Here is a 121,156-nt window from a genome sequence, read left to right as displayed (position 1 = left end):
GGCCAGGATTTGAACCCAGGACCCTCCCAGTAGGGGGTCCCACAGGTCACCTTCTCTATGGGTTTCACCTGCAATAAGGGGTTGCCTCCCAGCTCTTATCTTTGTGCTGCTCCACAAAGAGCTCCCAGCCCAGGAAGAACTGGGGGGAAACTGAGGCACAGAGGGAACAAGTAGCTTGCCCTAGGTCACCTGGCTGGGAAGGGCAGGGAACTGGGCAGGAACCCAGGTGCCCCGAGACCCCTTCTAGTACCCGCCTTGCTGCTTGGGGCAATTCCCTTTGCCAGATAATGCTGGTGATATGCTGCGTGTAGCTGGGGCAGGGGGATGGGGCTGTCCCTGTCCCCAGGCACTGGGACCAGCCCTGTGCGGAGAACCCGCTGGATTCCTGGGGGGCCAAGAGCTTCCTTTCTCCACCTCCGGTGCCTCCAAATCCTCCCCGAGCCTGGAGCGAAGCCCTGCGAGGAGCCTGTAGGGGTGGGGACCAACCCCAGCTGGGCATAAACCAGCACAATTGCTTAATTGCCCAGTGAACGCCCTCCTGCCAGCCCCCCCTAGACAGCAGGGGCCTGGGGTATAATTGAGCTGTTCTAGTCCCTGGAGCACAATGAGTTTTAATTTCCTCCCTGCCATTTAACGAGCTGGCAGCGGGGACTCCTTCGTGCCCAGCTGCACTAATTACTGCCTGGCCCTTTCCGGGGGAGCTGCTTTGCCGTCGCTCCAAGTGTTTGCCCCAGACAAACAGCTGCTAATGAGCCCTCCCAGCTCACCCGGGATGGCCAAGTGGGGGGGGGCTCCGGATCAGGAAACCCCCACTCTGCTGTGGGGGGTTTTGCCCAGGGGATTTGGGATCCATGCGGCACGGAGCAAATCACTACAGCTAGAAAGGGTCTGGGAGAGACATGATCATAGGATCAGGGGCTGGAGGCCATGCAGCTCCAAGCACGGCAGGGAGCAACTAATGGGACATGCATGGACTAAGGGATTTAGAGGCTTTATAGTGATCGCTCTGAGAGGGGGAGGCAGGGAGAGTCCAGCTGGAGCCATGGTCACTTGTCATCCTGCTGCAGCTGCATCAGCTCCCGGTGGATGGTGCCGAACGAGGGCCGCAGGCCCGGCTGGGCTTCCCAGCACCGCAGCATCAGGTCACAGAGCTCTGCCGGGCAGCGCACCGGGGTTCGCAGCCGCAGCCCTGCCCAGGACAATGGGGTCGGGGGCGTCACCCCCGCCCCCATGATGTGCATTGGAGCAGAGAGCAGGACTGCCTGGTCCCAGGCTCCCGGGGAGAAGGGACATGGCTAAGGCCCTGCAGGAGAGGCAGTGGCAGAGCTGGGGTCGCCCCCCATCTCCCCACATCTCCTGGTGCCTGGCCCAGCCACTCACCACGCTGCGTCTGGCTCAGCACCTGCTTGCTGGACAGGCCGGGGTAGGGCGCAGCCCCCAGACTGAAGATCTCCCAGAGCAGGACCCCGTAGCTCCAGATGTCACTCTCTGTCGAGTACCGACCTGTCACGGAGAGGGCGTGAGCCCCGGTCCTGGTGCTTTGAGCCCCAGGGTGATGGGGGGGGTTCAAAAAAAGAAGGGGGCCCTCAAATCTGCCACCTCTCCCTGACCCTAACCCCCCCAATGCCCTAGGCAGCATGCTCTGCCCATGCCCAGGCTCCCTGGCAGCTCCTTCCAGCCAGAGACCATCCAGCCCCCAAACCCTTGACCTTCACTCAGCGCCTCTGGGGCTGTCCACTTGACCGGGATGTGTTTCCCGCTGCCGTTGCCCTCCTGCCACAAAAGGCCGAAGTTGCTGATCTTCAGCATGTTGCCTTCCCCCACTAGGCAGTTGTGGGCAGCCAGGGCCCTGCGGGACAAGGGGGAGGATGGAGGAACCCAGGGAGCAGGTGGGAGGGTGTTGGGGGCTGTGGGTAGTAGGGGTCTGGGGCAGCCTTCCCCCAGCTGCAGCCCCCCGGGGTCCTGTACCTGTGGACGCAGTGGTGGCTGGCCAGGTAGGCCATGCCAGCAGCAGCCTGGATGGCAAAGCAGAGGAGGTCCTTCACCCATAGCCGGCGGCCCTCGCAGCGGAGGAAGGACAAAAGATCCCCCCCTGGAAGGCAGGGACAGCAGCGGGGTGTACAGCCAGCAAGATCTTCCCCAGCTAAGGCTGGATTTGAACCCACAGCCGCCTGGGCATGACTGCATGGATGCGGGGGATGTTATTGCACCAAGCATAGTGATGGCAAAAGGGGGATTCAGCTCACCCATCACCAGCTCCATGACAATGAAGACAGGTGACTGGTGGGCGCAGGCGCCCACAACACGGACGATGTTGGGGTGGCGGTACCGTCTCAGTGTCCTGACAGAGGGCAGAGACACAGAAGCATCATCCACACTCTTGCCCCTTGGCTGCAATGCATCTGCTGCTCCAAGCTCAGGGAGGAGGGAAAAACCCTAGGGATCCCCCCAAGGTGCACTGAGATAAAACCCCCAGCCAGAGCCCTGAGATGTCCACACTGCAGAGCCCCAGTTCAGGGGCAGTCCCTCAGTCCCAGGCTGACCTGGCCTGCTGAAGGAACCGGGTCTTGGCCTCTGGGCTTAAGGGCTCCCTGCAAATCTTCACGGCCACAGGGGTGTTGTCATGCAACAGGCGCCCGCTGTACACCTCCCCGAAACTGCCCTGTGGGGAGAGGGAGAGGGAGGGAAGAGATCCAAGTGGTCTGCACATGGGCAACCAGAGCAGGAAGAGAGCGCGGTGGGCACTGCCACGTGGGCAAACCCAGCTGGGTCCTTGCTCCCCCAGAGCCAGCTGCAGGGGGGAAAGGACCGGACATGTTACCAAGGGTCAGCCACCAGATTTGGGAAAGCTTTGGGTGCCCTTGGCTGTGGGCATAGCTCCAGGCACAATGAAGCCAAGCTCTGGCCAGCCAGCAGCAGTTCCTGTGCATCCCAGCGCAAGATTTCATAGATTTTATAGACATTAGGGGCTGGAAGGGACCTCGCCAGATCATTGAGTCCAGCCCCCCTGCCAGAGGCAGGACATCTGCTGGGGTCAAATGATCCCAGCAAGATACGCACGCAAATGCCTTTTGAATGAGTCCAGAGTAGGTGCTGGCACCACCTTTGGGGGGAGTCTGTTCCAGACCTTGGACACTCAGACTGTAAAAATTGTTTTCCTTATCTCGAGTCTGAATCGCCCATCTAGAAGTCTGTGGCCATTAAACCTAGTTATCTCGTGGGGAACCCTGGTGAACAACTGTTCTCCCAGGTCCCAATACACCCCCTTACGTACTTAGAGGCAGCCACCAAGTGCCCCCTGAGCCTTCGCTTCTCCAGGCTGAAGATTCCCATGTCCCTCAGCCCATGAACAGCGCGTGTCCCCGGCGGTGGGAGGGGGGGCATGGTGGTGGCAGGAGCCCCGGCGGCAGGAGCGTGGCGGTGATAAGCAGGGGAGCTCCCACAGATGCCGCCGGTACTGTCAGCAGCAGGGGTGGCAAGCGCCAACCAAGGGTCGGTGACCACCCGCAGCTGCTGCCAACAGCAGCAGTGGCAGCCAGCAGGGATCGCGAACCGCCTGCAGATGCTGCCACCTTTTTGTAAGGCTTGTTCTCTTGGCCTTTGATCATAAAGCTGGCTTTCTTCCGGACTCCCTCGAGCTTATCCACATCCCTCCTGAAGAGCGGGGGCCCAAAACTGAATGTAGTACTCCAGCTGCACCCTCACGAAGGCTGAGTAGAGCGGGAGGATAATGTCTCTGGCTTTGCTTTGCCAACTGCGGCATCGCACTGGTAGCTCATGTTCATCTTGTGGTCAGTCAAGACCCCCAAGTGTCTTCCGGTCGCGGTGCTAGCAAGCGTAGCACTGCTGAGCCTGTAAGTACGATGCTCGTTTTTCTTCCCAAGGTGGAGCACCCTGCACTTCTCTACACTGAACGCCATCAGGTTTTGGTCCACCCACCTTGTGAGCCTGTCCAGGGTGGCCTGTATCCCCACCCTATCCTCCAGCGTGACCACCTTCCCCCATTTTAGTGTCACCTGCAAACTTTGCCAGTCCACATCTGATGCCTGAATCCAGATCATTTATGAAGATGTTGAAGAGTACTGGCCTGAGTACTGAGCCCTGAGGGACACCACTGGTCACCTTGCGCCAAGTTGATTTGCTCCCATCAACTAATCCCCTTTGGGTCTGACCGCAGAGCCAGTTCCCATACTGCGCTCTCTCCAGCAGGGCAGATGGCAGTGGCTCAGTCAAGGACAACCAGGCCCAATGCTGGAGCTGATCCCCGGACCGTTCCCCCTTATGGAGCACCCAGCTGGGGCATTGAGGCTTCACTCACGCAGCCCAGCAGCTCCCCTAGCACCACGTCCTCCGGGTCCAGGTCCCATTTTGCCTGCAATAAAGGAAACCCTTGGATGGGTGTGATCCTGCCCCACCACCCCAAACCCTCATGATGGAGACCCCCCAGTGCATTTTGGCGGCCCTGGCTGTCTCCCCACCGCCCATACCCTGGCTCCAGGCTGGTTTACCTTGATCACAGGCTGACGCAGGAGAAAGGGGCACTTCAGGGTAAGCCCCTGGTGCGACTGCAAGTAGAGACGGATCAGGGCAGGGATGCTGGGAGCGGCAGCACCCATGGGCTCCAAGCAGTACTGGCCCTGAGAGGGGGAGGAAGCAGCTGATGTGGGTCAGTGAGTTGCCGTACATGCGGCCTTGAAGTCTACAGGGAATCAGAACCCAGCTGCGTGTGTCATGAGCCCCGTACTGCTCATGAACCAAGGGCAATCCTCCTTCAGGAGGGGAAGCTGGAGGATCCCTGTTCTAACCATGCAACTCTCCCAGAGCCAGTGCTGGGCAGTGGGGCAATGCCAGTGAGACCCAGGCAGCCCCTGGCTGATTACCATCACACGCACCCGCCTATCTAAGGGTCTTAGAGGGCACCTGATGGGGCCAGAGGCAGGGGCTCCTCTGGGCTGTGCAGAGTCCTGGCTGTGGGATGGGCCCCTTGACTCACAGCAGCAAATGGGCATCGCTGCTCCCATTTTACAGGTGGGCAAATTGAGGCTTGGGACTAGAACCTGGGGCTAGACCTGCCCCCCTCCCCCGCAAGCCCTTACATTGCAGCTCTGGATGATGAAGTGTCGGCACTGCCCTCCAGCCATCACGGATAGGACACAGTTGCCCGGCTGTCCCTGGCTTTCCCGCACCAAGAAGTCGCCCTCACCTGCCAGCAGGGCCAGAGCCTCCTGCCGGGGGATGGAGCCGTGGTACCAGTCTTGTTGGCTCAGGGGCCTCTGGGCCACTGGGACCAGGGGCACCGGAGGGGGTAGCTTGCAGGGGGGAGGAAAGAGAGCAGAGAATGGGCAGGTCAGAGGCTTGGCCCCAGCCTAGCACCTGGCCCTGCTTGCCAGCAGCTCCTTCATAGTTTCATAGTTAGTAGGGTCAGAAGGGACCTGAGCAGATCAAGTCTGACCCCCTGCCATGGCAGGAAAGATTACTGGGGTCAAATGACCCTAGCAAGGTGTTCATCTAGCCTCTTCTTAAAGACCCCCAGGAAAGGAGCCAGCACCACTTCTCTTGGAAGTTGTTTCCAGATCCTAGCTAGCCTGACAGTGAAGTCGCACCTCCAGATGTCTAGCCTGAATCTCCCCTCTGCCAGCTTGTGACCATTATTTCTGGTCACTCCTGGCAGTGCTTGGGGGAACAGGGACTCCCCCAGTGCCTGCTGGCTAGTCTGTAACAGGCCACAAGCTCCCCCCTCTGCCTTCTCTTGTGGAGGCTGAACAGGTTCAGGTTCCGTAGCCTCTCCTCGTTGGGCCTGCCCTGCTGCCCCCCGGATCATGCGAGTGGCCTCCTCTGGACCCTCTCCATGCTGTCGACATCCCTCCTGAGGTGCGGCGCCCAGAACTGGACGCAGTACTCCAGCTGCGGCCTGACCAGTGCCGCATAGAGGGGGAGGATCACCTCCCTGGACCTGCTCAAGACGCATCTGTGGATGCATGACAAGGTGCGGTTGGCCTTCCTGACTGCCTCCCCACACTGCCGGCCCATGTTCATCTTGGCATCAGCGATGACTCCAAGATCCTTTTCTGCCTCTGCACTGACGAGAAGGGACTTCCCCAGCCTGTAGGTATGGTGCCGGTTCTTCCTCCCCAGGTGCAGCACCCTGCACTTGTCAGTGTTGAATCCCATCCTGTTCTCATCCGCCCACCCCTGTAACCTGTCTAGGTCCGATTGCAGCCTATTCCTCCCATCTAGCGTGCCCACATCCTCCCCCCCACATCTTAGTGTCATCAGCAAATTTGAACAAGGTGCTATTTACCGGCTTGTTCAAGTCACTGATGAAGATGTTGAACAGTGCAGGCCCAAGGACCGAGCCCTGGGGGACCCCACTGCCCACATCCTTCCAGGTTGAGAAGGACCCATCCACTACCACCCTCTGGGTGCGGCCCTCCAGCCAGTTGGTGACCCATTTGACTGTGTGGGTGTCGACACCACAGCCCCCCAGTTTCTTAATGAGAATGGGGTGAGAGAGTGTCGAAGGTCTTCCGAAAGTCCAGGAAGACGATGTCCACTGCTCCCCCTGCATGTAAGGATTTGGTGACCTGGTCGTAGAAGTCCACCAGGTTGGTGTGACAGGACCTGCCTCTAATGAACCCGTGTTGGTTGCCCATACCCGGATGGGCCGGAAGGGACGCAGCTGGGCATAGCCGCAGCCCCAGGCCTGCTTATGGCAGGCAGCGCAGGTCATCCTTCAGCTGCTCGCAGCACATACAATCCCACCCTGCAGCCTCCCGGGAATGACTGGGGGAGGGGGCACCATGACATCATTAGGGGATATTATGATGCTACAGTGACATCAGCAACATTGGATGTCACCATGGGGGACTGGGGATCCCCTTGGTCAGAGGGACAGGGCAGCCAGCAGCTTGCCAAGAGGTCTGGGTCTCCTACACCGGCCCCTTTGTAACCTGCCCCCCTCCCGCCCCCAGCAGCGCACAGGTGCCTTTGGGGGGTGTCTGGAAGTCTCTGGGCCTTGGAAACAGGATTGGGCCCCCTTGGTGCTGTGCTCCCAGCAACCCCAGAGGCCAGGCATGTGGGCAGGGCCCAGCCCCTTTGGTCTGCACTTCGCTGGCTGGGGGCGGCAGATGGGGAAGGTACCAAGCTGCTCACTTTTACTTCCTGGGGGCTTCTGAGGAGGGGATTGAGGCCCCCAGGCACTGGGCTGGGAGTCAGGGGATCCAGGCTGGACCCTGCCTCTGCCCTGCTTGGCCCTTGGGGAGTCACTTAGTGCTCCCAAGTTTGCACAGTGGAGCTCAATGGGGCTGTCACTACAGCCCAGGGCTGGGGCCGAGCTGCCAGAAACCCCTCCCCCCCTGCCTCCCGCATCGGGGACTGACCTCCCTTATTCAGGCTGGGGGCATGTCAAGCCAAGGGCCCTGTTTTGGGGTGTGTCCTGCTGCAGGACTCGGGAGTGTCTGTCTATCTGTCCATGCATTCATTCATCCATTGGAGCTTCCATCCATCCACCCACCCACCAGAGCATCCACCCACCAGGCCATCCATCCATCTCTAAAGCCAAGGGCCAATGCAGGGGCTGACCACTGCCCCATCTCAACCCTGCAGTCCTGCAGCCAGGACTTTCTGCCCGTCCAACCCCCTTCCCTGCTCACCCCAGTTTCCTCCCCATTCACACTCATTGGTGGGAGAGACCATGGGGTCCCAGCTGAGTTCAGGGAGACGAGAGGTTGTCATAGACAGTCCGGATGGAAGGAAACAGGGAGGCAGAGCTGGGTTTGATCCTTTAATCAGGGGGTTTCCCTCTTTGTACAGTGAAATCAACAGGAAGCCGACGTTGAGCCAATCCCCACCATTCCCCAACCCCATGACAGTCTAGGCATTAATTAACGCCCCGAGTCCCCTTTGTAGCAGCAGCTTGGGGTGGTGCTGGGGCCTCCTGCTTGGCCATGGGGTGAGGGTCTGGGGGTCCCTGGGGCTGTTGGGGGTCAAAACGCTCCCCAGGAGGCTGCTGGATCGCCTTTGGGGTGCAGGGAGGGGATTCAGGACCCAGCTCCTCCCCTGCCATAAAGGGCTCCAGACTTGGTGCCAAAGGGGGGTGATGCCGGATGTATCTACCCCCTGCCACACTGATGTCTCCGGGCTTTTCTTCCCAGTGAAAGGGTCTCTGGGATCAGGACCACCGCCGCCCCGCACTGAGATCCAGCCCCCTCTTGCCCTTCTACATCATATTCATGAGCCTCCTGCTGCGAGGCCTTGTCGTTTCCATAAATGGGCTGCTGACACATGGGGGACCCATCCCCAGGGCCACAGGTGCCCCCATAGTGTTGGCTTTGCAGCCAGGCCCCTCTAGATCAGAGCGGGTCAGCTGGAACAGCCCCCGGGGCCAATGAAAAATACCTCCCCTGCCCTGCAAACGTAATAAATAAATTAATCTGCTTGGGAGCAGGGTGGGGGACCAAACTCAGCCCCTCCCTTGTCTTCTTGCAAGGGACAGGGGCAATGGAGCTGGGGAGCAGAGGGCAACTTAGGCACCAGCTCAGCCCAGCCAGGACGTGGTCCCCAGGAGGGGGGGCCTGACATTGGCAACCCCTCCCCTTGGTCTCAGGATGGACCCCCAGTGCCCCGTGCAGTCCCATGCAGGGGAGCAGCTGTTGCCCTGGTGGGTCCAGGCACCCATGCTGGTCCAGGGGGTAGGGTGCGGAGTGGTGCCCCCATCTCTAGCTGTCTGAGGGAGCCCCCTCACTGTCCCGCAGCTCCTGGCTGCTCTCCACCTCCTCAGGAATGTCCTGCATCCGGGGGAAATCTGGGAGAGACAGAAGCAGCCATCAGTGCCCCCAGCCTGTGACCCCAGCTGATGCCCCCCACCCCACGAGGGGCACCTGGCGGCACTAACCTCGAGGGCTGGAGGGTGGGGATGGGTGGGAAGCACCGGTCTCATCTTCGGAGAGTGGGTCCAGGTCATCATCGCCCTCCCGCAGCCGTGCCGGGGGGACCAGAAAGGTCGGCTCGTCCCGGGAGGAGCTGAAGGGGCGTGGGAATGGTGGGGACAGGTTCCCCTGGTCGCTGACATGGCTCTGGTGGGAAAAGAATGTGCCGTGAGCAAGGAGATGGGAGCAGGGATTGAACTGGCAGCCCCAGCTCAGCAGCAGGATGCAGCCCCCACCATCTGGGGACCCAGGGCTGAGACCCTCCAGGCGCACTGCGTACCCCAGAGCTTCCGCCTTGACCCCCACCACCCTAACCCCCCAGTTCATTGTGGGAAAAGCACTAAGACCCACCAAGCTCACTGCACACCCCAGAGATGCTGATCTGTCCCCTGCTTCCCAACCTCTCCCAGTGCATTGTGGGAAGGGGAGCTGAGAGGAGCCAAACTCATGGCATACTCAGCTCTGCCCCACAGCCGAACCCTGCAAGTGCATTGTGGGAAGGCGAGCTTGAGACCCACAAAACTCATTGCACGCCCCTGCTCCCCAGGGCATTGTGGGAAGGGGAGCTGAGACCTTGGAGGTTCCACTCTGCTTCCCCCGGTGCACTGTGGGAAGGGGAGCTGAGACCCACAAAACTCATGGCACCCCCTTGTCCCTTCCCCCCAGCAGCTCCCACAGCTCATCATGGGAAGCACAGTACCTGGGGCGGGGTGAAGCTGAGGTACAGGGCGTCCCCGGCAGGCAGGCTCCGCCGCCGGGGGTCCGGGCCGCGTCGGGCCCCGTCCAGCTGCCGCCGGGCCTGCTCCAGCTCCCGCTCCAGGCGCAGGCGGCTCTGCTCGCTGTCCCGCAGCCGCATCTCCAGCACCCCGACCTCCTGCACCTTGTCCTGGCACAGCTGGCGGCAGCGGGCCAGCTCCTCCTGCACCAGCGTGTGCTGCCGCTGCAGCAACCCCAGCTCCGTGCTGCCCCGCTCGGGCGCCCGTGGCCCTGGGGCCGCCCCCTCGCCCGCCTGGGACCCTGCACGGCTCAGGCGCTCCCGCCGCTCCAGCCCCTCCTGCAGCCGTAGCTCCAGCAGCGTGTCCTGCTGCGCCACGATGGCCTGGGGGGAGAGTGGGGTATGAGGGGGCAGGCCTCCAGCCCCCCAGCTCCAGCCCATAATATACTGCTGTGGGGCACCTGGGGTGGGCTCCCCACCACTTCCAGTGCATTGTGGGAAGGAAGGCTGAGACCCACACTCATGCCATACTTGCTACCCCAGTGCACTGTGGGAAGTGATGCTGAGACCTGCCAAATTTATTGCACATCCCTGGCACCTCCAGTGCATTGTGGGAAGAGGGTGAGACCCACCAAAATCATGGCACACCACTGCTCCCTGCTAGTCTGCCCAGGTTGGGACCCCTGCTCCAGTCAGTGTCCAAGTCCCCACTGCCCCCAGCATTCCCTCCAGGACCCCTAGGTCAATGCCCCCATGTCTAGGTGCCCCCCCAGATCTTAAGACTGGGGTCTGGAGGAGGCGGGGGGGTGAGACACGAGCCTGAATGCCTGGGTTCTCCAGGAGAGGAGTGGGGCTGAGCCCATGTCCTGCTCTTGCCCTTGTGTACCCAGGGGAGCAGCAGTAGCCTGCCTTGCCCATGGTGATGTGCCCAGCCCCTGCCCCATGGGGGGGCAACACTGGGGGGCTCCACTGACCTGCAGGCTGTGGATGGCAGTGTAGAGTGTCACAAAATGCTGGAGCACCTCCTGGGAGAGGGGAGAGAGAGACAGCATCAAAGAGAGGGAGCTGGGGAAACTGAGGCATGGTGCTGGGGCTTGGGGGAGGAGGGGGCACAATTCCCCTAGCCACACAGCCAGGGGTAGGACCCAGGTATCCTGTGCCCCAGACACTCCCCTGCCCTTTCATCTCCTCACCTCCTGTGGTCCCTTCTGCTGCAGCTGGTTTCCATTCCCATCCTGGGGGGGCACAGGGAGGTCAAGGCACATCCTAGCACGATGCCCCCCACCCCCAGTGGCTCCACCAACTGCAGAACCCAGGTGTCCTGGCTCCCAACCCCTAGGCCGCTGCCCTGTGCTCCCAGCAAGCAGCACAACTCAGGCATCCGGGCCGAGCCAGCCGGGCTCTACAGACAGGGCCAAACCCAGCCCTGCAACCGCCTCTCCCCATGCTGCAGGTGGGGAAACTGAGGCACAGCTGCTCAAACTCACACAGCCCTCACAGGGACTCACCCGGGTCGTGGTGTCGGGGTCAGGCCGGTTGAAGTCGAGGGCGCCGTTGTATGGGCCAGCTTCACCATCTGCAAGGGGAGCAGGTGATGAGTGTGGGGGTCATGGCCTTCCCCGGGGGGGGAACCTACACACGGATACCCCCCCACTGGGGGCCCCAGCAAGACTCCGGCTTCCTCCAGACCCCCTGAGCGAGTTGCCAGTGACACCCCCTCGTCCATAACATGCAGGGAACCGACCCCACTGACCAGATCGCCCCCTCCACCCCACTAACTGTCCCCTCGAACAGAAATGCCCACTCTTAGCGGCATCTGGGGCAGGTCTCTCTTGGGGTGACTGTCCCCACCACCCCCAGCCCTCTGCTGGGGTCCTTGGGGGGGTTCCTGCCCCACTCCTGGGGCCACATACTGGGCGCGGTGGTGGCAGTAGGGCTGGTGCCCCCGTCGGGGTCGAGCTGGCTGTGGTCCCGCTCCCGTCCAGTTCCCAGGATCAGGTCTTTGAGGCACTCCACTGTGGGCCAGAGAGGGAAGGGTGTGAGGCTGCTGGGGGAGGGGAGCCAGGAAGGGCAGGGATCAGCTCCAGCTCAGGACACCAGGGTTCAATCCTTATCTCAGGCTCTCCTGACCCTGCTTGCCTCAATTTTCCCACTTGTGAAACAGGGAAGCAGAGGAAGAGCCCTACACCCAGCAGGTGTCTTTGCAGGGTCCCTGAGATGGGGTCACCCCCTGAAGCAAGAGAGGCTGAAACTTCTGCCTTCAGGCTCAAACCTCCCCCATTAAAGATACCCCCGGGGAAGCAGGTGATCCTGCTGCCCTTGTTCCTTCTGGGAGACCCAATGCCAGGCTAGATGGGCAGGTGGCTCCTAACTGGGGCAGTACCTTCACGGATGGCCTCCTGGATGAGCTTCTCTCCGCGAGGCGCCTCAGCCGACTCGGAGCGGAAGAGGGTGCGGGGGCCAGGGGCAGGGGCCAACTCCTCCAAGCCACTCTGCAGATTCAGCATGTCAGCAAACATCATCACCTTCTCCTCCAGCAGTGCGGCCACCTCCCGGTCCACGTGGGCGATCCTGTCTGGGGGCCACAGGGCAGGGGTGGGGGTGAGCGCAGGAGGGGGGGGAGGGCAGTGCCCAGGTACTGGGTGGAAGCTGGGAGGGGTCGGAGGTCAGGTTGGGGCAGGGCCCTGCAGTACCTTTCAGCTTGCGCATGGAGGCCTCAGTCTCCGTCTCAATCAGTGGGAAGTCCTGGCGGCTGGGGCAGCTGGCATGGAGCGGGCACTGTGTCATGGGCTGGCACAGCTCTGGCCCCAATGCCCCCAACTCCAGACTCCCTGTCCTGGGGGTCCCCAACCCATGCGCTCCTCATCCCAGACCCAATGCCCCTCCATGTCTCTCCCTGCATGGCAGGCATGGACGTAAGCTGCCCCCCTAACCCATCCCATCTCCCTATTTAGCCAGGTCCCCAGCACCATTTAACCCCCAGCGACCCCCTCCCTGACAGCCGGGAGTCCCAGGAGGGGAAAACCAGGTGCTTCAAAACCCCTGCCTCCACTCCACCAGCAGTAGTAGACTTTTATCCCTCCAAGCCCAGCCACTCACAGGCTGACAGTGTGCTGGATGAGCCTCATCCAGGTGTTACGGTCTTCGCGGGAGGCAGCGTGCACCTCGTACATCTCGGGAGGTGCAGCGCTGATAAAGAACATGCCCTTCTCCTGGTTGGCGATGTCCCGCACGATGAGGTTTTGTAGGGAGATCACTGCCGGCTTGTCCTGCAGGAGATGGGGGTGGGGAGGAACCAGGCCTGGTCACGGGGCTGGGGGAAGGATCCAGGAGACCGGGGAGCTGGGCTTGCATGGGGAAACTGAGGCAAAGCCCAATGGGCAGCACAGGGCCACCTGCTCCAGGCAGGGGTCTGACGCCTTCTGCCCCAGGGGCTCCCACCCGGCTCCCACCCTAGCAGACAGACTTGCTCTGCCAAAATCCCCGCTTAAGGTCCAGCCCTCACCAAGGCAGGGAAGGTGAACTTCTGGTCCTTCTCCTGCAGGAAGATGAGCGCATCGGTCATCAGCAACACCAGCACGTCTGCAGGGGAGAAGCGGGATGGGGGGTAGTGATGGGGTGGCTCTGCTCCTGCCTGGGACTGTGATGCCCCCAGAGCTCCCAACCCAGAACCTGGGGCAGCCCAGGGCCTGCCTGGTGACCACAGTGCCTGGGGTCAGGGGGTACAGGGCCAGAAGTAAGATGGTAGGGGTACTGGGCCAGGAGTAAAAGGGGCCAGGGGTTAAGGGTCAGCTCCTTCCCGCCAGGGCAGGGGCTGGCACAGAGATGCAGGGCCGCCAGGCTGTGACCCTGGGCTGTCCCCTCCCCTCCTGCCCTGCCCCAACCCCCTGCGCACCCTTGAAGCGCCCAGTTGCCATCTTCCAGAGCAGGGAGCCATCGTGCACAAGGCGGCGCCGCAGCAGCTCGTCGCGTCCAAAGGCGGCGTTGCGGCCATCCCAGGGCAGCAGGACCCGTGCCCGTCCATCCAGGCGCCCGTGGATCTCCCGCAGCCGCGCACTTTTTGCACTGTCGTGCACCTCCTGGTCGATGGCTGACAGCAGGTCCTTGACCAGCACCAGCGCTGTGCTCAGGTCCTGCTGCTCCGCCTCATTCCCTGGGGGGAAGGGGTCAGCTGAGTTCCCCCTTCTGGCTGGGGAGCCCCTCTGGTGCTGCCAAGACCTGGCTTCAGCCCCCTACCCAGCTCGGATCCCCTGTCTCCAGGCCCCCTACCCTGGGATCCCCAGCCTCAATATCCCTGTCCCCACTACCACAGTCCCCTTGTTCATCAGCCTGGGAGTCAGGTTCAATATCCCTCATAGCACCTCTCTTCCCACACCCACCTCCATCAGCCTTGGCTCCCTGCCTGCCTCTCCTGCCCAGTGCCCCTTGCCTTGGCCCTGGTCACCTCCAGCCCAGCCCTGGCCCCGGCACCTTTGGAGTTCTGCAGGATGCGGTCAATGAGGACAGGGTACTTGGTGATCCTCTGCGTGACCAGCAGGATGCACTCAGGCACCCCATGTCGCCGCAGCACCGGCAGGCGCGTCAGCTTCTGCAGGGGATACGGGTGCCTTAGTAAGGCCTCACCCACTTCCAGTCTGCTCAGTCCATTCCCCAGTTGGCCCAGCGCCCTCCCAGTTCACCCCCACCTGCTCCTGGCTTCACTCTAGAGCCACCGCTTTGCAAAAATAGAGCTGCACTGTATGTGTGGAGGAACACATGTGTGGAGAACATGCTCGTGTATGAGGGAAGGTGTGTGGAGGAGCACATGTGTGTGGTGAACCATGCACTTCTGTGTGTGGGGGAACACATGTGGGGGCACGTGTGTGGGGGGCACCGTGTATGTATAGGAATATAGATGTATTGGGGAAACTTGAGTGTAAGGGGGAATATACGTGTGTGGGGGTTATGTGTACGGGGAACGTGTCTGTGGGGAACACGTGAGGGGAAACATGGGTGTGTGGGGGAACACGTGTATGGGGCCCCGTGCATGGATGGGACAGGACAAGACGGCATGCATGTAAGGGAATACAGGTGTATGGAGGAAACATGGGTGTAAGGGGAAATATATGCATATGGGGAACACACATGCACACGGATTGTGTGTGTCTGGGAGACACATGCACATGGCGACTGTATGTGTATGGGGGACAGTGCATGGGGGCCCTGTATGGATAGGGGAAACATGTGTGCCCGGTGAACGTGTCCATGTGGGACAGCTGGGAGCCATGCACTGCTCTGGGGTTTCTGGGGGTGCCCCCTCAAAGCCTGCCCACACCCATCCCCCAAGCCTCTTACCCTGATGAACTGCTGGAACCTCTTTTCCCGTGCCAGGAGCTCCTTGTAGAGCTTCAAGGCTTTGTTGTGTTGGCTGCAGAACTCAGCGTAGGCCTTCTTCAGCTGCTCTGCATTGATACCTGAGAACTGGGGAGAGTGGAGGGGTGAGAATCAACCTCGCTGCTGGAATGTGCCCACTTCGGGGGCGCGACTGGCCCCCAGTAACAATGATGGTTAGAATGGGAACTGCTGGCAACCCTAAAGGGGGCTGGGGGTGTCCAAACCAGGCCCCGGTGAGGGGGCTGCCAAGGAGCAGGGCACCCCTGCTGGTACTCCCAGGCCCTGCCCTGCAGTGGGAGGCAAGTGCCCCCATGGAGCCATCTGCCCCCTGCTCCCAGCACAGCACCCCTGCCCTGTATTACAGCCCCCCCCATTGTGTAATAGGGCCCTCCCACTGCACCCCAGTGCCCCCCCACCTGCTGCACAAGGAGGTCGCCCAGGCGGTTGATGACAAAGTTCTTGGGGCTGCCGGGTGCCAGTGAGGTGTGACGCCGCTCCAGGAGCTGGGCCAGGAAGCGCTGGTGGATGTCAGTTAGCTCATCCACGCAGGGAAAGAGACGATGTACCTGCCCTGGCTCCATTTGCAGGTCCTCCAGCATCCCCTTACGGAACAGCCCACCCATGATCTTCAATGTCCGCACGTGGTGCAGCTCTGTCTGGATCAGCTCTGGGGGCGGTGGGAAAGGAGGTATGAGCCTGGGGCCTTGATGCCCCTGGGCTGCCCCCAGCCTCTGCCTGCTTCCCAGCAAGGAGGTGCCAGGCATGAAGAGAAGCAGGGATGGGACCCAAGACTCCTGGTGCCTCATGCCCAACCTTGGGGGTCAGTAGCATTGGGGCCTGGATCAGAGCCCCCAACCCTGCAGGAAGCTACCCCTTGAAGGTCATCAGGACCCTGGCTGCTGGGGGAGGGCACAGGCAGGGGACACGTCCCTCACCATAGATGACGTCCTGGCGTTTCATGACATCCTTGCGATGTTGCTGCAGGAAGCTGCTGTCCACGGCTAGGCTCCACGAGTCGGCCACAAAGTCCCGCTCGGCCGGCTCCAGGTCACTCATCAGCTGGCTGTACAGCACCTCAGCACCTACAGCATTGAGAAGAGGGTGGGGGGTCATGGCAAGGTGCTGCCCCCCTACCCCATCCATGTGCCCCCAGTGCCCCCTCCGCCTACAGTGGGACATGGCCCAGCTCCTGGCCCTCCACTTGCTCCCAAGATGCCAGGGGACAGGGAGTCTGCACCAGCTGCTCAGATGTGTCCCCATGGATACCTTCATCGATCAAGGACTCCACAGAGAGTGTGCGGTTGCGCGCATTAAGCGAGTCCGTGGACTGGGACAAAATGCGCCGCAGTCCCAGGGGCGATTCATCATTGAAGTTCCTGGCAGGGGAGACCAGGGTTAGGTGCAGGAGGTCAGGGTGAGGGGCTTTCTGGGAGCTGCAGCTGCGGGCACAGGCATCCAGGTGCTGCTGGAAACTGGGTGCTCCTCCCCTTCCAGGGGCTTGGCTGGAACGGGACCCAGGAGTCCTGGCCCCTCCAACCCCCTGCACTCACCCTGCGATGTTGGTGGTGGAGACGCTCTTAGAAAGGGACAGGGTGGGCCGGGCCCGGCGGGAGCCCAGCAGGGTCTGTCGGAAGCTCTCCGACGGGTAGATGGCCGAGTTGGGGCGCTCACGGAGGCCTGCTGTGGAGATGGGGGTGCAGGAAGGGGGTTAACGAGCGGTAGAGACAGCCCCCAGCCTCTCCCTACAGAGAAGCTCCCTAGCATCAGGTGCAGTGCCCACCTCAACCCTGCAGGGGGTGCTGCACGCCCATCACTGCTGTCCTCGGGCATTGAGTGTCCACTTGCCCCATGTCTGGGGTCTGCCATGCCCCGCCACCCTCAAATGGGGCAGAGAAACCAGGTGTCCTGCGCCCCAGCCCTGCTAGCTCCTCAGAGCTGGGAGAACCCAAGAGTCTTGCTCCCCCCACAGCCTGCCACCTGTTCTCTCCTAGATCTGTCCCACTCCCACCCACAGCAACCACTGTGCCCCACTGCCGGCAGCACTCACTCTTGTTGCGCAGGCACACGCTCTGCAGGGCAGCATTGTTCTTCAGCAGTGCGGCTTTCTGTTGCTGGGGGCAGAGGGAAGCAGCAGGTCACAGCCCCGGGGTGGGGGGAGAGGTTGGTGGGGTTGGGGAGAGGCTGCTTCATTTACCCCTCAGTCTCTTGGAGGATTGAATGGGTACTCCCAGCCCCTGGGGTTGTGGCTCATCCCACCGCTCCCACCAAGCAGGCCATAAAAACAGTGGAAATAGAAGTAGGGTCTGGGGGTGCTTCAGTTTCCCCATCTGTGACATCTGCGTGCGTGGGGCTTGTTCCTTCCCCACTGAGTGCAGCTCCTGTTTGCAATGCAGTGGCCGGAGGCTAGGAGGGGACTGGGCAAACTGGGAAGGGCTCCACCAGGGCACTCACCTTCTGCTTGACTTTGGTGCAGTTGGGCAGTGTGTCCTTGCAGCGGTTGTGGATGGTGACATTGCAGGCTGGAAGGGAAGGGAAGAGAGAAAGGCAGGTTAAGAAGCTTGCCAGGGTCTTGCCACAAAGCAGTGGCAGAGCTGGAGAGAGCATTCAACCTCCCACACCCACGACCCCAGACTCCTGGGTTCCAGGTCAGTGCCTCCCAGGGCTGTTAGAAAGCAACTTATCCCCCAGTCGAGTACAGGCACAGGTGACATCCGCATTATCAGCTCTGCCCCCTGTGGCAATGCAGTCACATCTGGGGTGCATCCTGGTGCTTGGAAGGGTACAGAGATCCCCTGCCTGCCCTCACTTTGTGGCCGGGAACAAAGAGTTAGTATGTATGAGGTCACGGGGAGAACTCAAGGGGCAGACTGGGATCTCTCCAGAGGCCTGGGGGTCCTCATGCTATGGCAGTGCCCAGAGACCCCCACGGGAGCAGAACCCATGGTGCTAGGAGCTGTACAGTCAGCAGCCCCTCCTCGCCATGTAGAGAGGCAAAAGTAGCATTGCTGCCCTGGCTCACAGCAGGCCATGCAGCAGGCTGGGGACTGATCCCAGGCCTCTGGATAATCACAGCCTCCCTCATGCAGCCCCCAGCCCCACCCCTGAAGCAGCTGCAAACTCGCCTTTGCCCATGGGGACACAAGGGGGGCACCAGAGCTTGGACCCCTGGGCTCCCATCTCCCCCATGTCACCAGCTCACTGGGCACCAGTTCCTTCTGGTCTGCACTGGTTGTACAATGGGGGCACAATGCTAAGCACACTCAGCAGAGACCAGGGCAATCAGAAATGACCCCCTTGAAGGTAGCTAGCAGCAAGCCCCTTTCGTGCAGCCAGCTCTGGGGTGGAGCAGGGCAGTTCCTGAGCAGCTCTGGGGCTGGGCTCAAAGGCCACACAGGTCTGACCAGGGGCACTGGGAGATATCAGAGCCTGGAGGGTCCGGCCTCAGGGCAGAGGCTGGGAGGAGACACAGGGCCCATCACTGTTGGGCCCTTGCGGTGAGGGCTAGAAGTGCAGCCGGTCTTCAGGTTCACAGGTTGCCAAAAAGGACTGGACTGGATTGAAACGCCCCCAGCTTGGTGGGTTGGGCTCGCTCCCAGCTTGGCCTTGGAACTGATGAGAGAAGCAGACCTCTCTCGCCTGACGGGTTCACCCAGCCACTTCCCCAAACTCTGGCGCTCTCATGCTAAGCAATGAGCTCATTTGAAAGAGACCTTGTCCAACGCCAGTTCCCGCCGGGGCCCTGGAGACCTTCCAGCTCCACTGATGACTTTCTGCTTTCTTCAATGCCCCGCTTCTTGTTTCCAGCCTTTTTTGTTTCTCTTGGCTAAACCGGTCACTTTGCCCAGCCCCACCCCAGAGGTGGCTGCATTTTGAGGACAGCAAAGCATCTCCCATCTGAGGAGTGGGGTATCCCGCCAAGGGCAGGGGATTTGGGATATATTTGGCCTTGCATGCGACTTGCTCTGTGGGGTCTAAATGCAGGGGAGGAAGCAATCAGAGCTGAGGATGCCCTGGTCTGAAGCCTCCAGTGCCCTGCAGCATTTGAGAAAGAAAAAATGGGCACCAGTCCCCACTTGGGAAAGGTCACTTTGCTCCCCTTTGCAGCAACACCCCCATCCCCTTTTCAGCAACATCCCCTCTTCCTGTTGCAGGGACACTCCCCTCCCTTTGGTAGCAACATCCCCTGCCCTTGGCAGCAACATCCCTCTTGCCTTTGAAGCAAAACCCTCCACTTCGAAGCAGCATCCTCCCCTTCCCTTTGCAGCAACAAGGAAACGTATTAGTGGAGGGTACTGGGAGCCATACGTCCCGCAGGGCTCATGTCACCCCAAGTCCTGGAAATCAGGGGCACAGCCCAGAGCTCAGAGAAGAGACAGGGTCCCCAGCAAGTCCACAGCTACTCCCACCTCCCGCCCTGGATCTCAACCTCCCAGCTCTCCCCACATCCTGCGTGGGCACAGTTTACCAATAGCCCACACTCCTGGCAGAGGCATCCAAGAGGTAGCCGAGCCCCAGGGAGCCCAGGTTAGGAGGTTGCCACGTGGTGAGGGCAGCTCTAAGCAGCAGGCAGGGGACCTGGCAGCTGAAAGACCCTCTCAGGGCTGCTGTGTACAACACTTTGCACCATGGGTCCAGGCCACGGGAAGCAGCTGAACTACAGCAGCCTCGAGGCTGCTCTAGGCTAGAGGGAGGGCCCTGAACAGTCCCTGACGGGGTGAAAAGCCCGAGACACTGGGGCAGAGGCCAAAGAACTGCCCAGCCCCAGCACTGCCAGAGCCCCGGCTAGACCAGCTGTGCCGGGAGCTGTACAAGCCAATCCTCAGTACGGGTGCAAGCACGTGGAGTAAGGCCAGCAGCCCAGGCAGACGCTGGTGTCTGGTGACCAAGGAGAGGAAATGAGATCATGCTCAGAGGTTTGTGCAGGGGGAGCTGGCTCCAAGGCATGTGTGCATGAGAGTGTGCGTGCATGTGTGTGCACATATGTGTATGAATATGGGTGCACATATGTGTGCATGTGTGTATGCAAGTGTGCATGCACATATGTATATGAATGTGTGTGTATGCAAGTATACATGCACGTGTGTGCACGTGTATGATTATGTGTGCATGTGTGTATGCAAATACGTGTGCACATGCATGTACGTGTCTGTTAACATGCTCCAGGATCTGCTGTTCCCATAGCAAAGCCCAGCTCCATCTCACAAACCAACAGCTCTACAAACCACTTCCTGGGTGTGCAGAGTTCCCCATGCACTGGCAGGGCTGGCAGCCCACCAGCCACAGGCAGCCCATTCTAGGGAGGATCCTGGCCTGCAGGCGGCATGGGGAGCAAAGAACGCTGTGAACGGTCCGGGGCCTGCACAGCCAGCAAAGAGCCCTGGTGCCAGGATAGAGGGGAAGGCGATGGGGACATACAGCGCCTATCACACCCTTCTCCCTGACTTCAACTGGGGTCCATCGGAGCACAAGTAGTCGGGGAGCTGCATCCCCCCAACCCCTGTGGGGTTCCCAGCGTCCTCGGGGAGGGCGGGGGGTTAAACAGGGCAGCATCTGCCTTCGATCCACCAGAAAGCAGCCTCTGGCCATGCCTTCCCTGCTGAGCTGGCAAGGCTGGAACCAGGCCCCGGCTGCCCAGCAAGGGGAAAAACATCATGTGGCCGAGCCGATAACAGGGCCAGGGCTTCCGGAGAGGAACTGAGAGGCCGTAGGCAGCACATCTGACCCGGGTGCCTCTGGGAGGGGAAGGGGTTGGAGGAGGAGCTGGGGCTGCCACCAGGGGGTGCCATGCCAGGAGGGGAGAGGAGGTGGAGCTCCCTTGGCCAGGCCTCAACCACTCATGACATCACCCCCCAGGGTGGGGGATCCCCCAGGGCTGGGCTGCCCTGCACACCCAGGCTGTTGCAGACTCAGGCAGGCGCTGCCATGGCCCTGCACCTGGCACTGTTTTGCGCCAGCTCCATTACTACCCCCAGGCCTCGGCCCATGGGCTCAGCCCTGCACCTGCCCAACGGCAGCAGAGTAAAGAGGAACTCGTAAGTTCCCAGTGCCAGGGAATGTGTGCACACACAAACATATATACCAACCGGCAAGCACAGCTGTAGATCATCACGTGCACATATGTGCACACACATGCAACTATGTATGCACATGTGCACACATGCATGCACACGTCCACCACCTGCACAGACTTGCACTTGTTTGCAGTCATTTGCATGTATATGCATACACATGCATGTGTGCATGTAAACACAGATGCATGCATGTACACATATATGCATGAGGTGTACACACATGCATATACACGTGCATACACAATTCTCTTGGATGCAATCATATGCACATGTGTGCAAACGTGCATATGTATACACATGCATAGACAGGCGTACACACACATACACACAAATGCAGGCCCTCCCTCCCCACTGACATGGCAGGGTCCCCTCTGGTGCGATGCTGGCTCAGGTGCCTGGCAGGGTGGGGAAGTGACGCTGCAGGATGGGGCCCGACTGGTTTCCGCATGGAGGAAGCATGCACAAGAGGGAGCTGGGGGAGGGGGACTGCACCTCCTGCCCCCACAAAGCCCCTCCTGGGGGCTGCAGCCCACACACACTGCCTGCCACGACCTCTCCGCTCCTGTCAGCGACAGCATGGAGCAACCTCTGCACTGCACAATGCCAGGGCCCTGCCCAGTGCCCATGGCATAGCACTCAGCCTGGCTCTGCTCAGCCAGTAGCACAGGCAGCAGAGCCCCACTGAGAGCTCTGGCCTGGGGCAATGCTCCTTCCTGACCCCTGAACCAAGCAGCACCTTGTGCCCTGAAGCATGAGGGTTGTGGACACAAGCCCAGCAGTGCCTCCCCTGCCCAGTGAGGGAAGAGGCAGTCCTGCCCCATTCCATACCCCAAAGCCCCGTGAGGCTGCCTTAAAACCCGGTTTCCCTGCCCATGCAGCCGCCCTGGTGCTGCCTGGGATGGACATGAGCAGGTGTTGCCAGGGCCAAGACCAAACCCGTCCCCTACCCTGGCCTCCCGGGCTGGGAACAGCAGGAATAACCACCCCACCGGAGCCGGCAGCTGCTGGGCAGACAGATGTGGCCAACACAGGGCTGCCCTTGAGGTTGCGGCAAGAACAGCCGGAGAGATGTGAACAGCTGCGGCTGTGGGGCACAGGCAGGGGCTGAGGGCATGTGTGTGGGGGCTGGGGGACACGGGCACTCATCAAACATGAAGGGCCCATCAGAGTATGTGTGGGGTCACCAGTCAAGCCCAATCCGCCCCCATCCCCTACGGGTCCTCTCTTCACTGCCTGGGGCCGCCTGCATGCATGGCACGTGACACAGCCAGTACACCCCAAAACCGGAAGGACCAGTGTGGGAAATAAGCCCCGAGGCAGATGTGGGTGGATCTTGTCCTGTGTGTGTGTCATGTGGGCACCGAGAGCCTCCCCCCCAACATACGCACACACGGACGCACACACTCATGCCTCCTCCACAGTGCTGGGCCCAGCACCGGCAACACTGGGATCAGCCTCTGCAGCAGGAGGGAGAGTGAGGGCTCCCTTCTGGCTCCCCAAACCTAAGGAAGACAGGGAAACACCCAGTCTCCCCCCTGCCTGGCTCCCCTCACTCTTCCCTGGCACCAGCCAAGCCCAGCCATACTAGCAAGCCAGTTGCTTTGCTCCCCTTTGCAGCAACACTCTCTCTTTAGCAGTAACACCTCCATCCCCCTGGCAGAAATATCCCGTCTTCCCTTTGCAGCAACATCCCTCCCTGCCCCCCCACTCCAAACCCACTCCAGTGTGGGGGTAGATTTGGAGTGGGGGGGGTGTGGGGGTTACTCTCACTTGCATCCCAACTCCAGGGTCTGGAGCGGGGGTTGCCACAGAGGTTCGGGGGTGGGCTGGGGAAGACAGAAGCTGGTGGGAGGGGTGTGGGAAGAAGGGGGCGGGAGAGAGGAGGGCAAGCAGGGGGGAGGCGGAGGGGGTGGGGCCTGCGAGGGACATGGACAGGGCTGTGGGGCAACTCACTGGGGCAGATGAGGGCCTCCTTGGCGGTGATGCTCTTGCTGCAGGCGAAGCAGAGGGTGGTGCCGGAGACGCTGATGGTGGTGAAGAGGTGCCCATTGGTGTAGCGGGCATCCTTTTCCTTCTCCCGCTCCTTCATCTTCTCCTTCTCTTTGTTCTGGGGAGGGGGGGAAGAGTGGGAAGGAAAGAGTTAAATGCGCCCCAAGGTGTCATGAGGGGACTGAGATAGCACCCACTGGGTAGGCAGAGCCCTGGAGGACCCGGGGTAGCACCCACTGGCTGGGCAGTGCCACAGGAGACCCGGGGAAAGCACCCACCTGGCGGACAGAGCCCCTTTCAGGCAGGCGCCGTGCTTCCCAGCTCAGAGCTCGGGTGGGCGCGGGGGTGCCCGGCGCAGATCCTGGTCTGTGCCCCAGCATCGGGCCGGCACTGTCCACCGAGTGGCTTCTTGGAAGCCAGGCGGGAGCCCGGGGAGCCCCCGGCAGAGGTCTCTGCATGGCCACGGCCCAGGAAGAGGACAGGAAAGCCCCGACCGGTGCCGTGTGGAGGAACCGAGTGCAGAGCTGGGGACGTTTCAAATCTTCCTGCTCTTCCCCAGTCCCGATAACCATGACAACCGTGTGTCTGCCGGAGACATCCCTCCTACCCCTGCCGCGCTCACGCCCGCCCCCGGCCACGCTGCCTTCTGCCGGAGCTGCACAGACCCCCGCACGCCTCGGAGCTGGGGGGAGGGTGGGGGTGCCGGGGCCGGGGGGCAGGCAGGACCCCCCCAGTTGCTCTTGGGGGAGCCAGTCTAGTCACAGAGTCAGCAAGAGCCTTTTGTCTTCTGCCAAAATGCACCCAGCTCTGGGGTGGAGGATTGTGGGGAGTCCAAGGCACCAAGATCCCAGGAAGGCCTGCGGATCTCACACATCCTGGGAGCAGGAGGCTTTTAGGTCCCTTCCCAGAGTAGGACCTCCCCCCACCGGTCATTGCATTGGCTGGACAAAGCGATGCCTCCAATCTGCTACTGTCTCCTCCCCGGGGCTGGAAAGGGAACCCAGGATTCCTGCCGCCCAGCGGCTACAGCATCTGGATGCAGGGCTGAGAGTTTTTAGAGGCAGGATGAAGAGATTTGGGGCCTGATCCATATCCTTCAGCTGCCCCAGGGTCTCCCGGCCACGCTGCATCCCCAGCTGTGGCGTGAGGTTCGGGTCTGGCTTGGGGCTGTGGGGCTTGGAGGGCCGGAAAGCTGGAGAGCCCCATGAGGGTTAAGGCTCTGGCCAGGGCTGGGGGTTGCCATGGTTGTCTCCTTGCAGAAAGAGGAAGCGAGCCGGTCGCTTCCTGTTACAAACTTCTGAGTAATTCTAGGACCAGCTATTTCTAACTTGAGTCAACTGGGTGTCACGTGGCTGGGAGAGGGGGGCAGGGACTCAGCCTCGACACAGCCCCCATGGTGCCCGGCACCATGTCTGTTGCCCCAGGGGGAAAGAAAGGAAACCGAGGCAGGGGGACTTGTCCCAGCTCATACCCCAGAGTGCAACCCAGGGCCTAAGCCTCCAAGCTCAGCCTCCCCCCATGCTCTAACCACTGGACCATGCTGCCCCCTCCCATCTAGGAGGGGTTAACCCATTCCCTGCCTATGGTGTTGCTATGGGACCTCACCGCCTGCAGTGTTGCTATGGGGCTCTTATCCCATCGGCTGTGGGGTAGGGTAGCAAAATGACCCCCAACCCCCACCCCCATCTGAGTCTGGTCCTCGCTGTGGCCTGGAGCTCATGTTAGAGGCCCAAAGGCCCAGCCTCCCTCGCAGTGACCCATGAAGCCAGCCCTCGACCTGGATGTCACCCTGTACCCAGCTGCAGACGAGCCCCCGGTGCTATCCCTGGTGGGCCCAGCAGAGATGGGCAGCTCAGTCCCCATCTCCCTTGGGTGCCCAACCCCTTTGTGATGGAGGGAGGCCTGGGGGCTGTGCCGATCACAGGACCAGCTGGCCCAATGCCAGGGCTTCCCAATGATGAGAAAGCAAGGGTGCAGTGGAGGAGAGCAGGCAGGAGGCACCTGGCTTATCTCAGGCCCCGGGGTAGGAGCAGAAGGCAGGCAGGCTGCCTTGGCGCTGAGCTCGTGGTGGCGGGGAGGGACACAGGATGCAGCATGCTGGTAGCTCAGTGTCTCTGGGGCTGATATCCCAGAGTAGGAAGCTCTCAGGCTTCAGGACAGGGTGTGACAGCAGCCGGGGTCAGGAAGGAACTGAGGGAGCACCTGCACCTGTGGCAGACAATGGATGGACGAGCTGACACCCCTGGCACCGTGTGGCCTGGGGGCAGAGGTAGTGCACAGGCAGCAACCCAGAGGGGGCAGAGGTAGTGCATGGGTAGCAACCCAGAGGCCAAACAGCAGGGAAAGGCAGGCACAAAGAAGCAGGTGCAGAAGGAAGGGTGACAGCAAGGCAGCAGGGATGGAGAAGGGGCTAGCGGTTGAAAGGAGAACTTGTTCTTGCAGAAAGCCAACTTCATCCCACAGGTCTCCCACCAATGCGCAACCTCATGCATGTACACACACAAGTGGCACACGCACTGCCAAGTGGGGCCAGGGCACTGAGGGCCCAGGCAGGGGGATAGCTGTGCCACAAAGGCAGGAACTTAAGGCAGATGGAGGGATGAATGGACGGACAGATGGACGGATGTAGGGAGGGTCTTGCCCTCTGCCCCCATGCAGAGTGCAGGGCCCTGCATCACGGCACACCCTCTGACTCAAGTCCCCACTACAGTACCCATAGGTGTGTGAGAGAGAGCTGGGAGTGGGAGGCACTAGATCGGGGAAAGGGGGCAGCCACCCCTGGAGCTGAAGGAGGCTGGTACCAGGCACCAAACGCTCGGTGGATCCAGAGAGCAAAGGGGGCAGGTGGGCATGGGCCTTCCATCCGTCCCAATGGCTGTGGGGGAGGAGGAAAGAAAAGGGGGTGCAGAAGAACCCCCCCCCATCTGCTGCCCATTGTCTCTTGGACATCACTGCCTGGCTGGGTGCAGCCTCACCAGCCTACCTCACCCCCGCGCCGACACGCCAGGCACCTGGGGGTACCACCGCAGACACGTCCGCTCCATGAACAGCCATGGCCATTCCCAAAGGGCAGCCAGCAGCTGTCAGGGCCCATTGGGGTGCTGGGTCTGAGGACATGGCAGGGGGAATGGGGGGGTCCAGAGGCTCACCCGCTTCCCGAGGCACGGCCTCTCGGCCTCCCACTGCTCCCCAAGCCGGGGGCAGAAGCAGCAGCACATCCCAGCCCCCTGCGCCAGGCCGTCTGGGCTGGCTGCTCGCTGCCAGCTGCGGCTCTGGGCACCACCCATTGTCCCCGGGCTGAGCCGTTCCTGGCACTGGGTTTTTTTCTTTAAAGGAAACCCGCCCTATAGACACAGGTGGGCTGAGCTGCGGAGACCCCATGGGCAGGGGGGTCCCTGAACCTGGGTTACTACCCCCAGGCACTGGCCAGGGGTGGGGAATAACCCCCTGCTAATGCCTCCCTCAGCCACCAGCATCACACAGGGCAGCCCCTGGGCTGCTCTAGCTGCACTGTGTGGAGCTGAGAGTGTCCCTGAGGCCAAGGGCAAGCCCCAGTGTCTGTTTCACCTGAAAGGGGGTGAGGCCATGGTGACTGCAAGGCAAAAGTGGGCTTCGTGAGGGGCGGGATCCACAGTCGGGAGCTAGACCAAGCAGCCCCCTTACAGCAAACTTAATCAGTTCCACCGAGCAGGACCCCTCGTCCACCCCAGAGCCAGCCGCACTGTTGGACGGGGGAGTCGTAATGGGCACAGGGACTCGGCCAGGTGCAGAGCCAGACCTAGAGCTATGATCTACAGAGTCCCAGCACAGGGCACCATTCCTTAGACTGGCAAGAGCTGTTTGTGCTAAGCAGGGTTCACTGAGAGTTGCCAGCACAAAGCCACCAACACCGCAGCTCAGGGCAGAAAATATCCGGGCATAAGCACTGCTCGGAGTAAACCGAAGCTCACGAGGGCCAGCAAACCACCACCCCCTCTCCGAAATCAGGAGGGACCTACACACACACACAGACACACCCCTTGTTACACAAACTACATCAGTGCCTTTCAAGCTTCCTATTTTAGGGTTCTCCCCTCCAAACCTGGAAGATGTTTTATCTCCAAGGTCTTTTTGCTCTGGCTGCCCCCATCGCCCACGGAGCATGCGGGTCTCAGGGCAGCTGAGTCTGTGATCTACAAGTTCCGGCTTGTGGGATCAGGGCCCAACAGCAGGCTCCAGGCTCGGGTGCAGCCACTGTCCTGCCAAGGCTGGAAGGAACTGGCCAGAAAGAAAAGCAAAGGCGAGGCCCTTCCTTCCTTTAACATACAGCGGTTTCTCTGCACCCACAAAGGCAGCAGGCCCCAAGGGCAGGGTCAGGAGGGGGTGACAGGGAAACTAAGACATGTGACTGCCTCAAGCTGGTGGCAGAGCTGAGAACCCAGGCCTCAGTCTCTGGATTCCCAGGCTGCTGCTCCACCCACTCACCAATGCTGCCTTTGATCCACCCAGTACGGGGCCACAACAGAGCCCACCGAACACAGCTGCTGCACTCCCCCAGACGTGGCTACATTTTGGAGGGAGGCAGCAGCAAATCCTGCTCAGTGCTGCTGTGTTGCTGTTAAACCACCAGCCTGTTCCACCCCAGCTGCAGCTGCAGCTGCCTGCAGACAAAGCCTGTCAGTGCAAAATGGGGCTTGGTCCTGCCTCAGGCCCTCACAGGGCAGGCTAGGACAGGGCTGAGGTCTCAGCAGTCCCTGGAAGAGACCGCCCCACACTACTCATTCCCCAGCACTGAAGAGGATGGGTTTCGAGGCAGTGATGGGCTTGACATACACTGGGTAGGCATCAGGCCCACTTGGTAGATGGGGAAATTGAGGCAAGAGGTTGGAAGCAGCTTGCTGATGCTAGGGGAGGAAACCTAGGAGTCCTGGCTGCACCTGTGAGACAAGGAGACTCTCCAGGGGGAGGCTCGGTGGCTGCCACACCAGGTCAGACCCGTCAGCAGCACCTGAACTTGACCCCCAGGCTCAGCTGGAAGCAGGCATTCAGCTGGGCTGGGGGTGTGCGGGGGACATATATGGGGGGGATGCACATGTGTGTGTGCACAGGTGCATACGGGCATGCAGGTGCATGTTTGTGTGCACAGGTATATGCAGGTGCGTGTGTGGGCATGTGCAGGTGTTTGCTTGTGTGTGAGTGGGCAGATGTGGGTGCCTATGTGTGGGTGTGGGTGGGTGCACCAGGAGCAGAGGCCTCTGTTTCTCCCTGGCCTGGGCCCCAAGCATGTCGTGGAGCTGGGAGCACAGCCCAGCCTGGTCTCCTGGGGCCGCAGCCACCCAACCGCACACCCCTACCAGAGCTGAAAATAGAAACCAGGAGTCCTGGCTCCCAGCTCCCGCCTGCGCTTCTCCTGCCAGGGCCCCTCCAGCTGCCCACAGACACTGCCTCCCACCTCCACGCAGACGCAGCCCTGCCTGGACAACAGGATCAGGTCCCTCCCAGAAGACAGAGGGGACAGACAGGCAGACAGGCACCCTGGGTGCCTGGGGCTGCCACACTGGGGAATGAGCCATCACCAAGCATCTCCTGTGCGGTGCCCAACTCTATCCGGGCCTCCGAGCTATGAACAGGGGCTGTGGAGGTCTGGGAGTGACCCATGAAGCGGGGGCAGAGACCCTGAGTCCTGAACAACGGCTTGGGCTGCAACCATCTCCGCTCAGCTGCTCCAGGATTGTGATATGCCTGGTACGGGGAGACGGCAGCTGCCTCCACCTGCCTCAGTTTCCCCTCTCCTTCATGCAACCAAGTGGTGGGTAGCCCCTGCTTAAGAGATGGGCTCATCTTTGCTGACCTGCTGGGACCACGATTCAGGACTCCTGGACTCTTTGGTGACCTCTAGGAACAGAGGGTAGTGAATCAGCTGGATCAGGGAGCTGGGATGCAGGACTCATGGGCTTTTTTGTGAGCTCTGGAAGGGGAGGGGCTCCCTGAGCTAGACACAGAGCTCAACTGGCATCCAGACAGGCATCCATCCCACGAGCAGCAACTAGCGAACTCCTCCAGAGCTACCTGCCTTTCCAGCTGCGACGAGGGGGAGTTGCCAAGCTGGGGGTGTGGGCTGTACACAGCTATAAATACCCCACAGGGGAGACTGAGGTTTCTCAGCCCGGCTGCGGCTGGCAGGGGGCACCTGGATCACCCTTACGTCACCCTGCTGGGGAAAGCGGCTCACACTTAGTCATAGCCCCATGCGTGGTGCAGCACACATGGTACGCAGGCTTCCCGGCGCATGAGGCAGCGTGTCTCCTGCCCACTTCAGGGGCTTGGTCTCATCACCCCTGCTGCAAGGCGGCTTTCTGCCTATACTGGTGCAGAAGGGACGCATACTAGGATAGCTTGCTCCCCTGCCTTGTGGGAATACCCCATCAGTGAAGCCAGGGTTACACCGGCAGAAGGGCACAGTGGTGAACCAACTGCAGCCTCCCATGCAAACCCATGTGCCTACAACATGGGGAAAGGCCAATGGGAGACGAACCCGACAGCTCCCGCAGCACTAATGGGGAGGGGAGGCAAAAACTCACACCCTCATCCATTTGGCATGCACAGCCCCTGCCTGGCCCCACCGGAGACATCTGCCTGCGTCGGAGCTGTGGTGCCCAGGCGGCGCGAACCATTGGAGCCCTTTCAAAGGCGCCCATTGTTCCCGGGGGAGGAACAGGTGGTGGGTGCGCCTCCCCGGGCCTGGTTCTGGTCTCGCTAGGGGAGGGGGCTGGGGCACAATGCAGAGGCTGAGAGCAAGGCTGCAACAGCCGGCACTTGGTCTCCAAACAGAGAGGCAGGAACCCTGGAGGCAGAGGCTGGAGACAGAGGCCACATCAAGGGCTACTGGTCCCACAGGGGAAAGGGGGTGGCACAGGGGTCCTGTCTCCCACTGGACACCACACTACTGTTTCTCCCACAGCCCCTGAGAACCTGCACGGGGGCAGAAGACCAGGCCCCCCTACTTTATTGCAGCCTCCACCCAGCTGGCAGGGGTTTTTTTCCCTTAAAACCCCAGCTCCAGGAGTCCTGTGATGACAGGAGACTTAGCTCCCACCAAAGAGACTCTTTCCTGAGATCCAGGGGCTGCAGAGGGAGCTCACGGCCGCAGCATCCCAGGCCCCAGAGACAAAACACCCTAGTTTTAAGGCTCTCCTGATGTTTTTAAACTCAACCACGTGGCTCCAGGGCCCCAACTCCTGCTGGGAAAGGGGTCTAAGAGGCCTCTCCTTGAATGCATCCAGGGGCCGCTGGCTCTGAGCTCAGCAGGATGCCAGCCGTAAAACAACTGAGACACAAAAGGCAGCACGCTCTGCTCTGCACTTTACCCTTTCTCCAGAGGATATTTCGCTGCTTATCACCTTCTCCGGGCAAGCCTGCAACACAACAGTGTAGCGCCTCCGGGTCCCCTCCCTGCAGGTCCAGAACAAAGCCAGCTTTCAAACAGCCAGTTCCTTCCTCCCTTCAACTTTGCAACAAAAGCTGCCCTCAAACCCAAACACCCAGGGAAAGGCAAGGAGGAAGGGGGTGGCGGGGAGGGGGTAGAGGCCCATGCTCAGCATAACCGGCTCCTTTCAGGCAAGGAGATCAAAAAGGGAGGCCATTACAGGTTCCCCATTCAGCACCTTTCCAGCCAGACCCTGGCTCACAAAAGCCCCTTCATGGCCAGGCCCAGGGAGACGCTGGGCAGGGACCCGGTGAGCCCGCGGCCTTTCCAAGTCAGGAGTTGGGGGTTCGCTGCTCCCCCTTTGGATACCACCAGCTGGAGTGGGGGTCCTCATGCAATGCAGAGGGTGTCTCTCAGTTCTCGGTGAAAGAAGAGGGGCTGGCGTGCTTCACGTGACTCCGAGAGCTGGGGGTTTGGGGACACCCAGCCAGTGCCAAAAGCAGCCTGAGTCTCAGGAGGAGATGGATCCAGAGCTGCAGGTGGGCTCTGTCCCCCAAGGCCAGATCCAAATCCTGCAGCTGCCCACCAGCCCAGAAGCACAGGGCCGACCTCTTCACACCCATCAGCCAAAAGTTTCCGGGAGGAAGCTACACCCCTGAGAAGAGGCCATGGCGGAGGATGTGGCACTCCTGCCTGCCCCACACAAGCCACAGACCCCTCTCAGTAGGAGAGTGGGAGGGCTAAAGTCACCAGGCACAACAGATGTGGGCAGAGATGCCTGCGGGGGGGGAAGAAGACAGACCGGGATGGATGGCGGGGTGCGGGATGGGGACAAAGGCTGCTAGCAGAGCCAGGCAGGGTGCGCAGCTCTGGGCTGGGACTTAGCAGAACTTTCTGCGCCCACATCACACCGTCCAGCGCACAGTCCCGCTAAGGAGCTGGGAGATGGATGGATGCCCTGGACCCTGCCTAGGCTCTGGGTCGACAGAGGCATGGCGGGCGATGCCTCCTTGTTCCTCTGCTGCCCCTGCAGCAATAGGGCCCAGCCCGGGTCTCCAACGGTCAGAACGGGGGGCCTACTTATACGGGGCCTGACAGCTGGCAGCCTGTGGGCAGGGAGCAGGAAGGGGTGGCAGAGTGCCAAGGGTTTGGCGTGCTTCTCAGCCTGCTCGAGGCCTCCTGGCTGCCAGCCAGGGAGGTAGGGAAATGCATTCAAATCCCGCTACACAGAGCCAGCCACTGGTGGGGTGGGGCAAGGAGGGGCTGGATGAAACCAGCAAATGCAGAAACTGCTGCTTCCCGCCCCAATGCACAGCCGCTCACAACACGCCCTTGTCCCTCCACCCCCGGGCACACCCCACCTCGCGCGGAGCAGCAGAGGGGCAGCTAAATCTGATCCCATGGCTTTGTGTGGACCAGGACCAAACGCGGGCCCAGCCGTACCAAGAGCTGCAGCATGAGAGAGCAAGGGCTCATGGGCGACAGCAGCAGTATGCCACTATCCAGCAGGGGAGCCAGCACCTGACGCGAGTTTTACAAATGGGGGAAACTGAGGCATGGAGAGGGAGGGCAAGGTTTTTGGCAGTCCAGCTGGGAAGGGAGCTGGGGAGTCTCCAGACGCAGAAGAAGACCCCGTCTGAAGTTCACCCTCCCCCCTGCTTGGCTCAGCCCAGCACCCTCCATCAACCACCAGCCCTGTCATTAGAGGGACTCCACGTAGCCAAGTCCCAGCAGCAAACCTGGCGCGGAGCAGCAGGACCCTGCCAGCCCACTGGTCCGTCTGCCTGGCATGGTGCTCCCCACCCCCACCACATTCTCACTGCACCAGCTGCACCCCCGCCGTGACCTGCCCACCCACTCCGCTGCCAACATAAACGCGCCTGCTCTGGGTTTCAAGATCCCCGGGGCTTGGTTGCATCACTCCTGCTATTGCCACACAAGCCCAAGAAGGCGCAGACCTGTCTTCAAGGGGAACCGGACCCCGGTCACCCCGGTCTCTGGGGGTTTGTCTTGCACAGGCAGGTCTCGGCCGGCCTCTCCAAGCCCCTGGGGCTGCCCTGCCCCAGCAAAGAGGCGAGAAGAGCAGGCACAGAGCCTGCACTCGGGAGCTGCACGTGGAAGACCTTCAGCTTGGCCTGGGATTCCCACCCCCTGCCACCACCTTCCAGAGACACCTTTTGCCTCTTCCCCACTAGCCCCTGGGTGCTCAGGACACTGGGGTAGCAGCCAGGACCCCCCAGCCCTTTGCTCACCCACACTCCTATGCCCTTCGGGACTGACTCTGCCAGTTGGGGGGCATCAGAGGGACCAGGGGAGCCCTGCGGGAAGCCAGGAAGTGCGGCCAGGAGCCCTGTGACCTGAGCTGACCTCGGGTTTGGAGGTACCTGGCTAGGATGCCCCTGGCCCAACCCTGAGCAGGGCAGGGGGGTCTAAGGGGTTTCACCCGGATTCCCCCCCCAACCCCAGCATGGCGGCGGGGAGCTGCTGCGTGCACCTAGGGCCCCACGTGGCAGCGGCTGGACCTTCCCGACCCCAGGACCAAGCTGGGTGGTGGGCTTCGGGGTGCCGGTGGGGGGTAACAGCCCCTTTCCCCCCCTTCCCTGTAGCCACATTGTTCCTGGGACACAATGGGGCGGCCGCCTGGTTCCCTGGACAAAGGAGGAGGGCGCGGGGCTGGGGAAGGAGATGGGCGATGCTCTGGGCAGGGGGAGAGGGTTTCAAGCTTTGCCCCGTGGGAGCACCCGGCAGCCAGACCCGCTGGCCACGTGGAGCCTTTCGGGGCTCCCAGGGCGCCGGCGGGGAGAGGACCAGGGTGCAGCCAACAAAGAGCCCGGCCGACCCCATGCCAGCCCAGCTCCGGGGCACACAAAGGGAAGCCCGATCCTGGGAGCGGGGCCCCGGGGACCAGCCCTGCCCGCCCGGGACCGGCCCCACGTCCCGCACCCACCTTGGCGACGCTGTCAGGGGCGCGATCGCTCCTGGCCCGGGTCAAGGACATCGCAGCTGCCCCGGAGCCGCAGCCCGGGGAGGAGGAGGCGAAGGAGGAGGCAACTTCCTGGGGCTGTCAGAGCCCCAGCCTCCTCCTCCTCCCGGGGCGGGTGCGGGACGGGGCAGCGGCCGGGGCGCAGGGCAGGGCTGGGCGGGGAGGCGCGGCAGCCCCCGCCCCGGCCCGCGCCCCCGGGACCCGCCGCGGCCCCAGCCCCGACCCGCACTCACCGCCGCAGCCGCGCTCACACGGGGCCGAAGGGAGCCCGCGGCCGGAGGCGCGTTCGGGCCCGAGCTGCAGCTGCTTCTGGGGGGGAGCGCGGCGCAGCGCGGCGCCGGGAACTGGAAGCAACGAGCCCCCGAGCCCCGAGCGCCGGGGCTGCTCCAAGCGGAGAGCCGGCCTAGGAGCTCCACCGCAGCCCCAGCACGGCGGGGGGAGACCCGCAGCTCCAGGAATGCAAGGGGCAGCTTGCAGTCGGCTCGCAACAGGAGCCGGAGCCCGGCTCAAAGGGGCTTCCTGGCTACCGCTGGGACAATAGGCCCAGAACAATGGGCGAGGAAGCTGCTGCTGAGACCCTGAGGAGGAGGAGACGGGAAGGAGGGGGGGGATTTGCGCTTGCTAGGCAGGCCAGGACTCCTGGGTCCTCTTGCAGCTTCTGCCATTCACCTGCCCCACGGCAAATGGCTTTCCCCCTTACCTGACTCAGTTTTCCGAGTTGTGAAATGGGGGACATGATTTCACAGGCTGCGAGGAACCCATTCCCCTGCAGGCCTGGCCCGGCACTGCATAGTGCTGGGGTGCCGTGAACGCAGGGAAAAGCACCTGCCCCAAAGAGCTTGCAAGCCCAGGTATAAGGAGGGCCAATGCCCCACCAGGGGGTCCTTGTCTGAGGTCCGTGCCCCCATTAAGCGCCACTTTTCAACAGAGGTGGGTGATTGTGGTGAGACCAGCCCCAGAGATGCAGGCACGAAGCATCTGCAAGGCTCAAATCCCCAGCCCCTTCTCATAAGGATCCCTAAATCTTGCCACATGCCCAGTGATGGACAAGGCCTGGGGAAACTGAGGCACCCAGGGCAAGAAAAGGAACTGGCCCCAAGTCAAGGAACCAAGTCAGGGGGCAAAGCTGGTGGGGGGAAATCGGGTCCCAGCTCCACCCACCAGAGGCAAGAACCAGCTCCCTTCAGGAGAAAACACCCAGGAGAATAAACGAGAGCAAAGGGCCAAGCTGCCCTGGCCCACGTAGGTTTTCAGGACAAGGTCTCTGTCTATCCCTCTTTACACAACACATTGGCCCTTGTGCTGGCCTGGCCTCCAAGACCTTGGGGGGTTTGGGGTGTCTGGTCAGGAAGACTCAGGGCCCTGTCTCCTTCAAAAGAGCTTCACGTACTCTGGGAAAGTGCCAGGAAGTCACTTAATTGCTTCAGGGAAACTAAGTCATACAATGCCAGGAGCAGCGGAAGGGCAGCGCGGCGCTATGGGACAGGTAGTTTCCAATGTGACGTGTTCAGGATCCCCCCCGCTGGCCTCAGAGACACGCTCACCCTCTGTCTCTGCGTTTCCCATGCCCAAGGCTCCCTGATACCTCCTGCACCATAATTAAACTCCGCTCTGTGTTACCATTGCAGTTCAGCCCCACAGCTAGAAAAACTCACGGAAACCCGACAGCCTGGTTTCACGGGGCGTCTCATCGTAGTAGCATGTTTTTAAACCCTGGCTTGGACTCATGAGATTGGGTTGCAGAGGAAAAGCTTGCACATCAAGAGAGGAGGACCCAATGTCAGGATGTATGAGCTGGGCACAGGGGTTTGGGAACACCTGAGCTGGGTAGTGGTTGAGCACAGGCCCATGCTCTAGCGTGGATGTGGTAGGTGGTGAATATTCATGAAAAGGGCAAGCCGAGGACCGATATCCCTGGCAGAGGAAGGATAAAACAATGGATGACGCCCACAGACGTAGCCCAATTTCCCCAGCATCTGACATGCTTCTTTCAGTACTGATCTCAGGTCTTTTAAAATGGGCATTGATGCCTCCCTCCACATCAGACCTCCAGCCCCTCTGCCACCCCAATCCTCTGCTCTATACAGCACCCACAGCAAGGAAGCCCAGAGCCGGGTGGTCCGGGGGGACCAACTCACGACCCACAAAGGCTACCCTGCAAGCCAGATGAAAGCAGGCTGCGAGTAGGGGCAGCGGCCGGACAGATTTAGCGTGGGCGGCTTGTACTGTTTATTTAACTGCACAAACACAAAAGCCAAGAGCTTCCAGCCGGCAAGAACTAGGGTGAAGAGTCACATCGGGGGCCCCTACGTGATAGAGACAGGGCTGGTTCTACGAAAGGGGTCTCCCCCCACCAACACCCCCAAGGAGCAAGCAAATGGACTTCCCCATCCCGGGATTTGGCTTTCCACCGACAAAAACAAGCATTAGCAGAAGCCACTGCCAGATCACAGAGCTAGATGCATGGAGTGGCTATAATTATACTTGGAGTATTAGCAGACAAACTGCCAGACGCACAGGCCTCTGCTTTGGCTGGAGAGAAGAGATCCCGTTTATCCTGATCTGTCTGTGCTGAGAAAGAGAGACAACCACTTGGCCGGGGCCAGGGGAAGGGGTGGGGAGACCGGCATTCAAAAAGAGGCCTTTACGCTCCAGAATTGAGGCCAGGCTTTGTAAAGGGCCCAACTTCCCATTGAGAAAAGCAAGTCCTTTCTTCCCAAACACACATGCACACGTGCCCATCAAACCCCAGTGCTAGGAGCCACCCAGGTGCTAATCCTCTTCTCCTGTCAGCAGTAAAGCAGTGGTCATCTGCATTGTTTCCAGCCAGGCTAGGATCAGTTGACCAGCTGAACGCCAGGGCAGCCATGTCAGAAAGGGGAATTTAAAACTAAGCTACCCTGTTCCTGCCAGCAAAACACCGGAATCGAGTTTTCTGATAAGACTGAGCTTTATCTTCATAAAGGGTTTAAATGAGTCACGCTGTGCTAGTGCCAGACCAGACGGCTGATTAGATGCTGTGCACTGATGGCCAGCACATCCAACTCCAGAGCAGAAGCTCTGGTTCTTTATACGGCAGGCCTCTGTCATGTCCTGCTCCCAGGATCTGGGTTGAAGAATCAGCCCCTGGGCTAACTGAGCCTGGGATCTCGACTCTGAGAGCAGTGGGTCTCTGAGGCTTTGAAGGAATGCAGACCAGCCGCGGACGCGCTCCCACAGCAGCCCCCGACCGCTTGCGTTCCACCAGGCTGAACACAAAAATTAAAGAGCTGCTTGTAATGCGGCCCCCGAGACACGTTACAGCCTCAGGAGGAGACATGGGATCGCGTCTGCCCTCCGCCTCCCTGGAGGGGAGACTATATGGATGCCATGTGCACAGCTAAGCGAGTCTAAAAGCACTCTCTCAAGACTGGGGGAGGGGATCTCTGGTTCTTTAGCTGGCGGCTGCAGCAGAGGCACGTCAAAGTGCTGCCGATTTGATCAGGGCTCTGCCCGAGTCCCAGCTCCCAGAGTCTTGTGATCAAGTGAGAATCTCTACTTCTATTTATAGAACCACAGACAATGAGAGCTGGAAGGGACCCCAGGAGGTCACATCTAGTCCAACCCCCTGCTCAGAGCAGGACCAGCCCCAACTACATCATCCCAGCCAAGGCTTTGTCAAGCTGGGCCTTAAAACCCCCCAAGGATGGAGATTTCACCACCTCTCTGGGTAACCCGTTTTAGTGCTTCCCCAGCCTCCTAGTGATAAAGTTTTTCCTAATATTCAACCTGAACTTCCCTTGCTATGACAGGACACCATTGCTCCTTGTTCTGTCATCTGCCACCATGGAGAACAGTTTAAAATAAAGTCAAAGTCCTTCTGCAGGGGCAGAGGACTGAAAATATGAACCCCTGAAGGAAACACATTAGCTCCTGCCTGCCAGAGGCTGGTCTCACTGTTTGAGTGCTGGGGTCTGGGTGCTGGGCCAAGGCAGCGTTAGACAAGGGGAGGTGGAAGGGACGGATGGTAGGGGTTGTTAGAGGTTCGATGAGGACAGGTTTCTTGCCTTCCTGCTGTCCGTGTACCACTCGAGGCGCCCGTCTCATACTAGCTCTCTTCATCAGACAAGGTGAGGAGGGCTCCCTTCACCAGAAATCAGCTTGTACACAAGAGTACAACCCTGAAGGAGCCACAGTAGCTCATAAGACCTAAACTGGGATGCTGCAGTCGGTCAGTGCAGACAGGGATTATCATGTTTGGCATCTGCTGATGCTGGACCCCGTGCCGGCACGATCATGCCACCCACAGCCAGGCAACAAGGTCAAACCCAGCCTGTCCTGGCCGCCAGCGCTGGCAACGTCGTTAATTAAACTCAGCTCGCCCTGGTGCCTTTTAACACAACCCCATTTCCGAGGGAAGGCAAAGCTCAGTAGAGGATCAATTACCAGCCCAAGGTCAGGCAGAGGAGGCAGCATTAAGCGTGGTACCCAGGGGCCTGCTTGGTCCATCACTGTTCCCTCTTGGGCTTGTATCATTCCCCAGCGCCCGCTGTTGAACAGCCTGGAGGGGAAACGGCTGCGTCGGGAGTCTCCTTCTAACTAGGGCCAAGTTATTCACCAGCCTCCCCCACAGATTCCTCCCACTTCACAGGAAACGAAGGGAACTAGAAAGCAGAGAGGCGACTCTGGCAGCAGGAAAGGGAGGCAGGGAGGTGGCCGAGTGGTGCTGGGATGGGGATGCTGTCTTTGCACAAGAGCTCTGGTGAGCTCCAGCTCGTGGCACTCATGTGTAAAATCCGCTGTGCTGGGCTACGTCCACGCCGCTTGGCACAGGCTCTGGGTTAATAAACTCCAGGGCTGACGATTGACTTGCCTTTAAAGAACAGCCGGTGACAATGGCTCTTCACAGCTTGCCGCCTCGATTATTTCGGGGAGGGAATTTCTGCAGAGGAGCCCGTCTGGCTCCCAGGGGGATACAGAGCTTGTCAGCAATGGCGCGGCGGATTTGAAAGGCCAGGAAGCAGCCTGCTGAAAATGAAGTCCTCGCCACCAGCATAGGCAGTCCTCGACTTACAGAGTTTCGCACTTACAACGTTTATAAATTGACACCGTTTCAACTTTATGACATTGGTTTTGACTTTACAATGTGTGACCCCATGTGATGCCATGCCAGCGAACAAGTTTGCTGTGTCACCCATCTCCCTGGAGAATATCTGTTCAAACTTCCTTGGACACTTGCTTTAAGAAAGCAGACAAGGCTCCAGAACACTTGCAGCCAAGACTCCTGAGAAGACTCCGGCCAAGAACCCTTCAAAAAGTCCAACCAAGAGCCCTTCAAAAAGTCCAGCAAAGTCACCTCAAAGAAGTCCTTCCAAATAATATGATTGCTAGTTACAATATAAATATTACTCATCTATAATTGATCGAGTACAAAATTCTGGGGTATTTTTGGTGAAAATAAGGTATTGGGCCTTGGTTCAGGAACCAATCCCCCATTTATTACATTGTTTCTTATGAGAAAATTGGTTCCGAGTTACATTGCATCGTAAGGCCGAGGACTGCCTGTATGCAAGCCAGCGCTGATGGCAGAGCCTGGAGTCGGACTCCTGGGTCCTCTGCCCGGCTCTAGGAAGGGGGTGGGGGCAGTAGTCAGAGCAAGGGACCGAGGCCTGGGCCAGATTCTGTTAAATGTGTCACTTGGGCTCTCTGCCTCGGTTTCCCCAGTCTGAGCAGGGAACTGCTTTACCTCCTCAGGCTTGTCCTGAGGATTGACCAAGGTTTATAAAGCAGAAAAAAATACGCAAATCTTTCAAGCCAGAGGTTGCCCAGCAAAATCAGAGCCAATTTCAGGGATTCCCATTTCACTGATGGGAAAACTAAGGCACAGAATAGGGTTAAGAGAACACGTCCCTCCTTCTCGCAGCATAGAACCCAGGCGTCCTCACCCCAAACCCCAGCTCTAGCCACTAGCCCTGTCCTTCTCAACCTTTTTAGACCTCAAACACCCCTCTGTTAGACTCACAGGCCCCCTCAGAAAGTGCCAGCTGTTACCTTTCTCTCATTTTTTGACTGCAGAAAAATATCAGTGCAATTCTTCTGTCACAAAAAACTGCAGCAAGCCCATGCAGGGCGGTATGACATGGTGAATTGTTATTGAAACCTCCAGGTTTATCTTGTGAATCACATGTCGGTATTTGCACACCTCACCATGCTAAAGGCGTATGTGCCCCTTAAATGGCTCCTGCAGTGCCCCTGAGGGTTGTGTTGCCCTGGTTGAGAATCACCGCACAAGATGACCATACCTGGATGTCTGTGCTGAGCCTCATTGTATGCTGAAGTCTACAAGGCAGGGTGGGAGGAAATCCAGACAGTGCAGCAGAGCGGATCGGGATGAAAGAGCCCAAGGGCAGGGAAGATCAAAGGTGCAGGGTAGGGTCAGTTGGAAATTCAAAAGGATTAGACTCTGGCACTCGCCCCAGTGAGCAGGGACTGAGAGATGGGGCCAGGGAGATGGGGCCAGCAGAGGATCAGATGAACCACAGCTCTGGGCCCTCAGCTTCTGTGGTCTATGAGGCCAGATCAGGATACCCGTGTCTCCCAGGACCCAGCTAGCAACTGAGCAAGCGGCTCGGGAGACAAAGACCTGTCCTTCTCTACAGGGGATGCAGGAGCTGCTATATTCCCACAACACAGCCTGAAATGCAAGTCACATGCTATATAACTGGTGCTTCTCTCCCAAGCCCCAGCCCTTGATGGCCAGTGACTGAGTTCCTCAACGCCAACTTGAGGGGAAGGGTCTCACCTTCATGGAAACAGCCTGGATGGGTCACACCTAAGACTCATAAACCCAGAAGGCAAAAGGAGCCATGGTCAGGGGATAAGATCCCCAGTGAACACCGGCACGGTCCTCCAGCAGCCAGTGCAGTTACCCTGAAGCAGCCTAGCTGTCCCCAAAGGGCAACCAACAGGTCTGGGATGAGAATGGGAAGATGGAGCTCCCCAGCAAGCGGTGACAGCCAGTCACAGCTCCCCACCTCCCAGCCTGCAGGTGCTTCCTCAAATGCCTGTCAGTCTCATGGGATCAGAGCTGTTTCTTCCATTGGGGCAGCTCTGAGACCCAAGCTGGACCTCTCATGGGACCTCCTGGCTTGAGGCAGATGCCTGGAAGCTTCCTCCTGGTCTTAAACCTCTGCAACGCAGTCCAGAAAACCCCATGCTACATCCCTGTCCCCGACCCCCTGCCCTAGAAACCAGGTGTGCAGTCAACAGAGCACAGTGCAGCACCAAATCACAGTTCACCATATTGCTAATCCAGGCTTCTCCTGAATGCTGAGGTTACACTCCTGCCTTGCAAGAACCTGACTGAGCTGGAATTTCCCAAAGTCAGGGCCATGGGTCTGCTACCCCCATCCAGACAGCATCAGGCGCCAAGGGGGATCAACCAGCGAGTTAAACCTTAAACCCGTAAAACTTTCCCAGCCCCGTAGCCTTCAGCTCTCCTGGAGGACAAGGCCATGGGGATACAGGGAAATGCCACCAGCTCCCTGCTTAATGAGTAACTGCTAACAGCTGCCAGCCCTGAAAAAAGTCCCCCACCTTGGCATCCTACTGGGACGTTGAATGGTACTGGACAGAAATGGAGGTTTAAATGGGGAGATAAAGCACAGGGCCGCAGCTCATAAAGCCTAGCACAGGACAGATCTGCTCTGGGCTTCAGGATTCCCAGTGAGAGGCAGGGAAAGAAAAACATCACATCGGTGTTTAAACAAGTCCAGCCCAGCCCAGCCCAGAGCAGGGGGGACTTGGAATGAATACAGGGTTTGCTTTCCCCCACCGCGAGGCCATGTCAGGGCTGTGCATGCAGGGCCCTGCCACAGCTGGAAGGAGCTGCAGGTTGGAAGGGGCAGCGGGGCCCACCCAGGGATGCTGGGGTCCTATCCCAGCTCTGCTGAGATGCTAAATGAGTTGCTTCCTCTCCCCCCACAACCACAAAAGCAAGGGTTGGGGGCTGGGAGTTGGATTCTGGCCCTGGCTTCCTCACTGACACCTCACCCAAAGGCCCTCCACGTCCACATGTGTTGCACACTTCGAAGTCGTGCAGAGACTGGCATGGGCAGGGCCCCGATCCCAGCCAGGATCCTCTGTTATGAGCTCACTGTGCTATGGCAGGGCCCAAAGGGAGCCAGGAGGAGCTCATCAGAGCCAGAGTTTAGCTTGGCCATCTGCATGACCCTCTTGTGGCAGAAGCACGCTCCCCTGTCTGCTAGTCCTAGCTGGGCAGCAGAGCTGGTCAGTTATTTCAGTGAGAAGTCAGACAAGGGGGCTGGACTAGATGTGACCTCGAGAGATCCCTTCCTGCCAAACATTTCTAGGAGTCTGGTTAAGCGAACAATAAAATACAGAAATTCAATGCATGTGTGTATGTGCATGCACATGGGGTATACACACGTGCACACGTTTCTCAGCACACTTCCCTCCAGCACCCAGTGTGTGCTGAGCTAAGGCCCCTTGCCAGTGCCCTCATCTTACCGCAAGGACTGGGTGCAGGCAGGCACCTGGAGCTCATTAGCTAAGAGCACAGCCTGAGGATGGGAGCCTAAGCACAGGACAAGGGGTCAGTTCCCCTCTGGGCTCCATAACTCTCCCCCAACTCCCAGCAGCATAGGAGTGCCAATAAGAGGGCCGGGATCATGGCTCTGAACTCCTGGGTCCTGTTCCCAGCTCCATCATGGACTGGCCTCAAGATCGGGGGTGGCTGGACACACACAAGGAGGAATGCGGGGGGGATCGTTCTTACCTCCCAGCTCTGGGGTCTCGGAGACTGGGGCTGGGGTGCATTCAGCCCAAGGCAAGGATGGGAGAGGTCTGGGCCAGGGGAGAGGCAGGAGATGGCCACCTCTCCTGTTACCCAGGGGGCCCCAAGGAAGGATTAGCTGGGACCAGCATCTCTGCATTCAGAACCTGATGAACCAGAAAACCAGCCCCCGGGAGCTGTTTGCAGCAGATCAAGGTCATCGCCAGATAGAATTTCCCCTTCCTTTTGCCATGGGAACGGGCCCTGTTCCCTGCTTGTCAGCCCACACCCACCCATCTGCCGCTTAACAAGATCCCAGTGGCAGTTTTAAAACCGTGACCCATTAAACAGGTGCTGCCTAGCGGAGAAATGAAGGGGTGGGGGGACACGATGGGATCACTGCGGCGGGCGCAGGGCTGGGGCCTGAGTCAGTCCAGCTGCTGAGACCAACCCTTGGCTCTATAAGCAGCTTTTTACGCAAGCGAGTAAATCACTGATCAGAGCCCCTGGGTCTCTGCACGGCTGGTGGGGACACTCTCATCAACTGACATTGGGTTCAGTATGATTGGACTTAATTCAGTGGGCACCAAGGTATTAAGCCCTGGGGTAAACCCACCCAGATTTCATCTGAAAGTTGATTGAGTTGTGTGTAGAGACAAGGAGGACCTTGCCTGTTGCTGGAGAGGGAAGGATCATAGCATAGAAATCATAAAGTAGGCTGAAAGGGACCTCCACAGGCCCCATCCAGTCTAACCCCCTGCCTGAGGCAGGATCAGCCCTGTCCAAACCAGCCCAGACAAACCCATTGTCTAACCATAGCCATCTCTGATGCATCCACACTGCAGGACATCACACCCGAACCTGCCCCAGGGAAAACGGGGGGAACATGGCAGCCAACATCTGGCTGCTGCAAAGGGTGCTAATAGATGCTCCATGCATCCCAGACAGACTGGGTCCCTGCTTCAGAAGAAGGTTAACCCCTTCCCAAGTCTGTACCAATCTGACCATGGGGGAAATTTTCTTCCTGACCCCAAAGAGGCATTGGTCTGACCCTGAGCAGATGGGCAAGACCCTCTAGCCAGGACTCTCCAGGGTTGAGTCCCAGCAGAAGCATTGGCACAGCCCAGTCCCCATCCCCAGCCTGGGCTGTAGCCAATACCCAAGTACCTCTGAAGAAGGCTTAAAAACCCCCTGACACATGGAGCAAAAAGAGAGGGGTGAGGGCAGCCAGCAAAGCCCAGAAGCCTGGGAAGTCTTCACAGTAGAACATAGGCATCCATACACTTAGATCATCCCTGATCCCCTGCTTATCTTCTTGAACACCTCCAGTCTCCACCAGCAGGCCCTGAAGGCAGCAATTCACCTCCCAAGGAGACAATGGTCTCATTTTACAGAGGGGAAAACTGAGGCACAGAAAGAAGGGACTTTCATCCAGTAGAACCAGAAGTCAAACCCAATTCTCCTGGCTCCCAGCCCAGTGCACTGTCCACCCAGCCAGTCGCTGTCTGAACCAAGCTCCCAGCAAGCTGCATTCACCTTCTGAAGGCTGCAGAGAACATGCAAGCAAGCAAAAGGAAAACAGCAGCTGAAGAAATCAGTGCAGGAGGCTTTCCCGTGCCCTCCCCCAAGCCTTGGCTAAGCCCAGTGCTCTGGAGACCCCTGGCCATTAATTCACTGCTCCCTTCTCGCCGGCCTGCTGTTGCCGGGGTTGTGGCAGCTGCAAACGTCCCCCCGCAGCAGCCGGACCCAGTGCCAAGGCCAAGCTACGATCAGCCCAGACAAAGGCAGGATTGCAACACGCTCGTGTTTCCAGCCAAACTCTGGCTGAGGAAGTGGGGAAAGGGCTGAGCTGCTGACAGAGATGGGGAGCAGGTTGGGCTTATTCATGGGGACTCCTCCCAGTGTCCACCCCCAAGGCATGGGGCTTGTCCTCTCTGGCAGGACTCAGGCAATACATCTGGTCCCGCTCTCACCCACGTGCCTGGGTGCTCCCCACGGGCAATCCAGACTGGTTCGGCTGATGGGAGAAGACACCTGCCTGGGTCTAGTTCTGCTATTGCCACTGATGCTGTCTGTGCCTCAGTTTCTCCCTCCTGTCTTTAGCCCATGAGCTCTTTCAGGTCGTGGTCTCATTATGTGCACGTGTAGCGCCTAGCATAAGGAAGGCCTTGATATGTCAATCAGAGGGGGGGCCACATACTGCTCGAGAGACCCCTCCCATCCCCTGTCAGAGGCACCATGAGCCGACTGCTGGCTCCAGGGGTCCCAGGTGAGGCTGGGACCAGATGCAGCTTCCATCTATGGGAAACCCCTGGTGCGGGGGCAGACAGGACGTCACGTGCCAGGAAACAGCTCCTCATGGGGACTGGGGGGAGACTCCAGGCTGGTTTCCTTTCCTGAGGCTAGAGATAGGGCGTAGCAGGCTACGAAAAGCCCTTCCCAGGAAGGGGGTGGGGATGCATGGCCTCTCAGAGCAAGGAAAGAGCCCCATGTCTCCATCATTTGCAGGCCATGATCGAGAAGCAGTGGCAAGTGACAGGGCTCTGCGGTGGGTGCCAGCCCCTGCCTAGCTCACCCCTCAGCAAAACCTCACGGCACAAACCAGTTGCTCCCCATTGCACAACTCCACGCCAGTACAGTGCCTGGTGGGCTGGGGCCCAGGGTCTGAGTGCTGCTGCCCTACACACAGACATGCCAGAATTGGGGTGCAGGTCCGGTGCACCACCCCACAGGGGGCTGCTATACTATGCCCCCTCTGGGGTTGGATTCACTGCCCTCCCCCAACAGCTCCCTTGGGAAGAGGCCAGAACCCGCCTCCAAGCTTGTTGTTTTTGCTTTAAATAGCTCCATTCCCCAGCTTCCTCCCTGTGATGGATGCTCACACTCTCGGTAATGGCCTCAGCATTGGGGAACGCCTGCAGGCTGCTGTTTATTCCAGGAACAGACTCTTGGCCTGTGTGCTAGGTGCTGTACATCCCTTTTGCAGGGATCTGGCCCCTGACACCATCCAGTGTGACCAGACGGGGGAAACTGAGGCATGGAGGGGGGACAGGAACAGGATAACTCAAGGAACTGGCTCTCATGCTCTGAAAGCAGCTCCAGTTTGATGTCCTCCATCCTCAGGGGATACCCAGGAGCCCCAAGCAGGGGAACTGCAGTCTCCTCCTGCAGGGGCAGATGGCATCCCCCACCCACCCAACAGATGCCCCTTGAAACTTCTGCTTTCCCCTTAACAGAGACCAAGATGCAGCTTAAGTGGCCACAAGGCAAGGCCCTGCCTGGTGCCCACGATGGTGGAGGGGGTGACCCAGGTGGCTGGGGGTGGAATTTGGGCAGGGAGGGAGGGAGGGCACAGCAGGTGTCTGGTCCCCAAACAAAAGGCCCCTTTGTCCTCTCCTGCAGGCACCTGGTTCCCATAGTGACAGCAGCTCCTTAACAAACAGCTGGGGTCAGAGTGAGTGTGGTGGAGTAGTTATCAAGAGACCATGCTAAGGGCTGGCCCCCTCCTCACATGATCAGCAGAGCAGCCAGAGAAAGCTGGGTCCCATGGCTCGGCCCTGGACACGACCTGGGAGCCAAGGGCCTGTGGCACCCTGTTCTGACCCTATGCAAGGTCCAGCAGGGGGCAGTCACATGCTCCCAGCCTCAGTTTCCACCTCCACCAATGGGAAAATGCCTGGTTTTACCAGGGGCAGGGTGCGGGGGGGCAGTCAGGGGTAACACCACCCTCACCGGCATTCCCCACCCCTGGCCCAGGGGCTGCGTGGGGGTTGTGCTCATCACCAGCTCCCACCTCTAGTACGAGGATGCCGTGTCCTCTGAGTCACAGTCTCCTCTGCTCACTCACCTCCCACCAACCCAGATCTTTTCGACTGAGCAAGAAGGGGAAACTAGGTCACAACGAGGCGGCGGGGCAAATGCAAGTCACTTCCCAAAGGCAGGGCCCCCAGGGTTGGCTGCGATCCAGCCGTGGGCTCAGTTTTGCCAGCTGTGCAATGGGGAGAACACCTCCTCCCCTCAGGGTGGGCGTTGTGGGGGAGGTAAGGTGTGAAGGTGATCAGTACTTGGAGTCCTGCCCTACTTCCCTTTCAGATCCTCTCATCTGGGTGTGATGGAGTCCCTCCAGGCAGAGACGCAGACCCCAGAGACACCTCCCCGCCGTCCTGACCTGCCCCGGTGCTACCTCCTAGGTGCTGGACCCCCTCCCTGCTGCCACGAGTGTTCTGTGCCCCCCACATCCCCCCCCACTCGCTAGCGTCGGCACAGACTTTCCTGAACCTCTGCCCTGGTTCCAGACCCAAGACTGCCCACTATGGCCCCTGGCTTGGCACCAGGCCAGGCACAGGGCTGGAAGTGACCCCCCCCCAGTCCCAGAGCTGGGATTGGACTGCAAACTACACGTGCCCCCTCCAGCCATGGGGGATGGGGAGCACAGCTCTGGCAAAGCAGCTACAGCAGAAGCCAGCAGTCACCGAGCTGTCAGCACGGCTAGGGCTGATGCTCTGCTCCAGGCGTGTTCTTTACCCAGCACCCATCACCCTGGCTTCTAGCTCCAGCACCCAGTGACCCAATTCATAGCTACCACATGGGGTCCAAGCTCTCACCTTCCTTCTTCCTGGGGGGCTGGACATAATGTGCCAGGAGATGATGCATGTACCCCACCCCCTGTGCATACAGTATGTGATTTTCCCCAGGATTTATAGCAGGTGCCTGTGGGTGCACCGAACTGCACGGTGAGCTGGCCGCAGGGCCTAGTTTAGCCCATTCTGCTCTTGCCGTGGATCCCAGCTGAAAATCAGATCCAGTTGTGGGGTCAAGCTGGGTCCGGGGTCTAGGGTCAAGCTGGGAGCTCCCCCCACAATGGACTGGGTGCAGTCAGAGCCAGGATTTGACCCCCATTGCTGATGCTCTTGACAGGATCCCCAAAGCAGGATGGGCCCCTCCTTCCAGGCTCACATCTGAGGCACAGCTCTCCAACACCTAGCAGGATGGTGCCCCCTATTAGGCTTGGGGGCAAGCTCCCTCTGCCTGGGATCCTGCATCTTTAAGAAGCAAGCAGCTGGGTGTTGGGCCTGGCAGGGGGGCTGGGAGCAGAGAGCACTGGGGAGAGTGGAGACAGCTTGGCAGGGGCCCCAGCAGAGCCCTGGGAGGGGCTGGGCTTTCTCTAAATACATACCCAGCTCCCAGCTCAGTCCCATCTAAAAATAGCTGAGGTTGAACCAAGTGGGTGACAACATCAGGCAGAGAGCGGGAGAGTTTGCAAACAAGCTGATGCCCAAACCTGCCCTTGCTAATTGCTGGGATGCAGCTGCCTCTGAGGTGGAACGCAGCGGGGATTCAGTACTCAGAGAGAGGCCAGAGAGAGCTGCCCAGCCAGCACAGACACAGCCCTCTCCAGGGCAGAATGCCACAGCTTAGCTTCCCACAGCCCCTTGCGCTGCCAAGGTCTCCCCTCCACACACGAGGCGAGGCACAGCCTGCAAACACCGGAGTCCAGGGTTAGCAGCTCTCCCCTCCAAAGGCCAACCAAGGGAAAACCTGCTGAGTACACAAGCAACAGAGCTCAGAGGAAGAAGCCTCTGGAGCAAGCCCTATTTCTCTAAGTGAAGAGACACCCCATGCAGACACCTTTTCCCTGAATGCCAGTGCCGAGAGATGAAGCCAGGCCCTCTGGGAAACCTGTGGGGCCCTGGCTGCAGCTTGGCTCATACCTAGAGCAGCACAGGGCGCCTCAATTAGCAACAGAAAAACTAACAGCCTCCCAACCATGGCCGGACCCATCACCCCTCCCTGCGGGACCAAGCATCTGGCATCAATTAGAGGCCACAGCAGCTCCTGGGGCTGCTTTGAAGCTGATTCCAGCCTTTGGGCAGATGCAGCTGGATGGGCAAGACCAAAACACCCAAGGCAGGCCCAGCACCACCATACCCAGCTGGGAGAAGGGCGGAGAGCCCACTGTATGTGGTACCAGGGAGCCCCTGGGCTGGTAGCACCTGGAGAGCTCGGTCCTGTCCTGACACGGGTCCAGACAGATGGGCTCCCCTGGCCGCAGGAGTGAAGGGGCCAGCCTGGCATGTGCCTCTCACTCGCCTTCTTCCCCCCACTTGCAAGCTCCATGGGGCCAGGCCTGTCACTTCCCACAGCACCATGAGGCTTGATCTCAGCCAGGGCTGTGGTCCACGCGGGGAGCTCTCATCCTCCGCCACCCTCCAGCCAGCCCCAGGCAGCGCAGAAAGCCATGTGGCCCCACTCAACAGCCACATGCTCCCAGCACTCACGACTCTCGCACCAGGGCCATTGGCAGAGGGACGACAGGGCCCATGGCAGCAGGGCAGGGCGGTCAGAGCACCCCTGCACCACCTGACCAGCATGTCCAGATGTGCTCACAGCTGGCGCCTAATCCGCCTTGCTCCAGCCGAGAGGGAGGGGAGGATTAGTTTAGATGGGCTGGATTTAGGACGGACGGTTGTAATCTGGGTGCGGCAGGCTCCCAGCCCTGTTTCCCTCTGCGTGGACTGCACTGCGCCCCTGAGCAGCCCCCGCCCCCTCAGCAGCTGGAGGCAGCAGCCAGGAGACAGGAACCTGGTGCTCATGAGGACATGAGGAAGCAACTGCTCACGCACAGGCTCCCTGCAGCCTCAGCGCGGGGTTGTATGTTGGGGCCCAGAGGGCTCCCCAACCCCCGGCCTGGCCCATGTGAGACCTCCAAACAACAGCGCAGGCAGGCTCTTCCAGCATCAGGGGAGCAGTGGGGCCTGCAAGCTGCTCAGCCCAGGTGGCTGGGGAAGAAGCAGGGGCCCAAGGACAGCACTGAGCAGACACGAGGCAGCAGCATCCCTCTCTCCTTGCAGCCTGCATCCTTCTGCAGCCAAAAGAGCCCTAGGGCCCAGGGCACTGCTCCTGGCTCTGCCACTGACTCCCTGAATGACCTTGGTCAAGTCACTTAGTCTCTGCCCCACTGCTCCCACCCAGATTGGGGCAAGATTCTCGTCTCCCCTGCTCAGTCATTAGGGCTTGTGAACCAGGGACAGCCTGAGCTTGGTGGGGGCCTCTTTGAGGTAAGACTGAAGGATCTCCTGGGCCAAGATCCGGGAGTCCACAGAGAGGGAAGGAGGGGAGCTGAACAGGCCTCAGGGTTGCTGGAAGAACAAAGCTCCCAGCTCATCCCCCGCCCCACGTTGGCTGTTTATGGAGCCCCACAATTCTGTCAGGCAGGAAGGGGAAACTGAGGCACAGAGACCCCAAAGGACATCCCAATAGCCACAAGACAGCTTGGTATGAACTCCTCCATGCTGCACCCCACACCCCTCCTCTGAAGCAAGAGACCCCAGGAGTCCTGCCCCCCTCTGGCATGCTCCAAGCAGGGCCAAGGAGAGAACCCAAGAGCCACAGGGAAGCCAGACAGCTGCCAGGCCACCCTCACCACCCCCTGCGTGGTGCCTCCTACCTTGGCCTTGCCCGTCATCTTCTTGATGAAGCTGAGGGTGCGTCCCAGACGCGTCGCCTCCCAGTAGTGCAGCTGCGGCTGCCCGGCCTCCCCTGTGGCGTCCAGCTGCCCACAGCTCCCGAGGCCGAAGCTGCGGGGAAAACGGCAGCCGCTGAAGCCTCCCTGAGTCGCCGGCCAGCGCTGCTCAGAGCCCAGGAAATCAGGAGGGGCCGAGCGCCCCGCTGACTTCACGCCACGCTGGCTCCCAGCTGGGCCAGCACACAGAGCCCCTTGTGTTTGCTCAGGCAGCGGGCGAGCTGGGCTGGGTGCCGGCGGGAGGGTGAAGTGGGGGGGAGCTGCATCCCTATATCACCCTACTGCGAGCACCAGCTCTGATGCCAGGGTGATGGGCAGCAGTGGAATAACTGCCCCCATCACCAACCAAGGTCCCTCCCTGTTCAATCACACAACGTGGTGCAGAGCTGAGGGGGACACAGGGGCAGCATTTCAGGGGTCTGGGACCCAGAAGTTCAGGGGTCTAGTCCCAGCTCTGTTCTGGGGTTCTCTGAGCAAGAGGTTTCCCCTCCCTGCACACAAGGAGACCCCCTCGCCCAGGTGTTGATATGGCTGGTGCAGGACAGGACACACACCAGAAGCTGCTCGCACCTCCGAACCGCAGGCACACATGTGCATGCACCTGCACCCACAGGTACCCACACATGCACACGTAGGTGTGCACATACATATGCACATGCAGACATGCATAAGCATACATGCACAGACATATGCACACACAGGCATACACACAATACACACAGTCTTACACTCTCAGGCACACACACATGCATATGTGCCTGAGTGTGCAGGTGTCCATGTGGGCCTGCTTGTATGTGCATAGACATGCATGCACACACAAGCAGGCAAACATGGACACCTGCACATGCAGGCACATGTGTATGGATGAACACATGTGCACACTCCCCCAGCCCCACAAACCCACACGCCTGCACACACCAGACACTAGCTCACCAGTCCCGGGCACGGAGCCACATGGGAGCAGGGCACACACCTGTGTCTCAGAGCAGGCTTCAGGCCCAGGGGCAGGGAAGCTACTTGGAGAGAAGGGAGAGCGGGGCCCATCCGACACCGTGGCAACAGGTCCAGCAAAATCGGCCCTGCCGGGGCTCTGGGCCAGGGGGCCGCTGGAATCTTTCTGGCTGATCTGTCCCACGCCAGGCAGTGGCTGCTCAGTAATCCCAGCTCCAGCACAACAAAGCCCCTAATGAAGATGGGAATGGGCTGTGACAGGGCCCAGGGAATGAATGGAGATCGACAATGTGGGAGGAGGGCCTGTCATGCTCCCTGCGCCTGGAGGGCAGGGCATGCCTGGTGTGACAGGGAAGAGACACCCAGCCCTAGGCCCACACCACAACACCTGCATGTCACCCACTCTTCCTAGCCTAGGCATTCCCATTGGGTTAGGTAGAACAAGTTGGATGGGTCTCAGCCCAGCACTGGGCAGGGCCTGGCATCAGCATCCTACCCACTGCTAGAGATAGGGGTCGAGGCTGGGGGTAGCATCTAGGCATCACAGGGGGAGCCGCACCCTCCACATATGCACACACACCCATATGCACACATACATGTGCACAAACACATGCATGCCCCAAGCACACACACACATGCACCCCACACAAACCCATATACACACAAATATGACCCCCACACACGTACATACACGTCCCATGTATGCACACATCCATATGAATACAGGCATGCCCTCCTACCCCCCGCCCCCCCACCCCACACACACACCATGAGCAAAACAGCCAGACAAGCAATCATCTCTTGGACAGATCCATCCTGAAACCAATGGCGCATGAACCCCAGCACCTTCTGCTTGCCTCCCCTGCTCTGCTCACCAATGTTCCCCATTCTCCAAGGCCTGGGCTCCCTTCCCAGCCCCAGGTCCCTGATCAGATCTTGTGCTGAAGTCGTGCTGCTGAGTCCATGGCCTGGAGCTCATTTCCGGGGCAATCCCAGATGTGGGGGCCGGTTGGGTTGGGTCACCAAGAGGGAACAGCAGAGACAGGGTCAGAACCATGCGATCCATCCTGACCTCAGGTCCAGCTTCAGGGGCAAATTCTCTGGCATCCTGACATTGCACTCAAAGGACAGGGACTCTTTGCAAGGTGACAACCTCTGCTAGGATAACAGTAGCTCCAGACATGAGCCAGGAGCCTCCGGCTGTGCTTGGAGCTGTAAAAGCACGAAAGAGTTTCTCCACCTCTGTGGGCTTGTGCGCGACCAAGGGTCCTGGTGTCTCTAAGCAGGTCCGGCCAGGTGGCCACTGCAGCCCTTTTTGTCCCTAGAGTCCCGGAGTCCAGCTGGGATGGGGAAAGCCTCCATAGGGCATTGCCTCACCTGCAGTGTCATCAGGATGCTGCCTGCTTCATCGCTTCCTATCCCAAACCTCACCGGCTCCAGGTGTGCTCAAAACTGGTGCAAGGTTTGCAGATCCCAGTTGCTACTGGCTTTGTTCAGCTCTCCTGGCTTCACCCATCAGGACCCCCTTTAGCCACCTCCCTCGGCCCATGGAGGCTGCCCAGTGCCCTGCCGCGAGCGATCACGAAAGCACGTGGCTGCACAATGAATCACACAGCCCGTCCTGTCCTGACACAGGCACAAACAATGGGGCGCAGTGTGTGGCAGGCAGCCCCGGGGAGCGGGGGGTAGTGGTCAGAACAAACACAATCCCAATGATCCCATTCCCAGCTTGGGGGGGAACTGGGGTCTGCTGGGGAGAGCATTGGGGGGCTGGCAGTCAGGACTTCTATTTTGCAGCAGTGTGATTGGAAGAGCAGGGACAGGAGGGGGCAGGACTCCTGGGTCCCATACCCAGCTCTGCTTCCCTTGCAGAGGGAGGGAGAGGTTTGTGGGGGATGGAAGAGACAGCAACCCCCGAGTCAAAAACTGGAGGCTACTGGCTAGAAAAAGGGACTTGGCCAGCATGCAGGGATGCACCATCTGGCGGCAGCAGCGTCTCTGTTACAGAGAAACTGAGGCACAGAGAAGGGAAGCAATTGCCAAGGTTACCCAGCAAGTGGCAGCACAAGGCAAAATGTAAAGGCTAAGGCAGGCATTGTGCTGGGGCAGGATCTGAACCTGCATCCCAGGCCCACATGTAACACAGGCAGTAACCCAGAGCAGCGGGCAGCTTGTTTTCCCCTTTGGAGTGAAATATTCTGCTCCCTCTCTTGATCGGATGTTTCCCCAAATCATGTCAGTTTTGTTAAATTTTAAGAAACATTTTCCAAAAGGCTGGAACTAAAACCCAGCATCTCCTCCCTGGGTCTGGCACTGCCTTGGAGCTACTGCCTGTTTCCGCTGCTGGTGCTGTGACAGTGACACCACGGCACTTGGTCAGGAGGCAAGAGTGCGGCTCACATCCTCAGGGAAGCTGGGGGGGGGAGGTGGGGGGGGGAATATCTATGAAAACACATGGGAATTTTGTCTTCCTTTTGGGTCCAAACCAGCTTCTCCCTGAAGCAGCAAGTCCGGCTTGGGGCAGCCCCGTCATCGCTGTGCGTCCTACACCAGCTCCCTGCCCTGGGTTCCTTCTCTTCTCCTGTGACTACTCAAGCCCATTGGATTCCCCTCGGCTGAAGGTGGTTTGTCTCCTAGATCCCAACCCTGGGCACCTGTTTCAGCTGTGTCCGAGCCCCTCTTTGTCTAGAAAGCTCCTAGAACCACAAGGCTAGAAGGGATCTCTGGAGGTCACCTCTAGTCCAACCCCTTGCCTGAGGCCAGATCCAAACTATCTTGGATATGTCCTTGTCAACCCTGACACCCCACTACGAGACCTCACACCCCACCCTGCTTCGTGGAAAACAGGGGGACCACATGGCCAACATCCTGCTGCTGCTGAGGTTGTTAATAGATATTTGAGAGACCCCAAGCAGAGGCTGTGTCCCCCCGCAGTCCGTACCAGTCTGACCAGGGAGGGAAATTCCTTCCTGACCCCAAATGTGATCAGAGTGGAGAGGCAAGACCTTTTAGCCAGGACACTCTGGTGTTGAGTCCCAGCAGGAGCACTGGCACAGCCCAGTCCCCATCCCCAGCTCAGGCTGCAGCCAGTACCTGATGCTGAAGGTGACTCCCCCATCACACACAGGAGAGTGAAAATATTCCTTCCTGGCTCCATGTGGCAGCCAGCAGAGCCCAGCATTCTGGGAAATTCTGAGTAAAACAAAGACATCCCTCTGCCTAGATCACCCCCACCAGTGGCTTTCCAACCTCTCCTTGAACCTTTCCAGTGATGGAGAGCCTGCACCTTTCTTGGCATCTACTCTACTGCCTCCTTGCTCTAATGGGGAGGATCTGGCCCTCCATCACATTCCTCTCCTGGCAGGTTTTAGGGCACAGGGCCCACCTCTCCTCAGCTGGCTGGAAGACAGGGGGAGGCTGCGTGACTCAACCCATTATGGCACTTGTATCAGTCACATTCCATGAATCCGCCGGGACGTGCCAGCTGCAGCTGCCGCAAGGGCCTGGGAAAGGGCTTAAAGAGGACTTCCAGGGACACTCCAGGGTGCTAATCTCACCGGCAAAGGCCCTGTCCCCTCTCGATCCTGGCAAATCCCCTCTAGATCCTTTAACCAAGCAACCCGCCATCTTCCAGCAGCTCTTCCCGGCTGACAATCTGCTTCCCAGGCTCTGTCCAGTGGAGGGAGTTTGTCCATTGGCGCCATGCGAGGATATTGCAAATACAACAAGCTGTGGCTGCTGGAGCTGAGTCCTTAGGAGAGAATCTTGGCTCTCGTGGAAAAAAGCAGCTCCAGTTTCTCACTGGGCCTTGCAACCACGAGTCCTGGGAGGTTGGTGAGCAGGAGGGGGAAGGAAAGGGTCTGGAAGCTGTAAATCAGGAGACTGAGGGGGTGGCGACCCTGGCATGATGCTGCCCACATCCAGCAAAAGCCTTGAGTGCCCTGCAGGTTTCTGCTGAGATTTTTTTCTGTCCCTCTGAAGCCCTGGTTCTGTTAGATCGGCCACGTCTTCACCCGGTAAACCTTCACCACTTGGGAGAACTGCTTGTATTCCCACAGCCACAGCAGGATCCAGGGCCCCCACTGTGCCAGGGGATCACAAAGTGTTGTGCAAGTGATGCTAATGCCATCATGCCCATTTTACAGGCAGGAAAACTGAAGCACAAGACAGATTCAGGTATGTGCCCAAGGCAGAGAAAGTAGTGGGGCCAGGATCTCCTGGGTCTGAACTTGCTGCCTGTCTGCCCCGCCTCCTCTGTGCACAGGCTAAAATAGCTTTACAATAAGCAATAACTTACGCACCTGTCAGTAAGGCTGATTTCCGAAGCAAAGGGAGAGAGGTCTGCAATGATACAAGACCAAAGACTGAGCTGAGTGCCATGAAATCCACCTGCTTCTGCAGAGTCCCCTGAAATATGGGGATGTGAGGCAGGGTCAAGGGGCGGTGAGTCTGGGATGGCTGGAGCAGTAGGTTCCTGGGATGCGGGATACAACTCCCCACCCAAAACTTTCCTGTACCCATAACCTGGCTCAGATGGGGTGTCCACATTGAGCCTGATGGCAGTATCTCATTCCCCTGAGTCAGTGTTTGCCCTAAAGGTGACAGGGATCAATCCCTCACCTCGGCCATGGTGCAGAAGGCAGCTCCATCCACAGCCAGAATGGGAGCAGGAGGGCACCACGGGGTGGGGTAGTATGTCACGGGGTGGGGTAGTATGTCACCAGGGGACTTGGGGGGGGCGAGGGAAGGGTCCCAAGGCAGGGGCACAGACTAGACAGCCCCCACTCACCTGGCTGGAGGATGCAGCCAAACCTACCCCAGAGCAAAGCAGTTCCCCAATCAGGCATGATTCACCCCTGTCCTTGGGCCCTTCTCAGCTGAGTCCCTGGTGCCCAACGCTGGCTGTGCCCTGGTGCCCACCCTCCCTGCCAGGACCTGGGCCAGAGGCAGAACAGGGTCGGGATTTGAATCTGCTTTGGCTCTCCTAGACAAGCCCCTGCCCCTCATCAGCAAGAGCCTCTGCACCCCCTGCCAGCTCAGCACTGCAGCCAGCAAACACTGGGGGGTTCCAGAAGGGACCCAAGCCACCCCTCTACCACCTTCCCGGCTGGCAGCCCTGAGAGCAGGGGCAGTCGGAGCCGCCTGCCCAGGGATGCGCAGTCTCAGCACTCTCCCTGCTGGACAACGCCAGCACTGCTGGCAGGACGGGAAGGGACAGCCGGAGATCCCTCCCGGGCAACGAGCGCCTCCTGGTGAAGCTGCAGGACAACACGCTCAGCCCCAAACCTATCCAGTGCCAGGGAGTGAGGGCAAAGGACAAAGGGCAGGACAGGGGGCATAGGTGTTTCCCTACTCACCATCCTTGTCCCGGAAGCTGTCGATGCCACTCAGGGACACGGACTTGGAGAGGCTGGTGCCCATGGAGCCCTGCCCTGGCCTCGTGGCACCATCCTGAGGACAAGCTGGGAGTCAGGGCCAAAGGAGCGCGGATGGAGAGGCCGGAGGGCACCAGACACTCAGCTGGCTGCATGTGGGTCCCCAAGCACTAGCCAAATGCCCCTTCCTGCTCCCCCGGGGGTCAAAGGTGGCACCAGCCCCATGCCCAGGCTGGGGCTTGGCTGAAGGTGCTAAAGCTACTCTCTCCATGTTCTGCTGGGACTGTGGCCACTTCTGGGAGTGGGAGGCAGGGCAGGAGCAGCAAAGCCGCTCCCCCAGGGGATTTCTCAGGCTTTCCCATTACCTGGGACTTCACATGGAGACCAGCAGCTCCCTGCACGCATCCCCAGTGCAGGCCCCGCCTTGACCCCAGACACCTGGGTTCTGCTCCAGGCTCCCCACACCAGCTTGTTGTGCCACAAGGCACTTACATTCTCCGTGTCTAGTTTCCCCTCTGCCCCAGATCTAGGACGTGAGCTCCCTGCCCCTCGTGACACATACAGCTCCTAGCACAGCAAGGCTCAGATCTGCTGTGGACTCTCCCAGCGCTGAGGAAACGGCAAGGGGAAATCTGGGCAAACAATGGCCAGGCTGAGATTTGGTGAAGACCTTCAGAGACAGCCCCGAGGCATGTGGCCAGGGCCAGCAGGGCTGGGGTCCCTTGCAGACCAGGCTGCAGCTTGTTTCTCCCCCCAGCTTTCTCCTGCTGCCAGTTTCCCTACCCAGACACAAAACTGCTTATGGAGGGGAACCCACCTCCAAACAGGAACCTCCCTGGCTTCCTCCTCCACCCCCATGGGCAGCTACAATGCTGCAGAACTGCCCATGGAGGATGTGGGGGCTGGACCACAGCTCAGCCTCCCCCGCCCCAGCCAGGCCTGGCTGCAAAGATCCATTTTCCACCACCTCCACACCAAATTGGGTCCCTGGCTCTTTGCTCAGGGCAGGCCATGGGCTACGTGGGCCCCTTGCTCAGGGCCATTCCTGCCAGGAGGGCAGCAGCAATGCCCAAGGAGGGAGGCCGTTCCTTCCTGACCCCCACCAGGCCCTGGAGCATGGAAGTAAGACAGGATCAGGCCAAGGGGGTTGTCCAGAGAGATCCATGCCGAAGCCCACAGGAGCTCCACACCAGCCCTCACCAGGTCCACCCCATGCTTGTATGCTGGGGATCGCAGAGCTGCAGCCCTACCTTGGCCAGTGCCAGGTCCTCATCATCCTCATCCTGGGAGAGCAGAGACTCCAGGGTGTCGACGCTGCGGACCATGGGGGCACGGCGTGGGTCCTGCCGGGACAGTCTGGCCAGGGGCTCCAGGTTGCCGTCAAGCTCAGGAGGGTCCAGGCCCTTCAGGCTGGCACTGCAAGAGGTGAAGGGGAAACTGGGAGGTTGGACCCTGGGGACCCTCCACCCTCCCCATGAGCCCATGCACAGACTAGGGGCCCACTCCCACCCCTCCCTGCTCAGAGCCAGGCACTCGTGGCACTTACAAGCCTAAGAGCTGCTTCCTCTTGCTGTGTCTCAGTTTCCCCTCTCCTACCCTCTGGCTCTGAGCTGCCCCTGAAGGGCTTGTGAGGAGTAAATCAGTGGGGCCAAAAGCCAGCTGGGAGAAGCTGCTGCTCCTGTCCTTGTCCAATCCAGGCACCAACCACCCCGGGCTCCAGTGTTCCAAGTCTCTCAGCGCAGATCCAACTTATAAGTGGGGGAGCTGGACAAAGGCCAGATCAGGGTCCCCATCCCCTGCCCACCTGCCTGTGGCCCACATACCAGAGCAGACTGCCTTCAAGCCCCCACACACCAGCTGCCTCCAACGCAGCAGCCCAGCTTCCGGCTCAGTGGTATTTGCAGAAGTGGGTGCGTGGCTGCGGCTGGTGAGTTCAGAGCTGCTTTCTGTAGTGTCTGAACGAGTTGAGCTCAAGGAATGACCCCCCCACCCCCAACAGCATCTCTCCACCTCCCTGCACTGCAGCCCCATGCTTGCAGGGCCCATGGGATGGGAGAGGCCATAAAGGAGCTTTGCAAACAGAGAACAGAGCAGGGAAAGGGTGTCTGAAGCTGATCTGGGACCCAGGAAGAGTCAGAGGCCTCCCACCAAAAGAGTGAGGGGCTTGGAAGCCAGCCTGGAGCACGGGGAGCCTGGCACTCACCTCCAGGGAAGAGGTACTGAGCGCCCAGCAAGGGAAATGTAGCCATGGCCTGTGGCTGCTAGCAGAGGATGCTGTCTGCCTGGGCATAGAGAAGGGACCCTATGTCCCCTGCCCTGGTCTCCTATCCTGTCTGGGACCTGGCCACATGCACTGGGGGAAGAGCAGGTGAATGGGGCTGGAGTGGGAAGCCAGGAAGACCTGGGACAGTCAGTGATGTATGAATGGGGAAACTGAGGCACCAGCCTTCAGGCTGTTAATGAAGCCAAGAACCAAGTGTCCCTCTGTTCATCAGCTATGCAGGGCTCTGTCCATCAGCCATGCTGCTTCCCTAGCTGACCAACGTCTCCCAATCACCCCCCTCAAACATCCTCCAACACTATGGCACATGGGCCCAGGCCCAGGTGGAGGTCCTGACCCAGGACATGGAGCCCTTGGCCCCACAGCTGCTGTTAACATCCTCTACCAGGCGATACTCCCCCTCTTTGGTCCCAGACCCTCCCCCTGCAGTGCCCAGCTCCTACCTCATCTGCTCATAGCCTGCGGCGCCCTGCAGCTTCTTGCCTGGCTCCCAACTGTGGCGCCGGAAGGGGTCATGGGCTTGCATGGCAGCCCGGTGCCCACAGACCCGGCGCAGGGGCACACCCAGAAACCGGTCCTCTTCCTCCTCTTCTTCCTCAGTGTCCCAGCCGGACCCTGCGTCGCCAGCGGGCAATGAGCCCGGCTCCACAGCTGACAAGCAGCGGCATGTCTGGCCCCGGGTCCCACAGGGGTCCAGGAAGGCATCAGAGCTGTTCATCCTCACGTTAGCAGGACAGACAGACACTGCAGGGGACAAACAGAGCAGTGGAGAAATCAGGCTGGGGCTGCGAGTCTGGGGAGAGGCTATGGACACCAGAACCCAGGATGCTGGGGTCCTTTCTAGGGCAAGTCAGTATTACCCCACTGACCAGGCTAAGGAATGTGACCAAGGCTGAATGGGGAGCCAGCAGCAGAGCACAGAGGTGAATCCCCGAGTCCCCACGATGTGGGACAGCACTGCCAGGAGCTTTGTGAATTGCCTATCCCCTTCCTCCAGCAGTGCCCGAGGGGAAGTGGCTGCCAGAGCAGGGCCAGAGGAGGTGCTGGGCACCTGCGCACAAAACCCAGCCTCCCTGTCTGTGTCCCAGGGCTTTAGATCTACGCTGTACACCACTTGGACCAATCCTGCCATTGACCTGACCTGAGCCAGCAGCACCAGCTGGATCCAATGGATCCCTCACTCACTCCTTAACCCTTTGCCTTCCAGCAGGCTCTACCCAAGCCCAGAGGGAGGCGAAAAAAGCAGACCCCTTCCAAGACAGCTGGGCACCCCCTTACCACCTTCACTTGGGTTCGGGCCGGTCTTGGGGATGGAGACAGCGATCAAGGCAGGTGAGAAGGATCGTGTCGGCCACACTAAACCAATCCCTGCCTCCCCTATCTCCCAGTCACTGGAGCTCAGACACCAGCACAACTCTGCTGCAGCCAAGCTCCCCCTCTCTCCGCATCGGGTTATTCATTAAACACCCAGGAATGCCAGCCGGAGGTGGCGGGAAGAGGAGCCGGGCTCTACAGAGGCCCCTGGGTCTGGACAGCAGGTTCAAGTGGCAAGTTCAGAGCCCAGGGGCAGCCGCGGATGCTGCCAGGGCATGGAAAGGACGTCTCCCCCCACAACATGCAGGTATGATCAGGCATCAGCACTCCCCTCTGCCCTCCAGCACCAAAATCTTAGAGGCACTACCCAGCTCAGATCAGAGCCCAAAACTCTGAGGGTGCTGGGGGAGAAGCAGGCCTGGGTTTACAGACAAACCACATCAGCTGCACCCACCACAGAGATCAAACCAGGACTTCTTTGGGTGATCTCCTATGAGACCAACCACGTCCTGCAATGTGACACCCGATGACAAACATCTTGCATTTGGGAGCTGGTATGATGGGATCCCAGCCATGCAGCTGGTCCAATAAAAGATGCCCCTGAAAGATATCCTGGTCTCTCACCTTATTTCTGGACTGTCATAACCCCAACATCGCTCTGGCGCTACCGAGATCAACCCAAGAGCATCCAGAACAGGAAAGCAAAGGAAATTCTGGGGTATGGGTCCGGGGCAGCACCTATCCTGGCCCTGTTAGAGCCACCAGGACCCTGGGACCACAGCACTGTGATTCGGGTCCCCGTTTCCCCAGGGAGAGCTACAAATCCAAGTCCTTCCTGGAAATGCAGGATCAGGAATAACAAGCCAGTGCCATAGAAGCAACATGCAGAAACTCATCGCCATGGATCCCTCTCTTTCTGAGGCTTGATGGTACCCTGAAGTCTTTGGTGCCTCTCAGGTTTTAGACCTGGCAGCTGTAAGTATCCTCCCCATAGGGGAAAGAGTTAGAGAAAGAGTCCCATAGACCTGCTCAAACATTCCTGGGCCTTTGATTTCAGGCTCGAGGGCCCTTGAGCAGAGACGGCTGAGAACAGGGCACTGTGGGGTCACGGTGGACGAGAACAAAGCCCCTGAAGAAGCTAAGCCCGGAGGTTACTGAAGTGCTCCGTCTGTCCCCAGTCTGCAGGGGCAAGAGAGGTTTTAAAGTGCACCTCCTTCCAGGAGAGAAGTCACTGCCCTCCCCAATCCTTTGGCAAGAGAAAAAACCTTCCCGCAGGGTGCCCTAGTGTAGACAGGTTCCTAGCTCCAACAGCTGAAGGGAAGGAACTAGAGGCCCTGGCTACAATTGGGGTCCTGCCATGCTAGGCACTGTACATGAATGTAGGAAGAGACTCCCCACCCCAAGAAGCTAAGACCCAAAGGAGGAGGGGGAAACTGAGGCACAGAGTGGGGAAATGCCATGCAAGCAGGTCAGCAGCAGTGGTAAAGATCCCAGGAGTCCTGAGGCCCAGCTTGGTGCCTTCCCCGCCCAACACCCTCCTCAGCCCCACCTCTACTGGGAACAAGCCTGTGCCAGTGATGATGCCCATCATGCCCCCAGCACCCACACCCCAGGGCTCAGCCCTCTGAGCCTGCCCTGATGTGCTGCCCTCACCTGCAAGCACCGGCCCCCTCTCTGTGCCCCCGTGTCGGGATCTGCTGTCCCAAACATGGGCTGGGTTGGGAGGGGAGCAGGATGATCTCAGCCGCTTTCCTGTTTTTCAGCTCCCAGGCGCAGTCAGCTGATAAGGACCTTCCTCCCCTCTGCCTGGCACCTGCTCTTGGACTGCCTTGCAGCTGGTTACCAGGGCAGAGCGGTGCAGTGGTTAAAGCAGGGGACAGGCCACCAGGAATCCTGGTCTCTTCCCAGCTCTGGGACTGGGACACCGCACAGGTGTTAAGGGACAGGCTGAGCCCACATCCAGGAAACATGCTTGGGAGCCTGGATGCCTGGGTTCCATCTGCAGCATCAAGCCCGGTCTAGTGGTTAGAGCAGGTTTGTTCCAAACCAGTGAAACCAGAACAGCTGTGGATCTTGGAGCCATGACAAGGAGAAGGGAGTGCTCATGGGGGAAACTGAGGCACAGAGAAACGGAAAGTGACCTGCTCCAGGTCATCAAGGGAGTGAGGGAGCCCAGGAGTCCTGATGGTCAGCATCTGTCCATACACCCTCCTCCCTGCCAAGAGCTCAGGACCGTGGCTGGGGTCAAATCCTGCATAAACCCAGCAGCAAGCCTGGGTCACATGCTGACGGGGCTGTGTAGGAACGTGGGGTGGTGGGTGGAGGAGCCTGGGGTACCAAGGGCTCTAAAGGGTGTCAAACACCCCAGCATCAGGACCTCAAGTGGTACATGTGGCCTCTGTGTGTGACACGTGGTACACTAGGGAGGGGGTAGACAGCAGGGCAGCAGATAGGGCAAAGAGCAGAAAGCAGAGCAGCAGATTAGGCAGGGACCACAGAGCAACAAGCTGAAAGCAAAGCAGTAGATCAAACAGAGCACAAAGCAGGAAGCAGAAAGCAGAGCAGCATTAGGCAGGGATCACAGGGCAGGAGGCAGAAGGCAGAGCAACAGATTGGTCAGGGATCACAGGGTTGGGAGCAGAAAGTGGAGTAGCAGAGCAGAGGTGGAGCAGAAAGGCAGAAAGCAGAGCAGCAGATCAGGTAGGAAATCAGAGTGGCGGGGGCTAACTTGCAGCGTACCAGCCAAGACGCTAGGCCCCAGCTGCCTTCAGAGACATTACCATGAGCCAGGGGTGCACCCTTCCCCGCTGTCCTCTGCACCCTGGTGCTGTTCACAGGAGAGCGACTACTATTCCACAGAGACAAGGGGATAAAAACCCTCAACCTGCCCTGTGACGGCACGGGGCTGTGCGGAGCACCTAGGCTGGGGGAAATGCATATATCCATCTCAGTGGACCAGCCATCTGGGCCCTGCTGAGCTCCCGGTGACCTCCCCCTCCCCTCAGTGGAGCTAGGACATTGCCCAAGACCCTGCTGCCTCCCCACCCTGCATTTGAGCTGGTGTCTGGCATCCTGACCCAAGCTCCCAGCAGCCAGCCAGCCATACCAAGATGTCACAAGGCTCTTGGAAAAAATCATGAGATCTTGCGTATCATGCGCCTAAGCTTCCCCTGCCTGAGGCCATGCTCTGACCAACACAGCCAAAAACTGATTTTAACGAACCAAGCTAAGAGCTGAGATTTCAGCCTGTCCCCACAATCACCTGATTCCTGGAGCTGGGGCTTGGAGGGGAAAAAACATCATACTGGGTATTGCCAGACTGGCCAGAGGTGGCAGGAGTCAGCAACATGGAGACACCCCTGTTTGGATACATCTACCCCGGCTTTGAACGGATGGAAAGTCCGCCAGGCTGGAAGGCCTGGCCCATGTGCTTGAAGGAGTTGCGGGGTAGCAGGCAGGGGTACAAGCTCCCACTTGAGTCCTCTGTGTGCTGAGCATTGCCAGCCAGGAATGCTGCCCAGATCCCCTGCCATAGCTGGTGCTGGGACCTGCATCCTGCCCTGCCCTAGTCCATGCCTCACTCACAAAGAATGCACATCACTCCCCAACTGCAACAACGCCACCCAGAAAGTGGCAGGGGCTGCCCCCGTGGCACTCTGCCTTTTGTGTCCCCGGGGATGCTCTGTGCCCCCAGCCCCGCTGCTCGGGTCCACTGGCAGGTGAAAGGCTCTGTGGCTCAGCCAACCTAGGACGGGCACCAGCAAAATGGGGCTGTTTGCTGAGCTTGGACTCGCGCTGAGTCTGAATTGGCCAGCCCAGCCTGTGGGAAATCTCCAGTGTGGCTGGGAAATAAGTCCAGTGCCCCGTAAGGGAGGAACTTCAGAGCCCCGTGGGACTCCAATGCTCAGATTAATCCCCACCCGGCAGCTGGAAAGACTTGGGCTCTGATGGGTGCAGACCCGGTGTACAGGGGTACACAGTACCCCCGCCTGAGCCAGCCATCCAGCTCCAAACCCAAATGTCCCCCACTAAGAGCCAAAGACAAGTGCCCCTCCCTGCCACAGGTGTTTTCCCGGGGCTGGAGACTGGACACGTAACATGGTATGACACATCACACGCACCTGCAGGGCACCACACCTCCTGTCCAAACAACCTCCCGGGAGGTACGGCCATCTCTTCCACCTCCAGTTCCAAGCTGTATAAAACCCCAGGGCCCCAGGCTGTCCCAGTGCACCCGGGTCAGGACAATAGAGCTGAGATCCTCTCTACCTTGGGCAACAGTGCTGCAGGAACCAGTCCCGTGGAGCCACAGCCATTGCATGCAGAGCTATAGTGTTACAAGGGTGCTTTACATGGGGCCAGACAAAGGGAAGACTCAGCTATCCCAGTATAAATGGAGTAACTGCATTGCTAAATTCACAATGGATCCCTTTTGGGTAGGTCCCAACCCTTGAAAGTACTAGGCATCTCCTAAGATCAAGGGAACAAATTGCCTTTTAAAAAATATAAATAATGCATGTCATCGCAATCAGCTGAGCCAGCTCTGGAGCAGAGATGACTCGCTATCTGAACTTGCTGTAAGGCGGCTTCAGTATCTCACTTTTCTCTCTAGGGCACCCATCCAGAGGGATGGGCAGAGAAGCAAGGCTGGGTGGCATCAGGTGGAGTGATTTTGGGGGATCATCTGGGGAACTTACTACATATCAATGTAATGAATTAAAAATAATAGCAAGAACATTAATGGCAATGGCAGTAACAGCGACTTTGATAGTCACCCCAAATGCAGGGCCTGGTCAGGGCAGCCAAAAGGGAGTCGTGGCCTGCGCGGGGGCAGGTCTGGGCTTAAAGACTCTGCTCCAAAGCCCACAAAAACCAGTGGGAGTCTTTCCACAGGAGTTCCCACTGGAGACTCCCCACCCCCCAAGCATTAGATGCAGCCCCCATTAGCAGGGTCTGAATATGACATTTTCTACCGGGGGCTCTAATCCATGCTTACCCAGTCACAGTGAGGGTCTGCTGAGAATGGCCCATCTCAGCTCATGCAAAGCCAACATCTGCCCCCACCCCTGAAGCACATGCTCATGTGAACACAAACCCACTGAGCCCTTCCCTGTGCTCACTGCCTGGACAGGGGGTAAGATGCAGCTTTGCTCTCTGGGGAGGGGGGAAGAATTATTTTGGGGCAGGAAGTCAGAGGCTGGAGGAAGGCAGGGTTGAGTCTGTGCCTGTCTGGGGCCTTAGGACTCATCAAGAGCTGAGGAATTGTAGATTTGGGCCAGGCCAGCTTAGTTGCATTACTTGCCCCCCCGGGGGCTGCAGCCAAGACCCCATGTCCCAGCTCTGGTCTCTGCCAGGGGCCTGGGGTGTGCCTAGCTCTTCTGGGAGCCTGGCTTGTGGCAGAAAAGTGCTCTCTGCTTAACACAGGAGAGGGGAAGGGGATAAGGGCCAGGGAGCTGCTGGTGGTGAATCCACATCACCTGGGCTGCCCCAGCATGGACATAGCTGGTTGAGAAGGAAGCTCTTTTGTAACAGCAGAGATGTGTCCACCTGAAGACAGAGGGTGCCAAAGAGCCCCCCCCACCTCCCACATCCACCCAAAATCGGGGTATCTCAGCCTCAGCCAGAATGGAGCAGTTCTGCAGACTGGGCATGTGCCCACAAGGGTCCTGCAACCCTGGGCAAATCTAGTGATGGCAGACACCCACTGCCCATCCCTTCCCGTAGCTGTGCCAAGTCCCAGAGACAGGGAAACAGTCACAGAGAGATGGAGCCACATGCTTGCCATCCCGCAGCCGCTGCGCCCCTGGATAACACCCCTCCTTCCCCTTGCTCTGGGCATGAAACCCAGGAGTCTCGGCACCCCCAGTGCCCCTCATTCAACCCCCTGCACCACAATCCAGACAGAAAAAAGAACCCAGGAATCCCAGCCAGAACACACCCCTGCCTATCCAGCCACTCCCTGCCAGCACCTCGCACAGGCCACACTTTACATCTCTTTCCAGAACAGCCACAGGGGCAAAGGGGAGGAAGGAGCCCATCCCAATCCAACACCACCAGCCCAAAGAGAGGACAGGAGCCAGGCACCCCCATATCAGCACTGGCTCCAAGCAGGGTTGATGGCACCTGCTGGCACCTGGAAGACTGTGCTAGAAGCTGTACCTGCAGGATGGGAGGGCAGCTCCCATGGGACCTCTTAGGTAGAGCTGGGGGCTCGCAGGGAGGCACAGTCACAACCCCTGTGTCTGCAGGCCAGGCTGCAGCTCTCCCAGATCCTTGTCCCAGGCTTCCCGGAGCAGCTGCTGTTCCAAACTTGTGGGTGCCTCTCACCTCCTTCTGCCCTCCCCTCCCCGCCTCCTTCCAGCCGGAACCACTCGGCTAATCAGCACCTCCTGCCTCTTAACCCTTTGTCCTGCAGTGGCAGGACCCAGCTTTTCAACCTCCCCCCAAATCTCCCAGGTCCCTTCACATCCCAGCTGCACCTGGGTGCTGGCACATCCCCATGGTACCCACCCAGCCGAGGGTCCAGGGGCAGAGGTGGCTGCCAGGGGGCCCAGTGGCTCTGAGGCTGAAAGCCCAGCCCTTTATCTCCATGCCAGCTTCCTCCATAGAAACGGGCCATGATCCTTCTGGACCACCCTCTCCCAGAGACAGAACCAGGCTCGGTACTACCCTGACAGCACCCCAGCCTAGATCTGACTCAGCTTCCCAGGTGGATCACTGATGGGAGGTGCTAAAGGTGGGGGACAGGGCGATTCAGACCCAGTGAGCAGGGCACTGTGCTGCCCAAGGGGCCACTCCACAGAGGGAAATAAGAAGGGCTCTCAGGCACAAAGCATCCCCTAGCAGTAGCCACCTGGTCTGGAGGGAGCCCAGGTGGGAACAGGGGTTCCTAAAAGCACCAAAGCAGGACCCCCACAGCAGGAGGACAGCTTAGGGCAGGGGTGGGCAATTATTTTGGGCGGAGGGCCACTTACTGAGTTTTGGCAAGCCATCAAGGGCTGCATGATAGGTAGCCAGGGGCAGATAAATATTACTTTTCTAAATTTTTTAGGGGCCCCAAGGACCAAATAGAATGGCCTGGCAGGCTGCATCCGGCCCCCCTGGCTGCATTTTGCCCACCCCTGGCTTAGGGGGGACATCCAGGGCAGGAGGCTGCACACACTGATACAGGGGCAGATGAAGGCCAGACACCTGGGTTCTTCCTGCAGATCTGAGACCTGGAGCAGGACCAGCCCCCTCCCCATGCCAAGCCACAGCACGCATGGCACAAGTGGCACAGGCTGCTTGCATGTGGGGCACATGGCAGTTTAGGGAGGGGGTAGGCAGATAGGCTGGAGAGCAAAAAGCAGAAGGGGATCAGACCGACATTTGGGGAGGGAGCACAGTTTATTTTATGGCATGATGGCCAAGGTTGGCTCCAGCTGACTTCGAGGCTGGCTGCTGTAGATGGGGGAAGGAAGGTGGTGGTGCTCAGAGGTTGCCAGCACAAAGGGCTGGGAAACCTCATGGCTCTACCTCAGCTCAGCTCAGGAAAGGGCAAGCAGCGGCCGCAAGGGGCACCAGAGGCAACGTGCTCCCCATGGCCCTACCCCAGACAGGACACAGCCTCTGGGTGCAGCCAGGGTTGAGCAATGGAGCCAGCAGCGGCTGCAGCAATGACTCAGGCCCTGGCCTTCACCGTGCCCATATCACCCTGCCCACACCTTGACTTGCAAGTGGCTCCAAAACACAGCAGGGTTAACCCTGCAGCTGCTGCCGATGGCGCCACGTGCACTGCGAGGACAAACCTACGCACCATGAAAAGCTAATGATCCTTAGGAGAGAAACGCAGCAAACCCGGGGAGGCAGCAATGAAAAAGTCATATGAATATTTTGAGGCCGTTTAGAGCTAAAACCATGTACGTTTGTTCTGCTCGCTGCAGCTCTCGCATCATGGGGCGGGGGACTGTCTGTGCCCAGGGCTCCTAGAAAGATTGCAATATACACAGCCCAGCCACAGCAGCAGTCTTATTATTGCAGAGATCTGATTAACCCCAGAGCTGTTAACAGGGAGGAGGTAGTTCTCTGTGTCTGCAGGGCACAGAATGAGAAGAATGGCCTTCCATTGCAACCGGGCAGAGCAGGCAGAACCAGGCTGGGCATTAGGGAAATAGTCCAGGACCAGGACAGATGCTCTAGACAGGCTGAAGGCTTTTAACAGCAGGTTATGTGTTTGTCAGGGATGATCACACCCAAAGCAGGGGGTTGGGCTAGATGGAGCCCAGACAGCCCTGCCAGCCCACCTCTGATGCCACGAAGGATGTCTTTTTGACCCCAAATCAGGTCACATGAGGCTCCCCTCTCTGTCACCCTCTGAGTTGTCCCCAGAGAGACCCAAGAGGCAGGAGATGAAGCACAGGCACAGGCTGTAGGGATCCCCTGCCTGCCCCTCACCTGCCTGCATGCCGTCTGTCCTCCTGAAGGCCGTGCAGGGACAGGAGAGGCGGTGCCAGCTATGAGGTCCAGTCCTTCAACCGAGTCCCGGGAAAGCTCCCTTCCAGCTGGAGCGAGACAGGAGAGCAACAAGGACAGAGCAGTCCCGCCTGAGGAAGTAGGATGCACCTGTCAGACCTGTTTCAGCAACTCCAAGGGGCCCTTCACAGACCCCCTTTTGTTCCACGTTCCCCTTGCCGGGTCTCCGTAATCCTGCCCGTTGCAACAGTCGTCAGGCAAAACAAAGGGTGAAGCCGGCGGCTGCAAAGGTTGGGATGAGGGGGTGAGGAATCTGGGCTGGGAAACATTGTTCTCCAACAAAGCCGCAGTGTTCATGGCAAGCAGCACTGGGAGCTGCAGCCACCAACACTGAATTCTTGGATGACGAGAGAAGGTTGGTGAACAGGTCTGCACCCCGCTGCTCTGCATGGGGACTAGGAGGAGGAAGGAAGGAAGAGGCTTCTGGTTCAGGTAAATCAAGAGACCAGAATTTTTCCCAGGGTATAAAGTCCCAGAGTTGTAGACAAGTCTCTTCTGTGCTACGTGCCTCAGTTTCCCCACCAACTAAACTGAAACGGATTTGTTCCCACAGGTGTTGGCAGGCCACAAAGCCATGCGTGACTGCCTTGGAGGCAGCTGGAAGGTGAATGCATTGTGGGGCAGGGACTGGCAGAGTCGACAATGGTGTGTATGTGAATCATGCCCCTGGGGCAGCCGAAAGAATCACTGCCCTGTGCCTTGCAAGCTCAGAGCTGAGGTTGCCAGCCTCCTGTACCCACACCTAGGCAAGGCATTGACGAGCTCTAGAAAGGGGCCTGATAATTAGCTTGTGAAGAGCCACTTGGCTGCAGGCGAAGTGCTGAGGCATGGACATGGATGAGGGAAGGATCAGGCCCCATGGGACCAGCTGAGCCTTCTGCGGATGGTTTGAGCCACAGAGACGTGCTAAGAGGTGGAGGCTTCAGCACAGAGGAGGTCTTATGAAAAGTCGCCTGCTCTTACAAAGAGACTCCTGCTGTGAACACGTGGGAATTAAAACCAGCACTCAGAGAATATTGTCACCAAGGATATTTGTTGAAACCTGGAAGCCCAGTGAGAAAGGATGAACAAATACTGGGGAAGATCTCAGCACCCTACACTGATCAGAAGTGGAGAGAAAATATGGGAAAGATGTCACGCTACAGAACTGAGAAAGACTCATGAGACAGAGGTGGGGACATTAACATACAACCCCAGGGCAGGCAATGAAACCATTATCCCCCCCGGCCCCCCAAATCTACAGTACTATGGAAAGCCACGTGTTCACAATCTTCATGCAGAGAATATCCATGCTGCACCTGTCTAGCATACAAGCTCTTTAGCTGGCCTGCCTACTTTTAAACATGCTGAAACTCAGTGTCACCTGGCTTCGTTCACAGTAGACATTGGATGGTGATAGCAGGAGCTCCCTATGCATGAGGACAGACAGCTGGCTCTTCCTACTGAAGCCAAGGTTTTGCTGTACCTTCTTACAGCTGTTTGGTGACAGTGTCCCAAACACCCCTTTTCAACCAGTGAATGTACATCAGCCCTATTGCCAGCCCCCAGAGCAGAGTCAGATACTGAGAATCACTAGCAAAAGCAAATATCACTTTGTGGTGTTCATTTTATTACAAAACCCCCCGGGCAGGCAGTCAACACGCATCTCAACCCTTAGCAGAATAATAAGAGAAACATCAAGGAACCAGTCAACTGCTCGCTGAAATACAACAGGGCTTCCAGCAGTCCCTGGACAGCAGCTAGGCATCCTTCTGGGTAGGAGCTCCCCCCCATTTGATGGAAAGGGCCTGGCATTTGTAGGGATTTAACAGAAGGGAGGTCTCAATTCCGGTTATCAAGAAATCAATGAGAAGATCAAGTCAATGGCATCAAATGATGAGAAACCTGCAGCTCTCTGAAGAATGACAGGAAGTAACTGGGCTGGATTAGGGTTCAGGACGACCATGGAAGGATACCCACTGGGTTGCAGATAAGACACGCACTAAGCAGACAGCACTGATGCCACAAAGAAGCTGTCAAAAGCACCCCCCACAATCAAGATCTGCTGGGCGTTGTTAACATGCTGACACTGCAGCCACCACAATGGCGTTACAAGAGAACTGGGGCCAGTTTTGCTCCGGGTCTGCTGAGAAAGTTTTCAGAAAGGATGAGAAGGCAATGTGTCAGCTGCCACAAGGATTCGTCAGGACTGAAGTACTAGCCCAGGCAGTGCTATGGAAGGGAGATGCCCCTATGCCGAATACACCTGCATTGCTCTGTGGGATTAAGTTCGGTTGTCTCCTTAGCTCAGGGGCGGCTGCGGCTGCATTCTGTTTTGCTCAGTTCTTTTTGGTCTTGGGGGTGTCGTACTTTCTCTTGCTTGAGTACCACAGCAGCAGAGGGATCCCGATGGATGGAAGCGTCATCACGCCGAAAGCTGCCCAGTCCAGCTGCAGGAGGGAGAGAGAATCAGAAAGGGGCAAGACGGACCAACAGCTGAGCCATGAGAGCCTTAGAGCCAAGCCACAAGCAAGCTGATGCGACCCTACAGCACGAGCTCATTCCTAGACCCGAGCCCAGCAAGAAAGAATGATTTTTTTTTTTTTGCTCCTCTTGTCAGATTCAGCAGCAAGAGCCTGGGATGAGCTAAGAAAACTCTCTAAGCAGCTGAAATTCAGGAATTGGCTTTCATTTCCCAGTGCCACCACAAAGGCAGAAAACTGAACCGTCAAGCACCTACAGTGCAGCTCAGGGGAACATGGGTCAGCAAGCTTAATGGTTACTTACAAAGTGAGGGGAAAACCTCCTGTCAAACTCTCTCTGTGCCAGGATTCCCCCCTGCCCAGGCGCGCTGGTGAAGCCAACCTGAAAGGGCAAGAGACAGAGGGTTTGCCTGCTGGTCCTCATCACCGTAGCCACCCCATGGAGAGCACTGTACAACCAAGACAGAATGGCCACTGCCTAACTGTCTGTGGACTCTTCCTGACCAAAGTCAAGTGCCTGAGAAAGCAACAGCCACTCACCACAACCTGCCCGCCCTCCTGTGCGAGGTACGTGATGGTGGCAGAGGTGAAGTTGAAGTAGCCAGCTTTGAGGGGCCTCAAGACAACAGTGTGAGAGACGTTGCTAGCTCTGAAGAGCAGGTGGTTAAGGAAACAAGATCTATTTTATCACGGGAGGGGGAGGTGGGAAATAGAGTGATTCGGAATATGGGTCTAAGTAGAGATCTGAGCTATCTGCAACCAGAGTCCGCCTCTCACAGGGCTCACTCCCCCATTCCAGCTACCCCAGCAGATGAATGGAGTTTGATGGGGAAGGGCCAGGACATGAGAACCAGATCTTGTTAGCACAGCACCCCCTTGAGAAGGCAGAGCTGCCCTTATCTCAAGGATGACACACAGGGTTGAAAGTGCTGTGGAACAGGAAAGCTACACAAGAGGTGAGACATGCAAAGGCAAGGTCAAAGCCTGTAGGAAAAGGATCTCGTTTCCCAACAAAAAGGATACGGTGCGATTCTGTCCCATTTGACACTGAGCATCCCAGAGACGATGCCAAAGTCTTCTGGGGGGAAGGAGTCATCCGAGAGCTCCACATCGAGAGCAGCACTAAACGCAACAGAAAGCAGTGAAATACAGCACCCAGGCTGAGGTTAATTAGTGATGCTGGCAACACTGACTGTTTTGCACAGGGAGAAAGGTTCCATCCTAGCTGCAGAAATGGTTGTGAAATCCATTTGGAAGGCAGAGGCAACAAATAAATGTGGGAGAAGAGAGGAGGCAAGTTAAGGGTGCGTGACTGAATGGCATGCAGGGTTTGATGCAGGACACGGGAGATGGACGCAGGCAAAGCTGAGAGGAGCCATGAGGTGAGGATGAGGGACTGAACACATTGAAAGCACCGAGGAAGACAGTCAAGGAACTGCTTTACAGAGGGAAGGAAGATCAACAAGGGATACAGCAGGCGCCACTTATACCCACACTGCAGAAGGGCATCAGTCTTCACTGCACCCCACACTGTCCTTGTTCCCTGGCCTTCTGCTTAGCCTGTAGCAAGCTCCACTTCTCTGCTGCTTAGCTTAGAGCATACACTGAGTAAGCATCCCAGCAATCTTCTGTCCTGCTCTACTTTGCAATGCAATGGCATGGTAAAACTCAGTAGGACCTATTTCAAGGCTTCTAAATTAGCTGGAAAGAGACCAGGTTCTGCCAATTTTTAGGCTGCAGAGAAACAAGGCAGGGAGGTATAGAAAGCCCAGCCATAGGGGTCTTGTAGTTCAACAGCGCTGTCCACACCAAGTCTGGATAAGTGCAGAGCTTTTCTTCCAGGCCCAGGGCTAGGCACTTCTCTACACTGTATTGCACAAATGCTGATAGAATGGTTGTTAGACCAAAGCAAGGAGAGAGACAGGCAGAGACCAGGGTGAGGCAGCAGGAAAGGCTGCAGTGGGGGCTTGACAGCAGAGCACTGAAACATGGCTTTGGAGAAGGGAGAAATGGAATGCAGTTGAATTGAAGAGGCTAGAAGACAGCATTACAATGTGTACTGGATGCAGACACGTTCCCACATGCAGGGACCCATTGGGCTCCTATCAGGACCTGCAAAGGCCCTCCTAGCCTCCCCCTTCTGAAAAGACCCCTCGTTACTCTCCAAGCCTCTTATCACAGGAACTGCTCCCCCCCACCCCGACCTTGGAGAGGGCATGATGGAAGGGGTTACATAGGAGCTTGGTGATGGACCTCAAGGAGATCAAGGCCTTTGGAGGCAGAGGGCAGCCATAACTACAGTAACAGAAAATCTGATACTACATTCATCCTCTCTCAAAACTTGTCCCCGAGGGCACTGCACCCCTGCCCCCAGCTCCTCCAACTGTTACACAGGAAGGTTTTCACTTCAAAATCCTCTCCCCTCTTTGTGCTAGCCACCTCCCTGCAAGAGCCAGGTGCCCTTGCAGTCCCCAGAGCAGAGACAAGTCTCACCTGGAGCCCACATTGTAGATGTTGTACTGCAGAGTCAAATCCTTGCCCTCTACGGCATATCTGTTTAACAGAGACTTGGAGGCCAGCAGCCTGGCACCCTCCTCGCTATGGGCAATTGACAGCAGGGCGCACAGGGCAAGAACAAATAGCTTCATCTGGAAGGAGGAGAAAATACACTTTGTTAATTCTTTAAGTTTCAAGGTGACGTCGGAGGGGCTCTTCCCTCAGGCTCTTCCCTCAGAGGAGAGAACAGACACGCATGTGCTCCCTTTCTAAATCCAGCAGAAATGGCTTCACACAAACCTGTTGTCCTGCAGGGGGCCCAAACACGGGTCTGTGAGGGTCAAAAGGACTCAGCTGACCCTGACAACTAACTGCCCAGATGGAAGATGAAAGATTGTACTGGGCAGGTAGCTAAAGGGTCTGTTTCTTACTATCAGGCTAGAAGCAGACCCTGTTTCAGATGCAACTGATTTGAGACCTCTCCTCCCCTCTCATGCACACACAAGTCGGCCCACAGGTATCCCCATCCAGCTGCTAATTGGCACCAAACCCTCCGAGATGCCCAGCACCTCAGGGCACTCAAAGACAGCAGGAGAAAGGACCTTGCTCACAGCATCCATCCCCTCCCATCCCCACTGCTTCTGTTCTCCTGCAGTCACAGTCCCAGCTCCCCATAGGGCTCCCCCACACCCAGGCTCGGCTGGAAGAAGCTGCCCCCACACCGTTCCCTGCTCACAGCCACATCTCGGAGTCTTCCAGACGAGCTGGAAATTAGGCACCGACCCACCAGCTGCTTCCAGGCTGCACTCCAGCAGCCAGCGGGTGCTGACGTGTCACCACAACTCCGCGCCACAACTTTCCTGCCCCTCTTCAGCACTGTGTGTGCCCCGTCGACCCCTCGCAGGGAGTCTCCAAGCGCCCCCATGTCTCCCCCTCCCCCAGGACCACGCTGCTGCCCTCAGGCCTGCACACCAGTTTCTGTGCACGGGTTTCAATGCAAAGGAGACAAGGAGCAGAGCTCAGGATGGGGGAAGGGGGGGAGCAGGACAGGGGGAAACCCCCACGCCCAGCCTCCCCTTGCACCCCAAGGCGCCCCACCCAACTCACACCCCTGCCCCTCCCCCACAGCGCCCACCTTTGCACCACAGGGGATCCCTCCCGTACTTACACCCCTCCCCCACAGGGCACCCCCCAGACCCAAGGGGCAGTTATGACCACTCTCACCTTACATATCAGGGCGCCCCTCTCCCACTCACTCACCTCGCGGCCTAGCCCAACCCTGCGCCCCTACACCTCCACCGCACGCCCCACCGGAAGCGGGAGTCAGCGCTGAGCGCCCGGAAGCGGCCGTGCCGGAAGTATCGGCCCCGGAGCACCCTGGGACGTGTAGTCCCCGGAGGGAGGCTTCCGCGCCTGCGCACCAGGGCTCCTTGTGAGGAAACCCTGAGTCTAACAAGGGGATCTCGAGTCCAAGCCGAGGGGAAGTTGAGTGTAATGAGGGGAATTTGGATGTAATGAAAGGGACACGAATGTAATGAGGGGAATTTGAATCTAATGAAGGGGACATGAGTCTAATGGGGGGACTCAAATCTAACACAAGGGACTTGAGTCTAACGAGGGGGTATCAAGTCCAACAAGGAGGACTTCACTCTAATGAGAGAGGCCTCAAATCTAATGGGTGGGCCCTCCAATCTAACGAAGGGGACTGGAGCCTAATGAAGGGGGCCCTGAATCTAGTGAGGGGGATTTGAATTTAGAAAGGGGGTCCTTGAATCTAATGAAGGTGGTCTTGAGTCTAATGAATGGGACTTTGAATCTAACAAGAGGGGCTAGAGTCTAATCTAATGAGGGGGGCTTGAGTCTAATGGGAGGGCTCAAATCTAACAAGGGGGACTTGACTTTAATGAGGAGGTTTGAGTCTAATGAGGGGGTCTGAGTCTGAGGGGGCCCATGAATCTAAGCAGGGGGTCTTGGGCCTAAGAGGTTGAGACTAAAACTACATAGTTACCCCCACACAACCAGATAGGATAACACCTGAACCTGCGGGGAAAGCAGGGGGACAGTGGTGGCCAAGTCCTGCTTGAGAGGTCCAAGGCAGTGGCCATGTCCCCCTGCAACAGTAAAGACAGCCCCCTGCCCCCTCAGTCCATACCAATGTTTTTCCCAGAAAAGTGTTGGCTTCCCAAGACACCCGAGGGAGCGTGTGCTCCAGCACTTGTCCAGCTTCTCCCCCGACTCTACAACAGGTCCATAAAAGGGATCACCCAAGACTCTGCCTCTGCTTCCTATGGGTGTTCTCAGCTTTTCAGTCCCCAAAATGAAAGGTTATGGGTTGAAAACCTTATGATTATCCCCTGCCATCTGGCAGCTGCCATTCAAAGGACCTGGAGGCAAACCTGAGGTCACTCCAACTACCCCAGTGGGTGCAGGAAATCCAGCTTTCCCCTCCTGGTCACCTTTGATTACAGGCTGACTTGGGCCCTGTATGGGCCCTGCCAGTATTTGGCCCTCTGTGTGGACTGGAGATGGGCACTCAGGACTCTTGGGTTCTACTCCATGCTCTGCCAGCAATCCACTGTGTGTTGGGCCCTTTCAGATGTTTCATGCCTCAGTTTTCTCTTCTGTAAAATGGGATGAATGCCGCTGTCCCTCCCTTTCTAGAGTGAGGGAGCTGGAGTGAACTGTATATGGAGTCTGAATACATGTACCTGGAGTTAGAGTTGTGCCACAGAAAGGGAGGAAGAAGACAGTAGCAGCGGATGAGGCAGGAAGCCAGGGAGAGTCCCTACCTTTCCTTCTCTGCCCGTGATCCCTTTCCCTCAGTCACCTCCATTGAGGTCTGCTCCTGCTCTGCCCGTGTCTTCTCTGCAACCTCCAGGGCAGGGGGGTGGAAGCTGCCTCTTCCCTCAGCTGCACTCAGCGACAATCATATAGAGCAGGAAACCGATGACCACCATGACTCTGAGCAGCACCTTAGTGAGACGCAGCAGCAGCAAGGCCAAAACCAAGCCCTCCAGCAGATCCGCCCAGCTCACCAGGTTCAGGAGAGAGTCTGCTAGCCCCATATTGGGGGCCTGCCACAGGCTGGGGAGGGTGGAGGTGGGGGGAGAAATGAAATCCCGTGAACAGAAATGAGAGGAAGTGGGAGACAGGACATTTCTTACCCCCCTCCCGCTGCCTGAACACTCGAATGGTGCCATGCCCCACCTTGCAGCCCCAAGCTCAGCCGGCCCCTCCTTCTTGGGAACTTCCTCCTGCCCTCAACCAACTGCGCAGCCGAGGCCACTGTTATCTCCCCGCTGCAGCACAGCATCTGTGATCGCAGCCAGCACCATCACCCCTGACTCCCTGCCCAAATGCTACCCTCTCCAGCATCCAGGACGACCTGCTTGCTTCATGCAGGCACCCTCAGGGTTTTAACCAGGCTGAGCCCACTGTACCCCATGCCCCCCGCAGCGCACCTTCAGGCATGTCACCGCCTTTGGAGTCACAGGTGAGCCAGCCTCCAACCTGGCCAATGGGAGTTTTCTGTCTCCCTGCCTTGGCCAAGGGAAAGGTGCTGGTACCCCTAACATCCTTTCCCAACCGTCATGGAATGGGGACCCCACAATCCACTGGATGCAACCCACTGGCCCCCGCTGCCCGCCAGGCTGGTGGTGCTAGGGAACAAGCTGTGGGCTAGGCTAGCAAATCAGCGTGGGCCTTTCCAGCAGGAGGGCAAGTGACACGCTATCTATCCATCTATTCATCCATCCATCTACATGTATGAAGGCCAGTTCCTTCCCATCTATCTGTCTTTCTGTCTAACTACCTACTCCCATATATCCATATGTATTCATCTATAGCCATAACTCAACCATCTGTCCATCCACCAACCCATCCATCCATCCAGCTATCTATATACCCCCATCCATCCATATATACTCACCTACATCCATAACTCGGCTACCTATCTACTTCCATCCATCCATATACATTCATATCTATCGATCTATGGTGGTGGCCAGAGACAGGGGAACAGAAAAGGGTGGAAAGCCACCTTATCCTTCTTCCTCAAGGGCAGGCCTGGTGCTTCTCCCCATTACCCCTGTGTTGGCCCCGCTTTGGACTGCTCCCAGCAGGGCTATGCAGGAGAAAAGCTCACATGGGATATGTTTACAAAAGCTTTATTAGAAGCACTGGCTCCAGCCGTAGCACTTGGCATCATAATGGGAACCCCAGTCTCAACAGCTCTAAAGGTGATCACCGGCACTGAAGCTGCAGCAGAAATGAGGCTGCCCAAGAAGAAATGGGACTCCAAGCTCAACCACGTCCTGGGCACATCATTTGGAGGAGGAAGTCAAGCCCTGCAGGCCAGTCTCCAAGTTGTCCTGCTGCCCACCCCTATGCTCTGAGCTGGCCTGGAGCAGGCTTAAGGATTTCTGCAGCTCCTCTAACAGCCTGAACTGGGCCTGCACCATCTTGGTCTGAATCTGGAGATGGTTGTGCATGCATTCCAGCAGGCCTACACACTCTTGTGGCTGATGATCAGGGGCTGTGGGAGAAGGGGTCAGAAGGTTAGTTATTCCTCTCCTCTTCCTGCACAAATAGCTAATTAACTGTCCTACTGATTCCAGCTGCTGAGGCGTCCCATTGGCCACAGCCATATGGGTACCATGACTATGGTGTAGATAGAGCTCTGTAACCCCCAACCAGTTTTGCTCTTAGAGAGGTATCAGCTACAGAGGCGGATCTTTTCTCTTCCCAATGCTGACACAAGTGATATGGATAAACCAGACCCACTGATACTGACAGATCCCAAAGGCCTCCTCTCCTTATGTTGGTTGGTGCCAAGCAGAATGAATTCACAAGAGAAGAAGGGGGGACTTTTGGACCAGAACTCCAAATGCATATGCAGTTAATTTTTAGTTAATTAATTATCACCCAAACTCTACGTTATCTCAGTGCTAGTATAAGTAGAAGAGCCCCTACCCCATAAGGCTACTGCCAAGTGCCCCCAGATTCCAAGGGCTTGGTCTGTGATGAGCGGCATTCAGGATGGGTCTGACACTTACAGAATTGTTTGTGTCCCAGCCTTACAGTCTGGATGCAGCGGTGACCCCGGCTGAGCCTGCGCTGGGTGAATGGAAGCTCAAGAAAGCTGGGGGAGGGCTTGGCAGGATGGAACATCTTAAAAGATGCAGAAGGATGTTCAACATTCTCTGAGTCTTCTGAGAAACAGAGAAAAAGCGGGTAGAAGGGGTCATCAGGGTGTTTTCCACCATGGCAATTATAACATCAGCCCTGGCTCTCCTGTAGCACCTTTCAGCCCCAGATGCCCCACAAAGAAAGCCAATCTAAGCATCTCTCCATGCTTGGAGGCTGGATTTTGTATCTACTTAAAAGCTCCCTGCCACAGATCTTCCTTCAGAAATTACATTTGCAGCTACAAAACGGGACAGGGGCCTCCACGTCACATGCTGTCCTTTAGAAGTTCAGCTGAGCCTGCCAGCAGGGAGACTGATTAGTGGCTAATGTAGCAGATGCTTAGCTACCATTTTCCTGTACCCTCTGTCTAAAGGAAAAGGCAGGATCTGCAGGAGAAATCCCACAGCACTGTATTCTCAGAGCTGCCTGCACACACTAGTGTTACACAACAAATAACTACAAGGAGCTGTAGGACTGGGGAGATAGGAATACAGCATCTGAGAGGAGCTTTTCAGCCTGTCGGGAAAATAAATGAATGACTGCACTATACCAGTGGGATAAAAAGATATTGTAGGAAGGGCTTTTCCACTGGTAGGGTAACTCCTCTTCTGAAAAGACCTTCCAGACTTGAAGGCCTGATACTTTATGCTGCTCTGACAGTCTCAGTCATGGACTGGAACTCCATGATGCAAAGTGCTGTACAAATGTATATTTTGGACAGTGAGCAGTAATGCCAATGTTCATGCAAAGCTTCCAGCCTGATATTTAAGCTGTAGTTTGTAAATAAAGTATAAACACACCCAACCTACTTATCCTGTGCTGTCTTTCTTCTTGAGTGCTTGCATCTGCCTCTATCTGGGTGGGAACAAAGCTTGTAACTATGAAGGAGAAGGAAAAAACATGGTTATCTGCTGAGATATTTTAAAAGAAAGGAGGCAGGATACAGGCAAGAATGCACTTTCAGTTTGCACTGCAGTCAGGTCATTGCAACATTCATGTACGGGGGGTCACAGTGGGGAGGCCCAGGAGGCCCACATTCATGTACAGGGGAAAAGTATAGCAAGTGAAGTATGTGAAATGAGGCATTTGGACCTCAGGGTGGCTGTTCTTAGACAGAAAAGCTTTACACATAAGAACTGCCATTTGGTACCATAGGTCTGTTTTGCCCAGTCTCTTATGACACGTGGTGACAGACAGCGACTGCTGAAAGGGTGAGTGAACTAGGTATAACCAGGACTTTTCTCCTCCCTCCTGCAGCCTCCAGCATTTACAGCCTAGGAAGTTCTGATTCAGAGGCTGTGTCCCTCATTCCCCAGCTCCATACCTACTGTGCCCCTTTCCTCCAAGGATTTGTCCGATACCTTTGTGAGTCTGGCCACACTTTCAGCTTCCCCCACATCTGGTTGTTCCACACTTGTCTCCCACACTGAGTGAGAAAGAACTTCCTGGTTATCTTCAAACTTCATAGAATCACAGAAAATGAGGGTGGGAAGGGACCTCAGGAGGTCACATCTAGTCCAACATTTTTAACCTGTAGGTTGTGACCCAAAAGTGGGTTGCAAGAATATATGAAAGGGTCACAAACAAACTTTAAAAATGGATTCTCCTAAAAATGTGTGAAACCATGGCTTTTACCTTGCAAGCAGTCAGAGTTCCAGCCCGTGAGGGGCAGCATGGGGGCCACCCCTGCCCCACACGCCCCTCCTCCACCTCACACAGCCACCTCCTGCCCTACACAGTGGGTGGCTGGAGCCTGGGGGAAGTGGGTTGGGAGTGAGCACTGGGTTCTGACTAGCCATTGATTTTACAAATGGGTCCTGGTACCAAAAAGGTTGAGAACCACTGTCTAGTCCGACCCCCTGCTCAACATAGGACCAGCCCCAACTAGATCATCCCGATTCAGGCCTTAAACATGGAGATTCCACCTCTCTGGGTAGCTTGTTTCAGGCCTCAGCTCTACAAAGCCCTGGCTGGGATGATGTAGTTGGGCTGGTCCTGCGTTGAGCAGGGGGTTTGACTAGATGTGACCTGAGGTCCCTTCCAACCCTTATTTTCTATGATGGCACAGTATATGAGGGGTGTTGTGGATGGACTAGCAGCCACGTTGCAGGGAGGCTTCCCCTTAGTAACCCTCAGCTTTGTTGATGCAAAGAGCTGCATAAGATCTCAAAACACTGGAATGATGTAGTTAGGGCTGGTCCTCGGTTGAGCAGGGGGTTGGACTAGCTGTGACCACCTGAGATCACTTCCAGCCCTTGTCTTCTATGATTCTCCCCTCCTCGTGAGGAAGTTCTTCCTAAAATCCAACCTAAACCTCCCTTGCTGCAACTGGAGCCCATTGCTCCTTGTTCTGCCACCTGCCCCCACTGAGAACAGATCCTAGGTTATCTCACACAGGGATTCAAACACAGAATCCACAGATCCATCCTCTTTGGAGCCACCCTGCAGGTTTCACTGTGTGACTCCTCCTGCTCTGGGATCTAGTTAGCCTGTAAGGTGTACCTTTCCTTGCGTCCTGTACTCAAAGGGACAGGGCGTGTTTCCAGCCCCGGGGCTGGGAAGGAGGAGAAGAAGAGGCAGCTAGCTAGCACGGTTCTCTGGCTAGCAACAAACTACAGCCCCCGTCAGGCCTTGGGGCTGGACTACAACTCCCATGACGTCCCGGGACGCAGCCCGGTCCTGAAGAAACGGGGGGGGGCTACATCTCCCAGGATGCACCGGGAACGGAGGCTCTGCAGAGGACTACGACTCCCATCATGCCCCACACAAAGGGGCTCCGGCTCCTGCAGGAATCGAGCTGGTTCTCCCTCGCCACTCGCCTGCGGAACGGACCCGGCCGCAGCCTAACGGCTCCGAGCGCAGGCGGCATGGCCTCCCCCGCCCCGCCATTCAACCGCTTTTCGGCGCTTATGCGCATGCGCACCACACTCCCCTCAGTGTGGGCATATGCCAGTGCGCATGCCCACCGCGTTCCTCTCGCGCCGTTCTCGCCCGCGATCTGCGTACTGCGCATGTGCCCTCAACCGGCTTTGGCGACGCATGCGCAGTCCTGCCGGTCCCCGCCCAACGTTGGCGCCGAGGCCCCACGCGCTGAGGAGTCGCGACTCAACCAAGCGGATGAGGGGGCGGGCTGCGAGGGAAGGGGCGGAGCCCTACTTCGCTATTGGCTGTCAGGCTTCGGGCGCGGGCAGCGATTGGCGGGCGCGGCGGCAGCTGGGGTAGGTTGCTTCGCCACGGTGAAGCGGCGTCTGTCGGAGTGTATCGCTGTCTCCAGAAGGTTCCCGACCCGCTGCCACCATGATGGGCCCGCGCCCCGTGCTCGTGCTCAGTGAGTGTGGGGAGTCAGGGGGTGCAAGGGTCCCCCCTCCTGTCTGCGCGGGTGCGCCCGTGGGTGATCCCCCATGCCCCCCACGCCCCGACATGGGTTCTCCCCAAATCCGGCCCCCGCGTCCCTCCCCACCCGTGAGATATCCCCAATATATCCCCCACTCCCTGCCCTATGTCCCTCACCATTTTTTCCCCCCAGATCTGCCCCCCTCCCATCTCCATGGATACACCCCTTGGACTGTCCCCAATATCCCCCCTGGGCCCCCACCATTGGTTCCCCCCAGATGTGTCCCTCATGCCCCCCACTCCCGTTTCCAGGGATGCGTCCCCCCCCAAGTGTGACTAATATACCCCCCCACACACACGCACACCCCTCACAGTTGGTTCCTGTGCAGATTGGGCCCCCCCCCCACCTCTATGGATACATCCTGTGGGCAGAGCCCACCCCCACCCTGAGCTGCCTGCACTGTGAGCTCCCCCCCAGCCTCATCTAGGTCCCTGCTTCCTAAGTGGAGCCTCTTGGTTTGAGGTTGCTGTCCCGTTTTGGGGGTGCCCTCATGTCTCCTCTCTTGCCCATGTGGGACCCCTGTCACGCTCCCTCTTACACGATCCCTGCCCTCCCGGGCGTGCCGTCGCCTCTGAGCCCCTCTTCCACTGGTCAGCTCCTCTGTCCCCCTTAGTAGTATGCTGCATCTGGTGTTTGTCATGAAATCCTTGTCTTTGTATGACTCGATCCTGCCCCCCCGTTCAGAGACTTTCTACTGGGACCTCCTAAATTGGGTTTTTCTCTTCTTCCCACTGCAAGCTCCTGTTTTCTCATATCCCCTTTGCTCTCTTTTCCCCCCACCCCACCTCCTTCCCCCCTTCAGCTCCCCAAACTGGGCTCTTAATAAAGGAAAAGCAGTGTCAGATTTTATATGGGTGGGGAATCCTTTGGGGTGGACCACAGCGGTAGCAGGTCATCTAATGTAGGGGTGACGAGTGTGGGCATTTGTTCACAGGTGGATCCTTCATTTACACTGGACGTTTCTGAAGCTGTTTAATTCATTGTAACAGTGAAGCATCCTTAAAACAGCCATTTTCCAGCTACTGTGCAGCCACTTATAGCAGGTCCTTGGGGATATTGAAGGTTCAATGCTTTTGACCACTTTTCATTACAAGTCTGTAATCCAGACACCTCCTGTATTGCCTTATCTGGGAACATGCTTTCTACTCAGGAGCGCATCTTTACTGATAGGGTTGGAAGGGACCTCAGGAGGTCACAGCTAATCCCAACCTCCTTCTGAAAGTAAGACAATCCCCAGCTAGATCATCCCATACTTATATAGCCGAGTAGGGCTTAGAAACCTTTAAAGTTGTTATTTTTGTTAACGTTTTAGGGGAAACGCATGTGCTGGGGGTTGAATCTCTCTGGTACTCCCTCCCCTACATTCACCCCTTTGCTTATCAGTCAAGCATGTGTAAGCAGAATTGCATCCTTGACACATTGTCATTATTCAGTTCACTGTCAATCTTCAGCTTCATATTGCTCAGAAGCGCACTGGCAGGATTAGATTTCGGTTATATTCTTGCTGTTGATACTTTTTCCCGCTCCCTTTAGGTCAGAATATGAAACGCGAGTCTGGAAGGAAGGTCCAGACTGGAAATATCAATGCTGCTAAGGTACCATTTTACTCTTTCAGTTATACAAGTTATAAAAGAGCAAATGCAATACAGCAAATTGAGAAGCTGGTGCTTTGGCTCAGTTCCTTGCTGATATTTCCTGACAGATCTTCAGAGGAAACACTGATGAACATTTCTTTGCTAGTCTAGATGTTTGCAGTGCTCTTTTGGTGAAAGAAGGAAGCTTTAACCAAATACTATAAATGTTTCTGTCTTGACATCTTATTTGGCCAATATTTTGCTAAATTCTGGCTGAGAAGATGATGAGGTCCAGAAAGTTGCAGGTGGTGTCTTAACTGCTGCTAAATTGTATTTTTACACCTGACAAAATCCTATTTTTGCTGCCCCTAAGTAACCGTCAGATCAGTGTATCACTTTCAGCAATTAGAAAGCTTGCATTTTTTCATTGATAGCAAGGATTATCTGAATCTGTTTTGGCTTTTGGAACACTAAATACATTATTAATGAAATCCTGATCACTGGAAGCAAGGGATTAAAGGAGTGAAAGCGTGGAGTCAGACCAGGGATCATCTCGTTTTAGAGTGTGGAACAATCCTTGACATGCTGGTCTGAATGAGTTGATTTTTTTCAGTGCTGTTTATTTATCCCTCTTCACGACTGCATGTTAACTGCTATTCACAGATCCATAGAAGTTTAGGGCTGGAAGGGACCTTGTGAGATCATTGGGTCCAGCCCCCCTGCTCTAGGCCGGAAAGACTCCCGGGTTCAGCCCTAAACTTCTGCTATTATGCTTTTGTAAAATATACGACATTCTCCCTAGGATCATTATCACTTGATTTTTTTCCTCTTTTTCCCTTTATCATGATATTTCCTTTAAAAAAAGAAAAGAGAAGCAAAACATGTGCCAATTTATGAATAACTCCTGCATCATTTCACTTTCCTTTTGTTTTAGACCATTGCTGACATCATCCGAACATGTTTGGGACCAAGAGCTATGATGAAGGTAAAAGCTTTTTCTGTTTGTGCTAGATGGCTCAGCAGCATTGTGTGCCTTAATAGGCAGTCTTACCACGACTTCTCCTCTCTGATGCAGATGCTTCTGGACCCAATGGGTGGAATTGTGATGACCAATGATGGCAATGCTATTCTTCGCGAAGTGAGTCTTCAGTTTTGATCACTTTTCCTTAATACCAAATAGTTATCACGTTACCCTGGCAATGCTGTTGTTTTGGAGTTGTCCAGAGTCCTGTAAAAGCATTTCTCCCATCCCAGACAAAGTGTGGAAGACAAACTAGTTAAGATTTCCTACGGTTACTAATTTTCTTGAAAAGACTAATTTTCAAGACTGCTTATAGCCTTTTGAAACAAGTCTGGTTCCCAAATGAATGTGAACATATGCAGTTGGTATGACACAAATTCTATATGTGTACATATTTGTCATGGGGTTGTAAGTTATCCTTGTCACTGATACTTATTTGATTGTCTTCACTTAAGAAAATCTGATGCATATATTAATATTTGAAATGCATATCTCGTTTCATTGTCTATAACCACCATAAAACAGACAGGAGATAAATACAGAGCTTGTAATTCATGAGAAATATTTCTGTAGAAATCACTGGACACTGATAATAAACAAATAAGCTCAAATCATTATAACTGTACAGAGACCCAGTCTCAATTGGCAGTGGAAGAAAAATATTGTAGCGATGAAGAACTGGGGGATTATTGCAAATGGAGCTTCATAAAATGAAAATAAGACTGATCATTGTCAGATAGTGAATTGTAATTAATATGAGGATAATAAAGTGTACATGTAGATGCTACCATCGCTTGGCTTGAGGAAGCGGGGGCTGTCATTGGTAGAATTTTGCCTGGAATCATCGTCTTAAATGGAGGTAAAATTTTTTGCCTGCGTGTGAACATTTTCTATTTGACAAAGGGATATTATGTAGTGGCAACAGCAGTAGTTGCTGTACTAATGTGCTAGAAGTAAGGTCCCTGCCCTGGAATACTTGCAATTTATATAATTCCTACTAGGGTTGCAGCTGAAGTCCTTATATATGACTCCCATTCTCATTTGAAAAAATATATATATTTGGTGGAGCAATTCAGGCCTGCCCAAATGCTGCTGGGTGGCTTGAGATGAGTAGAATACCAGTCATTTATTTTAATTATTCCCAGGTTAAGCAAATAGGTTTTCATCCCCAGGTGATACATTTCCATAATGGTTTTATGAGGTTGGCTTAACCTCTCCATTCAGTATGATTTTAACCCAGTGTACTGATATTGCCCTTCCCTGAACCATTTAGAAAGGACCACTCCTGTCTTGCCATACAAGCACTGTCTAAATCCCAGCATGAATATTCCCAGCGATTAAAGAATGTCTGTGAGATGTAACATGGTGAAAACAAGATCTCGTGTTCTGCCTTGTTAATTGGGTGGTGTGGAGACGCACCATCCCTTGCTCAAAGATAATTTTAGTGTTTTCTTTCTCTCTGAGTGGGAACAGGTATGCTGCTTTCCAAAGCATATGCTCAAACTTTTCTTTTCCCCCCTCATGTACAGATTCAGGTCCAGCATCCAGCAGCCAAATCCATGATTGAGATCAGCCGTACTCAAGATGAAGAGGTTGGAGATGGGACCACATCTGTAATCATCCTTGGTAAGGGCACTGATTGGAAGTCACATTCCATATTGTAAGGATGCAGCCAAAGTCTGTTGGGCGGGGGGCTTATTTAATGTTCATGTCGATACATTATCCTAGCTGCAATTATATTAAATACTAATATGGTTTAATAACGAGCCAGTGCTTTTTGGCCTGGAAATCATCTATTTGTATGCAGCTTGGAAATTTCATACAGCCTGCAATGTGGATGGGAGACAAGGGCCAAAGCAGTTAGCTTTTGCACGCCAGTTCTCTAACCTGACCCTGGGGCATTGGTATCTAAAAGGCTTCCCTCTTTCTTGTGGTGCAGCCAGTTTAAATGTCCTTCCCTCCTTTGCCGGCTGGGTTCTTGGCAGTCAACAGGAGAGGGCGCATACCCATATTTGCTCCTTAGGTCCAGTGTTGCTCACTGCATCCTTGATGACAGGTTTATGCTAGGGAAGGCATTAAACATGATGGCTTTAGGATTGAGAGTTACTTGAGCCTGCACCCAGGTTTAAATTAGATGACCTGGCCCCTGCAGCATCTGCTTTTGACTAGATACAATCTCCTCTTGCTTTATAATGGCAACACTTTGTGCTTGCTTATCTCCTGGGTGTTGTTTAGCTGGAGAGATGCTGGCTGTTGCTGAGCACTTCCTAGTACAGCAGATGCACCCGACTGTGATCATCAGTGCTTATCGCAAGGCGTTGGATGATATGATCAGTATTCTCAAAAAAATAGGGTAAGTCACATCATTTGAAATGGGGTTGGAGAGGCAAGTGGGTTGTTTCTCACTGCGTTTTTATGTGAAGATGAGACTCCAATGGTGCATCCCGTCAAATGCAACTGCAGCTGGTCTGCAAGCAGGTTTCTATAGTGACACAATGCCTGTGAGCTCTGGAAATGTCAACCTGCTTCTCTCATATGGGAGGCAGGTTATACAGAAAGAACATAGATATCAAAGGCTTGGTAATTGCCATGGTACATGGAGCAGATGTTTGAGGGGAGGCACCTCTTGCATATTGTCTGTGGCAGATGTAAAATAATTTGATTATTGCCAAGCACGTGATATCTTTAACCATCTGCCATGGAGAGCCCCCTGAAAATACAAAGTTTGCAGTGGCAGAAAGATTGGGTGATCTAATAGCTCTTTCCAGCCATGTTGTGTACGATACCCACGTGCTGCTCTTCTTTTGTCCCAGCACTCCAGTCGATGTGAACAACAGAGAGATGATGCTGAAGATAATTAACAGTGCTATAAACACCAAGGCGATAAGCCGTTGGTCTGACCTGGCCTGCAGCATTGCTCTAGAGGCTGTCAAGACTGTGGAGTTTGAGGAGAACGGCCGAAAGGAAATTGATATCAAGAAATACGCTAAAGTAGAAAAGGTAAATTGGATTTCAGGCCTTTCTCATGGGCATGCATGCTGACAATGGCAAAGCAACACTCCAGCTGCCACTCATCTAGGGTCAGTGGTATAAATAAGGTTTTGAATGTTCCTAATTCAAAGTTGTTAAAACCTCAGTCCTTGGAATATTTTCCTTTGGATAATTCCTGTTTGCTAATGTGCAAAGGAACAGTGTGGGAAAGGGATTTGTTTCAAGGTCTTTAGCACCCAGATTGGCTACATGGGAAAAAAAAAAGTAGTGATGGGGGAGAGAGTTTCACTGAAAGTAAGATTTTTTTATCACAAACAGAAGGGGATCAGCTAACTTCTGCAACTTCCACTAGGAAGCAGCTCCCTTCCGTATTCCATATCTTCTCAAAAATAATGGAGACTAATTTCCAGCATTGTTCCCCTAGCATCGTCTTCAGCCAGAGTCTAGATAGTTTTCGGCACTCAAGAATACGCGGTTATTTATACAGACTAGATAAGAGTTTTAAGCCTGATTATGTATCCATCAGATTCCAGGGGGCTTCATTGAGGACTCTTGCGTCTTGCGTGGAATCATGGTGAACAAAGACGTCACTCACCCACGCATGCGTCGCTATATCAAGAACCCCCGCATTGTTCTCCTGGACTGTTCTCTGGAGTACAAGAAAGGAGAGAGCCAGGTAAGGCAGGTCTCATGTATTGCTGGCTTCTGTTCTTTGTAACGCTTGGGGAACAGACACCAATTTACTCTCCATCACCATAAGTAATTGAAAGGTTATGTTGCCAAGATTGACTTATCTGACCAAGCTGGTTTCCATTGTGTGCAGCTACTTTATCTCTCCTCTCTCCATCCATCCATCCTGGAGGCAGCTGGGAAGGATTATTTCAATTTAAATGCAGGTAAAATCTTGCCAGAAGTAGATTAAAACCTTTGAATCTCTCTGTTTTTGCAGACTGACATTGAGATTACCCGAGAGGAAGACTTTGCCCGCATCCTCCAAATGGAGGAGGAGTACATCCAGCAGATCTGTGAGGACTTGATCAGAGTCAAACCAGATATTATCATCACGGAGAAGGGAATCTCTGGTAATGACATGATTTTTGTTATGTTACAGGCAGCGTCTAATAGCCAGAGGTTCGCTACGGGATCTCCTTTTAACACAACTGAGATGGATAATGGGTTTGGAATATCATCATATTCCTGTGCCCTTCTAGAATGTTGTCTATAGGGAAAAAATAGGATCTTGGTTTTTTTACAGTGAGCTATAGGTTTTAGCCACAAAGGACCAAGGTTAGTCGGGGGGGAAACTGCATCTCCAGCTTGGTACAAATAACCATGTGCTTTCCTATTTTCTAAGGCTTGTAACCTACTTGAGTAGTCACCAGTAGACTCCCACACCCTTGCGTGCATACTCAAACTTGTGCTTTGCTCTCTGATCTGTGGTTTCTGAGAACCTATCTGTCCTCTAGCTTTTCCGGTAGGACACAGATTCTGTCTGAAACAAAGTGATGGCTGATCACGTACAGTTCTGATGACTTCATTGTGAATTGTCAGTCCTCAGCCTTTCTTGGGGATCCCCCAAGGGGTGGCACCGATAGAAAAACAGAGCAAGCATCTAGCTAAATAAATGGGAAACATCATTGCTGCCTTCTCCAAGCTGCACCAAAATGGGTCTCCTTTTACATCATCCCATGTCCTTTTCTGTGGCAGTCTGTGATCCTCTAGGGAGCTGGGAACCCTTGAAGTCTTTGCATCTGGCTGTAAGAACTTAATTACCTTTGACTTCAGTTAGTAATGCTGTGCATGCTCGGTTTCAGACTTGGCCCAGCACTTCCTGATGAGAGCCAACATCACAGCCATCCGTAGGGTCAGGAAGACGGACAACAACCGAATCGCCAGGTGAGTACTCACACTGAGGAGTAGCAAGTAACCCACTTGATTTCTCTGGGATCCTCTTGTTCCCTTATAAGCCAAAATGTAACAACATTCGAGTCAAGCGTGGCTTTGGCTGCCTCTTGTTCATGAGCTGTACAGCACCCAATGAGCTGGGGTACCTTTTCCCCAGCATCAGTGCTGCTGGAGCCCAAGGGATTTCTTCTTTCTGTCCGGCAGGGCCTGTGGCGCTCGCATTGTGAGCCGCACAGACGAGCTGCATGACGAGGACGTGGGTACAGGGGCCAGGCTCTTTGAGGTGAAAAAAATAGGAGATGAGTACTTTGCCTTCATCACGGACTGCAAAGACCCCAAGGCCTGCACCATCATGTTGCGGGGAGCCAGCAAGGAGATCCTGGCCGTAAGTTGCTGCAAGTTGTACCCCTGCTTGGTCTGGGAAGCTGATTTCTTGCAGAAATCGTGCTGTAGCAATTCTGGGTAACATCCATGCCGATTAAGGCTGAGTCTGCCCTTGTGGCTTCTACAAATGCCTGCAGCACTTCGGTCTCCAGGTCCTGCCAACATGAGGGACTGGATTCTTTAGCAAATCCCCCATCTGTGCTTGAAGCCAACCTGTACATCTGTTGTTTCCTTGCTTTCCCTGTTGCAGGAAGTAGAACGCAACCTCCAGGATGCCATGCAAGTGTGCCGCAATGTCCTGATCGACCCCCAGCTGGTGCCAGGAGGGGGTGCTACGGAGATGGCTGTGTCTCACGCTTTGACCGAGAAGTCCAAGGGCATGACAGGAGTGGAGCAGTGGCCCTACCGTGCGGTGGCCCAGGCCCTTGAAGTCATTCCCAGGACGCTGATCCAGAACTGCGGAGCCAGCACCATCCGCGTCCTGACCTCACTCAGAGTAAGGCCACGGGACTTTTAGAAGGAAGCCCCTCTTCTTTACAGATCTGCTTAGCACTGGCTCCCTCTAACCCCTGTGAGGTGTCAGTTCAGTACAGATCCTATGAGTAGCTGTGGCAGCACCTCAGATCATGGGGAATAGTGTTTTAGGCCTGTAAGAGGCTTTTATGCTAAAAGTTTGCCTTTAAACCCCCTGACAAACTGTTTTTGCATTGCTGTGCAACACCCAAAATCTAAACCTCATGGCTTTATGCCTGCGTGGAACCTGGAAGGAAAACTACCCCATCCACTTTGGCCATCTAAACCATGTGAAATGTTGAGAGGAAACAGCAGAAAATTATAGATAAGTTTAGATGTAGTCTGAGGTTTGATTTACTGAAGCGGGAGAGGATTCATCTGGGATGGTTTAGATAGGGTTGATCTTGCCTCAGGCAGGGGGTTGGACTACGTGTGACCTCTGGGGGTCCCTTCCAGTCTGGCTTTTCTATGATTTCTATGAAAATAGTCTGATTCTGCCTAAAGCATTAATATAGTTTGTACACTATAGAGGGCTGTCCCTTGAAAGTCCATTACAAACTCTAGGCTTGCAAGGTTCCTTGACATCTGCGTGGAAGGTTGGAGGAATGAATGTTTTTTAAGATTCCTTTAGGAAAATGGTTCAGTTGAGATCTCTGAGACTGACTGCACCTTGCTTATTACAGGCAAAACACACTCAGGAAGGCAGTCAGACTTGGGGTGTGAACGGCGAGACGGGAGCCTTAGCGGACATGAAAGACCTGGGCATCTGTGAGCCTTTGGCTGTCAAGTTACAGACCTACAAAACGGCTGTGGAGGTAAAAGCAGGGCTGACAACTGGGTGCTAGAGGAGGAAGGCTGTTGGGGATGTCCTTTCTGTAACTCAAGTGTAGTGGGGTTCCTCAGGCTGTTTATATAGGCTGAGGTTGGTGGTTGTCTTATGATGGTAAAGATGGGTGTTTTGGTAATTCAGAGCACTGGCTGGGTCAAGGTGGGCTCAAAGTCTCCCTGCTCTACTAGTGAATTAAAGATGGGAAACCAAGGTCTGGGAGAGGGCAACAGGCCTAGGCAGTCCCTTCTCTGACTCTGGCATGGGACCTCTCTTCCTAGACCGCCATCCTTCTCCTCCGTATTGACGACATTGTTTCGGGGCACAAGAAGAAGGGGGCCGAGCAGAACAAGCAGACGGCAGCTCCAGAGGCAGCTCAGGACTAGGAAGGGTCCAGCCACCCCGGGGAAAAGCTACACATCTTGGACTAAATCCAATGTCAGCCTAGCACCGCAGCTTTTCCTTGAGCTGGGTCCGAGCCCCAGTATTAGTTTGTCTGAAGTCTGGGCAGGGAAGCGCCAGTGTCATGTACGAGCCCCGGTCCCTGTTGGAGACACTGATGCTTATTTAAGTCCGTGCTGTGACTTCGTTGCTGTTTGCTTCAGCAATAAAACCCATCACTTCAGCCGCTTGTCTCTGTCCTTAATGTGTGTGGAGTGGAGCCATGAGAAGGGTGAAGGAGCTTCCTCTGTCAGCAGCATTGATTCCAGCCAAGTATGCAAAGAACTTTTGCCAAGACGGTGGAGTGTATTGTACAATCCTCCCGAGCTCTACAGATGACCATGATCTTAGAGAAGCTGCCTCAGTTTCTCCATAGATAGCCCCTTGTCTGAGGGCAAATCTGAGCCCATCCCATACTCCACGCCCCTCCAGGGAAGGGGTGCATGTGTGTGATTACAAAAGTAGGGATTCTTGGGCCCTTTTTCCAACTGACAGCGTATTCAGCTGCCAGCTTGTGCTGAACTTTGCTGCCGACGCTACACAGAAGCATGAAGTGTGTGTCCTTTCACCTGTGGATCTTGATATCAGGTTCGCTCCGTTTCAGGCAACCTGAATGGCTTTAGCCACTGTCTCTATTGTGGTGGAGACACTGCCAGTGTATTTAAAGCAGATGTGGCCGCCTGGCTCCAGCCCCTCTCTGGCGATCTCCACAAGGGGCCAGGCTGCTCCAGACAGACATCCTGCCAGCAGGAACCTAGGTCTCAACCCCCAGCTCTATCCACCCAATCTGCATCCAAATCACTTCTGAATCCAGCCTGCAGCCCTCTGTGGGCTTTCCCTAGCCTGCCATGACATCCCTTCCAGCCTCCCCTGCAGTTCTCCATACAGCTTGTGTTGCTTTCCCATCAGTCCCCCTCCTTTTCCTTTCTCTTCCTTTCTCCACAGCCCCTTTTCTTTCAACCTTTCTTAGCTGAATGCTGGAGTCTGGGCAGCTTTTTGTGCTGTGCATGCTTGCAATGTGGTAGAGAAGAGGGACTTGATTAAACATGCCCTTTGGGGCCCCAGTCTGCATGCAGGGGGTTGGAAGTTAAATTGAGCAGAGAGAAAGGAGTTTTCCCAGGGCCAGAACTTTCTTTTTTGAATGATCCAGCTAGGTAAGGTCTCCACAAGGCTGAAGTCCCTTAGCATGAAAGTAGTAACATGGCTGTAAATTGCTACATTGCTATATCCATGCCAGGAGTCTTGTTACCAGCATAGGATGACTGCGGACAATCCTGGCAGTGTGCTTAGGCTCTGGGCAATGCTTTTCCCATGGCTTCCACAGCTTAGCAAAACTAATGTTTTGCTGAATCCATGCTGCATTGCACCCCTTTGCAAATGAGACAGGCAGCTCTGTAATGCAAATCCCTAGTACAAGAAGCACTATTTCCCTGTGAGAGTGGGAACAAAGTATCCTGGAAAGTAGTATGGTCATATACCTGCATCCCTGGTACAGCCACGGGGGCTTGAATAATCTACAACTCATCTACTTGAGGTTTTTAAGCACTGGCTTAACAAAGCCCTGGCTGGGGTGATAGAGTTGGTGCTGGTCCTGCTTTGAGCAGGAGGTTTGTGATTTCCTAAGGTCCCTTCCAACCCTCATTTTCTATGACCCTATGATACTTGTCTTGGTATGGAAGCTGCATGTACCTTCCCAACACGGTGTGTGTATGTACTGAGATATAGGTACACGTCACTTTATGTAGTTCCCCCACATTGAACCCATGATCTCCATGCCAATCAGGTGAATGTTAACCAGCACAGCACTATTGGACCTGTGCAAGCCCCTGTGTGCCCACAGATGTACTGGGATAAGGCTGCTTGCCTGTGCTTGCAGCATGGCAACAGAGAGCTCCCAGCATGTGTCTAGCAGCAGAACTGGGCTTTCTCCTGGGGGGTTGGGAGAACCTGCCCTGGATGATGCAGCTTATCAGCCTTAAGTCATAGACTTGTCCTAGGCTGAGGATGAAGTTGCTTCCTTATTCCCAGTTCCGTATTCCTGGTTCCATTTTCAAAGCTAATCTATAGTCAATAAAAGCTTCTTATTAGTGAATTGCACACTCTAAAGAGAGAGAGATTCATTACTTATGCATATTTTTAATGATGTGTAGAACTTTTATTGGGTATAGATTAGCTTTGCAAAAGGAACCAGGAATAAAAAACTGGGAAGGAACCAATTTCAGCCTCATCCTTCAGTCGGGGTGCCAAGGCCTGAGAAAGGGCCTGGCAGGGAGGCAGGATGCCTGGGTTTGGTTGCCTGGTGCTAGAAGGGTGTTGAGGGTCAGACATAAGCTGTTTATTGCCCTGCTCTGGTTCTAAATGACTGGCCAGTGAAACATTTAGCAGCCTGCTGTTTTTTCTGTAATGGGATTCTCTTCAACTTGCTTTTGCCACCCCCACCCCTGTGGAGCACGAGAGACCAAGACCCCACACCCCGTCCCGCAGGGCCCACGGCGCGGGGCTGAGCTGCAGGGGTCCCAGCTGCCTACGTTCAGCCAGCCGGACTGGCTCAGGTGAGTGACAGTAACAGACACAGCCAGCTCCACTAACAGCTTTATTTACTATGCTCTTAAGCTAAAACTATTTACAGTCTTCGCTGGGAAGAGGCGACATGCGACCCCCTGGAAGTCCCCGGGGCAGGCTTGGCAGTGAGTGCACACCCTCAGCGCTTGGGGCCTGGCTTCAAGGCCTTGTACTCCACCCCTATGCAGTACCTCTCGGGCAGACCGGTGGCTCTGGGAACGGGAAAAAAGCAATAAGATCCCAGACTGCTGTCACGGCACAGGACACTGCATGGGGCCACCTGCCACGGGGTCTCCAGCTGTGCCAGGCCCGGAGCCAGCCCCGAGGGGCCCAGCAACACATCTGGCACCGCGGCGCCCCGGGAGCAGAGCTGACCGGTGACAACAAGCGACGGCTGAGCCCAGGCGGAGGGACTCTGCTCCGGCTTCGCTTCCACGGGGAGCCCCAGCCCCCGGGGAGCACACGGGGCAGGAGGGAGGCTCAGAGCAGGTGCCAGGAGCTGTAGCTGGGGCAGCACACGGCAAAGTGACCTGCCTCCCCCCACTGCCGTGGCCGGCCCTGCGGCAGCTGCCCTGTCCTCAGCCGGCGGCTTGCGCCCCAGCCTGCTCCTGCACCACCCAGCGAGTGCCAGGGGCTCGGCCTGCCCCACGACGTGGGGAGGGGGGCGGCAGCAAGAGCCAGCACAAGTCGTGACCAGCCCCCACGGTTCAGCCCCGCGCGGCCCCAGCCTCACCGGAGCTCCTCCATCCTCGTTCTCTTCAGCTGGGCAATGCGATCGGCGTGCTTCTGCATCTCCTTTTGCAGGCGCTTCCCATCCTCAAAGCAGACGGCCCGCTCCTGCACCAGCTGCTCCTGGCGCTCCTTCATCTGGCACCGCACCGCTTTACCGTGTGCCATTCGCTTGGCCGCCCTCTCCTCCTGCTGCTTCTGCTCCTTCTGGGCCTGCTCCCGCTGGTCCCTGGGGGAGACGCCAGCGCCCGTGACAGGGGCCAGCCCAGTCGCGCGCACGGGCAGCGCCCGTCCTCCCGTGACCTTCCTGCCAGGGGCTGCTCTGTCCCCCGCCCGCAGACACGGGGTCCTACGTCTGCCCGAGCTGGGTCGTCTCCGCTGCAGCTCGTGCCCTCCGGCTCAGCCAGAGACGCACAGGGCAGGCCTGATGTGGCCCAGCCCAGTGCCCCGCACGCACGCTCTCCAGCGCCTGCACGCCATTGCTGCCCCGGGCTGGGCCACTCCTTGTCCTACCTGAGGACCTGATCGTAGTAGCTGCGGTCCCGCTTGGTCTGAATCATCTGCTCGTGCTCCTTGCGGGCCATCTGGTCCAGGCGGCTCTGCTGCAGCTCCGCCTGGGTCCTCAGCTTCTTGAGCACGGCCTCCTTCTCCCTTTGCCGCCACTCTCGCTCCTTGGCCTCCTGGTGCCGCTTGGCCCGGACCGCGTCCTGCCGGGAGGGAAGCCCTGACTGCGTGGCCCAGGCAGCAAGGAGCCAGGCGGAGGCGCTGGCCCCGCTCCCCTGGGGAGCTAGCCCTGGCCCTCGAGCTGCCTCTCCTGGCTCCTCTCCCGGCTGTATACAGCCCACTGCGCTCTCCTCCCCTCCTGCTCCACGTGCGGAGCTGGCTGCCACGGCAAAGCTGGACGGACCCAGGCAAGCTGCGGGGCCTCGCCTGCCGCCGGGGAGAGCTAACGTCCTCTCCCCTGAGCCCGGGCTGCCGCACGCCCCGCTGCGTCCTGCTCTGCCAGGGGCTCCAGCCGGGCCTCGGGCTGCCCCGCCGCGGTCCCAGGGGGAAGCATCCCCCACTCCTCCCCCGGGGTGCGTGGGGTGATGCCCTCCCGCCCTGCCGGGACCCCGGCTGCCAAGCGGGCCAGGAGGGCGCGAGGGCAGGGGCAGCCGCGTGCGTCACCTTCTCAGCCTGGAGGTCCTGGGCCCTCTCTTGCAGGGCTCTCAGGCGGGCCGTCTCCAGCTCTTTCTCGTGCCGGGCTTTTTCCTGCCGCGCCTCGAAATCCGCTTCCCGCGCCTGCCACGGCACAGCCCCGGATGCATGAGCCACGGGGCCGCCCCGGGCCACTGACCCCCCACCATGCACTGGCACACATGGGCAGCCCCGTCATAGCGTCACACGTGTGTGTGCTGGGTCACTGATACGTGTGCAGCATTCTCACACGGGCAGTGGCAGGTGCACACGTGTGCCCTTCAGCCCCACACGACCATGTGCTGCCTGCACCCGTCAGCGCACGGGGCTCTCTAGCGCTCTCCCCGAGGCCCAGCCAGGCTGAGACCAGAGCGGGTCGTTCCAGCCCCGCTCGGGCTCCGCAGGCCCCTGCCCCGGGACCCGTACCGTTTTCTGTTTCTGGTAGTCCAGGACGCGCTGGTCAGCCAGCCTCTCCTGCTCCAGCTTCTGCTCCTTGTATTTCAGCATTTGGTTGTTGATGCGGAAATCCTCCATGTGGGCTTCCCTTTCTTTTAGCCGTTTCTTCTCCAAGTCCTGAGGAAGGTCCAAGCGGAGGGACTGAGAGAGATGCCAGGGGGACGCCCCAGCGCGGATCCACTTCTGTCGCTTCGTCCTCGGCAACTTCCCGCAGCCGGACGGTGCCAAGCCCAGCTTCAGCCTGCCAGACCCGCCGTGGCCTGGGTGTGCGGGACAGCCTTGCTGCGTGGCACCCAGGGGCCCCGGGGATGTGACCCTGCCCTCGGGCAGCCGGGTCAGTGCAGCTCTGCGTGGCACGTGGGGCGAGCCCAGATCCGCACCGATGGGGATGGCCAGGATGAACCCCTTCCCTCCCGTGCCTGTGCCCTCCTTACCTGTAGCTCTTCCAGGTGAAGCTTCTGCAGGCGGTCCCGTATCTGCTGGGCCTCCAGGTCCTGCACCTCGGCCTGTATGGCCCTCTCCCTCTCGTTCTCTGCCATTTGCTTCTCAATCTGGCGTCTCCCCCTGAGGGAAACACAAGAAAGGTCGCACGTGCTGCCCGCTGGCGCCGGGCTCCTCGCCAGCAGGACCCCTGCAAGACCAGCTGGGCTCCAGGTCTGCTCCCAGCCTGCCGTCCAGCGGCCAAGCTGAGTGTGGGGCGCCCCTGTCTCGGCCTCCACGCGAGGTCCTGCACGTGCGAAGTGCCCACGTTTGAGGCAGCCCCTGCCTGGCCGTGCTGGGGCAGGGCCTTCCCGCTCACTGGATCAGCTCCTGCTTCCTCTTCTCCTCCAGCTCTTCCTGCATCCGGACGACTTTCTGGCGCTCCACTTCCATATTCTGATCTAGGCGCAGCTCCTCCTGTTTCAGCTCCTTCTCCATCTGCTGCTTCTCCATCATCTGGGCATCCAGGACGGCATGGCACCTGGCATCCACGATCATCTGCAGGGCAGAGCACCAGGCTGGGAGAGGGACCCAGAGGTGGGGCGCAGAGCGGGGAAGAGACCCAGGGCTGTGGGGGCTCCAGTGGGAGGCAGGGCTCAGGCCTATTCCTGGCTCTGCCACTGACTGTGCGCGTGCCCTTGGGGGAGTCCCTTGCCTGTCTCTGGGTGTCTGCACAGCTCCCGTGAGCGCAGAAGGGAGCGCAGGGCTCAGGGGCAGGAGATGCAGCATGGCTCTGCCTTTCGGGGGAGAGCACTTGGAGCCTGGGGGCAACGGGGCAGCAGGGGGAGAGGGGCAGGGGAGAGAGGAGCCGGAGAGCCTGCGCCCGCGGCCCACCTTCTCCATGTCCTTCATCTCATCTTCCTGCTCCAGACGCATCCTGTAGGCCCGCTGCAGCAGGTAGTTGCCTCGCTCCTCGGCCTCCTTCTCCAGGTCGCTCTTCTCTACCTTCTGCTTGAGAAGAATCCTCTCTTTCATGGCCTTTTTGCGCTGGGCCACAGCGGCCTGGAGGGGAGAAGCAGGTTGCTAGCAGCCCCTGGCAGGCGGGGAGCTGGTCCCCTGCCCACATGGTCAGTCCTGGCACATGCCCACCCCATCCCACAGCACCAGGGACCCAGCCTCGAAACCACCTAGCACAGGGGAAGCAAGAAGAGGCGACTACCATCGTGGCGTCCCTCTCGGCTTTGTAGGCTGCTGCCTTGGCCTGGCGATCCTCAATGACGCACTGGGCCTTAATGCGCTCATACTCTGCCCTGCTCAGGATGAGCGTCTGCTGGGGCGGTCTCTCTCTAGGAAGGCTGGGGGATGGGCAAGAGGGCACGAGAGAGTCGGTGTCAGGGCACGGAGTCTCCCTTCCCTGAACCGGGTTAATAGAATCATCGTAATATATTAGATAATAATAATAAATGCTAAATGCGCCAGTGTTTATTCCCTGCTCCACCTCCCCCATCTCCACGGCGATGGCATGACGTGGGTGTGACATCACATAGCCGTGCCCGGTGCTGTACGTAGCAGCTGGAGAGGGGCCCTGGCCCAACCTTACCGCCCCCTCCCCGGCCTCTCCCGGGGCCTGCGGTGTCCAAGCAGCATCTGATTCTGTCCCAAACCGGTCAGGCTCAGGGGGTCCTTCTTCTCCTCTCTGCCTGGTCCAGCCCCACGTGCGGTGGGATCAACGTGCAGACACCTCTCGTTTTAAATCAACGAGGAGGGCCCACAGCTCGTGTCTGAGGGTTCGTGCTGCTCCTGCCCTGCCACAGGAGCTACTTCCCCACACCCCAGCTCCTCTCCAATCCCACCCAGGCATTTCAGGGCTGCTTAGTGCCCCGCAGGAGGTCAGTGGAAGCGGTACGGGCCAGCGTGGCACCACAGCCCTTCTGCGGGGCAGCTGCAGACCACCGGGCCCCTGACAGCACCTCCAAGCATGTGTCGCCTTACACGAGTTCGCGGACATAGTCCTTCGTGATAATCAGGGTGGTCTTTGGCTTATAGGGCTGGTCAACGGGCGGGGACAAATCGTGAGCCCCATGTGGCATCGTGGCGAGGTAGGCAGGCCGCGACTGCTGCAGGTTCTGCAAGAAAGGAAGCACGGGGTCTCCTCTGGGCTCCTTCTGGGTGGGGACGGGCACACGGGGGCCGGGAGCAGGCGCCCCTAGGGCACGGCTCTGCCAGCCACTCACCTTCCTCTTGGGCTTGAGCACCGGCATCGTCCTGGTGTTATCCCTTAATTGGGGCAGGGGCTGCATTGGGGCCCGCACCCAGGCCACCTTCCCCTTGGCTTTGGGCTGGCCGGTAGGCGGCGGTGGAAGCACCTGCCCCCGAGGTGCTCCTGCTTCGTGCAGCGGTGGGAGCTGGGGGAGGAGGAGAGATGCTCAGCAGAGGCCCCCCTGCCAGCCCCTCCCCAGCGCCCAGCCGCCAGGCTGCCCCCCCACCCCTCAGCCTGGCAATGGGCAGCAGCAGCCCGTGTCCCGGGAGAAGCTGCTGTGCCCAGGCGCCGCGGGAGGACTCTGGCCGTTCGCACCCCATCACCTACCACGAGCGTGGTTTTCGAGGGGCCTTGTGCCAGCTGGGGCTTGGGCGCTGGGGGCACCACGGGCTGCTTAGCCGGGCTAGCGGGGCTCGGCAATGCCATCTTTTCAGGCTGAGGCTCTGCAAAGGGCCCGGGGCCCGGGGCAGAGGCGCCCCGAGCGGTCACGCTGCGCCTACCCTTGGTACCCGATTTCCTCTCCTAACTATCTAAAGTCTGAAGTATCGCTATCTACCTCCAGTCCGAGCTACTTCTATCGACCTAACATCCACTAACTTGCCGCTCTGTCAACTCCTACCCATCCAGCTCCTCACTATTAACCCAACAACCTCCTCACACTGCGATGCACGCCGACCGGCGAGTCTCTTGGCTGAGCCGAGACTGACCAGGCGGGACCCGGCGCTGGTATTTATACCTGCCCCCCGTCTCCGTGGTGATGGAATGACACGGGCGTGACATCACAAAGCCGTGCTCGGCGCTGTGTATAGCGGATGGGGAGGGGCCCTGGGCCCAATCCTGCCCCCCACAGCGGTGTCCAAGCAGCATCTGATTGCATCCGAAGCCACTCAGGCCGAGCGGGGTCCTTCGCCTCTTCTCCCTCCGGTCCAGCCCCGGCTCAGGGCAGGACCAGCCCTGTCTGACCCTTGCTGCGTGAGGCCAGGGAGGAGCCGGTGAAAATGCACTCAGGAGCCCCCAAGCAGAGGCCTGACCCCCACAGGAAAGGAGGCAACATCAGAGACACAGAATCATAGAAAAGGGGGGTTGGAAAGGACCTTGGGAGGTCGCATCTCGTCCAACCCCCAAGCAGGACGAGTCCCAGCCCGATCGTCTCACCGAGGCTTTGTCTAGCCAGGTCCTGAAAACCTCCAAGGGTGGTGACTCCACCACCTCTGGGAAACCTGTTCCTGTGCTTCACCGCCCTCCTAGTGAGAAAGTTCATCTAATATCCAGCCTCAACTTTCCTTCCTGCAACCTGAGCCCATTGCTCCTTGTTCTGTCATCTGCCACCACTGATAACAGTCCAGCTCCATCCTTTTTGCAAGCCTACGTCAGGCAGTTGAAGGCTGCTATTAAATCCCTCATCAGTCAGCTCTTCTCCAGACTCAATCAGCCCAGTTCCCTCAGACTCTTTTCACAAATCCTGTCCCCCAGCTCCAAAACCATTTTTGTTGCCCTCCACAGGACTCTCTCCAACTTGTCCGCACCCTTTCTGTAGTGGGTGGCCCAAAACTGGATACAGGACTCCAGATGTGGCCTCCCCAGTGTTTATCTGTGCGATAAATACACCACCTGGGAAAGAGGGTTGTATTTTGGGTGTTGAAATGCACTGGTCTCTGGAAAACAAGGTGCCTTGGGGAAATCCTATATTTTTTATTAAACCAATGAAAATGCACCTTTCTGTTACACTCCTTTGTGCCATCAGACATGACTTGATTATGCTGAGAAGCAACAAGACGTTTTAAACCTCTGGGATCAGCAGTGCCAAATGTGGTCTTCTCAGGCGCCGATTTATGTGCATGCCGCAAGGGACCGATTTGTGTCTGCATGATGGGAATTTGGTGGGTGACAACATTGCAACGAGCAAGTGTCACTGACAGCAAATCTCCCCCATTTATTCTAATCCTATTTTCTCTCCCATGTTACTGCTCTTTATGAGTCGAGCAGTCTTGCATGCTTTCCCCACTAACCCCAAATCCCGTCACCTCATACCTCTGTCACAGGTCTTTTACAGTTTGTTTGACTGTGTCACTTGTGCAGGAGCTGGTGTATGATGCAGAAGTGCAGCTGTGTCCACCCTAGAGGTGGCTGCACAGCAGGCCTGGAGGAAGAGCGCTACGCCCTGCTTTGCCTGGGACCAGCTGAGAGAAACTGGGTGTCCCAGCCCCTCCCAGTACCTCAGTTTCCCCTGCTACTCACTGTGTATTTAGACTGGCAGGGCCATGGCTATCTTGCACGGTGAGTTTGGACAGCACCAAGCACCTTGGGGGCCTGATTTTAAACTGGCCCGTTACTGTAACAAACGCGCAACGTGTTACTTTCCTGCCTTTTTGTGTGCCACGCTGAATATGCAGCTGTGCCTTGTGCCACCGGGAACACCCCCCTTTGATCGCTGGCTTCTCAGAACTGAGGTTTTCTTTCACAGAGGCACAAAACCAGGGTAGCAGTGACGTAGAAACCCAAGACAGCTCCTCTTTGCCCTTTCCCATGACACGATGCAAAGCTGCTTCACCCAGGGTCTCCAGCTGCAACTCTGCCTCAGTTTCTCCTCTGACTCCTTTCTGTTTAGCCGGGTGATTCTCAACCAAGGGATGGAGGCACCCAAGACTGCAGATGACGCCAAGCTGTGGGGAGTAGTAAATAAGCTGGCGGGTAGGGCTAGGATTCAGTGACCTTGACACATTGGAGGATTGGGCCAATGTTGCCATCGCACCTTACAAGGTTCATGGGTGGCCCCTGGAGCACCCTGATGGGCACTCCTGGTCCCTCGATTGAGACTCACTGGGCTAAATAGAAATGAGTCAGAGGGGAAACTGAGGCCGAGTTGCAGTCAGAGACCATGGTTCAAGCAACTTTGCATCATTAGCTGCAACGCTTTTTTGTTGCCATTAGGAGCTTTGCTCCTTAGGTCCAGTGTTGCTCACCACCTCCTTGATGACAGGTTTGGGCTAGGGAAGGCATAAACATGATAATACTGTAGCGAGAGTTACGCGAGTCTGCACCCAAGTTAAATTAGATGACTGGGCCCTGCAGCATCTGCTTCTGACTAGATACAATCTCCTTTTGCCTTCTAAGAGCAACACTTCCTGCTTGCTTATCTCCTGGGTCTTGTTTATCTGGAGAGATGCTGGCTGTCACCAAGCACTTCCTAGAACAGCAGATGCACCCGGCTGCGATCATCGTGCTCATCGCAAGGGGTCGGACAGGGCTGCGCGAGGCTGCGGACAGAGCTTCGGATCCGGAGACGCTTTGGATGCTCTGGGGTCCAAATCAGCACGTCGGGTTGCAGTGCTGCCTCGTTTGGCTTCCCAAAGGGTTTCGGAGCCACCTCGGAGATCCGGCCAGAGGGTATTCAGGGGAAAAAATAAAATCTCTATAACGTAGCTGTTTTTTGTCTGATTTGGATGAAATGTTCAGGGGTGGTAGACTCTGCAGAGAGAATAAAGTCTGCCAAGTGTCAAGAAGATCGGTGCAGGGCTTCGGGGGCAATGGCACCCCAAATTCTTGAAAGCCAAACTCATGTCACGACTGTGTGTTACAACACAGGGGGGTTTCATAGTTTCTAGGGTGGAAAGGGACCTGAGTAGACCATCTAGTCCGACCCCCTGCCATGGCAGGAAAGATTACTGGGGTCAAATGACCCCAGCGAGGTGTTCATCTAACCTCCTCTTAAAGACCCCCAGGGCAGGAGCCAGCACCACTTCTCCTGGAAGTTGGTTCCAGCTCCTAGCCGCCCTGACAGTGAAGTCGCGCCTCCTGATATCAAACCTAAACCTACCCTCTGCCAGCTTGTGACCGTTATTCCTGGTCACTCCTGGCAGTGCTCGGGGGAACAGGGACTCCCCCAGTGCCTGCTGGTCCCCTCTGACTAGTCTGTAACAGGCCACAAGCTCCCCCCTCTGCCTTCTCTTGTGTAGGCTGAACAGGTTCAGGTCCCGTAGCCTGTCCTCGTCGGGCCTGCCCTGCTGCCCCCCGGATCATGCGAGTGGCCTCCTCTGGACCCTCTCCATGCTGTCCACATCCCTCCTGAAGTGCGGCGCCCAGAACCGGATGCAGTACTCCAGCTGCGGCCTGACCAGTGCCGCACAGAGGGGGAGGATCACCTCTTTGGACCTCCTCGAGATGCATCTGTGGATGCATGACAAGGTGCGGTTGGCCTTCCTGACTGCTTCCCCACACTGCCGGCCCATGTTCATCTTGGCATCAATGATGACTCCAAGATCCTTTTCTGTCTGTGCACTGCCGAGAAGGGACTTCCCCAGCCTGTAGGTGTGGTGCTGGTTCTTCCTCCCCAGGTGTAGCACCTTGCACTTGTCAATGTTGAATCCCATCCTGTTCTCATCCGCCCACCCCTGTAACCTGTGTAGGTCCGATTGCAGCCTATTCCTTCCTTCTAGCGTGCCCACATCCCCCCAGATCTTAGTGTCATCAGCAAATTTGAACAGGGTGCTATTTACCCCCTCGTCCAAGTCACTGATGGAGATATTGAACAGTGCGGGCCCGAGGACCGAGCCCTGGGGGACCCCACTGCCCACGTCCCTCCGGGTCGTAAAAGACCCGTCCACCGCCACTCTCTGGCTGTGGTCCTCCAGCCAACTAGTGACCCATCTGACTGTATATATGTCGACACCACAGTCCCCTAGTTTTTTAGTGAGAAAAGAGTGAGAGACCGTGTCGAAGGCCTTCCTAAAGTCCAGAAAGACTGTGTCCACTGCTACCCCTGCATCTAAGGATCTGGTGACCTGGTCGTAGAAGGCCACCAGGTTGGTGTGACAGGATCTGCCTCTAATGAACCCATGGTGGTTGTCCCTAAGCATAATCTCCCCTGCTGCACCAGGATAACTCTCTCCAAAAGCTTCCCCAGGATCAAGGTAAGACTGACTGGCCTGATGTAAAACTCACGGTTCGTTTCTTTGGAGGCTCATGAATAATAATCCTTAGGCACACATTGTTGGTAATACAAAAGGTATATATTTGCAAATAGGGTCAGAGAGAGAAGACAAAAGACCACACTCTCTGCCCGCGGGGAACACTTCTCAGCAGGCTTTTATCCCCTCTCTCCTGAGCACGTGTGCAGAGGCAGGAACTCTTACAACTCATTTCCGGTTCATACAAACATATAGGAAATGACGTCACGTCATCCATCGCATGTATAGTATAATTAACTACTTAAGTATGCGGGGCGGATAGGCTTATATGTATTAGCTAATTGCGCCTGCTCAGAAAGTACTTCAGGTTACAAAAAGTTCAAACCCAAGGACAAGATGGCAATTACTTTTATCTTGCCTGAAAAGTGTAGGGGGCATGAAAGGAAGTGTGATTTAGTGTAACAAAGAGATAGTAAATTTGCAGAACAAAGAGAGAGTGATACCTTAATACAAAGAGCCCTTCGTAGCTCCTCTTCCAACCCCCTCCTTCTCCCACCAGGGAGACAGGGAGAGCTGGCAGCTGTGCTGTTCTAACAACACTATTGATAATGCATTTTTAATAATATTTCTAACAGGCCTATAGTTCCCCGGGTCCTCCTTCCTTCCTTTTTTGAAGATGGGAACCACATTGGCCCTCTTCCAGTCCTCTGGCACCACCCCAGAGCACCACGAGTGCTCGTAAAGCCGTGCCGGGGGTCCCACAATGACCGCAGCTAATTCCCTCAGCACTCAGCGGTGGAGATTGTCCAGACCAGCTCATTTAAATACGTCCAGTCCCTCCAGAAGTTCCCTGACTAGGTCCTCTCTGACCCTAGGCCTGGGTGCACCTCCCCTGGGGCCTGAGGGGTTCCAGTGGCAGGGTGACTCTGTCCCCGCTCAGAAAAATGGAGGCAAAGAAATTGTTAAATATGTTAGCTTTGTCGTTTGGTGTGACGACCAGAATCCCTAGCGTGTGCTAGAGAGGCCCCACGTTACCCAGTACCTGCTTTTTGCCCCCTATGTATTTAAAAAAGGACTTCTTGTTGTCCTTGATCTGGGTCACCAGTCCCAGTCCCATCTCTGCCTTGACCTTCCTGACTGCCCCCCTGCAGCCCCGAGCAACCGAGGTATAGTCCTCCGTGGTGATGGCCCCTCCCTGCCACTGGGTGTGCGCCTCCCTTTTAGCTAGGAGACGTTCCCGGATGCTTTTGGTGAGCGATGGCCGCTTTTGTGCCCTCTTGCCCACTTTGATCCGTGTTGAGATTACCTCCCTTTGGGCTTGGAGGATCGTCTCCTTAAGGAGCGACCACTCTCCCCGACCTGGCTCCCCTCCCCTCCGGGACCTCAGTGTCTCCCCGACTAGTCTCAGCCCCCTGCTTCCAAAAAAGTTGTCCAGATCATGTTGCTCATTAAACAAAAAGATCCTCTTTGTTGCTGTGCTCCCAACCCAGCCACTGACAGGCTTGTTAGCTAGAGGGTGGGATGTCATGCGGGGAGCAGACCTGCGTCACAGCAGGAGCGGGGCGGGGGCCAGTGCCCCACGCAGCCCTGACCCCACAGCCTGTGCTGGTGCAGCTGGGGCTGGGGCTGGAGCAGGGAGCGCGTGTGCAAGCAGAGAGGGCTGGCGCCACCCAGGGCACCCGTGCTAGGGGCTGCTTTTACATGCTGGGCTGGGTGCTCCCCACTGCGGGTGAGTGGGGTGAGGAGATCGCGGTTCCTGGCCTTCAGCAAGGGCCCAGCCTGTGCCCCTCTCTGGCAATCAGGCCCCAGGGCTCAGTGCCTGGGCACCAAAAGGGCTCAGCTCTGCACTAGAGCACAGCTCTGGCCCGCGGCCCAGGGAAACAACCCCCCAGGCCTTGCCCAGCAGGCACCCAGGGCTCTGGTAGAGCCAGGACACAGGACCGTGCACGGCCATGGAGAGGCAAGCCGTCTGCTTTTGCCACCCCCACCCCTGTGGAGCACGAGAGACCAAGACCCCACACCCCGTCCCGCAGGGCCCACGGCACGGGGCTGAGCTGCAGGGGTCCCAGCTGCCTACGTTCAGCCAGCCGGACTGGCTCAGGTGAGTGACAGTAACAGACACAGCCAGCTCCACTAACAGCTTTATTTACTATGCTCTTAAGCTAAAACTATTTACAGTCTTCGCTGGGAAGAGGCGACATGCGACCCCCTGGAAGTCCCCGGGGCAGGCTTGGCAGTGAGTGCACACCCTCAGCGCTTGGGGCCTGGCTTCAAGGCCTTGTACTCCACCCCTATGCAGTACCTCTCGGGCAGACCGGTGGCTCTGGGAACGGGAAAAAAACAATAAGATCCCAGACCGCTGTCACGGCACAGGACACTGCATGGGGCCACCTGCCACGGGGTCTCCAGCTGTGCCAGGCCCGGAGCCAGCCCCGAGGGGCCCAGCAACACATCTGGCACCGCGGCGCCCCGGGAGCAGAGCTGACCGGTGACAACAAGCGACGGCTGAGCCCAGGCGGAGGGACTCTGCTCCGGCTTCGCTTCCACGGGGAGCCCCAGCCCCCGGGGAGCACACGGGGCAGGAGGGAGGCTCAGAGCAGGTGCCAGGAGCTGTAGCTGGGGCAGCACACGGCAAAGTGACCTGCCTCCCCCCACTGCCGTGGCCGGCCCTGCGGCAGCTGCCCTGTCCTCAGCCGGCGGCTTGCGCCCCAGCCTGCTCCTGCACCACCCAGCGAGTGCCAGGGGCTCGGCCTGCCCCACGACGTGGGGAGGGGGGCGGCAGCAAGAGCCAGCACAAGTCGTGACCAGCCCCCACGGTTCAGCCCCGCGCGGCCCCAGCCTCACCGGAGCTCCTCCATCCTCGTTCTCTTCAGCTGGGCAATGCGATCGGCGTGCTTCTGCATCTCCTTTTGCAGGCGCTTCCCATCCTCAAAGCAGACGGCCCGCTCCTGCACCAGCTGCTCCTGGCGCTCCTTCATCTGGCACCGCACCGCTTTACCGTGTGCCATTCGCTTGGCCGCCCTCTCCTCCTGCTGCTTCTGCTCCTTCTGGGCCTGCTCCCGCTGGTCCCTGGGGGAGACGCCAGCGCCCGTGACAGGGGCCAGCCCAGTCGCGCGCACGGGCAGCGCCCGTCCTCCCGTGACCTTCCTGCCAGGGGCTGCTCTGTCCCCCGCCCGCAGACACGGGGTCCTACGTCTGCCCGAGCTGGGTCGTCTCCGCTGCAGCTCGTGCCCTCCGGCTCAGCCAGAGACGCACAGGGCAGGCCTGATGTGGCCCAGCCCAGTGCCCCGCACGCACGCTCTCCAGCGCCTGCACGCCATTGCTGCCCCGGGCTGGGCCACTCCTTGTCCTACCTGAGGACCTGATCGTAGTAGCTGCGGTCCCGCTTGGTCTGAATCATCTGCTCGTGCTCCTTGCGGGCCATCTGGTCCAGGCGGCTCTGCTGCAGCTCCGCCTGGGTCCTCAGCTTCTTGAGCACGGCCTCCTTCTCCCTTTGCCGCCACTCTCGCTCCTTGGCCTCCTGGTGCCGCTTGGCCCGGACCGCGTCCTGCCGGGAGGGAAGCCCTGACTGCGTGGCCCAGGCAGCAAGGAGCCAGGCGGAGGCGCTGGCCCCGCTCCCCTGGGGAGCTAGCCCTGGCCCTCGAGCTGCCTCTCCTGGCTCCTCTCCCGGCTGTATACAGCCCACTGCGCTCTCCTCCCCTCCTGCTCCACGTGCGGAGCTGGCTGCCACGGCAAAGCTGGACGGACCCAGGCAAGCTGCGGGGCCTCGCCTGCCGCCGGGGAGAGCTAACGTCCTCTCCCCTGAGCCCGGGCTGCCGCACGCCCCGCTGCGTCCTGCTCTGCCAGGGGCTCCAGCCGGGCCTCGGGCTGCCCCGCCGCGGTCCCAGGGGGAAGCATCCCCCACTCCTCCCCCGGGGTGCGTGGGGTGATGCCCTCCCGCCCTGCCGGGACCCCGGCTGCCAAGCGGGCCAGGAGGGCGCGAGGGCAGGGGCAGCCGCGTGCGTCACCTTCTCAGCCTGGAGGTCCTGGGCCCTCTCTTGCAGGGCTCTCAGGCGGGCCGTCTCCAGCTCTTTCTCGTGCCGGGCTTTTTCCTGCCGCGCCTCGAAATCCGCTTCCCGCGCCTGCCACGGCACAGCCCCGGATGCATGAGCCACGGGGCCGCCCCGGGCCACTGACCCCCCACCATGCACTGGCACACATGGGCAGCCCCGTCATAGCGTCACACGTGTGTGTGCTGGGTCACTGATACGTGTGCAGCATTCTCACACGGGCAGTGGCAGGTGCACACGTGTGCCCTTCAGCCCCACACGACCATGTGCTGCCTGCACCCGTCAGCGCACGGGGCTCTCTAGCGCTCTCCCCGAGGCCCAGCCAGGCTGAGACCAGAGCGGGTCGTTCCAGCCCCGCTCGGGCTCCGCAGGCCCCTGCCCCGGGACCCGTACCGTTTTCTGTTTCTGGTAGTCCAGGACGCGCTGGTCAGCCAGCCTCTCCTGCTCCAGCTTCTGCTCCTTGTATTTCAGCATTTGGTTGTTGATGCGGAAATCCTCCATGTGGGCTTCCCTTTCTTTTAGCCGTTTCTTCTCCAAGTCCTGAGGAAGGTCCAAGCGGAGGGACTGAGAGAGATGCCAGGGGGACGCCCCAGCGCGGATCCACTTCTGTCGCTTCGTCCTCGGCAACTTCCCGCAGCCGGACGGTGCCAAGCCCAGCTTCAGCCTGCCAGACCCGCCGTGGCCTGGGTGTGCGGGACAGCCTTGCTGCGTGGCACCCAGGGGCCCCGGGGATGTGACCCTGCCCTCGGGCAGCCGGGTCAGTGCAGCTCTGCGTGGCACGTGGGGCGAGCCCAGATCCGCACCGATGGGGATGGCCAGGATGAACCCCTTCCCTCCCGTGCCTGTGCCCTCCTTACCTGTAGCTCTTCCAGGTGAAGCTTCTGCAGGCGGTCCCGTATCTGCTGGGCCTCCAGGTCCTGCACCTCGGCCTGTATGGCCCTCTCCCTCTCGTTCTCTGCCATTTGCTTCTCAATCTGGCGTCTCCCCCTGAGGGAAACACAAGAAAGGTCGCACGTGCTGCCCGCTGGCGCCGGGCTCCTCGCCAGCAGGACCCCTGCAAGACCAGCTGGGCTCCAGGTCTGCTCCCAGCCTGCCGTCCAGCGGCCAAGCTGAGTGTGGGGCGCCCCTGTCTCGGCCTCCACGCGAGGTCCTGCACGTGCGAAGTGCCCACGTTTGAGGCAGCCCCTGCCTGGCCGTGCTGGGGCAGGGCCTTCCCGCTCACTGGATCAGCTCCTGCTTCCTCTTCTCCTCCAGCTCTTCCTGCATCCGGACGACTTTCTGGCGCTCCACTTCCATATTCTGATCTAGGCGCAGCTCCTCCTGTTTCAGCTCCTTCTCCATCTGCTGCTTCTCCATCATCTGGGCATCCAGGACGGCATGGCACCTGGCATCCACGATCATCTGCAGGGCAGAGCACCAGGCTGGGAGAGGGACCCAGAGGTGGGGCGCAGAGCGGGGAAGAGACCCAGGGCTGTGGGGGCTCCAGTGGGAGGCAGGGCTCAGGCCTATTCCTGGCTCTGCCACTGACTGTGCGCGTGCCCTTGGGGGAGTCCCTTGCCTGTCTCTGGGTGTCTGCACAGCTCCCGTGAGCGCAGAAGGGAGCGCAGGGCTCAGGGGCAGGAGATGCAGCATGGCTCTGCCTTTCGGGGGAGAGCACTTGGAGCCTGGGGGCAACGGGGCAGCAGGGGGAGAGGGGCAGGGGAGAGAGGAGCCGGAGAGCCTGCGCCCGCGGCCCACCTTCTCCATGTCCTTCATCTCATCTTCCTGCTCCAGACGCATCCTGTAGGCCCGCTGCAGCAGGTAGTTGCCTCGCTCCTCGGCCTCCTTCTCCAGGTCGCTCTTCTCTACCTTCTGCTTGAGAAGAATCCTCTCTTTCATGGCCTTTTTGCGCTGGGCCACAGCGGCCTGGAGGGGAGAAGCAGGTTGCTAGCAGCCCCTGGCAGGCGGGGAGCTGGTCCCCTGCCCACATGGTCAGTCCTGGCACATGCCCACCCCATCCCACAGCACCAGGGACCCAGCCTCGAAACCACCTAGCACAGGGGAAGCAAGAAGAGGCGACTACCATCGTGGCGTCCCTCTCGGCTTTGTAGGCTGCTGCCTTGGCCTGGCGATCCTCAATGACGCACTGGGCCTTAATGCGCTCATACTCTGCCCTGCTCAGGATGAGCGTCTGCTGGGGCGGTCTCTCTCTAGGAAGGCTGGGGGATGGGCAAGAGGGCACGAGAGAGTCGGTGTCAGGGCACGGAGTCTCCCTTCCCTGAACCGGGTTAATAGAATCATCGTAATATATTAGATAATAATAATAAATGCTAAATGCGCCAGTGTTTATTCCCTGCTCCACCTCCCCCATCTCCACGGCGATGGCATGACGTGGGTGTGACATCACATAGCCGTGCCCGGTGCTGTACGTAGCAGCTGGAGAGGGGCCCTGGCCCAACCTTACCGCCCCCTCCCCGGCCTCTCCCGGGGCCTGCGGTGTCCAAGCAGCATCTGATTCTGTCCCAAACCGGTCAGGCTCAGGGGGTCCTTCTTCTCCTCTCTGCCTGGTCCAGCCCCACGTGCGGTGGGATCAACGTGCAGACACCTCTCGTTTTAAATCAACGAGGAGGGCCCACAGCTCGTGTCTGAGGGTTCGTGCTGCTCCTGCCCTGCCACAGGAGCTACTTCCCCACACCCCAGCTCCTCTCCAATCCCACCCAGGCATTTCAGGGCTGCTTAGTGCCCCGCAGGAGGTCAGTGGAAGCGGTACGGGCCAGCGTGGCACCACAGCCCTTCTGCGGGGCAGCTGCAGACCACCGGGCCCCTGACAGCACCTCCAAGCATGTGTCGCCTTACACGAGTTCGCGGACATAGTCCTTCGTGATAATCAGGGTGGTCTTTGGCTTATAGGGCTGGTCAACGGGCGGGGACAAATCGTGAGCCCCATGTGGCATCGTGGCGAGGTAGGCAGGCCGCGACTGCTGCAGGTTCTGCAAGAAAGGAAGCACGGGGTCTCCTCTGGGCTCCTTCTGGGTGGGGACGGGCACACGGGGGCCGGGAGCAGGCGCCCCTAGGGCACGGCTCTGCCAGCCACTCACCTTCCTCTTGGGCTTGAGCACCGGCATCGTCCTGGTGTTATCCCTTAATTGGGGCAGGGGCTGCATTGGGGCCCGCACCCAGGCCACCTTCCCCTTGGCTTTGGGCTGGCCGGTAGGCGGCGGTGGAAGCACCTGCCCCCGAGGTGCTCCTGCTTCGTGCAGCGGTGGGAGCTGGGGGAGGAGGAGAGATGCTCAGCAGAGGCCCCCCTGCCAGCCCCTCCCCAGCGCCCAGCCGCCAGGCTGCCCCCCCACCCCTCAGCCTGGCAATGGGCAGCAGCAGCCCGTGTCCCGGGAGAAGCTGCTGTGCCCAGGCGCCGCGGGAGGACTCTGGCCGTTCGCACCCCATCACCTACCACGAGCGTGGTTTTCGAGGGGCCTTGTGCCAGCTGGGGCTTGGGCGCTGGGGGCACCACGGGCTGCTTAGCCGGGCTAGCGGGGCTCGGCAATGCCATCTTTTCAGGCTGAGGCTCTGCAAAGGGCCCGGGGCCCGGGGCAGAGGCGCCCCGAGCGGTCACGCTGCGCCTACCCTTGGTACCCGATTTCCTCTCCTAACTATCTAAAGTCTGAAGTATCGCTATCTACCTCCAGTCCGAGCTACTTCTATCGACCTAACATCCACTAACTTGCCGCTCTGTCAACTCCTACCCATCCAGCTCCTCACTATTAACCCAACAACCTCCTCACACTGCGATGCACGCCGACCGGCGAGTCTCTTGGCTGAGCCGAGACTGACCAGGCGGGACCCGGCGCTGGTATTTATACCTGCCCCCCGTCTCCGTGGTGATGGAATGACACGGGCGTGACATCACAAAGCCGTGCTCGGCGCTGTGTATAGCGGATGGGGAGGGGCCCTGGGCCCAATCCTGCCCCCCACAGCGGTGTCCAAGCAGCATCTGATTGCATCCGAAGCCACTCAGGCCGAGCGGGGTCCTTCGCCTCTTCTCCCTCCGGTCCAGCCCCGGCTCAGGGCAGGACCAGCCCTGTCTGACCCTTGCTGCGTGAGGCCAGGGAGGAGCCGGTGAAAATGCACTCAGGAGCCCCCAAGCAGAGGCCTGACCCCCACAGGAAAGGAGGCAACATCAGAGACACAGAATCATAGAAAAGGGGGGTTGGAAAGGACCTTGGGAGGTCGCATCTCGTCCAACCCCCAAGCAGGACGAGTCCCAGCCCGATCGTCCCACCGAGGCTTTGTCTAGCCAGGTCCTGAAAACCTCCAAGGGTGGTGACTCCACCACCTCTGGGAAACCTGTTCCTGTGCTTCACCGCCCTCCTAGTGAGAAAGTTCATCTAATATCCAGCCTCAACTTTCCTTCCTGCAACCTGAGCCCATTGCTCCTTGTTCTGTCATCTGCCACCACTGATAACAGTCCAGCTCCATCCTTTTTGCAAGCCTACTTCAGGCAGTTGAAGGCTGCTATTAAATCCCTCATCAGTCAGCTCTTCTCCAGACTCAATCAGCCCAGTTCCCTCAGACTCTTTTCACAAATCCTGTCCCCCAGCTCCAAAACCATTTTTGTTGCCCTCCACAGGACTCTCTCCAACTTGTCCGCACCCTTTCTGTAGTGGGTGGCCCAAAACTGGATACAGGACTCCAGATGTGGCCTCCCCAGTGTTTATCTGTGCGATAAATACACCACCTGGGAAAGAGGGTTGTATTTTGGGTGTTGAAATGCACTGGTCTCTGGAAAACAAGGTGCCTTGGGGAAATCCTATATTTTTTATTAAACCAATGAAAATGCACCTTTCTGTTACACTCCTTTGTGCCATCAGACATGACTTGATTATGCTGAGAAGCAACAAGACGTTTTAAACCTCTGGGATCAGCAGTGCCAAATGTGGTCTTCTCAGGCGCCGATTTATGTGCATGCCGCAAGGGACCGATTTGTGTCTGCATGATGGGAATTTGGTGGGTGACAACATTGCAACGAGCAAGTGTCACTGACAGCAAATCTCCCCCATTTATTCTAATCCTATCTTCTCTCCCATGTTACTGCTCTTTATGAGTCGAGCAGTCTTGCATGCTTTCCCCACTAACCCCAAATCCCGTCACCTCATACCTCTGTCACAGGTCTTTTACGGTTTGTTTGACTGTGTCACTTGTGCAGGAGCTGGTGTATGATGCAGAAGTGCAGCTGTGTCCACCCTAGAGGTGGCTGCACAGCAGGCCTGGAGGAAGAGCGCTACGCCCTGCTTTGCCTGGGACCAGCTGAGAGAAACTGGGTGTCCCAGCCCCTCCCAGTACCTCAGTTTCCCCTGCTACTCACTGTGTATTTAGACTGGCAGGGCCATGGCTATCTTGCACGGTGAGTTTGGACAGCACCAAGCACCTTGGGGGCCTGATTTTAAACTGGCCCGTTACTGTAACAAACGCGCAACGTGTTACTTTCCTGCCTTTTTGTGTGCCACGCTGAATATGCAGCTGTGCCTTGTGCCACCGGGAACACCCCCCTTTGATCGCTGGCTTCTCAGAACTGAGGTTTTCTTTCACAGAGGCACAAAACCAGGGTAGCAGTGACGTAGAAACCCAAGACAGCTCCTCTTTGCCCTTTCCCATGACATGATGCAAAGCTGCTTCACCCAGGGTCTCCAGCTGCAACTCTGCCTCAGTTTCTCCTCTGACTCCTTTCTGTTTAGCCGGGTGATTCTCAACCAAGGGATGGAGGCACCCAAGACTGCAGATGACGCCAAGCTGTGGGGAGTAGTAAATAAGCTGGCGGGTAGGGCTAGGATTCAGTGACCTTGACACATTGGAGGATTGGGCCAATGTTGCCATCGCACCTTACAAGGTTCATGGGTGGCCCCTGGAGCACCCTGATGGGCACTCCTGGTCCCTCGATTGAGACTCACTGGGCTAAATAGAAATGAGTCAGAGGGGAAACTGAGGCCGAGTTGCAGTCAGAGACCATGGTTCAAGCAACTTTGCATCATTAGCTGCAACGCTTTTTTGTTGCCATTAGGAGCTTTGCTCCTTAGGTCCAGTGTTGCTCACCACCTCCTTGATGACAGGTTTGGGCTAGGGAAGGCATAAACATGATAATACTGTAGCGAGAGTTACGCGAGTCTGCACCCAAGTTAAATTAGATGACTGGGCCCTGCAGCATCTGCTTCTGACTAGATACAATCTCCTTTTGCCTTCTAAGAGCAACACTTCCCGCTTGCTTATCTCCTGGGTCTTGTTTATCTGGAGAGATGCTGGCTGTCACCAAGCACTTCCTAGAACAGCAGATGCACCCGGCTGCGATCATCGTGCTCATCGCAAGGGGTCGGACAGGGCTGCGCGAGGCTGCGGACAGAGCTTCGGATCCGGAGACGCTTTGGATGCTCTGGGGTCCAAATCAGCACGTCGGGTTGCAGTGCTGCCTCGTTTGGCTTCCCAAAGGGTTTCGGAGCCACCTCGGAGATCCGGCCAGAGGGTATTCAGGGGAAAAAATAAAATCTCTATAACGTAGCTGTTTTTTGTCTGATTTGGATGAAATGTTCAGGGGTGGTAGACTCTGCAGAGAGAATAAAGTCTGCCAAGTGTCAAGAAGATCGGTGCAGGGCTTCGGGGGCAATGGCACCCCAAATTCTTGAAAGCCAAACTCATGTCACGACTGTGTGTTACAACACAGGGGGGTTTCATAGTTTCTAGGGTGGAAAGGGACCTGAGTAGACCATCTAGTCCGACCCCCTGCCATGGCAGGAAAGATTACTGGGGTCAAATGACCCCAGCGAGGTGTTCATCTAACCTCCTCTTAAAGACCCCCAGGGCAGGAGCCAGCACCACTTCTCCTGGAAGTTGGTTCCAGCTCCTAGCCGCCCTGACAGTGAAGTCGCGCCTCCTGATATCAAACCTAAACCTACCCTCTGCCAGCTTGTGACCGTTATTCCTGGTCACTCCTGGCAGTGCTCGGGGGAACAGGGACTCCCCCAGTGCCTGCTGGTCCCCTCTGACTAGTCTGTAACAGGCCACAAGCTCCCCCCTCTGCCTTCTCTTGTGTAGGCTGAACAGGTTCAGGTCCCGTAGCCTGTCCTCGTCGGGCCTGCCCTGCTGCCCCCCGGATCATGCGAGTGGCCTCCTCTGGACCCTCTCCATGCTGTCCACATCCCTCCTGAAGTGCGGCGCCCAGAACCGGATGCAGTACTCCAGCTGCGGCCTGACCAGTGCCGCACAGAGGGGGAGGATCACCTCTTTGGACCTCCTCGAGATGCATCTGTGGATGCATGACAAGGTGCGGTTGGCCTTCCTGACTGCTTCCCCACACTGCCGGCCCATGTTCATCTTGGCATCAATGATGACTCCAAGATCCTTTTCTGTCTGTGCACTGCCGAGAAGGGACTTCCCCAGCCTGTAGGTGTGGTGCTGGTTCTTCCTCCCCAGGTGCAGCACCTTGCACTAGTCAAAGTTGAATCCCATCCTGTTCTCATCCGCCCACCCCTGTAACCTGTCTAGGTCCGATTGCAGCCTATTTCTCCCTTTTAGCATGCCCACATCCCCCCACATCTTAATGTCATCAGCAAATTTGAACAGGGTGCTATTTACCCCCGCAAATTTGAACAGGGTGCCGCATAGAGGGGGAGGATCACCTCCTTGGACCTGCTCAAGATGCATCTGTGGATGCATAACAAGGTAAGCCTCAGGGTGTGTGCGCGCACATTATATAGATGTGTGTGAGCTTATGTATGCGCACGTGTGTGCATGGATTTACTTGTGTGCACACCTCATGTGCATGTATGTGTGCATGCATGTACTGATATGTATGCATATGCATGTGTGTGCAAACTCCCACGTCCTCATGGGGAGCAGGGATGGCCATAACACAATGTACTCAAAGCAGTCCCTTGCCCTCAGACCGGCTCGAGAAGGTAAATGCTCCTGGTTTTATTTAATAGATTTCGTAGCTTTCTAGGGTCAGAAGGGACCTTGTAGATGAAGTCCGACACCCCTTCTCTAGGCAGGAAAGACCGCTGGGGTTAAGTAAGCCAAGCTAGGTGCTTGCCCAATCTATTTTGAACACCTCCAAGGTAGGAGAGAGCACCACCTCCCTTGGAAGCCCATTCCAAATTTTGGAACGCTCACCATAAAGAATTTCTTCCTGATGTCCAATCTAAATCTGTTCTCTTTTAGCTTGTGGCTGTTATTTCTGGTAATCCCAAGGGGTGCCCTGGTAAACAGAGTACCCCCTATTCCCAGCTGACCCCCTGATGAATTTGTAGACAGCCACAAGATCACCTCTCAGCCTTCTCTTGTGGAGGCTGGAGAGATTCAGGTCCCTCAGTCTGCCTTCATAGGATCTTACCTGCAGGTCCTCAACCATAGCCCTTCTCTGAGCCCTCTCAAGGTTATCCACATCCCTCTTGAAGTGCGGCACCCAAAACTGGAGACAGTACTCCAACTGAGGTCTCACCAGTGCTGCACAGAAGGGAAGTATCACCTCCCTAGACCTGCTTGTGATGCATGTACTAATGCAAGAAAGAGTGCAGTTAGACTTACTTATTACCTTGTCACATTGGCAAGTCATTCATTTTTGCATCATCTATGACTCCGAGTTCCTTTTCCACTGCCGTGGTACTCAGAATGGGACTTCCCAGTCCACAGGTGTCTTGGAGATTCTTTCTCCCCAGGTGCAATGCCCTGCACTTATCCTTGTTAAACTCCATCCTACTCTGATCCGTCCACTTCCCCAGTCTAATCAAATCAGCCTGAATTTACTCCCTGCCCGCCAGTGTGTTTACTCGGTACCCCATAGTTTGGTGCTGTCTACAAATTTGAACAGAGTGCTTTCAACCCACTCATCCAAATCACTGATGAAGGTATTAAACAGCACTGGTCCAAGGACAGAGCCTTGGCAGACACCACTGCCCACTTCTCTCCAGGGAGAAACTAACCCCTCCACTGCCAGTCTCTGGGTGCGTCTCATAAGCCAGTTTTTCACTCACCTGACTGTGAAAAAATCCACGTCACAGCTACTCAATTTGCTTATAAGAACTGGGTGTGACACTGTGTCAAAAGCTTTTTTAAAATCCAAGTAAATAACATCTCTCTCTACCCCTGCATCTGAGCACTTCATGACCTGGTCATAAAAAGAGACCAGGTTTGTCAGCCAGGATCTGCCTGCTATAAACCCATGAGGGTTTCCCCTTAACATTGTATTACCTGCTGGCCCCTGACAAACATGATCCTTTATGATTTTTCCTAAGGTCTTGCCAAGAATAGAGGTGAGACTAACCAGCCTATAATTACCCAGATCCTCCTTCCTCCCCTTCTCAAAAATAGGGACCACACTGGCCCTTTTCCAGTCTTCAGGGACCTGACCTGAGCACCACGAGCGCTCAAACAGTTGTGCCAGTGGTTTTGCTATGACACCAGCCAATTCCTTTAGTACCCTTGGGTGAAGATCATTGGGGCCCACCAACTTAAATACGCCCAACCCTTCCAAGTGCCCCTTCGCTAGGTCAGCACTAACCATAGGTGGATTGGTATTTCTCTCCCGCCAGACTAAAGTCTTATTGGGATGCAAAGAAGTCATTTAAAAGCTCTTCTTTATCCATCCTGTCTGTTAGAAGTTGCCCTAGTCCATTCTTGTAGAGGCCCTATGTTACCCTGTGCCTTCTTTTTGCTCCCTATGTACTTAAAGAAGGACTTTTTACCCAGGTTTTACCCAGTGCCAGGTTCCCTGTGGTTTCCAGAGCAAAGCATCTGGGCATGAGGGTAACTATGCACAACTGGAGCATCCAGGGACATCGGGGTTCATAGATTCACAGAACGCTAGGGGCTGGAAGGGACATCACAAGATCATCAGGTCCAGCTCCCCACAGCAAGCAGGAAAGACAACTGGAGGTCAGACAACTGCAGCGAGGTGCTTAGGCTCACCCCCTGCATGCCTTCTCCACCCCAGTGATGCCTCCTCTGGGCACATGCCTCAGAGGCCTGGCAGTGTGGGGCTTAATCAGTCCATCACTAATAATACAACAATGGTGTTGGGGAAGAGACCCGGCCCACTAGGAGTGGGGTCTCTTGCGGTGGGGGGTTGAAGAGAATGAGGGGGGGGTCTAGATTCCCAGCTTCACTCTCCCCAGAAAGCCAGCAGTGTGAACAATGCATCCCCACTCCATGGGCGTTATTCACATGGCAGAGTGCCCATGGACACAGGCTTTGCTCCCCCTCTGGCTGGTTTACCCCTCACCCCTCCCATGAAATGTTTAGTTTAAATTCAAAGCAATTAAATAACCCATCCCCAAAAGTCACATCAAGTTCCAGCCCATCCCCCCAGCAACCAGAACCCCTGAATATCCCCCCACGCCCACCCACTCATGCCCTCTCCCCCATGCCTGAGGTGTTCTGTAGCCTGCAGGTGGTATGAGGCACCTGGCAGCCCCAGTGGGAAAGTATGGCACCTACAAACCTTCCAGGATCTCAGTCTAAGAGCAGCTCCCGAGTCAAGACCTTCCTGCACCACTCTGCAGCCAGGGGGGCAGCTGTTCTGGGCCCCAGACCTGTACTGGCCGGAGACTAAGGGGAATTACCACCGCTTGCCAGCAGTATCAGGCTTATAACACACAGTAGGACAGCCCCAATTTCCGTGCAGTAGAGGACAAGACACAGAGGGCGCTGTCACATCATGGTCTGGCTGGGACCAGCCTGGATGCCAGCGACACAGCACGTAGGCCCACACAGTCCCTGGCTCCCTGGGCACCACAGTGGACACAGCTGCAACAGCTCCTGCCACCTTGGCAGATTTGGAGTGCCAGATGCGCTTGCATCTGAACGGTGTGTGCCCACCACTGACTCTCGGTTGGGAGCAGGGCACAGCTGCATGTTATTGTAGGGCAGGGGTGGGCAAAATGCAGCCCACCAGGCCACTCTATCCGACCTGCGGGGACCCTAAAAAATTTAGAAAATTAACATTTATCTGTCATGCAGCCCCCGATGGCTTGCCAAAACTCAGTAAGCGGCCCTCTGCCCAAAATAATTGCCAATGACCTAGTTAGCTCAACGGTCGAAGTTATTGCTTGCAAGCAGGAGTGCGAGTTCCTCCTGCTTGTTCCCCATGCTCCTAGCATTAGTATAGAGACACTTAAGACCCCCACTGGGCATCCCTGGCTGACAGGGGTGACTCCAGAGTCACTCCACTTCCTTTCCAGTCCAGCTGTGCTGGGTTTACATGGTGCTTGCCTTTCCTGGCCTGACCAAGCACCATGGTCTGGAGGCACTAGTGAGCCACAGCAGGTACCAGCAGGGACATGAGCAACCCCGAGTGACCTCATTCCCTTCCTCCCCGCAGCTCTGAGCCCGGCACCGAACGTGGTACTTTGCTTTCCCTGCCCACGGCTCTCCGCCCTGGCCAACTATACCTGGCGCTATCCAGAGCAGCGCCCCAGCGAGGGGGTGGCCGTGCTGGCCGACCAGACGCTGGTGCTCATTGCACAGAACCGCACGGCCAGCACTTATGAGTGCTGGGCCAGTAAGAACGGGTACAGCTGTCCCGTGGCCCGCTATGTGGTGCAACATCCCCGTGGCAGTGATGGGCACCCTGGGTAACACAGCAGGGCAGATGGCATCGCCCAGGAGGGGGTGGAATCGTTGTCCCCACACCGCTCCTACTGGCCCCAGTTTGTGATAGTGACAGGGGTCTACTACAGATCGCCACAGCAGGAGGATGAGCTATCCCTGAAATTCTCATGGCAGCTCTTAGAGGCTGGACAGTCAAGGGACATGGTTGTCATGGGTGACCTAAACTACTCTGACATCTGCTGCCAGATCTAACTGCTCACATAGATTCTTAAACTGCATACAGGACCTTCACCTAATGCAGGAGGTATACGATCCCACTAGGGGAAACGCCTTGCTGGATTTGGTGCTAGCTACAGGGGACGACCTGGTGTGGAATCTGCAGGTACAAGGTAAGCTAGGGGATAGTGACCATCAGTTGATTTAATTCACTATCTGGCATAGAGTGGGAAAAGTAACTGGCAGGGCACAAGTGCTAGACTTCTGAAAGGCTAACTTTAATGTGCTCAGGAGATTAGTTAGCGAGGCATCAAAGATCAAGAGCATTGGTGAAATGGGAGTCCAGGAAGGGTGGTTGTTCCTCAAGGGAGCAATCCTTTGGGTGCAGAAGGAGACAAACCTATTCTGCACAAAATGGGGCAGAGGAGCCAAGAAACCCTCTTGGATAAACAGGGAAATCCAGGAAAGCCTAGGGTCAAAGAAAGAGGCATACAGACTGTGGAAGCAGGGGGTAGCTACCAAGGAGGAGTATACCTCTTTGGCTCACTCTTGCAGGGAGGCAGTCAGAAAGGCCAAAGCAGCAGTGGAGCAAAAAAAATTAAAGACAACAAAAAGTCCTTCTTCAGATATATGTAGGGCAAAAAGGAGGAGCAGGGTAACATAGAACCCTTACAGGACAGGCGAGGACAATTGGTGACAGATAGGAGGGACAACGTTGAACTCTTCAATGAGTTTTTTGCCTCTGTAGTCCTGAACATGGATCAAGACAAATCTCTCAGTTGCATTATAGATAGGCACAGCAGGAACACCAGCCCACCAACGGTCAGAATCAACCTAGTAAAGGGACACTTGGAGGGGCTGAGTATGTTTAAGTCAGCAGGCCCGGATGATCTTTATCCAAGGGTGCTGAAGGAATTGGCCAGTGTCATAGCAGAGCCACTGGCATGGCTATTTGAGCATTCATGGTGCTCAGGTCAGGTCCCAGGGAACTGGAAAAGAGCCAATGTGGTCCCTATTTTCAAGAAGGGGAGGAAGGAGGATCTGGGTAATTATAGGAAGGAGGATCTGAGGCTGGTTAGTCTCACCTCTATCCTTGGGAAAACTTTTGAAAAATTATCAAGGATAACATTTGTGGGAGCCCAGCAGGAAAAATAATGCTGAAGGGCAACTAGTACAGGTTCATAGCAGGAAGATCCTGCTAACTTTGTTTCTGTTCATGACCAGGTCACAAAATGCTTAGATGTAGGCATTGAGGTAGATGTCATCTACTTGGATTTTAAGAAGGCCTTCGATATGGTATCTCATCCTACTCTCATAAACAAACGGAGCATCTGTGACAGATGATTATATGGTCAGGTGAGTGCCAAATAGGCTTAAGGGTCACACCCAGAGAGTGGTGGTGGATGGGTTGGTATTAACCTGGAAA

At 57.2% G+C, this 121,156-nt stretch overlaps 7 protein-coding genes across 11 annotated transcripts; 1 reads left to right on the top strand and 6 right to left on the bottom strand.

Moving 5' to 3' along the window:
- Positions 1-1,046: 1,046 nt before the first annotated feature.
- Positions 1,047-6,730, bottom strand: LOC149861170 (tyrosine-protein kinase Fes/Fps-like). Its single transcript, XM_090053725.1, has 10 exons — positions 6,656-6,730; positions 5,097-5,309; positions 4,509-4,637; positions 4,319-4,372; positions 2,544-2,662; positions 2,247-2,341; positions 1,969-2,092; positions 1,710-1,849; positions 1,381-1,503; positions 1,047-1,189 (listed from the first exon to the last, which is right to left on the bottom strand). The coding sequence occupies exons 1-10, from the start codon at positions 6,728-6,730 to the stop codon at positions 1,047-1,049; spliced, it is 1,215 nt and encodes a 404-aa protein (XP_089909851.1).
- Positions 6,731-7,770: 1,040 nt separating this feature from the next.
- On the bottom strand, positions 7,771-59,098 carry ARHGEF2 (Rho/Rac guanine nucleotide exchange factor 2). 4 transcript variants are annotated; one of them, XM_090052092.1, is made up of 26 exons: positions 58,809-59,098; positions 57,335-57,500; positions 56,067-56,160; positions 55,011-55,050; positions 49,684-49,813; positions 23,040-23,193; positions 17,467-17,534; positions 17,063-17,126; positions 16,566-16,695; positions 16,282-16,391; positions 15,951-16,097; positions 15,432-15,682; positions 14,977-15,102; positions 14,113-14,230; positions 13,538-13,795; positions 13,148-13,224; positions 12,742-12,911; positions 12,336-12,403; positions 12,026-12,217; positions 11,556-11,657; positions 11,151-11,218; positions 10,836-10,877; positions 10,617-10,667; positions 9,628-10,026; positions 8,894-9,074; positions 7,771-8,803 (listed from the first exon to the last, which is right to left on the bottom strand). In XM_090052092.1, exons 1-26 carry the CDS (start codon positions 59,081-59,083, stop codon positions 8,718-8,720), a joined length of 3,567 nt encoding a protein of 1,188 aa, XP_089908218.1. In that variant the 5' UTR covers positions 59,084-59,098; the 3' UTR covers positions 7,771-8,717. The 4 variants fall into 4 exon arrangements, with proteins under 4 accessions (XP_089908218.1, XP_089908219.1, XP_089908221.1 ...); XM_090052093.1 differs by having other exon boundaries at positions 16,566-16,692; XM_090052095.1 differs by lacking the exons at positions 49,684-49,813; positions 55,011-55,050; positions 56,067-56,160; positions 57,335-57,500; positions 58,809-59,098 and adding an exon at positions 33,428-33,595.
- A 10,680-nt stretch (positions 59,099-69,778) lies between these two features.
- SSR2 (signal sequence receptor subunit 2) lies at positions 69,779-74,543 on the bottom strand. Of its 2 annotated transcripts, none has more exons than XM_090053677.1 (6): positions 74,409-74,543; positions 73,146-73,300; positions 71,676-71,774; positions 71,193-71,301; positions 70,957-71,034; positions 69,779-70,619 (listed from the first exon to the last, which is right to left on the bottom strand). In XM_090053677.1, exons 2-6 carry the CDS (start codon positions 73,298-73,300, stop codon positions 70,509-70,511), a joined length of 552 nt encoding a protein of 183 aa, XP_089909803.1. In that variant the 5' UTR covers positions 74,409-74,543; the 3' UTR covers positions 69,779-70,508. The 2 variants fall into 2 exon arrangements, with proteins under 2 accessions (XP_089909803.1, XP_089909804.1); XM_090053678.1 differs by having other exon boundaries at positions 74,373-74,476.
- A 2,764-nt stretch (positions 74,544-77,307) lies between these two features.
- TSACC (TSSK6 activating cochaperone) lies at positions 77,308-81,348 on the bottom strand. Its single transcript, XM_090053724.1, has 5 exons — positions 81,155-81,348; positions 79,663-79,795; positions 79,136-79,217; positions 78,203-78,358; positions 77,308-77,682 (listed from the first exon to the last, which is right to left on the bottom strand). Exons 1-5 carry the CDS (start codon positions 81,346-81,348, stop codon positions 77,471-77,473), a joined length of 777 nt encoding a protein of 258 aa, XP_089909850.1. The 3' UTR covers positions 77,308-77,470.
- Positions 81,349-81,515: 167 nt separating this feature from the next.
- On the top strand, positions 81,516-91,568 carry CCT3 (chaperonin containing TCP1 subunit 3). The gene is made up of 14 exons (XM_090053472.1): positions 81,516-81,663; positions 83,263-83,324; positions 84,238-84,288; positions 84,379-84,441; positions 85,854-85,950; positions 86,560-86,677; positions 87,138-87,324; positions 87,842-87,991; positions 88,265-88,397; positions 89,130-89,211; positions 89,425-89,605; positions 89,855-90,100; positions 90,801-90,932; positions 91,225-91,568. Exons 1-14 carry the CDS (start codon positions 81,633-81,635, stop codon positions 91,327-91,329), a joined length of 1,638 nt encoding a protein of 545 aa, XP_089909598.1. The 5' UTR covers positions 81,516-81,632; the 3' UTR covers positions 91,330-91,568.
- A 2,402-nt stretch (positions 91,569-93,970) lies between these two features.
- On the bottom strand, positions 93,971-97,516 carry LOC149861165 (cilia- and flagella-associated protein 45-like). Its single transcript, XM_090053544.1, has 7 exons — positions 97,107-97,516; positions 96,742-96,871; positions 96,278-96,424; positions 95,843-95,956; positions 95,189-95,382; positions 94,680-94,904; positions 93,971-94,158 (listed from the first exon to the last, which is right to left on the bottom strand). Exons 1-7 carry the CDS (start codon positions 97,514-97,516, stop codon positions 94,086-94,088), a joined length of 1,293 nt encoding a protein of 430 aa, XP_089909670.1. The 3' UTR covers positions 93,971-94,085.
- An 8,512-nt stretch (positions 97,517-106,028) lies between these two features.
- LOC149861164 (cilia- and flagella-associated protein 45-like) lies at positions 106,029-112,800 on the bottom strand. Its single transcript, XM_090053545.1, has 10 exons — positions 110,779-112,800; positions 110,006-110,141; positions 109,681-109,848; positions 109,166-109,344; positions 108,801-108,930; positions 108,337-108,483; positions 107,902-108,015; positions 107,248-107,441; positions 106,739-106,963; positions 106,029-106,217 (listed from the first exon to the last, which is right to left on the bottom strand). The coding sequence occupies exons 1-10, from the start codon at positions 111,084-111,086 to the stop codon at positions 106,145-106,147; spliced, it is 1,674 nt and encodes a 557-aa protein (XP_089909671.1). The 5' UTR covers positions 111,087-112,800; the 3' UTR covers positions 106,029-106,144.
- Positions 112,801-121,156: the final 8,356 nt, after the last annotated feature.

This window comes from Crocodylus siamensis, chromosome 6 (assembly GCF_052110815.1).
Source record: "Crocodylus siamensis isolate JL-2025a chromosome 6, ASM5211081v1, whole genome shotgun sequence".
Classification (NCBI taxonomy): Eukaryota; Metazoa; Chordata; order Crocodylia; family Crocodylidae; genus Crocodylus; species Crocodylus siamensis.
This window is presented reverse-complemented; position numbering and strand designations above follow the sequence as displayed.

Coding starts and splice junctions, on each gene's coding strand:
- LOC149861170 (XM_090053725.1), bottom strand. CDS start 6,730: ATGACCTGCGCTGCCTGCCATAAGCAGGCCTGGGGCTGCGGCTATGCC. Junction 5,310..6,655: donor GTCCCTTCCGGCCCATCCGG/GTATGGGCAACC, acceptor CCCCCCTGCAAG/CTACCCCCTCCGGTGCCCCT. Junction 1,190..1,380: donor GCTGAGCCAGACGCAGCGTG/GTGAGTGGCTGG, acceptor TGTCCTGGGCAG/GGCTGCGGCTGCGAACCCCG.
- ARHGEF2 (XM_090052092.1), bottom strand. CDS start 59,083: ATGAACAGCTCTGATGCCTTCCTGGACCCCTGTGGGACCCGGGGCCAG. Junction 10,027..10,616: donor CTGCCATCCACAGCCTGCAG/GTCAGTGGAGCC, acceptor CTCTCCCCCCAG/GCCATCGTGGCGCAGCAGGA. Junction 9,075..9,627: donor TCAGCTTCACCCCGCCCCAG/GTACTGTGCTTC, acceptor TTTTCCCACCAG/AGCCATGTCAGCGACCAGGG.
- SSR2 (XM_090053677.1), bottom strand. CDS start 73,300: ATGAAGCTATTTGTTCTTGCCCTGTGCGCCCTGCTGTCAATTGCCCAT. Junction 71,302..71,675: donor AAATGGGACAGAATCGCACC/GTATCCTTTTTG, acceptor CCTGCTCTTCAG/AGCTAGCAACGTCTCTCACA. Junction 70,620..70,956: donor GGAGGTTTTCCCCTCACTTT/GTAAGTAACCAT, acceptor TCCCTCCTGCAG/CTGGACTGGGCAGCTTTCGG.
- TSACC (XM_090053724.1), bottom strand. CDS start 81,348: ATGCGCAGTACGCAGATCGCGGGCGAGAACGGCGCGAGAGGAACGCGG. Junction 79,218..79,662: donor CTTGGAGGAAAGGGGCACAG/TAGGTATGGAGC, acceptor TCCTTCTCCTTC/ATAGTTACAAGCTTTGTTCC. Junction 77,683..78,202: donor GCTGGGACACAAACAATTCT/GTAAGTGTCAGA, acceptor CTTCTCCCACAG/CCCCTGATCATCAGCCACAA.
- CCT3 (XM_090053472.1), top strand. CDS start 81,633: ATGATGGGCCCGCGCCCCGTGCTCGTGCTCA. Junction 84,289..84,378: donor GACCAAGAGCTATGATGAAG/GTAAAAGCTTTT, acceptor TCTCTGATGCAG/ATGCTTCTGGACCCAATGGG. Junction 90,101..90,800: donor GCGTCCTGACCTCACTCAGA/GTAAGGCCACGG, acceptor TGCTTATTACAG/GCAAAACACACTCAGGAAGG.
- LOC149861165 (XM_090053544.1), bottom strand. CDS start 97,516: ATGCTGCATCTCCTGCCCCTGAGCCCTGCGCTCCCTTCTGCGCTCACG. Junction 96,425..96,741: donor TTCACCTGGAAGAGCTACAG/GTAAGGAGGGCA, acceptor GACCTTCCTCAG/GACTTGGAGAAGAAACGGCT. Junction 94,159..94,679: donor ACGAGGATGGAGGAGCTCCG/GTGAGGCTGGGG, acceptor TCCCGTTCCCAG/AGCCACCGGTCTGCCCGAGA.
- LOC149861164 (XM_090053545.1), bottom strand. CDS start 111,086: ATGCAGCCCCTGCCCCAATTAAGGGATAACACCAGGACGATGCCGGTG. Junction 108,016..108,336: donor ACTACCAGAAACAGAAAACG/GTACGGGTCCCG, acceptor GTGCCGTGGCAG/GCGCGGGAAGCGGATTTCGA. Junction 106,964..107,247: donor TACTACGATCAGGTCCTCAG/GTAGGACAAGGA, acceptor CGTCTCCCCCAG/GGACCAGCGGGAGCAGGCCC.